Source organism: Littorina saxatilis, linkage group LG5, assembly GCF_037325665.1.
Source record: "Littorina saxatilis isolate snail1 linkage group LG5, US_GU_Lsax_2.0, whole genome shotgun sequence".
In the NCBI taxonomy this organism is placed as follows: Eukaryota; Metazoa; Mollusca; class Gastropoda; order Littorinimorpha; family Littorinidae; genus Littorina; species Littorina saxatilis.
The window spans coordinates 38,848,259-38,992,437 of NC_090249.1; the positions used below are offsets into that span (position 1 = coordinate 38,848,259).

General features: G+C 40.9%; 6 protein-coding genes and 1 long non-coding RNA gene across 13 annotated transcripts in view; 4 read left to right on the plus strand and 3 right to left on the minus strand.

Moving 5' to 3' along the window:
- Positions 1–12,872: 12,872 nt before the first annotated feature.
- Positions 12,873–29,012, minus strand: LOC138967073 (THO complex subunit 1-like). Its single transcript, XM_070339551.1, has 20 exons — positions 28,874–29,012; positions 27,959–28,032; positions 27,486–27,546; positions 24,485–24,551; positions 23,366–23,484; positions 22,939–22,987; positions 22,532–22,627; positions 21,282–21,355; positions 20,432–20,490; positions 20,192–20,300; positions 19,669–19,797; positions 19,354–19,454; positions 18,930–19,047; positions 18,298–18,398; positions 17,511–17,642; positions 16,379–16,462; positions 15,809–15,956; positions 15,071–15,173; positions 13,739–13,917; positions 12,873–13,481 (listed from the first exon to the last, which is right to left on the minus strand). Exons 1-20 carry the CDS (start codon positions 28,922–28,924, stop codon positions 13,383–13,385), a joined length of 1,953 nt encoding a protein of 650 aa, XP_070195652.1. The 5' UTR covers positions 28,925–29,012; the 3' UTR covers positions 12,873–13,382.
- Positions 28,963–45,352, plus strand: LOC138967075 (adenosine 3'-phospho 5'-phosphosulfate transporter 2-like). Of its 3 annotated transcripts, none has more exons than XM_070339554.1 (11): positions 28,963–29,049; positions 32,589–32,868; positions 33,431–33,552; positions 37,092–37,246; positions 37,758–37,865; positions 39,982–40,079; positions 40,546–40,638; positions 42,119–42,230; positions 42,979–43,048; positions 43,633–43,780; positions 44,900–45,352. In XM_070339554.1, exons 2-11 carry the CDS (start codon positions 32,638–32,640, stop codon positions 44,924–44,926), a joined length of 1,164 nt encoding a protein of 387 aa, XP_070195655.1. In that variant the 5' UTR covers positions 28,963–29,049; positions 32,589–32,637; the 3' UTR covers positions 44,927–45,352. The 3 variants fall into 3 exon arrangements, with proteins under 3 accessions (XP_070195655.1, XP_070195656.1, XP_070195657.1); XM_070339556.1 differs by having other exon boundaries at positions 28,980–29,049; positions 32,663–32,868; XM_070339555.1 differs by having other exon boundaries at positions 43,633–45,352.
- A 591-nt stretch (positions 45,353–45,943) lies between these two features.
- LOC138967080 (uncharacterized) lies at positions 45,944–47,851 on the plus strand. Its single transcript, XR_011455840.1, has 2 exons — positions 45,944–47,434; positions 47,583–47,851. It is a non-coding gene; the product is annotated as an uncharacterized lncRNA (long non-coding RNA).
- Positions 47,852–50,992: 3,141 nt separating this feature from the next.
- On the minus strand, positions 50,993–88,162 carry LOC138967081 (tetratricopeptide repeat protein 39B-like). Of its 2 annotated transcripts, XM_070339561.1 has the most exons (19): positions 87,861–88,162; positions 84,755–84,786; positions 79,880–79,931; positions 74,937–75,044; positions 74,198–74,273; positions 73,243–73,375; positions 65,709–65,841; positions 64,471–64,570; positions 63,490–63,555; positions 63,022–63,133; positions 62,448–62,515; positions 61,898–61,957; positions 61,534–61,625; positions 60,798–60,956; positions 60,286–60,403; positions 59,516–59,627; positions 59,088–59,205; positions 57,512–57,628; positions 50,993–56,643 (listed from the first exon to the last, which is right to left on the minus strand). In XM_070339561.1, exons 3-19 carry the CDS (start codon positions 79,891–79,893, stop codon positions 56,412–56,414), a joined length of 1,818 nt encoding a protein of 605 aa, XP_070195662.1. In that variant the 5' UTR covers positions 79,894–79,931; positions 84,755–84,786; positions 87,861–88,162; the 3' UTR covers positions 50,993–56,411. The 2 variants fall into 2 exon arrangements, with proteins under 2 accessions (XP_070195662.1, XP_070195661.1); XM_070339560.1 differs by lacking the exon at positions 79,880–79,931.
- A 521-nt stretch (positions 88,163–88,683) lies between these two features.
- Positions 88,684–94,674, plus strand: LOC138967082 (solute carrier family 66 member 3-like). 2 transcript variants are annotated; one of them, XM_070339562.1, is made up of 6 exons: positions 88,684–88,871; positions 89,867–89,949; positions 90,814–90,886; positions 91,205–91,271; positions 93,520–93,640; positions 94,191–94,674. In XM_070339562.1, exons 1-6 carry the CDS (start codon positions 88,708–88,710, stop codon positions 94,322–94,324), a joined length of 642 nt encoding a protein of 213 aa, XP_070195663.1. In that variant the 5' UTR covers positions 88,684–88,707; the 3' UTR covers positions 94,325–94,674. The 2 variants fall into 2 exon arrangements, with proteins under 2 accessions (XP_070195663.1, XP_070195664.1); XM_070339563.1 differs by lacking the exon at positions 88,684–88,871 and adding an exon at positions 88,874–88,962.
- Positions 94,675–94,887: 213 nt separating this feature from the next.
- On the minus strand, positions 94,888–120,650 carry LOC138967084 (syntaxin-7-like). Of its 3 annotated transcripts, XM_070339564.1 has the most exons (13): positions 120,604–120,650; positions 118,897–119,078; positions 118,179–118,250; positions 117,732–117,801; positions 117,361–117,460; positions 116,573–116,713; positions 116,038–116,090; positions 115,488–115,508; positions 111,767–111,857; positions 109,493–109,565; positions 108,894–108,976; positions 104,443–104,585; positions 94,888–103,599 (listed from the first exon to the last, which is right to left on the minus strand). In XM_070339564.1, the coding sequence occupies exons 2-12, from the start codon at positions 118,961–118,963 to the stop codon at positions 104,481–104,483; spliced, it is 876 nt and encodes a 291-aa protein (XP_070195665.1). In that variant the 5' UTR covers positions 118,964–119,078; positions 120,604–120,650; the 3' UTR covers positions 94,888–103,599; positions 104,443–104,480. The 3 variants fall into 3 exon arrangements, with proteins under 3 accessions (XP_070195665.1, XP_070195667.1, XP_070195666.1); XM_070339566.1 differs by lacking the exon at positions 115,488–115,508; XM_070339565.1 differs by lacking the exon at positions 104,443–104,585.
- A 3,091-nt stretch (positions 120,651–123,741) lies between these two features.
- The window catches only part of LOC138967085 (solute carrier family 4 member 11-like), a 51,696-nt gene continuing 31,258 nt past the window's right edge, over positions 123,742–144,179 (plus strand). The window contains exon 1 of the mRNA XM_070339568.1: positions 123,742–123,886. The gene's annotated coding sequence lies outside the window, so the exon portion shown is untranslated. The remainder of the gene's footprint in view (positions 123,887–144,179) is intronic.

A 144,179-nucleotide genomic window follows, 5' to 3' on the forward strand; every position in this document is an offset into this window, starting at 1 on the left:
AATTATGTTGAGGTACTATTTCACTGACGCTGGGTTGATGCGCCTCGCAAGGAACGCAGCATACTGTGCCACAGTTTGCTCTGACGCTGGCACCGGAAGAATGTTCATTGAGTCACAGAACTGTAGGTAGGAATTTAAGTGAATCTGGTAAGTCTATTTGGTACTGTCCACAAAGTTCAGGGCGCGATGACCTGCCACCTCTCTCTTCAGCTCCGCACCCAGACTAGCCGTAGCCGCACGTGCAACCAAGAAAGGCAAGCGTTGCACTTGACATATGATCTTCCAAAAAGATTGGGGGTCTGCATCCGTGGTGGTACCATGATAAAAAGTCCACTAATTGGTCCAACTTCCCTTCGTGGAGGCATGATATACTGTCAGCCATAATATTAACTGATCCTGCCACATGCACTGCAGAAATATTACAATTTATCTTAGCACATTCCCACGCCATTTTTCGTAACAGACAATTAACGTAAGTGTTCGTCGATCGTCCTTTGTTTATGACACCTTTAGTAACAGTACTATCAGTGTGGAAAACCACGCTTTTCCCTGCCCACAAGTGCGACCAGCGTTCAACTGCTTTCACGACTGCAATGATTTCCTTGAAATTTATGTGGAGGTTTTTTTGCTGCGGGAATGTCATTTTCAAAACAAGAATAAACCCAGTCACTTTGGTAAAAGGCTCCTGCTGCTGTATTGCATGCATCGACATACACATGCTGCGTAGCATGTTGATAAAAATACACGGTACCATTGAACACTGTAAGAAAAGACAACCACCATTGCAAGTCCTCATAAAAAGCTTTCGTAAGTCTAGTTTTGTGCTTTTGCTGCTGCAAAGGTTTTTGTGCATCAAGTATGCGACGGAGAAAAAATCTGCCTCCCCAAACCACACATGACGCCCAGTTGAAAGAGCCTGCGAGGCTCTGTAGCTGCTGCTTGGTTGCGCGTTGTTTCCGCTGAAACTGCTGTAGCTTCTGTCGTAGCTGTTGTATCTTGTCGTTGCCCAACGACAGTGTGCAGGCCTGGGTGTCAATGTCCACCCCCAGGAAGGTGATGCGCTGGGTAGGCCCCACCACTTTCTTCCAACTGATGTTAAACCCTAATTCTCTGAGTAATCTAATCAATGTAAAAAGCATTTTTTCACACTCTTTTTTTGTTTCTGTTGCTACCAAAAAATCATCAATATAGGCCACTACTCCACTCATTCCTCGTCTAATCATACGCCGTCTTACAGCCTGTGAAATCCTATGGAAATGAGCGGGACCTACGTGACTGCCAAAAGGCAGTCTGCTGTCAAAAAGATAAGTAGGTGTTTTGTCATCACCAAAAACCCATTTTAGTCCAGTTACCTGATAGTTCTCTGGGTGGATACACACAGATCTGTATGCTGCTTGAAGATCAACTTTAGCGCACCAATATCCGCTCTTTGCTAATTTACAGGCATCTCCTAATGTTTGAAATTTAACACTTTCCGGTAGTGAGTAATCGTTGATTGCTTGCCCAAAAGGTCTGCTGCCATCGTGAATGAGTCTAATTTCTTTATCGTTTTTTGGTATAGCTGCCAAAGCACTAACTATGGTAGGCTTCTTTGAAGCAATAACGTAGTTTCCTTTGTTTATCTGATCTACGAGTTCCTGCTCTACTGCTACTTTATGCTGTATCGCTGATCTGTGGTTCTTATGTTCTGCTGGTGTTACTACACTGCCTCTTTCAATAATGCAAAACCCGTGTTCTATGCCATCCAACAAAAAGGTCTTATCACTATCATCTACAAGCTCATTTTGCCAAATATGAAGTTTTGCGCTAATGGAAGAACTACCACAGAGAAAGTTATGATTGTCAGGGTTCTGTGCTGCATAAGGACTAGAGTGGGTGGGGCCTACCTTGGCCGTAGAGGCAATTTGCTGTGCTGGATCCTATATCAGGGGTTGGCTGCCAGGGTTTGCTGGGTTGTGGGATGGTCCTTGCCGCAGCTGCTGCACGCGTGCTCGTAGATACAATGTGGACCATAGGCGCATGACCCTTTGTTGTACTGCAGGCACACCTCTTTGCCCCCCGGTCGCTGTCTGCCAGACTTCTTGGTGGCTGGCGTAATCCGCTCCCGAAGCACAACTGTTGCCAGGTGTGGTGCTTCGGTCCCCCAGGACAATTTGTCGGCCGCCTGACCCTGACGATACTCATCATCGAAGATGAGCACAGACTGCCATGTGAAACGACAGCCTAGCTCCCCCACCATCTCGGTGTAGCGTAGATAGGCCGCTACATCAAAATCCTTATCACGGGACAGGAGTGTGGCCATGATTCTGGCATTTGCCACAATCCAGGCGGAGGGTGACACCCAATCTATAACTTCAGCTTTGTATTGGGTAATTTGATTGTCACCCCTCCGCCTAGAGACTCTGCTGAAGGGACATTAAAACCCAAAAACTAACCAACCAACCGCCTAGAGACACCTCCTCCTCCACAGCCAACGAGGTTGAAACGAAGTCGATGATTTTCAATCCCTCACCTTTTGGTCTTGCCGGCGTCACTGCCGAACCCTCCATGTATTGAGTCGCCCCAGCAATTCTCCTAAACCACTGGCACCTCTGGCGGTGTCGTTGCTCATGGGGCCTCCCCCATCTTTTGCTTGGTTTTTCGCAATGAACGACGAACAAAAACAAAGTGTAATGGAACCGTCTCTTTCAAAAATAATATCTTGCGCGAGACCCGAGAGAGCATGGACCTCGCTGCCCCTTCGGGCAGAGGCGAGCAAAATAAGCATGAGAGCCTTGCGTGTTAAATTGGGAAGGCTTGCTTCACGAAACGGTTCGAAGGTTCTAGACCTGAGGAACTCCAAAACAAGCAATAAATCCCAAGCTGGGACTGAAGTTCTAGCGACTGCGGAACTGAGAGCGGAACCCTTTATAACGCTATTATGACGCCTCCTAAAGAAATGGAGCGTCCAAGCTGCTTGAGCGTTACTGAAATCGCAGAACGTCGGACTCTGAGAGTCGACACAGAACGGCCCTGGGAGGATAACCACGCAAGGTGTGACGTTACGGATTTTATGTATTAGAATTCTTTTAATCTAAAAATGTGTAATGATTAACTTGTGGGGTCCTGATTTGGCCTATTATGGTCCGCTGGACCCGAAAAACAACAGCTAACTAACTAACCACGCAAGGTGATTAGCCACTTCCATAGAACGGGGAGAGACAGGATTTACCCCGTTAACCCCACACCACTGGGTCCAAGACGACCAGTGAGAAGAATACACAGAAGCTGTAGAGCTCCTGTGCGTCTTCTGAACAAGATCGAGCGTGAGATCTGAAGCTCCAGAGCGCCTCAATGATCTCCTAACAGTGTCCAGCCGTGCAGGGAAAGGAGCTGAGGGTCCTTGTGCAGAACCCCTGTCCTGGGCGGCAGAAACTCTCCTCTTTTGAGAGCGAGAGGGATGGATAGGAGGACCGCTGGAGAGGCGCAGGAGATCTGGGAACCAGTGTTCGCTCGGCCAGAAAGGAGCTACCAGAATCAGGGATGGCCGCTTTAGGTTGGCCTTCCTTAGGACTCTGATGAGTAGAGGGAAGGGAGGGAAAGCGTAAGCATTTTTAACGGCACACGGAGGCTCTTTTCTTACACAAAAAGTAAACATCAATCAAAAGAAAAATGCAGTTCAAGAGGTAACCTTTCCATATTTTAATACTTTTATCCTTGCTCTGGGAAGTAAAAATCAAAAGCTCATTACCTCAAGATGATCTTGCAGCATACTCCATCCAGTGAACAGGTAGTAAGCATAAAATCTAACACCAAACTAAGCATAAAAATTCCTACAATGTCTTGAAACATTTGTCTCTGTTCCTGTGAAATCAAGCTACTGTGCATAAAATCCAACACCAAACTCAGCATATAGAGTCCTATGTACACTAAGTCACACACTTTAGAGAGAGGGCGCAGCTATAAACTAAAAAAACCTGTCAATTCTCTTCTTTTTCTTGGCAGACGTTTCTTGGCTAAACTGGCAGTCGAACTGCTTAGAGTGCTGAGCCTTTGACTGTGTCAGTGTGTGGCACTGTCCATCAGCCTTTGACTGTGTGGTACTGTCCATCAGCAAACGCTTGCCTGCTGCTTTTGACTGAGCAGGACCTGGCTTGGCTCCAAGAGCATCCTTTTTATTTTTCTTCGCCTCTCTATTGTTTTCGGTTATCATTTTCAGTTGAAGCGTTGGCTATGTTCTTTAGCCACAAATCCAACTGTCAAGGCATGGATATTATCTCTTCGGTCAGGCAGAGGAACCAGGGGCTCAAGTTGTACCTCAGTCTCTTTCTGTTTCACATTCTTGAACAGGGTGTGGACACCATAATTCAATGTATCCGCGGGAGGGTTTCCTGGGAGAGACGAGTTGGACGCTTGGCTTGTAACTTTTTCAAGATGAATGTCGGTTGAACAGTGCCTTAGAATTGCGTCGAAACCCTTGTTTGAATAGTTGATTTCCTTTCTACAAAGGACACAGTAGCATCTGCCTGGCGAAGACAGTTTTTTTATCCAGGTGCCATACCGGGTTGGTTTGAACGCCGGTGTATTTTTCTGCGTTGGCTTCTCGAATGTAAAATCACGATCGACCCACGCCCAATTCCACTTGTAACGCATTCCTTCATCGCTGAAAGCGCCCCCTCGGTCAACAACATCTGTCCTGAAGGACATTTCTTCCACAGTTTTCAAACTTGATCCTGTCCTTGGCGCAAAGACTCTGTGATTGAAGCACATGGTAATAACGACGCGTTCAGGCCGGAAATGCCTGTTAGCTTGAGTGAACGGTATGATCGTGAACGGACCAAGTAGGAATCGCAACCATTTCAGAATTTTTAATTTTTTTTTAGCAAACAGTGGTTTTGTTGTAGCGGAAATTCAACTCGTCACAATTAAAAAAGGAATTCGTCGTATTTATGACGAAAGGCGTATCATTCCCAGGCCTGACTGATGGCGCCGCACTGTCGTGGGCGGTCAACAAGGGCAAGGGAGGTTGGGCGTCAGTGCCCACAACCCGAGCCATCTCGTAAGCGATTGATGGGGACTCTAAGAAGCGGAACTTAGAAGTAGTCTTGTCATGTTGCGGAAAATACTGTTTCTTTGCAATTGTTGTCGCTGATATCTACGAAGCACAATTCCCGCCATTTTTGGTTTTCAGCTAACCCCTTGATAAAATACTTATCAGCTTCAAAACAAAGGGAAAGTGAAGACGTTTTAGAACCTTCTTTTTACAGTGATAGACCTGATTTTAAGCATGGAGGTTACCATGTGAACTGAAAAAGGAAACAGACTTGCATCGGTCTCAAATAGCATTGACTGCTGAAGAGACGATAAGCAATAATAACCAACCAACCATCCCGGACTTTAGCGCGAGGCTGGACTTACCTTGACTCATGAATTGGGATATTTTTACAGTGGGGTGAATTAGCTCGAGGATAGAGTTTATCCAGGGCTAAAGTCTCTAGCCTCGACACATACATACCAATCCAGGTCTTGTATCCGAGTGGGTAAAAGTGACCTAAATAGGGTAACAAGTATCTTTTGTCAAAAGATCCTGAATGCAGAAGTTCCAGACAACAGGGAACTACAGGCTCAAAATTGCCCCCAATCATTTTTGAGCGTCATGACACAAATAAACAGTAGCTGCTGCCATGTCAATATTAATTATTGGATTTCCAAAACTTTGAACAAAAAGAATTTGTTTAAATATTGCAAGTACATGTATGTACATGTATGTGGTACATGCATATATATATATACTAGATGAATACCCGGCTTTGCCGGGTGGATCGCGAGACAGAGTATGCTGCGTGGCGGTTCGCCGGCTTAGAGCACGTGTTGAACATTTTCATCGGCCAGTTTGTGCCAGGGGTCCACCTGAATATGCCCACCAAATTTGATGCAGATCCGTCGAGAACTTTGGCAGTGCATCGCGAACAGACAGACACACAGATACACACACAGACAGTAGTCGTACCTACCATCTACTGTAGAGCTTCTGGGTAGACGACATTTCTGGTCTGCCTGTTTGGTGCCAGAATGGTCAGAGTATCTGCTCTTCCCGTCCGTGATGCTGCGACGTAGAACATACCGTGGTTGAAGCAAGGCCCTGTGAGATCTACTCCCAAGACTGAATATGTCTGTCCTTGACTTTTATTGATGGTGAGGGCAAAGGCTGGCCTTACAGGGAACTGAAATGAAAACTGTCAATATACAAAACTAACTTTAGTTTGAAGATGGGAAGGATTTTGTACACGAATATTGAAAACTGGGCAGGTTTCAAGTGGAAGGGAAGCCAGCTACTGCTGCTTGAGCATTTTTGCGTGGCTATTAATAGATTCGACCTTTGTACTTTTACAGTGAGGACAACAATTTTAGCAATCGTAGACGACAACGTGCTTCACAACAGACAATCGTCGCTTGGAAATTGATAATACCACAGACCCAAAATTTACACTCGCCAAGCGGGCGATCATTATAAAACTTTCTACTCGCCCACACTAATTTCTGGTCGCCTGTGGCAAGTGGGCGACCGATCTTGCTCATGCCTGTATGCACCTAACCCTACCTGCAAAGTTTGGTTAAAAAACAGCACAAAAAGTGGGTTCATCGAGACCCGTATATTTCGACCAAACTTTGCAGGTAGGTTTAGGTGCATATCAGCATATTGTGCAGGGATGTGGTTAGGCGTCGGACATCGGACATAGACCGATTACAAAGCTCAAATGTCCGATTCACATAAACGCATTGCGGTCAGATGTCCTATCGTTTTCAACTGAGCGCGGTCATGGTCCGATAAAAACTCCATTCCTTCGGACAGCGCGATATTTGATATTCTTTTCGTGATAGTGCTGAAGTTTTTGGTCGTTTTTTAGTTTGTTTGTTTCTCTTTAGTGTGTGTCCTGCACACAATGTTGGTGCATGTACTGATATATATATGTGTTTGCACATGATAATTTTGTGTTTTGTACACAATTATAATGTCCTATTAAAATGTCTGAAAGCAGTCAAATATCCTATTGATGCCGAAGAGCTCAGGGCATTTGTCCTAGGTATGAATTTGTGGCAACATCCCTGATTGTGTACTGAAAAATCGCTCATGAATCGCTAAATATTTGTCAACCAAGCTTGGCACGAAATATGCTGATATGCACCTAACCCTACCTGCAAAGTTTGTTTGAAAAACAGCACAAAAAGTGGGTTCATCGAGACCCGTATATTTGGACCAAACTTTGCAGGTACCACAGTGTATCAGTAACAAAATCAACACTTACTAAGGGCAGGCTGTCAACATTTGATCTGCTTTCTGCTGATGTTGCTGAGGACCTGTCTGCTATCGCAGTCGATGACACCTCTGACAGTGCTTTCTGCTGCTGGGTTGAAGACTGGTCTGTAGGTCTCTGTTAACAAATTAAATGAAAACTAGCAATGAGACAAACAGGGATGGAATTCCGGAAAGCTTATAATTATGTTATCCCAATAACATATAACACAGATTTGAAGTACTTATAAAAGCCATTTGAAAAAGTAAACAGAGGTTGCTACACTTGAAGATTTTCACTGGCTACTTATCCGGAAGAAGAAGAAGAAGAAGAGTGATATTACTGATAACAAGCAACACTACAGTTCATTGCTCATGACATGCATATGTATTGTAGAGATCAGAGGCAGAACTTAACAAAAACAGAAATGTTCAACTTCAAGTAGGAGCGGAGGAAAATCATGTACCTTGATCATATAAAGTCCTCTGGTTGCTTGGTTGAAGGAGAGGGTAGTCCACTGAGATTGAAGAAGCTCCTGTCTCATTCTCAGGGCAGTAGTTTTCATTCTGAAACAAAAATTACAGGGATAGAGCCACTTGTTAATTGTTTCTTGTTCACAAAAGCACTAATCAAAAAATTGCTCCAGGGGCTTGCAACGTAGTACAATATATGACCTTACTGGGAGAATGCAAGTTTCCAGTACAAAGGACTTAACATTTCTTACATACTGCCTGACTAAAATCTTTACAAACATTGACTATATTCTATACAAGAAACACTTAACAAGGGTAAAAGGAGAAACAGAATCCGTTAGTGGCCTCTTACGACATGCTCTGGCCATAAAAACTATATAACAGCAAATGAACAATAAACCTGGGCATATTTGTTATGGTGCGCATAGTTTCTTTCATAAGGCTGCATGTATCTTTATCAATAACTAAGTGGCACAACGGATTGCAAGTGTCACTGTCTGCCTAACCTCTGTGTAATACACACTAACAGTAACAGCAAAAGATGTTGATAGGTGTAAACCACAGAGCCTTCACAACACACACAAAATTGATGTACTAATATCGCAAGCTTGAAGCACACAAGCGCAATGGTGTTGTAACAGACTTCTCTGGGGTATCAACATAGCTGGCTTTAAACCACAGGCTACCTATCAATGTCTATATTGAGGATTGATTGAAGAATAAGGAATGTAATGTACCATATTTGTCTATAGTCAGTAGCAAATCAATTCTACAAAAATAAGGAAGTAGACACTAATAGTAATACAAAATGACAAAAAGAAAAGAGCACTGACATACCTCTACTGTCTGAGTGGGGAGTATTCTGGAGATACTGGACTTATCTGTACAGAGAAAATGCACACTGAACTGTTACAATGGTGATTTAAAAACAACTTTCAAAAGTTTAAACTTTGTAAACAAGCAGAGAAGGAAAACAATTCTCAGTTAATCTGGTAGATTTCAAGTGACCATATTATGTATCTAATATAAGGATGCCCTTGTAATCCATTCAATGATTCATGCTTTTTGAAGAAAATGCCCTGACTGAATTGTTTTGTTGGGTAAAGCTCTTTCGAGTGAGCGCTCATTATACATGCTCTAAATATTGTTTATGTTAGTTGTTACTATACATGATCGTTCGTTATTTTTCATGAATCTTCACATGTCGAGTTTCAAGGATTTTAATGTGTGATCTGTTAATGTTGTTCTGTAGTATAAAGCTAGGACTGAAAACGCTCATCTATTGATTTAAATACAATATATATCTTCCTGGTTTGCAAATGATTCAAAACATCTGGCAATAATTAGGTTGATTTTAGTACTGCATCGGTCATTGACCGACTGAGCATAAATTCAATATCTAGATCATTTAGAAAATTGTTTTGGTCATCGCTTATTTCGATGACAGATTGATTGAAAAATCAATGACCAGCTCACTGAAAATTCAATCGGTCATTTCACAATTCTACGCGTCAAGTGACCGCGATGACCGACAAGAATCCTATTCGCTGATCTGGTCTTTGACTTTAGTTAAGCTTGCAAACCTGTATATATATGGGTGGTACTAGTAAAACTAAATACATGTATTCAAAATAAATCCCCTGAACATCAACTGAGTAAATTTCTTACCAGAACTTGTGCTTGTTGTCAGGCTTCCATGTTTCTTTAAGTTTGACAAAGAGAGCTGCAAGATGAACTGCCCTCCGGTATAGTGAGCAAAGTATCCAGGATCCAACGCCATATTCCTCAACTTCAAATTTGCCTGATGGATAATTTCAAATATAATGAATTAATCTTAAACACAAACATAAAAGTAAAACATCAATCAATCAATCAATATGAGGCTTATATCGCGCATATTCTGTGGGTACAGTTCTAGGCGCTCTGCAATGATGCCGTGTGAGATGAAATTTTATACGGCCAGTAGATTGCAGCCATTTCGGCGCATATTTACCTTTCACGGCCTATTATTTCCTGTCACACGGGTATAGGTAGACAATTATTAACTGTGCCTAAGCAATTTTGCCAGGAGAGACCCTTTTGTCAATCGTGGGATCTTTAACGTGCACACCCCAATGTAGTGTACACGGGGGGTGTTCGGACACCGAAGAGAGTCTGCACACAAAGTTGACTCTGAGAAATAAATTTCCGCCGAACGTGGGTTTGAACTCACGCTGACAGCGGCCAACTGAATACAAATCCAGCGCGCTACCAACTGAGCTATATCCCCGCTACATCACATCATTTCATCAAAAATTACAGGTTAAGTTCTTTTCCACACACTCATAATGATAAACACACATCATTGAACAGATTTCTGCATGTAGTAACACTTAGGTAACACCTACAAATATCAACCTGTCAACATTGTGTGAACATTGAGTGAAAACCATTTTTCATCATATTGGAAAACTGTTGACAGTCAATCTCTACAAAAATCATTTATAAAGTCATCATTAGGGCAACCATTGTAAATATTATAATTTTGATTGTCAAACTCAAAGCTTAAAGCTGATCAAAAGTGGAGCTTTGCCCTTTTTATATCCTGAATCAGTTCTTTAACAGCTTGGTCGAAATGTTAGGTATAGCTGGCCAAGTCAGGGAATGCTTTAACACATTAACACTAATAACAGCAATAAACCTGGGCATATTTGTTATGGTGCGCATAGTTTCTTTCATAAGGTTGCATGTATCTTTATCAATGTGTGGCACAACTGATTGAAAGTGTCACTGTATGCCTAACTTCTTTGTACTTCACACTATATAACAGCGAAAGATATCAAATATCACTAACTACCACATAAAAGCACACCGCTAACTTTGAGCCCAACATTATGCTTAGTATTAGTATAAGCTCTGAAATGTATAATAATAATAATAATAATAATAAATAACTTTTCTATAGCGCGAGTCCCGTACCTACAAAGTAGTATTTTAAGTTGATTGAACCAGAGGTGACGGTTAGAACAAATAGCGCTGGATGGTTATTGAAAACAGAGTTCTGATGAGCATATTTAATGAACGTTTTCTGTCGTTACACTCATTATCGAAGACAAAATCAAATTATGTCCCAAAAAAACCCAACGTTAAAGTTTTTTGATATGCCGGACAGCCTAACAGTAACACTGCATGCCCATGGATGTACATTAAATCCATGCATAGACTAACTGATTACTCAGGTGAGCCAAAAAGAACTGAACACCCCAGCGAGCCGGCTTTCTTGACCGCCAAGGACGACCACGCACGTTTCCGGCCGATTTATGGGGAGCACGTGATGCGCACAAAAAATATTGTCGGTTTAGAAGTGTTGTCTGCGCAATGATCGCGGCGGCTTTCTTGACCGCCAAGGACGACCACGCACGTTGTGAGACGTCATTCGTTAGACCTCAATTAACGCGTGCCTCTAAGTTCTAACAAGCAAGAAACACAAACAGTATTCCTTCCAGATAAGTAAAAAAAAAATGTGTACACGAGGCTAGGTAAATTCAACAGATTTGTTTTGTATTACCATATATAATAATATTATATATTATGATCGTTATCATATGAATTTATTCTCAAATGAACAATATACGAGCCTCTGATTGTTTGCACATAAAACTATCCACAACTGGCGTGTGTGGAACCCAAAACAGCAGCAAATTGAATCACTGAATGACTTCAGTTTGAAAATGTCCGAACGTTCATAATCATATCTCCGCTTCAAAAGAACATTCGTTCGCCCGTCGACTGTCCGAAATCTAACAATATGTGTCCTTATCACGGTCAAGCTTAGAATGATTTGGTAAAGATTGAAGGCCTCAGCACAGGCCATGAACATGATGACGAGATTTTCTAAGATGGCGAACACTGCGTGGTCGAAATAGCATAACAAAAGTTACTTTTCATGTCCAAGCGGAAGCATTTTCCCATTGAGTGGCATGTCAAACAAAAAAGAAAGTGGTAAACAAACAAATACAACAAGTTCAGCATTCATGTCACATTGCAACTCACCTTTTTTTCTCTCACTCTCCCAGAAACACATCATGCAGCTTCGCCATTTTTCAGTTTCGCCGCGCTGTGCTGGTGGCCTCATTGTGAGGTCAATGACGTCATTCTTAAAATAGGCCAAGATATAACTTTTCAGCGTTGTCGCATGGTGCTTTCAACTGATTCTAAATGCATGCAGACGTTAGAAAGTCAACTTTGGTGGTTTTGTGTTAAAACTGTTGAAAGTAGACAACAGCATGGATTTCACGGAAAGAACACTCCCATAACCAAATATATTTGAAGATAATGTCATGTTGACATAAAGGTGAAAATCAGAGTGGTCACCCTAATGACCGCAATACAAAATGGTACTGTTCTCATTCAGTTTGATTCTGATTTATCTACATTTTCTTTACAAGTGACGTCTCGATGTGTTTCCTCGTTAGCGCAGTGGGACAGAAACGAGGTTCAGAGAGGCCAAAACAATAGGTCGACCGACTTTCGGTTGACCCAACTACAAAGTTCAATGAAAATTATCTATAGGTCGACCAAAAGTCGACCTATAGACTGTTTGTACTAATATATATACAGTGAATGTGGTTTAAATTGACATGTCTACTTGTAGACAAGATGGTTTAAAATGTCCACAACACAAATCTTTGGTGCGATTCTTAAATCTTCATATGCAAAGTACCATGTTAGAAAAAGGTTTTTTGAATGCATCCGAATAAGTTTTAAGATGAATGTATGAACAGATTTGAACATCGTGTAACAAGGCATGTTAACCTAGTTTGTTAAGTTATTCTGAAAATTGTACGTGTACTGCATTTTCATGTGTTTAGTGCAAGTTTCATGTTATTTCAAATGGTGCTACATGTAGTTTTTGTTCTCAATGCCTTTGATTGTTAAAGTTTGTCTTATGAGTGTTTTTGACATGCTTGTGTGATTATGCTATTGTGGGTTATTGTAAATGTATGCACATTTCTGAATTAAAGACACTGAATTTAATAATGAGTGCTGTGTGCAAAGAGACAAAGAGAGAATGCGTGTGTGTGTTTCAAGCAGTACATATTGTTCTGATAAACAAACTGCACTCAATACATTCTTTAAAACACTGTTGAATTTTAAAGCACATTTAATGATGCATATGCATATTTTACACATATCCTGAACAACAGTGCATGCACACATGCATACATATACACATACATACACACCATTCTCAAAAATGATGGAAACTTGCTTTAAGACTGCACCGCCCCAAGTATATATGAATATTAATCACTTTCAGAGCAGATAACTATGCACCATCAACCTTCCAAACAGACTCATTCTCTTCCTTTTCTATGCAAAAGCACAAGAATATAGTCAACCTATAATGAATTATCAAGTCAGCCTCATGTGACAACATTAGGTTATCTCTCTCGACATTCCAAACTGAAAATTTCAAAATGCACAATCTCTTCCTTGTTCCTGTAAAGGTACAAAACAAATATGTCCTGCAATCGTCCATCTTTGAAAAATATAAGTTCATCCTCACATGTTACACAAACAAATTCAGACTTGCAACAAAACCCATGCGGGACTACAGACAAGATGTGACAAGGACGAATCTGAAGTGAAGGAATCAAGAGGAAGGTCCAAACACAGACTCAGCAATGGCCAGTTGTCCGATCTCCTTCAGTGCATCACGCAGAACAGGAGCAGTGTTTTCCGGGTCAGAATCCTGTAACAACAATTTAAGTATCAGAGCAAGGTACAGTGGAACCCCCCCACCCCCCCTTTAAATACACCCTGATTTAAAAAGAATTGCTTAACTTGTCTTCGTGACTTAGTTAAGTGATTCTTAACTTCCTTCAGATCTCAAAATTCATTTAAACACCAGCAGCAAGCAATGCTAATCACAGTACTAACCTTCAGCAATACACTGTTGTATGAATACACACCTGCAAAACCTACAGCAAAACACTGTTGAATACACACCTGCCACAAGAAGATCATCTTGGCAGCAGCCGACTCCCCTGTGCCCAGTGCTTCAAAGTCAGCGATGTCTTCACCAGAGAAGCGAAGTTCTGAGGCCAGTTTCTTCCAGTTGTCGCCCAGCAGTTCTGCTACAGCCTTCATCTGTTCTTCCGTGATCTCCTCATTCACGTCTTCCTTGTCTGCAGGGGGAAAAAAGCATTAGGTATATATACAGGGATGACGTTTGGCATTGGCAGTTGGCCTTAACGTTTCAAATTGCCAACAACTTTTTCACGGTGGGAGAAGGGTGACGCGACTGCCTAACATTTCTGAAAATTCCTCACACTTTGATGGCTATTGTGGCAAATTTGCAGAAGAAAATAATTCCCAGCAATATCCCTGATATACTACAACTGTTGAGAGGTATGAACTTCACACAGAATACACTGTACTGACTACCCATGCAAACAAACCTAAGATACCACTGTGTCTACAAATTCTGTTTTAGTGGCTAAGCAGTCGTCTACAGAGATCATCCCAGGTCAGTCGAAGGGAGAGAAGACACAGAATACACATTAAGGGAGATGACAACAGAGAGGGATGAATCTTGCATGTGTAAAAAAACAGGGCAAGTCTGCCCAAATCCTTAACTACATGCATATACAGGCATTGTGTACCAGTTACATTTGTTTACTAGTTACGCAGAGTGTAAACATAGAGTGCATTGAGAGAAGACCATTGATATACACAGGAAGACTGGTATCAGGTTCCTGCAATTCAAAGAAGGAATTGGAACCATAACAAAAAGCAGTCAGAGGCTGTCAACGCAAGGAAAGAAAAAATCAATCAATCAATCAATATGAGGCTTATATCGCGCGTATTCCGTGGGTACAGTTCTAAGCGCAGGGATTTATTTTTTTATTCTTATTTTATGCGATTTATATCGCGCACATATTAAAGGCGCAGGGATTTATTTATGCCGTGTGAGATGGAATTTTTTTACACAATACATCACGCATTCACATCGGCCAGCAGATCGCAGCCATTTCGGCGCATATCCTACTTCTCACGGCCTATTATTCCAAGTCACACGGGTATTTTGGTGGACATTTTTATCTATGCCTATACAATTTAGCCAGGAAAGACCCTTTTGTCAATCGTGGGATCTTTTACGTGCACACCCCAATGTAGTGTACACGAAAATTACACACAAAAAACTTATGTCTACATAATGCCCAACTGACTTAGTGACTACCTGCATCCAAACACAAGAAACTGTGTTCTTTATTTTTTTGTTAGAATTCACACAAAGTTATGAGAAAAAGAGTGAAAAGAAAGAAACATGCATCTTACTTTGTTCCTGCTCCTCCACGGTCTCTGTCTCATCCTGTGTCTCCTTCATGTCATCCTCTTCCTCCTCTCCTACCTGTGTCTTCATCTCCTCGTTTCCATTTGCCTGCAACACACACATTGTTCACTCAATAACTTTGCAAAAGAAAAATCTAAAAAAATTGCTGGCAGTTTTATTTGTAAGATCTGCTTGTTGATAAACCATCATAAGCTGATTGGTTAAAACAATTACATGTGATAAACATCCAAGCTCATTACTTTAAACAAAAGTTTAAAGATCAAACTAAAAAAAAGTTCAACTGCACAAACACAGCATCCGTAAACAAGACAAATAAGGAAACAACAACAACAGCAACAAGACCCAAGCCATCTGAATCATTAGGCCAAAAAAAATAAAATAGTCTGTTTATGGTAACCCGACCGACCCTATTTTTTTCGCGCGACCCTATACTTTTTTTTGGCATTTGGGGGGGGGGGGGGGGGGGGGGAAAGAAAAAAAATCATTTGGTTTTTTTTGCAAAATAACGTAAAAATATGGTTTTTGGGGGAAAAAAAAAAAATTCCCGACCTACCGACCCTATTTTTTGGGCCTATGTTACCGTAAACAGACCTTTTTTTTTTTTTTGCCTTACAGAAACATTTCATAGCCTCTCTCATTCGCATCCAGATTATTTGCAAGCTCTTTTAATCATATCTGAGGTCATCGTTTTCACACAAACATACAATGAAACTGTGACTTACAGGCATCTCTTTGGCTATTTTGGAGATCATGGTATCCAGGTACTTGGGTAATGGAATAGCAGGCTGGTGTGTGTTGAGGAAAAAGTGCGGTGAGCGCTGTGCCAGCAGTCGTAATGCTTTCCACTGGAAATTCTGGGTGTGAATGTCTCTGCAGATCAAATAACATGCAGTAAAGGAAATTTCAAATGGCATTTTCAAACACAGTAGATTTCACAGTACAGTTGATTCTGCCTTGGCGACCATTTCTCAATAACCACCACCTTCCAACAACAACCACCGGAAGAGATACCCGACAATTTTTTGTGCTTTTTTCTCTCTGTGTTATTAACCTTCCCTTACAGACAAACTTTTTATAAAGACCACTTTTGACCAGTCCCTTAAATGGTCGTTACAAGCAGTACAACTCTATCTGCCACATGACACAACCAATAGTAGGTGAAGAAGTTTGACTAAATCAAGGTGCAGTTCCATTTATAACAAGTAATAATGAACAAAACGAGGAGGCTCACAATGTTTGCCACAGCCCACAATTGACATTTGAATTAATCAGGTCTGAAATGTGTGACTTACTTGTATTGGTCCTCGACCATAGCCTCTGGGTCATTCTGCTCAATGGCGTTTGCAAAAAATTCTTCAAGTGTCGGCGTGAACTCTCTGAAATGTTGAAAACCAATGTGCATTTCAGTATACCAAAATAACAAACATTAAAAAAAAAAAAATAGAATGATAATAAAAATGCAAATTACCAATTCCAAAACTAAGGTAAGCCACACCATTGACTTAAAATGAAGTAGAGAAGGAAAAACATGAAGAACACAGCGTGAAGTACTTTTTGGGGGGGGTCTTTTTTGCTTCAAAAGTAAAAACAGCAGCTTCGTTTTTCAACAGATCTTGCCTCAAGGAAGCACACCCTCCTTTACACTACTTTACATTAGGAAGCATTTGAAATCCTGACTTGACATTCGCTAAACATAACTGCTTTCCACGACAAAAGCTGAATCTTAAAATCAGCACAACCACAGCTTGCCCCGTATCTGTAAACAGATTCAAAACCATATGCAGGCATGGGAATTAAAAATTGTAAAAAAGGCGGAAAATTTATAACTGAAGACGCAAAGCGTCAAGTCGACGGCGCGAAGCGCCTAGCCTTACTAGGGGGGTCCGGGGGCATGCCCCCCCGGAAAATTTTTTCTCCAAAGAACCCAGATGGTGCAATCTGGTGTCATCTGAGCTCCAAGTTTGCCATTAAATTCTGTTTTTAGAATCAGAGTTTTTAGTACAAAAATGTACCAATTTTTGCTTTTTTGAAGAAAAAAATATATACATGTATTATATATGGTTTAAATTTGTAAAAAAATTGATCTGTTGAGACAAACAGGAAAATGTAACTTGTAACACAATCTCTGCAATCTGGTTTACTTTCAAACATAAAAGTTCAATAACTGAGGCGGGCGGTAGCGGTGCGTGAACAAAGTACGGAAAGTTTTCGCGGGCTTTTGCGCAAAGGCCAAAGTAACCGGTGCTTTTTTTGTGTGCCTCCCCCCTTTATTTTTTCGGCGGACACTTTTGCATTTTCGGCGGAACAAAAAAAAAATTCGGCGGAAATCCGCCATTTGGCGGACAATTCCCATGCCTGCATATGCCTCAAAATAACCACAGTGGAAGAAATTGATCAAAGTGACGCTAATCAGTGTATGCATACCGTTTCTCTGATCGGCAGGCCTCCATGTTGTCGGGGTTGAGGTTCCAGAGGCGTGTGAGCTCTGCGCTGCCCATCTTGATTATTTTGCCCCCACCTCCCTGGAGATCCTCGCCTATTCGTCTCCGCTTTGGTCTGAAACAACAAGTTGTTGACAAACAGTTGTACAAATACAGATACACAACAGTTGATTCCTTATGCTCACACTCACATATGTTTACAAACACAAACACTCACACAGGTTTACAAACACTAACACTCACACATGTTTACATGCAAACACACTCACCCACGTTTACAAACACAAACACATGTTTACAAACACAAATGTGCAAACAAGCACCAGACACTTTGTCAATCCTGCGCAAGGCAGCTGAAAGAGAATCGACGAACTTGTTGGGTTTGAATGGGTTGTGAAAGCATGAATACACTATACTCCTGCTTTTATTGTTTATTGTGGCGAACTTTCCACACATGCTCCTTATGTTTCAGACACATCGCTCGTTAGTGACTGGCCTGTATAATGTCACATGGAAAAGTTTGCCTCAATAAAAACAAGAATATTCACTCTTTTAAAGCCCATACAAAGCCAACAGAGTTATTTTCGAACATCGTCTATTTCAATATGTTGAAATCTTGATCTTTTCCAACATTCATCATAATCAGCATTAATCATATTCCGCTCTGCCCTTCAATTATTCAAATCAAGTTTGCAAGTAGCTGATATACATCAAACTGTCCTTTCACTGGGCGTTAAGTCACACAGTACTGCTACTCATTCCTGTCTCACCTGCTTTTGGGCTTGGGTGCATCCTTGGCTTTCGCTCGTTCATAGCTGGGACAGCCCTCATTCTTCCAGTTGTTCCAGTGTTCTTCCCTTTGCAATACATGCTGAAAATGCATGTCTATGATATAGTTCAGATCAACTAAGAACAGACACAAACATAAATGCACTCAAGTTTTCTCCATCAAGAATTGAATGGACATGTGTAATTTTTATTAGCATGGATAATTGTGGTTCTTGTTTTGGATTTAAATCTCTTTCGCCTCTGCATATGTCTGTGCTTATGCGTGTGTCTGTGTGTGTAAGATGTGCCTGTCTGTGTTTTATGTGTGTGTGTGCGAATGACTGCATGTGTGCTGAGAGGGACAATATTACATATTCCTGCTTATGTTCCTGTGTGTACGCAGCATGAGATAGATAAGTGTATGTGCGTGTGTGTGTTTATGACAGGCTAAAATATGAAACACTTTCAACAACAAAAACACACACACATGCATGCACGCTTGAACACACATGCACGCTTGAACACACAATGTCATGCACGCTTGAACACACATGCACGCTTGAACACACATGCACGCTTGCACGCACACACACACAAACACAAAATTCCACAACAGCATACAGGTTCATCCTACCTTGACAATGTCAGCAAACTTGTCGCCGGCGGGCGGCGTTTCACGGATGAGCTGATACACTTTCTCCTCTGACGCCTTCACCCAGTTTGTCTGCTCCTCACTCAGCACCTGTGTAGCCCTGTCAACAAAACAATGTTCAAGTCATTCTCTTCATCATGAAGCTAGCAAATTCGCAAATCAAAATAAGCAGACACAAGAAATCCACCTAGATCCTTCATAACTTGGATGACAAATGGATGGTCTATGGTCAGGAAAAAGGACTGACAGACAGAGAGAATGACAGACAGAGAGAGACACGCACACACAGACACAGACACTCAAATATAGTTAGTCAGACAAAAAAGACAAAAACAGAGAGAACTAATAGTTGGACAGCAATGACGTCCTCCCTGTTGAATGAAAGACAGCTTTAAAAAGTGCTTACCCTTTAAACCTGACAGTGGAGGTAAGATACTGAAAGAGGATGAGAAACTGAACCAGAACGTAACGTCGGAAGTTGCTGTCTGATAGCTGCAGATCCAGCAGCTGAAACACACACACACACCAAAATATTAACTCCATATACATAACAAAATGTTACAATACATATGTTCACAAATAAATAAGGTCTAATATAAAAGGAGAAAAATTAGCAGAATTGAGGGGGGGGGGGGGGGGGTGGTGGTGGTTCCACTGTACTCCATTTTCGAGAGAAGCCTTTACAGTTCTTGACATTTTAATACAAGAAGACAGGAGGTACCTTTTCACTGGTGAGGTATTTGGCGAAGAAGTTTGTGGTGTGGTCATCCCTTCTTGCCAGTATCTTTCTTTGTGATAGCATGTCGTCCAGTTTGCAGCTCATGAAAGCGTTTAGTACTTCGTCAGAGTACTGAAACACAAAGACCAATAATTTCTTTTCAAGTCACATGTAAAGATACAAGTGTTAAGCATGGTTGCATTGTTCGAGCAATTAGCAGTGAGATCATGGTGTAAGTTATGCATAAAGTTCATCGTCTGTTCACAGGTGTGTGTGTGTGTGTGTGTATGTGTGCGTGTGTTGGTGGACCAAAAATACATCTGTGTGACCATGTGTGTCTGTGTGAATTCTTGACGAGTGAGCTTTCTTCAATTCCTTGTGAATGAGATTAAGTAGCCATTCAATAACTTTTAATCTCAACACATACACTTTTATACTAAGTCTTTCTTGTTGTAACAGAAATAGCATATTTACACACAGATACTTTAGCCCAATGGTAAAGAATCTATAGATAGATCAAACCCACCATAGCAAAGGCTCTCCAGGCCGCCTTGTCATAACATTGAACAGGCTTGCGGAAGTAGTCTTGCAGGGACCAGAACTTGCGATACAAGTTGTAGTCAATGAGAAGAGCACTGCAAAATATAGCAATACACAGAACATTAACAATTAGGCCTTGAAACACTGACAAAGCAATGGTGTAAGTAAAGTACAACACAGCATTAATCACACTCTTTTGTATCTATTGTACAGAGTCAAAACTCACCTAGCATCTTTTCCTCCATCCTCCACTTCCATTTTCTCCTGTTTGATGGCAGACTCTGACTGCAAAATTAACAGGAAAATACTTAAGATACAGTGGAACCCACATTTTGAGACCCTGTTTCTCATTTTATGTTTATAAACTTCATAAATTTACCTCAATTTTAAGACTTTCTCCTTTTTAAGATCTGATTTTCTCAGATTTTTTTTTAGGTCTTTCCACTGTTCCCAAGAAAATTCTTACAATAAAAGCCATGCTTATTGCAACTCGCATACAGAATGTGACAATACACCCTGCATTACACAAGAGTGACCATTCTCAACATTTAGCCGATGCAATACTGAGTATTTCAACTCCCCAGACACTGAATTAAAATGCTTAGTAATACTAAGAGAGTTCTTGCTGTACAAAATAACACACTTGCTGTACAGATCTCCATTATGTTTTCATAAGATGTTAATTATCTTAGGTGCATGTTGGCAACAGAACGTGTACCTATATTCCTGTTTACCAAGTACAATTCTAAAGCAGGGGAACACCTGTGTATATTGGCAACAGAATGTGTACCTGTATGCACAGTTTATCCAATACAAGTGTTCTAAAGCAGGGGAACACCTGTGTATATTGGCAACAGAATGTGTACCTGTATGCACAGTTTATCCAATACAAGTGTTCTAAAGCAGGGGAACACCTGTGCATGTTGGCAACGGTATGCGAGTCTTTATGCATGTTTATCCATTACACATGTGTTTGAACTTACAGCTTTGGCATCAGAGCTTTGTGAGGCTAACACTGTGATGTTTATTGTGAGTCTTTATGCATGTTTATCCATTACACATGTGTTTGAACTTACAGCTTTGGCATCAGAGCTTTGTGAGGCGAACACTGTGATGTTTTCCAGGTTGAACTGACTCATTAAGTTCAGGGCTAGAACAGGATGACACAAAGCAATTATGTATCAAAAGCACAGGCTAAAAAAAAAAATAAATAAATATTAGAACTCAGACATTTATTAACCTAATAATCATGTATCAAAAGACCAGGCTAAATATAAAATAAAACACAAATTACAACACAAAAATGTATTATCCTAATAATTTATCAGCTAATGCTGAAATGCAAATGAGCTTCTGTTTTTGTTTAAAGAAACAAAGGAATAGTTATTAAAGGCACAGTAAGCCTCCCGTCAACCATCACAGATACTGTCAGGCTTTTACACACAGTACAAACACCCTTTCATTTAAACACTCACCACTTGAGAACATCCTAGGTGCCCTCCGTAAAGAGCGAGCAATTTTCAAAGAATTTATTTTTGCGTGGTTTATCTTACCCCTGAGCCATCGTGAACCCGTGTGATCCAGTTTCCCTTTTTCTCAATGCAGTCGTCAGTTAGTAATTTGAATGCGACTCGCTGTGAGCTTATCTGCAATAGCACGTTATTATGTACCTCTGACTATGCACGAAACAAACGGCTGTGGTTCACAAGAACTCTCGCGATGGCTTTTGACCGTTCAGAGAAACTGGCGATAGGCATAAACCGTCGTCTGCTACGCCTTGCGTGACCCTGCTTTCGGGCGTTTCTTTTTTCAAACTTTTAAAACTTCGAATTGTACTGATCTTGTCTTGATGAAAAAAGATTTCTTTTATGATTTAAGAATGTTTGTGTAACAAGCTGTCAGTTAATTATTTAGATTTTAAAAGTTAGGTCTAGCGCCAAAACGCACCACGGTCTGATTGTCTCTGAGACAATCCGCAAAATTAATTCTTTAAAAATTGCTCGCTCTTTACGTAGGGCACCTTGGATGTTCCCGTTTGGTGAGCGTTCAAATGGAAGGGTGTTTGTACTGTGTGTAAAAGCCTGACAGTATCTGTGATGGTTTACGGGAGGCTTACTGTGCCTTTAAAAGCAAAGGCATTAAAATTAAAAAGAATAAAGACATTCACTTTTTAAATAATGACTATCCAGCTGACCCTGACATTTATAACGGCATCAACATTTTTGACTGTTTTTGTTTCAAGCTTTCACAACTACAAGAACACCACCACAGAATAGTGCAATTTTCAGCATAAACACATGACACTAAACACGAAAAAGCCTCTAACCTGATTTTTCTGACAATGGAAAAAGTCTGGACAGAAAGAGCTGAATGCGTCCGCAGAACACTGTGTTTTGCGACTTGGACAGGCGGCGTATCAAATCTGTTTGGACAGAAATTGACAAGTGAGCTGCTGCAGATCAAGTACACAAAAATCAAAAACACCAAGCAAAACATACACACACACAGTGATAGATAAAAAAAAAAATTATTCTAGGGTTGATATAAAATGTGGATCAACTGAAAGCAATTAAATCCCAACTAAATCTATTCAGAACAAGTCAAAGGACGGTATATTGGTTGCTAATTTGTCATTTATTATCAAACATTGAATTTGAACACTCCAACAAGTTCCTGAGTCCCTGTCTGAGCGATCGAGAAGCAGAAGAACACTCCACAATTACAGCAACTCACCATTGCACATTCGAAGCAAGTAGTTCTTGCCAGCGTCAAAGAAAGGTTCCTGCAAAACAAAAAGCAGTGATTGTTTGAAAAAGTTGTATCAACAAAGACAGAGGCAATCTGAAATAACTAGAGGATGTGCCCGAAGTGCTAGGCTGACTATTGCCTTTCAGTTTCACACAACATTATGACCATTCGACATCATGTCAATTTTCATTCCTTTAATCTTCACATTGATTCAGATTTAAAATTAAAAATTAAAATCAAATATCTCCCCAACAAACAATTTAAAGTTGACTAAAGAACACTTGACTGCTAAAAAAAGCAAGAAAAAAGCTTAGAGGCGTACTTCAACAGTCATTAAAATATTTGTAAATTTGTGTAAGCTACAGATGATACAGGGTGCCAAGCATGCCTTTTATTTTCAAAAAGAACTCACTGATTTCCAAGTTAAGACACGGTCCTCAACAAAGTCAAACATATCCTGACAATCGTCCAGCACCATCATGTCAAAAACATCGGCCAGCATAAGAAATGGAGTAGAGGCTGAGCAAAGTTCTGCACAATCAAAGTAAGGTGCGTTAAGTTTTCCATTGACATGGTGGCATTCATTAATTCAACAAGCGGTTTTCCTATACTTCTCGGCAGATGCGTTTGAGTGCAGTTCTTTGTGATGAGGTCGTTTATCCATTCCCATACCTTATTCAGCAAACAGACCATATTCAGCAAACAGATTGATGTTACATGTGGTAGTGTCTATACAGTGGAACCTACAACACAAACACCCCCCAAAAATCAAATTCACAAAAGCTATACTAAAATCGACAAAAAATCAGAACAGCCAAAATGGAACATGTACATTGTATTGCATGCCACAAGGGAGAACAATCTAATTTGTACCCAAAACAGTGAGTTTTGATTTTTTTTTTAAATACTGTGCACATGGCACTCTTACTTTCCAAACCAGCGGTTTAAGTTCATAAGTTTGCTCATCTCTTATTACATTCCCCTCAAGTATTTTTAAACATGCCTTTTCCTCTTAATCTCTCTCTTTTCCCCCACCATCCTTTTACCTCTGATGCAACACACTCACTCTGAGATATGACTTTATCCTACATACGTGTGAGAGACACTCGTGAGATAATAATCGTTCAAATCACACGTGTGTATATCATGTACATGAGGTCATGTCAAGCAAGTCTGGCAGGGAGCAGGGACCTGTTTTTCCACTGCTTATGATGCCAAAGTCACCGAGACAAATGTCGTTATAGAAAAAAAAATTGCGCTCGCTAATTACCCTCGATGATTATTTAGAACTAACACGTCACGCCACTTTCAGAGTGACGTTTCTTTGCTTTGACGTAATAGATTGCATGTATCAGATTTACACTCGTTGTTTTTTCAAATAGTGAACAGCTCGCTTTCGCTCGCAGTTCAATATCTAAAAAATCCACTCGTGTAAATCTGGTATGACACAGCAAACTATGTAGTATTCTCTATTTATCTCTTATTCTGTCCCCTGTTTAAATTATATTAGAATACATTCAATGCCCTGTACCTTTGGTGACCGCATCAACAGCCATTCCAATCAGCTTTTTATATTCTTCACATCCTTGATCAAAGACCTGTAATCAGAACAATGCTTGTAGTATGAATATGAAATTGGCTGAAACACACATGAATGGTACAAACTACAACCAGAAAAGTTGCCCTTCTGATTTTTACATTTAGTCAAGGTTTGACTAAATGTTTTAACCTAGAGGGGGAATCGAGACGAGGGTCATGGTGTATGTGTGTATGTGTGTGTGTGTAGAGCGATTCAGAGTAAACTACTGGACCGATCTTTATGAAATTTTACATGAGAGTTCCTGGGTATGATATCCCCGGAAGTTTTTTTCCTTTTTTCGATAAATGTCTTTGATGACGTCATATCCGGCTTTTTGTAAAAGTTGAGGCGGCACTGTCACACCCTCATTTTTCAATCAAATTGATTGAAATTTTGGCAAAGCAATCTTCGACGAAGGCCGGACTTCGGTATTGCATTTCAGCTTGGTGGCTTAAAAATTAATTAATGACTTTGGTCATTAAAAATCTGAAAATTGTAAAAAAAAAATTTTTTTTATAAAACGATCCAAATTTACGTTCATCTTATTCTTCATCATTTTCCGATTCCAAAAACATATAAATATGTTATATTTGGAGTAAAAACAAGCTCTGAAACTTAAAAAAATTAAAAATTATGATCAAAATTAAATTTTCGAAATCAATTCAAAAACACTTTCATCTTATTCCTTGTCGGTTCCTGATTCCAAAAACATATAGATATGATATGTTTGGATTAAAAACACGCTCAGAAAGTTAAAACGAAGAGAGGTACAGTAAAGCGTGCTATGAAGCACAGCGCAACTGCTACCGCGCCAAACAGGCTCGTCACTTTCACTGCCTTTTGCACTAGCGGCGGACTACGTTCAATTTCATTCTGTGAGTTCCACAGCTTGACTAAATGTAGTAATTTCGCCTTACGCGACTTGTTGATGTGTTGTTTTAATCTCCCTTGTGTTTCGCAAGTCAAATAGTTGAAAAAAAGCACTTCCATTACCTGACCCAAAACATCACAAAATTGTAGTGTGAAAACCAAGTTATGCATACAATTACATGCATGTACAGTTAACCCTGTCTATATCGACTACCCATGGGACTGACCAAAAAAGGTCGTTATAGAGAGGTGGTCACTATGGAAAAGTGAATTATATATGAACAAAAAAGTCTTCTGTCATTCATTTGGGTGGTCGTTTTGGTCAGTTTGTCGTTATTAACCCTTACACTGGTGCAATTCTGTAACACATGTTACATAGCCACTGGTGAATTAACAATAACAGAGAGAAAAATAACAAAAAACGGTCATATAGGTTTTCGCAGCCATGGGAGGTAATCGGAACCGACCAAACAGACTGAGCCAGTAGCGCGACATATGTTGTGACAACCAGGTGACATGACAACCAGGTGACAGTATACGTAAAGTAGCGCGACATATGTCGTGGCAACCAGCCTAAGGGTTAAGAGGTGGTCACGAGGGCAGGTTTGACTGTACAGCAGTCCCTCTCATGAACGGACACCCTTGGGCCATAGCAAAACTGTCCGTACATTGCAGGTGTCCGGTCACGGGAGGGGTGACCACACCACCCCCTCCGCCATACATTCACACAGAGACACACAAACAACAGGATTGAGTCTATGCTAATCACTTCTTGTGGCTACTAAACAATAACAATAAACTCCTAATACTTCTTTAAATGTTCTGTAAAAATGATTTGTATGAAAAGTGTTGAAAAGAAGAGATAAAATAAATCCTCAAGGCAGTGAACACACTCACCATGCACTGACATACGAAAGCAGCCACACAAACACAGCACAGAGGAGCGTGTGCAGATGCTTTGAAAGAATAAGCTTGAAAACCAGTTTGAAGAAATAGCAGCAGATAGAGCTGCATGTCATAGTCATGTAATTTATTTTCTTCTTGTCTGGCTTTATTGACTGCATGCCGATCATGTGGCATGGCAGTGACTTTTCACTCTTCAGTCGGAAATACACAGTACATAACACAGCTCCCACTCTCCCTCACTAATGCCCCCAAGCCGTGACAACTGATGCTTGGAAATTGTGTGGAAGAGTACACCTCTCTATTTCTCTCCAATGCTCTTCCTGCTGACATGTAGTGACACCGGACACTGGGGTTTAGCCAGCTACCCCTCCACCCCCCTCCCTCTCTCTCTCACTCCCTCCAGCCATGTACTGTTTGGGGCTGTGGCCAGAGAGGCCAGCTGCACTGTTCACTCAGAGCAAAACCAGTTGACTGTGTCGTAACTTTTGACAAAGCAAGACAACTGAAGGGTTCACAGATTAGGCAACCGACTCACTGGTCAAGGCTGAGGGGAAACAAGAGTATCTTGTCAATGAAAGAGGTTACACACAGACACACGATGCTGAGAACTGTGGCCGTTTTTCACTCTTTCGCTCAGGACCTTCATCGACTGTACATGTGGTTTCTGTTGTTTACGTCCAACAGACAAGAATAAAGAGCACAGTGCAGTTTCATGTTGGCATCTTCGCATGTACTCCACTCCTGACCAAAACTACCCCCCCCCTCCCCCCCTCTCCTGATGGGTACACTGCACTCAAGTTATCAGTGGCTGTCATCACGCCATTGCGGCTGTGATCTTTGTACCAAGCACCGGACTGCTCTGTTATCGACTTTGTTGTGGTGAACATTTGACGATGGTCTGTCCGTACATTGGAGGTATGACCTGCTGTTGGGACCGAAAATGAGTGTCCGCGTCCACGTTTTGCAGGTGTCCGTTTAAGGGGGGGCAAATATAGAAGGAAAACACTCCGTGCCGAGCAAATGTGTCCGTACATGTCAGGTGTCCGCTCACGCCGGGGGCCGTACATTGCAGGGACTGCTGTACTATGTAAATTCTAGTTACCAGCAGTATGTATTATACTACATTGTATGTTGCTAAATTAAGTATGGTCCTTGCAAAATGCATTGTCACACTTACAATCATACTTCTCAGCACCTCCCTCATGGCTTGGTCAAGGGCAGCCTTTTTCTCTTGGTCACTGGAAATGCAAAATAAGTTATCACAGTTTCTACCCATGGAGACGGCAGTGTTCAGCCACTGAAGATCAAACAGGGCCTAGGGTGCTCAGCTTAATAAGGAATGTAGAGTTCACTGAATGTAAACAACAAGTTGCACTTGCAGAACTTGCACACTTGTCTAAACAAAAGAGAAGAGAGAAATTCAAAATTCCTGTTGGCTGTTTACTGCGGTAACTTAATTTTAACAGAATAGAAAGTTTGTATGCTTTAGCCGTTACTCATGACAAAAACTCACGTCTGTTTTTCATCAACAAGAATACATGTTTTGTTTACTTTATGAAGCATGGAAAAGAAGAAAAGAATTACTTGCACTCCTGAAATGAACTGCACACAAACACAATTTGAATAGTGATGTAATTGCTACAGACTTACTTTCCGCTGTAAGCTTCCACAAAGCTGAAACACTGTGATGCATCGCTGTTGCCGGCTGCTTGTTTGACAGTATCCTGCAAATAACATTGACATTTTATTTGTCTTTCCAAAAGTGTTGGTACAACTGAAACAGTTATAGTGACTTTTAGTTTTACACAGATGTTATTGTTTAGAGAGGACGTACTGTTCTTATTTTTTTTAAGGGGATGTGGGGAGGAAAAGCAAAATGTAGTTTACAGCACAGCTATGCAGACGCAACAGAAAAGCATCTGAGGGAAGCATGCAAAACACATGTATGTGTTTCAAAAATAATATTTTATTCTTCTGAAAATTAATTACAGCTATACTATAGTGTCACCAAGAGATCAAAGTCGTACATTTATACAAAAATTAACGGTTATAAAGACAGAATGATTTGGCAGTAATTAAAGGCATTCCATAGTGTACTTTTCTTCCAATTCTTTCGGGGGGTTTCGGAGACAAATAGTACCGCAGATACACACACAGAGGCACACACACTGACAGTGACACACGGTACACACACACACACAGTGACACTGACACACACACACACACAGTGACACACACACACACACACACACACACAAACAAACACACACACACACATGCATGCATATATGCAGTCAAAAGGCCTTTGAGTTTACAACACTGAAGTGAGAGAATAAAACTGAACCATAGTCGTAGGAACTCCATTCTTCTGTGGTGTAGCCAGAGGACTGATGGTCAACGATCGTTATTGTGTCTGACAAAGATGCAGACCCGGCCGGGATATTTCCCTTTTGCGTTCCTTACAGTTTCTTGTAGACAATACAACAACGAAGAAACAAACACAACAACTTGAATGCCTCTTGTTTAAACGGAAACCCAAGCCTGACTGGCTGCGAACATTTATACCTGAAATGCAACACAAGCACCCGAAAACTCGAACTCCACGGAGGCTGCCATCTTGTTATATGAGCTCAGAGATTGATGACGTACTTCACAGTGTATTTAAACGTGTCAACTAGATTGCAATCGATTCACTTTCGCCTTCTTCCTCACGTTCTGCACAGCATGATGCATACATTCAGGTAAATATTGAACATGCTATTTGTTTAACTAATATAAGTGCACACACACACACACACACACACAGTGACACACACACACACACACACACAGTGACACACACACACACACACACAAACAAACACACACAGTACACGTCACATGCATGATGCATGTCCGCCAACGAACATTCCCAAGTTTGGGACCTGTTGGCGTTATTTATCAAGATCAAGATCAAGAAGTGCTCGTTATGAAAGTTATGCATAGGATGGCATATGTGCCCGTTGGTTGTAATACTTTCACTGATCGCTGGATACATCAACTTCCACGATACTCTCCAACGAATGTTTACAAGTCAACAGTTTTGTTTAATAAATTAATGACACATGGGTTATGGATAATAGAATTCTCATGTTACAGGTGAAAAGGGAATGCACAAAGTTATCACCTGTTATGATTTGTGTCTGCCCTTTTCCTGCAAAATTAGTATTTTCTTTCTTTCTTTCTTCTTTTTTTAAATTTAAAATTATTAAAAAAAAATCTTTTCCTCCCAAACCTCCAAAGCGCCATAAATAGTCAGAACGTTGACCCTGGGCATCTAATTAGGAAGAAGAAGAAGAAGGTGACTATGATTCTTTATGAAGCAAGATTAAGGTTTAAACAGTGGAGCCTGTCTAAAAGTAACACTTTTTTTTTTAAACAGCAGAAAAGCCACACTGCATGGTAGCATTAGTATGGAGCCTTGATATTTAGTACTTACAGAATAAAAAATAAAATTATAAAAAACAACGGACTGGGTGGCCGAGTGGTAACGCACTTGCGCTCGGAAGCGAGAGGTTGCGAGTTCGACCCTGGGTCAGGGCGTTAGCAATTTTCTCCCCCCTTTCCTAACCTAGGTGGTGGGTTCAACTTCAAGTGCTAGTCTTTCGGATGAGACGAAAAACGTTAAAGATCCCACGATTGACAAAAGGGTCTTTCCTGGCAAAATTGTATAGGCATAGATAACAAAATGTCCACCAAAATACCCGTGTGACTTGGAATAATAGGCCGTGAAAAGTAGGATATGCGCCGAAATGGCTGCGATCTGCTGGCCGATGTGAATGCGTGATGTATTGTGTAAAAAAATTCCATCTCACACGGCATAAATAAATCCCTGCGCCTTGAATATGTGCGCGATAAAAATTGCATAAAATAAAAAAATATAAAAAAATAAATCCCTGCGCTTAGAACTGTACCCACGGAATACGCGCGATATAAGCCTCATATTGATTGATTGATTGATATAATATATCAATCACAAGGAATTAAGTAAATAACTTAATAAGATTTTTTATACATACATACAAAAAAGAAAAGCCTCCTTAATTAAGACATTCAATGGTTAAATACACAGGGTCTTCTTATTGACTGCAGTTTGCTGCCTCATAAATTTATACAAAAAGAAAATCACCCTCCTATCTCACCCCCCCCCCCCCCCCCTTTTTCACATTAGTTTTAGTCAAGTTTTGTGTGTGTGAACAGAGATTCCAGGAAAATTATACCGGACAGATGTATGTGAAATAAATTTACATGTGAGTTTTTTCAGATAGGCCAACACGTTTATTTGTTATTTTTCAGATAAATGTCTTTGATGATGTCATATTCGGCTTTTTGCAAAAGTTAAGGCTGCACTGTGGTGACCTCATTTTTCAAGCAAATTGATTGAAATTTAATTTGGTCAAACATATTCTTTGACTCAGACTATGGGATAACATTTCAGGTCGGCAGTGATTAAAAATTAATGAATTCGCTTGTTCATTAAATTTTTCATCAAAATCAAATTTTCACAAATAGATTGTATTGTATTGCATTGTATTCCTTATCAATTCCTGAATCTAAAACTGTATAGATAGATATGCTATGTTTACTCTGAAAATATGTGCTCAGAATTAAAGAAAATCAGTTTATGCAAATTAGGTCGATTACGTTATATATATCTATATATTATAATATATACGACTTGTGTCTGTGTGTGTGTCTGTGTGTTCGCGATGCACGCCAAGGTTCTCGATGGATCTGTTTCAAATTTGGTGCCCATATTCAGGTACACCCCGGACACAACCTGCTCGATGAGATATTTCAACACGTGCTCTCACCGTGCAGCACTGAACCGATTTTGGTTTTTCTCTGGATCCATTCCCAGTAACTCTTCCTTATCTTCTCCAGTGTTTTCAGCGTTTATCTCCCTTCCTTCGTGTGGCGTCAATCCATATTCCCGTTTCTATTTTTAGAAGGTCACTGTCGACAACGCTCAATCCATATTCCCGTTATACTATTTTTACTCTTCTCCAGTGTTTTGCATGTTTATCTCCCTTCCTTCGTGCGGTGCGCCGGCTAGCCTCGGTTCAACTTCTTCCCGGCGAAGCCGTACCCGGCGAAGCGGGTATTCATCTAGTATATATATGCCTATGGCTTCGCCGAGACAAGACGCTCATTTGGTATAGGCAAGAATTGCTTGCGGCTATCTTCTCGCTATGCAAGAAAGCGAGAATATGTATTTGATTCTTTGAAACGGTTTGAAGGCCAGCTAGGCAAGAATTAAATTTAAGCACGATCGGGTGATGCCGAAAAGGTTGTCTGTGCTCGTCAATAAACAGCCATGAACAGCCAATCGGATTGTGAGCGGTGCAGCCGCCATTTTTTTCTCGAGTAACGACCATGTGCACCTCCTCGCAAAATCCTAGCGTTTTTACATATTATTTAATTTTTTAATAGTGTGTGTGTGTGGGTGTGTGTTTGTGTGTGTGTGTGTGTGTGTGTGTGTGTGTGTGTGTGTGTGTGTGTGTGTGTGTGAACTTGTGTTTTCACATGTATAGTACATATTGATCATTCCTGAACCTGAGGGATTAAGAGACATGTGACAGAATTTATTATTATGGCTTATGCTGATAATGTTACAAAAACTTAAAATAGTTATTGATCAGTGACACTGATACCTTCATTTGAGTGTGCAGAATCCAAGAGGTGACTATACATGTATTATAAAGAGATTTTTTTCTCTCCAAAGACTCAGCTGGCATGCACAGCTTGCCGACATGTTTTCTTTTGAGGCATGTTTCCGAAAGTAAGAGACACACCTGTTCATACAATGTACTGATGAGGCGTATATAGTTATTGTAAAAAGAGCAAGCTAGACCATGGGACTGCAAATAGACTGTATGGTTGTGTTGAGCAGATGGCCTTTTCTTCTAGGCTTGCTACATTGTGCATGTGAAATGAGTCAAATCTGCTGGAGACAGATGGTAAGATTGTCTTAACAGGTGGTCATGAGAGCAATGTTTGCTGCAATAAAGTGATTTCTCTAAGCAAATAGTGAGCAAGTAGGGAGCTGCATGTCCTTGGCGTATGATGACATTATTCAGTTTTACTGCAGTAAAAAATACTGCAGTAAAACTGAATAATGTCATAATCCGCCCCAACAGTTGGTTTTACTGCAGTAAAACTGAATAATGTCATCATCCGCCAAGGATAGCTGCATGCACACATCACATTGACTGTAGTGTTAAACAGGGCTTTTTTTCAGGCAGCAGCTGTGATCTGACACACAAACATACACACACATACACACATCAATGGAAAGGACAAATCTGCCACCAGATGTCCTGCGACATAAACTGTTGAAGGATGGAGCACTAAGCATTAGCATGGGGGACTCCAAAACTTCCAGTCACAACGCCAACAGGGTCAGCAACCATGGTGTGCACATGCTGTGTTTTGACCTTCACCACCTGTCCAGAACATGGCAGTTTGTCATCCTTACCATCGCTACCTTTGCCTTCTACCTGGTGTATGGATACATGCAGGTGAACTTTTGTTGAGATAAGCTTGATAAAATTTTAGTAGGACATTTGCATGCACACTACTTAATTTAAAGCAGTGGCAATCAGTTTCTAGATTTATTTCAAGATAGTATTTTCCTGTATTAATTTGGTTACTGACCTATGTCATAATTATTATCTGTGAAATTATTTCAGCAAAAAGTTCCTATTTTGCAAAGAAATCAACAAGGCTGTAGAATTTTTTTTGTGCATCAGGCCAAGATGATACATGCCTGTTTTTATCCTCTGTATTAAAGCATGGACACATCTAATGGATTGCACGAGAAAGACTCGGTAAATCATTCATGTTCTTTGTCTGAATGCTTTCAGCTTTATTACATTCTCATGATCATGTCTAGAGAGTGTGTGTGTGTGTGTGTGTGTGGAGGTATCTGTGTGTGTGTGTGTGTGTGTGTGTGTGTGCACATGTCTGCCAGTGTCTGTCTATAATATCTGTTTGTGTGTGTGTGAGTAATACATAGGCTTGTGTGGGTCTTTCCTTTTGTTATTTGTTTATAAATATAATAACTTTCATGAACTGTTGTAGGAGTTGATTTTCAGATTGGAGGGGTTTAAACCATTTGGATGGTACCTGACTCTGCTCCAGTTCGCCTTCTATTCTGTCTTTGCTTTCGGTGAAATGCAGTTCAAAGGAGATAGACTGAGAAAGTGAGTTGATATTACATACTGTTTCAGCACTAGTACAGTGGACCTGCACTTTTAAGACCTCAGGGATGTTGCCACAAATTCATACCTATAGGACAAATGTCCTGAGCTCTTCGGCATCAATAGGACATTTGACTGCTTTCAGACATTTTAATAGGACATGATAATTTTGTGCAAAACACAAAATCATGATCACACACACACACACACATATCAATATATGCACCAACATTGTGTGCTTATATATTGTTTTATCACTTTTGTTTCAAACTTCTTCTTCTTCTTGTCGATCACTCAGATGGAAACGCCGGTTCTCCGCGCAAATGTTGCCGTGCGCTGTAGGTCGTCCAGACTGCCATAGAGCTTCCCTTGCACCGTGGTCGCCTCCGCCCAGATCTGGCTCCTGAGGCCATCGTGTAGTGGGCAAGTCTGCAGCAGGTGTTCCGTTGTCATGCTGCCTGTTTGACAAGGGCACTGGTCTGACTGGCCAATTCTGAACTAACAGGACACACACAAAAAAGAAACAAACCAACTAAAAAGCAACCAAAAACTTCAGCACTCTTACTTTGATTGGCACACAAACTGCATGATTTCCTGATAGAGCTTTTTCTTGACATATTCGACAAAACAGTTTACCTATATAGATGGTCTCTTTGCTGTCATTTTAACCAACTAGTACTAAACAGGGTCAACATGAATAGTTAACCTTATTAAAAGACCGTCTGTGCAAATGTCCTGTTGTACCGACACGTACATCTTCAAGTCACGAAACTTTACATTCCGTGATTGTGGAGGTTTCAGCGGCGACACTATCATTGGCGCTGTCATTTTCTAGAATTATGCTATTGCTAGCCGTGTTTTCCCATGTTCTTCTTGGCCCTAATGTAGCACACGATGTTGTTGAAACGCCAAACGTGTTCAGCTTTTTTGTTTGTTTGGCAGGCTTTAGCTTTTTTCAGTGGCATAATTCAGTGCCGTGCGCTTCAACTCTAACCGAAAGCAAATTAAAGCATACGCGAGCCTTGGTCAGTTGAAGTTGTCTCCCGTACTCCTAACTTTAGTGTGCTGTCAGAAGAGGGGTGTACGCAAACAGCTCATACCGTAAACGGTTCGGAAAACGCAAGATCTGCACTGCACAACTTCAGTGCACCTGTACGCGAGAGCGCTCGGTCACTTTTTGAAGATTTTTATTATGAAAGGAAAATTATCAAATAACGCGCTGTCCGAAGGAATGGCCCCGGAGTTCTTATCGGACATTGACCGCGCTCAGTTGAAAACGATAAGACATGTGACCGCTATGCGGCTAAGTGAATCGGACATTTGAGCCTCTTAATCAGTCTATGTCCGATGTCCGACACCTAACAACATCCCTGAGACCTAGAACAATCTGAGAAAATCAGGTCTTAAAAAGGAGGTGGTCTTAAAATGGGGGTAAATTTACAGATGTTCTGAACAGAAAGTCTGAGAAAACGAGGTCTTAACACTTTCTACCCCACCTATGTTGACCAAGTTTTTTTTTAGCTGAGACCAACTGTGCCGCAGCAGGTCACTCAGAATAGTACCGTATTTTCCGGGTTACAAGGCGCTACAGCGCATAAGGCGCACCCCCTTCTTTTTAAGCAAAATTTTAATCCAGTCACCCATTGGGCGCAGGGGGCCGATAGGGCGCACCAAAATTGAAAAAGTATACCGGTAACAAACGGTTGAAGAATGAAAATCGAAAGATCGAAAATGCCGGTCACAAGCTCCAAGCTCTGTCCTTTGTTTTCTCCATTTCCGAACCATGGATTCATTAATCCCAAGCTTCAATGCTGCTTTCCGATTTCCTTTTCCCTCAGCAAGTTCGATCGCTTTCAACTTGTATTCTGCATCGTAAGCAAGTCGCTTCGTCTTTGGCATGGTTGCTGTGTGACTGTGTGAGGGTGTGTCATGAAATCAAACTGCCGAGAAATGTGACGATCAGTGTGAGTTGTGTAAACAAGTGCTCACGGAATTTAAAAATATGACTACCGGTATTCGAGATGGAGGTGAGTTCTTGTCACGTTTTGTTCCCCATGATTTTTTCCCAATTTTTTCCCAATTTTTTTTTTCGTACACGTATTTCATACACGAATTAGGCGCTTCGTTATACAAGGTGCAGGGGTCAAACTCGAGGAAAAAAGTCGCGCCTTATGACCCGGAAAATACGGTAGTAACTGTGTAGAACTGTGTATCAACACGCTGAAATGCAGGCGTTAGATCGACGTTACAGGAAGCGACTGAAGCTAACAGTCTTAGCTGATACATAAATATCCGTATCTGGTCTGAAAGAGCCATATGTGTGGGTATACGGATATATCTGTACCTGAGAGACAATGTCAGTAAAACAACAAGAGAGGGAGTCTTAAATTGTTTTGTTTTTTAAAGGGGGGTTACACTGTATGTTAAATAACAATTACTGGTACATGTGTATTTAATGTCCTAATGAATGTTCTTATTTCATCATTACATCCTCAACAGATCTTGGGTGATTTAGATAATAGTTAAAAAATATGTACCTTTAAGTTAAATTAAATTGAATCAATTATTGAATTAACTCTTACCAGTTCGCTCCCTTATGATGCCCCGCCCCCTGTAGTTTTCCACTGACCAATTATCTAATTATCGAGAGAAAAAAAATTGGTTATTTTACAGTGGATAAACTCATATATATGTTAGACACACTTTATGACAGAAACAAGCTGGGTTTTTGTTATAAGTTAGTTATAGGAATGCATTATTAGGCCCAAAAAAATAAATAGTCTGTTAACGGTAACATAGGCCAAAAAAATAGGGTCGGTAGGTCGGGACTTTTTTTTCTTCCAAAAAAACATATTTTTAAGTTATTTTGCCAAAAAACAGACCCTTTTTTTTTTTTCCCCCCTTCAAAAAAACATTTTTAAGTTATTTTGCCAAAAAACAAAGACTTTTTTTCCCCCCCAAATGCCAAAAAAAAGTCTAGGGTCGCGCGAAAAAATAGGGTCGGTCGGGATACCGTAAACAGACTTTTTTGTTTTTTGCCTTCGGCATGCGTATGTCATGAAACGTCCAACTTTGAAATTTGGGTGGGGGTATTCAGGTGACAATAACTTTTTTGTTTATCAGCAAAACTCAATAAAACTTTGCTATGTTATGTAAAATGAATGCCAAAAGAGACTTAGAGTTAGCAGCATATCTAAAATAAACTGAACACAAAAAAAATGTCTTCTTTGTGTTTGTCACGTGTTCCAAAAAATGGGCGTACAAATTTCAACAAAAATCATGTTGTCACCCCCATAACCTTTTTTACCTTTAAAGATAGCACAATTCTCTTTGCAAATATGAAAAGCTTATTAATTTTCATTTCATTTGATATATAACTTTCTATATTTCATTTAGAATATGACCCCAGATAGCCACTCGGCAAGTAGGCACCAACAGCACTGTAAAATATGCCCTAAAACCCCCGAACTGGTAAGAGTTAAGTAAACTATGGTCATGGGTAAAAGAAACAGAAAACATGTCTGCCTCTGTTTTGTATACAGGATACCAATGAGAACCTATGTGCTGTTGGCCTTTCTCACTGTTGCCACAATGGGTCTGTCCAACACGTCTGTTGGCTACCTCAACTATCCCACCCAGGTGATATTCAAATGCTGCAAGCTGATCCCTGTGCTCATTGGAGGAATCCTCATTCAAGGTAATTGGCTTATCTTCAAAGCCGCGAGCTGTGAAAGTAGAGCAAATGATTCATTTTTGTAATACGTTTTTATTTATATTCAGCTGGGGGAGTTGTTCACCTTTGACTCGTTTGAGTTTGATGCAAATTACTTCCCACGGCACGGAAACGGGCATTTAAAGCCTCCCCCTCCCCCCACCCCCTTCAAGGTAGTGCTCATACTGAAAGGTAGACTGCAGATTTTTCATTCATGTAAGCTTACAGTAGTTCTCAGACTGTCACCAATTGTAGATCAGAGTAAACATTTAGTTAGTGTGACTACTCAGGTTTTTTGCTTGTGAAGTTTACAACCATAGATTTAAACATTATGATTGCCTACAAAAGAAGTGAATCTTATGTGATGCCTTAATCATCAGTTTTATCTGTCCGTTGTTCTTGTGTGTGTGTGTGTGCGTGTGTTCTTTTAATGATTTATTTTGACGCTGTCTGGGGCCAATACCTTATACAAAAACTTGTGAAACTTGGGTTGCAGGGAAGAGATTCAGCCTGTATGATATTTCAGCCTGTCTTTTTATGAGTGCTGGCCTCATTCTCTTTACCCTGGCTGACAGCAGTGTTCAACCTAACTTCAATCTATATGGTAAGTACTCTGTCCACTCTCTTTCTTCTTTCTCTTTCTCTTTCTCTCCCTACCTCTCTCTCCCTGTGTCTAGATTTTCTAATCACTTTTATAGTCTACATCTGTGTACATCTTTTGCTTGTGTGTGTGTGTGTGTGTGTGTGTGTGTGTGTGTGTGTGTGTGTGTGTGTGTGTGTGTGTGTGTGTGTGTGTGTGTGTGTGTGTGTTTTAAGCTTTAAAATCTTGTTCCTGTTTAACTGGGTTTGCCTCCAAAGGTGATCCCGTACGAAATGAACATATATGAACATATAAGAGACATATAAGAAACCTATAAGTTTCTTATAAGAAACATATAAGTTTCATATATGACAAGTAAAAAGCTATGTATGTCAGTTGTAGGAATAGGTTTCTTATAAGTCTCTTATATGAAAAAGACCCCAATTCATATAAGAATCATATATGAATCATATATGAGAACCTGCACTTCCAGAAACCTATAGTTCTCTTATATGTTTCTTATATGAATCTTATATGACTCTTATATGAATCATCACTTAGTTTCTGCTAGGAGAATTCAGGACTTAGAAAAAATATTGGACAATGCTGAATTACTGGCAATACTGGCTTTCATATATGTTTCATATATGAACAGGAAGTGGATGGTTTGCCTTGAGCATTATCTCCCCCTGACTGAACGGCCATCTTTGTGACAGCAGCTCTGTGAGGATGTTTAGCAGAAAATCAGTGAAAGAGCAGGACTAAAATGCAAAGTTCTTACAGAAATAATTGGACTTGATGTATGAATATGTGAAGAGAATGTTTATGTCATGCTGATGTTTGTGGGTGGCTGGCAGCCCAACCAACCCAACAGCTTGACACTGACAGGTTTGTGTTTTTATTCAAAATCCAGAATTTCCCTCCATTATTTGTTTTACTTTACAGTTCTGGTTCTGCATCAGGTGATCAAATCATGTTTACCAGCACTACTTTGGTTCAAGCAACAAGAAACTGTGACAGCTGTGCATATTCAAGAAAATTATTTGTGGCTGTAACTTGTTTGTTGTTTCTAGTTCATAATTTCAAGTTTCAAAGTATTGGATTTGAAGAGGACAATGCATACATGTCTTACTCCTCTTCTTGTGACCAGTGATTTAGAGATCTGTTTGTTTTTGCCCTCAAAATAAACACAACTTCAGTAAAGATATGTATATATACTGAACCAAAAGGTATTTTGCAGTTGGATTCATTATAATTCAAAGTCAAGACAGTTAAATTGGGTTAAGCAGGTGTTATTTCCCTTGTAAACACAAATGTAGGTCAAGGTCGTGTGTCTAGTATGAGACATATAAATATCATATATGAGACATATAAGAATCCTATAAGGGAGATGTAGGTTTCATATAAGATTCTTATAAGTCTCATATATGAACATTTCATATAAGAGACCTATAGCTTTCTTATAAGAGAATATAAGATTCATATAAGAGACCTATATGAGCTCAGGTTATAGGTTCATATATGATTCATATAAGTTTCTTATAAGAATTTACCTCATTTGCATTTAAAATACATATAAGCCACATATATGAAATTGTCATACAAGACTCTTATAAGAATCTTATATGAAATTGGGTCCAATTTCTTATAAGAACGTTTCGTACGGGATTTTTGTTCTCCAGGCACTGACTCGGTTATGCGTGTGTGTGAAATTAATTCAACAAAACATTCCCACTCAGTACATGCTGTAGCTGATTTATTATTTTTATGTGGGATTAAGTTGGCGGATGCTCATTCCCTATACAATCTGTGTGTGCTCACATCTACCTGGGGTGACAGTTATAATGGGACACTTATAGAGCATGAAAACCAGCGAATGGCAAGCACAAGTAGGAGGATATTGGATTTGAGTTATATTTGCCGGTACGGTCAATCATTTTCCTGCGACGGTACATAAAGCCCACCTGTCTCCATACCTCCTCCTGTGGGCATGAGAAAGTTGATGTGACAGCTTGGAGGTACATGTATAGGATTAGACTATATAATTATGTACATGAACTCATTTCTTATATTCTTTATTTTTTTTATTTTTTAGTAGCATTATCTACCTTGTAAGACTGACATCTAATCATGTTTGCAGGAGTTACCCTGATCTCATTAGCACTGTGTGCGGATGGTGTTATAGGCAACGTACAAGAAAAGGCCATGAAACAGCATGGGGCTAGAAACACAGAAGTGGTGGGTGACATTGAAAACATTGATTGCATTGTATTGTGTTCTTATTTCTTTTGTTCTTTTCTTGTTGTTGGTTGTTTGGTTTAAAATGTTAGAAACCTGTGTGAACTTTAGCATTAGGGTGTTCAATATATGGTCCTTGACTATCAGTGTAAAAAGGTAACGCAACAGAAAAGAGTTCTTTACAGCTTTACAACAGCGTGCTTGAAACACTTTTTAGGTTTGATCATAACCAGGATCAGGATGTATTCAAGCATTTTATTTTGTTTTTTTTGAATTGGTTGAAACTGAGATTGGTAGTGTAGCAGGTGTCTTTTTGCTATTTTCATTTGAAGGCAAACAATGTTGCAGCTATTAAGTTTCTTTTTCCATTTTATCAGAACAATGTGTGGGTAATTATTATTGATACTTATTTGATGAATGTTGCTTTAATTGTGATAATAATATTTGCACTGAAAATGTGTGGCAGGTGCTATTTTCCTATGGTCTGGGCTTTATTTACATTCTGGTGGGCTTGGCACTTTCTGGAGGTATTTTACCTGCATTCACGTTTTGCCAGCAGGTAAGCATGTCATGCATCTGCTTCTTTTTGACATGTATGATTACAGTAGTACCTGCCATATCCGGTCACCCATTAGTCATTGCAAAGGTGACCGCAAATATCAGGTGGCCGTTCATTACAGGCCCCCTCCTCCTCCAAAAAAACCCCCAAAACACGATCAAGTTTTCATGAAGAAAAGAAAGCGATCATCCACGAGCCGCCGATTCATTGTCTCTGTTAGTTTTGCTTTCGTTTATACATCTTAATTATTTGCGTGTTTAACTCGATCGTCCTGGCTAAGCTATTGTTTCGTATGTTTCTATGTGTGTTGTTTGGATTATTATATATATATTTGAGTGTCAGATAAACAAGTGTTTCAAACTCACATCAGCTGTGATCGATCCGGAAGTGACTGCCGTAAATGTACATGTATGCGCATGTCTGTATTTACAGTTTGCGCATGCGTAAGTATTCATGTCGTCTGCTCGTGCTGTGCCGTCTGTGCACACAACACACACACACACACACACACACACACACACACACACACACACCGTCACACACACACACACACACACACACACACACACACACACACACACACACACACACAAGTGACAAGTGGCCGTTAAGTGGCCGCTCCTGTCGAGTAAGAGGGGCACCTTAGGGCAAAAATCAGTGACCGTTGACCGCGTCAGACAGGTTAACGGCCATTAAGAGTCAATTATAGAAGGAAAACTCATTAGTCATGGGAAAGCTGGCCGCTCCGGGCAGGTTCCCGCCCACGAAAGGGCCGGAAATGGAAGGGACTACTGTATTGAAAATATTCTTTTCCAATAATTTATGTTTGTGTTGTAAAGATCGAATTGTGAAAATAAGCCTTGGTACTGTTCCTTTCTTTTTATTGAAAACACACACTATTGTTTCTGATTTATTCAAGAAGTGCTGCATATGAACTTTGACGATAACTGAGAAACGATTAACCTTACAAACAAACAAGCAATCAGCTATGCATACAGAAAGAAACAAACAAACCGGCCGAGTGTGGCACACTCACACTAACCCTAACCCTAAAACAGAAAATAGAGCAAGAAAAAGAACAAGAACATTTTTGGTACCACTTTAAGTGATTCTAGCGAAGTGACCGTAGTGTTGTTATTCTGGTTTGATCACACATGTTTTACAGGCTATTCAGTTTTTGTGTGTAAATTAGTGTTGGTTTTTCAGGTGCAGGACATTGCATGTTTTCCTTTTCTGTTGGTTTAAACAAGTTTATTCAATAAATGTCGTTGGTACTATTGCCGCATACATGAAATTAGGAACATGGAGCACAACAAGCTAAGCTTATGAGCGTACTCTTAAAAGCAAATGAAATTTTTGTTGAAATTTTTCTGTTGAACTGTTCTCAGGAATCTTGCATGATATTCATGCCTGGGAACATTGTGGCGTATCATGCAAGTTTGTTACTGATGTTTGATGATGGATGCATTGATTGTTTCAGTACCCGGTTGAAACGTATGGCTATGCTGCCATCTTCTCCTTGACTGGCTACCTAGGCGTCAACATTGTTCTCACACTCGTCAAAAGTTTTGGGGCCTTAGTTGCTGTCACAGGTAACTGTGGTTATTTTTGTGCTACAGTTGAACCCCCCATTTCAGAACTCTGAAAATCTGAGAAAATCGAGTCTTTAAAAGGGGGGAGTCTTAAAATTGAGGTTAATTGGCAGAGCTTTTGAAGAGAAAATGTGAAAAAGCAAGGTCTTAAAAAGGAGGAAGTCTTAAATTGGGGGGTCTTGAAATGGGGGTTCCACTGTATTGTTGTCCAGTCGAGCCTGCCCAGGCGACCACCTCTCGATTACAACTGCCAGCCCATTAAGACCACCCCAAAAGATCCTCAATGAGATTTTTTATTCATACTTCACTTTTCCATAGCATCCCCTTGTCTATGTCTATAACAAAAACTTTTAAGTTGGTCCCTTGGGTGGTCGATCTACTAATAGACTGTACCTTGTTCACCCCATGATAGATAATTATATGGGAAAGTGGATATGATGTCTGCATGTGAGTGTATGGTTAACATATAATGACAGGGATAAAATAATTGTAATAATTTTAATATTCTCAGAATTTTACAGTGATTAAGTCTTTCATTCTGAGACAGAGAAATTTTTCTACAATTTTATTTTTGGCACTGGTGGCAAACTGATTTTTACACTTAAGGATTTTAATTTATTCGATTAGTGTAATAATGTATTATCTGTAAAAATTATGCTAGCAATACAAAATTGATTAAATACATTTTCCGACCTAGTGTGAGGTTGAAAAGACTATAAATTAACTTGAGGTTCCTTTTGATTTGCAGTGACAACATGCAGAAAAGCTGTGACAATCATTCTGTCATTTTTATTCTTCACAAAACCTTTCACCTATCAGTAAGTGTGCTTTGCATGTTTTTGTTCTTCTTTTGTGGTTGACATGTTTCTTATTTTCTCTTTTTTTTAATATTCTTTTTTCTTTCTTTCTGTCTTTTTTCTTTTGGTTCTTTTATTCCTTATTTCTTTTGCTCTTTCTTCCTTCTGCTCTTTCTGGAAAACGTTTATTTTATTTTATTGCAATATGGTTTTAAAGTGACTGCTTTGAAAGTATAAAGTATTGGTAGATATAGCATCATTGCAAATCCAAGAAAGAAAATTTGATTTAAACAATCTTTTGCAAACTCTGATAGTGTGTGTGTGTGTGTGTGTGTGTGTGTGTGTGTGTGTGTGTGTGTGTGTGTGTGTGTGTGTGTGTGCATGCATATGATATGTGTGTGCGTACATGCATGCATGTCTGTCTGTCTGTGTGTTTTTATCTGCTTTTGTCTGTCTGACTGACTGACCCATGTTCGTGCATGTGCCTGTGTGCACAGGTATAAACCCTTACTATTATAGATGCTTTACACTTGTGTCTGTGATCATGGACAAATGTTCAGTGGTGTGTAATTGTGTCTCTGTGAACCATTTTCTTTCTGTGTTAGATATTTGTGGTCTGGCCTGATTGTGGTTCTGGGGATCTACCTGAATCTGTACAGCAAGAACAAACAGTCGTGGGACGCACGCATCGAAAGCCTACTGAGACGCTGCGGCCTCCATCGGCGAGCTGTGACGCACAGTGCAGAAAATATTGTATGAAATTTATGTGTGGCCTTTGTGTGTTCCTGTGAGAAACCAGTTACTGTGATACAGTGGTATGTGCGATATGAGGCCCCATATTAGACAATGTTTAGAAATAACTCTGTCAGGATTTCCAGGCATTGTGGAAGAGTTGCGCCTCGCTGTAGGGTGACAAACAATAAAATGTGGCAGTTAAAACCTGATCACAGCGAATAACTGACTCTAATGTGTATGATATGCAGAGTCTGCTCAATATAATGCTTTTTTCTTTTGAGAATCTGTACATCCGAGTCACGATTCACTGGCGATGGCCTGCAGTGATCACTAAGCATGTGTGTCAGTTTCATAAACTCCCGTGACCTTAAGTAAAACTCGCATGACCTCAGGCAAAACACGTTGCCGGCTATTGCTCGGGACAGGCAATCATTGCTGCAGAAAATTGTAAAGTCTGATGTGTAAGTTTTTGAAAGAAATGGGATCATATCGAGCAACCCTGCATAACATACACATCGGAGTCCGTTTCTGGCTGTGACCGTGGTTTTAACTGGTCGACCATATGTTATAGTTATTGTTTGTCACCCTAAAGCAACTCTTCCACAACGCTGGAAAATCCTGACACCGAGTTATTTCCAGAAAATGTCTATTGAGAGGACACCTCACAATGAAGTCTCATAATGAAGTACACCTTCTCTTGTCCTAATGTCTAATATTTTAATCAAAATATACCTGTAATGAATGGACACCTGCAATGTACGAACGCTTTTGATTTGTCGCAAGGGTGTCCTTTCATCACAGGTACCATTGTAATTCGTAAACAGGGTTCACCTGCCACTCTCAGACAAATTGTTTTTGCAGAGTTTTATCTGCCTGTGACAACCTAATAATGTTTTGATCGTTTCTCATGACTTCTGTCTGACTCTGGGTGTTATTTATTTCCACTGCCAAAACTTCTTTCCACTGTAATGTCCAGGTATTTTTCAAGGTGATTATAGGATAGATAGAAGCTGATTGTGATGTTTTGCATGCTCTTATGCGATTAATAGATAATAATCATGGCACTGCAAAGTTCAGAGGAATACTGTGCTTACAATTGCTCAGAAATTCATGTTGACTGATTTTAACTGATTGCAGGTTGAAACGCCAGAGGTAATAGTATAAGGACATGAAAGTCTGGATAAATATTTTATCAGACCAAATGAGTGTTTCCTTTTAATTTTCTTTATTAAGTCAAATGAAAAGACCCCTGTTGTTCCTGGTAGAGCCAGCACTCATATTTTTGATATTGTTCCTTCTTCTTCTTCGTTCGTGGTCTGAAACTCCCACGTTCACTCATATATTAGCACGAGAGGATTTTGACGTGTATGACCGTTTTTACCCCGCCATTCAGGCAGCATACGCCGATTTCGGGGGAGATAATGTTCCTAGGAACAAAACCATTTTGTCTTTGGCCTAAATTAATTTCCAACAGGGTTCTTGTCGTTTGCTTTGGTTCTTATGCGTATTCAATGTAAAACAGGGGTATTTTGCATGGTGAAAGCACAGGCTTTTCATCTCACTTTCTCACTAAAATGTGTTCTTAATGTTTTCTATTGTCTTGCCGCTTGTGTTTGAGAGACTGAGTAGTTGAAGATTGTTTGAGACTAACTTTGTTTGAATCTCAAGCCATATTGTTTTTTGTTTTACGTGTGTTGTTGCTTGTTGACATGAAGTTCAAATAACTTGGTTCTGATGCGTATTCAATGTGAAACAGTGGTATTTTGCATGGTGAAAGCACAGGGTTTTCATCTCACTTTCTCACTAAAATGTGTTCTTAATGTTTTCTATTGTCTTGCCGCTTGTGTTTGAGAGACTGAGTAGTTGAAGATTGTTTGAGACTAGCTTTGTTTGAATCTCAAGCCATATTGTTTTTTTGTTTTACGTGTGTTGTTGCTTGTTGACATGAAGTTCAAATAACTTGATCTGTGATCCCTCTCTTCCTTTCCTTTGATTAAAAGGAATGTACCATACGTTATTGTCTTTGAAGTCAAAAGTTTGGCTGTCAGTTTTTATACCTGATGGTTCTGTGGCCAGGCATGGTACTCTTCCGCCGATCGGCGGAAATCCGCCGAAAACAAAAATCCAAAGAAAAAAATTTTAAAAAAATCTGCTGATGGACTTGAGATTATTATTTTTTCTTACTCAAGCCTTGTTATCTTTCACTTATATCCAGTCTCAGCTTCAAGGAGAGGGCACTAAACACATTTGAATTAGTAAAAAGTCATCAGCCGAAGGCCGCGGTCAATAAATATGAAACAAAAGTCGATATGCCCCCCGAGGACCGACAAAAAAAAGCTGGTCTGACAACAAACCACCAAACATCGTTTTTGTCATCATTTTGGTAGTGAGAAAATAAGATCACAATCAACACAGGGAGCCATGCTTTGAAACACGGGTTCCGTGCTGATAACCACACGAGTTCCGTGCGGATAACCACTGGCAATCAAAGCTGGCGTGTGAAAGCAACTTTCTGTATTTTTGAGTTCATAAAATATTGGGATGAATATGTCAGGTTTGAGGATGCACAGTTCTGTTTGTTCATCTTGGTATTCCACTCCCTCGGCTTTCAGTTGTGAGTATTAAGCTTAGTAATCGAATGTGGAAGCTACGTTGGGTCAAAGGTCACAGAAGATTTGCGTCGTGCAGCGAAGGAAAGAATCGCGATCTTGTTTCCGACTCAGTACCTCTTTGTTTTTCATTAGACCTGTCAATCTGCTTGCTCGGCTTTGTGAGACGTTTGCATATCTTGTTGCTATTTTCTTTGCTTTTATCATTATTTCTTATTTTGTGCTTCGTTTATCGATACAACGTCTTGTGCACGGGTCAAAATGTGTGTGTCAGGGGTCAATTGGTTTGACTTGAACTTGACGTTCGTGTTTCTCACACAAAGATACACGCACTCCATGACTTTGTAAGAAGACACAACACATCGGTAGGTTTCATTTGTTTGTGATGAATTTATTGAAGTAGTTTTGTTTTTTTGTTTACTTTTGCCAGTTGGTTTTGGAAACTTTGCAAAGCAGTGTCGTGTCGTCTGTTTAGGTCTGGGGAAACGCTAATGAAAAGAGCCGAAGAATCCTCGAGCGTTTCTATTGGGTTTGCTTTTGATTATCCATGTAATAGGGCTTCCTGCAACTATGGTAACCGGGGATTTATTCCCCGGGGAACATGAGATTTATTTCCCAGGTGCTTGTGAATAAAAACTCGTGAAAATGATGACAATGTACTTTATATATGTGAATGAACATTTTTACTTCTAATGTGATTCAGAAGTTTATCCTACATACGTGAGAGAGACACTCGTGAGATAATAATCGTTCAAATCACACGTGTGTATATCATGTAAATGAGGTCATGTCAAGCAAGTCTGGCAGGGACCTGTTTTTCCACTGCTTATGATGCCAAAGTCACCAAGACAAACGTCATTATAGAAATAAAAATTGTGTTTGCTAATTACCCTCGATGAATTTTTAGAACTAACAGGTCACGCCAGACTTTCGGAGTGACATTTCTTTACTTTGACGTAATAGATTGCACGAGACTTTAGAAGAGATCGAGGTTCCAAAACAAGCGTCTTCAATTTAGCTGCCTCGACTGCAGAACATTTTTGGTAAAATACACGTAAATACAGTATGTAGGATAAACAGAATACTACATGGCTTGCTGTTTCGTACCAGATTTACACTCGTTGATTTTTCAAATAGTGAACAGCTCGCTTTCGCTCGCAGTTCAATATTTAAAAAAACAAACTTGTGTAAATCTGGTACGACACAGCAAGCCATGTAGTATTCTCTATATGTATACTAAATCACGGTTTCTATTTTTGTGACACTGAGGGAATTCTTCTTCTTCTTGTTGTCGATCACTCAACTGAGGGAATTCAAATTGTTCGCAAGCTGGTTAGTGCTTCTTTGACTTTACTTGGGTACAAGTATGACCGAAACAAGTCTAACACAAGTATCTTAATGGATAGAAAAAGTTCATTTAATAGTGTATGTTTTCATGGGTCAGAATGTGGCCTGATACATGTATTATAATCAACTTTTTTTTAAAAATCATCAGTGGGATTGTTCCCCCCGCGGGTTAGGGGGAAGAATTTACCCGATGCTCCCCAGCATGTCGTAAGAGGCGACTAACGGATTCTGTTTCTCCTTTTACCCTTGTTAAGTGTTTCTTGTATAGAATATAGTCAATGTTTGTAAAGATTTTAGTCAAGCAGTATGTAAGAAATGTTAAGTCCTTTGTACTGGAAACTTATGCATTCTCCCAGTTTTCAACCACGAAGGTTATATCGCGACGGTTGCAAGCCCCTGGAGCAATTGTTTGATTAGTGCTTTTGTGACATGAACAAGAAACAATTGACAAGTGGCTCTATCCCATCTTCCCCCTTCCCTCCGTCGCGATATAACCTTGAATGGTTGAAAACGACGTTAAACACCAAATAAAGAAAGAAAAGTGGGATTGTACATGTATGGTTTGAATGTTTGTCTTGTGTAGGCTGTGGCAGGAAGCATGTGTTTTCTGATTCTAGAAAAGAAAAGCAATCAGTTTTCTGTGTGTTTCTGTTGTATTGTAGTTGCTGTGGTTATTTCACACAATCATATAAACTGCACTCACGCACACACACACACACACACACATGCACGCACGCACTCGGGCACACACACCCCCCCCCCACACACACACACGACATATAAACACTAAATTTCCCTGAAAACAGTTGTACAAAGGGGTAAAATGCATTGTGGCTTTATTGTTTGAGGTTAAAGAATCTCCATCTTTCCATTTTGCATCTATAGTCACTTCGCATACAAAGACTGCAGTCTTGAACACTTAAGTTGTTTTGATACAATTGTGTCAAATTGACTACATGGCATGGTTGACTCAAGTGTGGTTAGATTCGTAGCTATATACTAATGTAATAACTCTCACATGTTGTAACTCTCACAAGTTTGTAATTACTGATGTGATAATGAACTCTCATATGTCTGGTATTTCACTGACATTCAGTGGCGGTGTTACAAAAACTGTTTACAGTGGAACCCCCCTTTGAAGACCCCACAGTTTAAAGGCCCAGTGCAGCTCACAGCCTTCGTTTTGTGTTTTTGTTGCAGCTGAGTGCATTTACAGTTCAAAAATCCTCCTATGGTAGTAAAACAAACCCAAAACTACCCAACGACGACATCTGTGAAGCTCGACAGTTTCTTGTTCACGCGAGTGCATAAATTAACCTAGTTATTACGTGGTGTTTGGTCGGAGTTCGATTCAACTGAGTGATTCCGGCCTCCATTTTGTTTTACACAAACTCATGATGACGTCTGACATAGTTTGCTAGTGACATGTCTTTTTGTGCATGATGTGGTGATCTACCTGATCTAAATTTAGATCCGAAAATAGGCCAAGACCAGCCGGGTCCGAGTACGAAATTAATTCGTAAAAAAATCGCAGTTCTTGACTCTTTGGGTGCAAGTCAATGAAACTTGGTAGTTCTTCTAACGGATAGCTGCCTGAGGTATGACTAAAAGCCCCAGGGGCTCCGTGCACCTGGATTTGACAAGTTCAGTACCTTTAAGATGCCCTCCCTGCTTCCCCCCCGACTTTGTCTTGATAACCTATGTGTATTTACCCCCATGTTAAAAGTCCCTCTGTTTTCAGACCAGATTTCCTCACATTTTGTGAGGTCTTGAAAAGGGAGGGGTTCCACTGCAATAAAAATCAAAAGATTGTTCTCAGGTTCATGGGGGCGGGGATGTAGCTCAGTCGGTAGCGCGCTGGATTTGTATCCAGTTGGCCGCTGTCAGCGTGAGTTCGTCCCCACGTTCGGCGAGAGATTTATTTCTCAGAGTCAACTTTGTGTGCAGACTCTCCTCGGTGTCCGAACACCCCCCCCCCCCCCCCCCCCCCCCCCGTGTGTACACGCAAGCACAAGACCAAGTGCGCACGAAAAAGATCCTGTAATCCATGTCAGAGTTCGGTGGGTTATAGAAACACGAAAATACCCAGCATGCTTCCTCCGAAAGCGGCGTATGGCTGCCTAAATGGCGGGGTAAAAACGGTCATACACGTAAAATTCCACTCGTGCAAACCACGAGTGCACGTGGGAGTTTCACCCCACGAACGCAGAAGACGAAGAAGAAGTTCTCAGGTTCAGAAGTCACACCTTATCTCTTGCTTTCTCTTCACACAGTGTTTTCGTGGTTTGAAGTTGATGATTGGCTCATTTCAGTCTTTGTCAGTCTTTACGCTAATGTGTCACCAGTACATGCTGCAATGTTCTTCAGTGAAGATTGTTCTTAGATTCAGAAGTCACACCTTCTTCTTCTTCTTCGTTCATGGGCTTAAACTCCCACGTTCACTCATGTTTTTGGCACGAGTGGATTTTTACGTGTATGACCGTTTTTACCCTGCCATTCAGGCAGCATACGCCGATTTCGGGGGAGGCATGCTGGGTATTTTTGTGTTTCTATAACCCACCGAACTCTGACATGGATTACAGGATCTTTTCCGTGTGCACTTGGTCTTGTGCATGCGTGTACACTTGAAGGAGGTTAAGTCACTAGTTTCGTGGTTTGAAGTTGATGTATTTCTGATTTCAATCTTCGTCAGTATTTACACTGATGCCACAGCAATGTTCTTCAGTAAAGATTGTTCTAAGATTCAGAAGTCACACGTAATCTCTTGCTTTCTCTTCACACAGTGTTTTCGTGGTTTGTAAGTTGATGAATTGCTGATTTCAGTCTTTGTCAGTCTTTACGCTAATATGTCACTGTACGTGCTGCAATGTTGTTGTGTGTTTCATTAGTTGGTTGTTCCTTAACTCTTGTCTTTCAGCAATGTGTTACTGTGTGTGTGATGTGGTTATTGGGTATGAATGTTTATACGGTTGTCAAAAATGAGCGTATGCATCAACGATTTACTATATATGCAAGTACTTAATATGCACTTGCAAACAGTGTTCATGTGGTGAAATATTTTGAATATACAAATAAATGAATGGGAAATTAGCCGTCATGCTGTATAGTATTGAAAGGTTGTGTGTGTCTGTTGTCTTGGAAGGAAAAAACACTGTTCCTGAATGTACATGTGATTTATCATCTGTGGTTTTCCAAATCGACTCCATGCTCTTTTTCTTTCAAATGTCTTTACACACACACACACAGGTGTCTGCACATAAAAGAAGTCTTGAAGTCAGGTACATATTTTATTTTCATGAATTTGTTCAGTGTATAAAGAAGTTACAGGGTGTACATTCACTGAAACTTCTAGATGGCAAAACATTTTAGTTCTGACAACAACAAAAACATAACCACCGGCACGGGTAAGAGAAATGTATACTCCTCTGCTAATAGTTGTTCACGTGTGTAGCGTTCGCAAATAAACCATCACACAAATTTCAAATGGTAAAATATCAGTGCAAAACTGTGGCACATTCAAGAAGCTCAAGAACTTTCCTTGGATCCACGATATTCCCCAAAGAGAAAAAACAAAGGTCTGTACAAAGAATTTCTTCAAAGAGAAAAACTGAGCAATTTCCATACTTTCTGTTCTTACATCTACATTTTTCGTCATCTAAATGTGTTCTAATTACATTCTCAGTGTGTTCTACTTCTAGCTGCCAGAAGAGGCCATCAGATTGTCTGTAAAATTGTTATATTTTGTTTGTAGCTGGGGAACTTGGCCCCTATGGGCCCTCCCAGCTGAAGGACTTTGCCCCTATGGACGTGGACGTCCCGTCCCCGCCCCCCCACTGACAAGTTTTAGAGATTTATTTACCTCAGCTGTTCTCCAGCCTTGTGTACAACCAACTGCTATTAGTACATTTATTATGACCTAGTTCGTGTCCACTCCACTATAGAAAGCAGCAACAGAAAAAAGTAACAAAGCCAGTATTAATACACTAAGAGCATATCACACATATATTAGTCAATGCACACAATTAGCGAGTTGTGCCAAGCTTCAAACATGAGAATACGTAAACTTTTACTTAAGTCCTAATTCACAAATGCTACCCCCCCCAAAAAAATCAAAAACGTTGGCATACCAAACATGCATTGAGATCAGAACCATCTTCACGCTAATACATGCAGTTTTTGAGCATCATCTCTTCAACCCCTCGCCACCACCACCCCATCCCCCCTCCCTCCACTTTGCTCTGCATTTGAGTGACAAAAACGTGTTACAACTTTTTTTTACAACGAGGCTGAATATCATATACAGTGGTACCTGCGATGAAAGGACACCCTTGGGGACCAGCTAAAAGTGTCTCTACATTGCAGGTGGCCTGTCATGACAGGTAGATTTGGGTAGAGATAATAATTAATAGACAAAGGGACCCCAGAATGTGTCCTTTTAATTAAGGGAGGTGTCCTCTCATCAGAGGGGCCACACATCGCAGTTACCACTGTACCATGTTATATATGAAGTCAACAACAGTCAGATCTTGAGCAGAGTAAATATTGCTTTAAACATGAACAGGTTAGGTTTGTTCTGGTCAACAGAGTTGAACATTAACAATAACATTTATCATCAACAACAACAAAATAGCTTTTTTTTACTGTTCACAAGAAGAAATAATAATCTCAAATAAAGGTTGATGAAAAAAAAAGACTCACCATTCCTGGATCATCTCGAAATCCAGCAACATTAACTGGTATTGGAAATGTTGAAATAATCACAATGGTGGCCATGCAAAGCAATGTGAAAACAGATTTTAAGTTAACTTCAGCCAAAAACATTAATTTATATTTACTGGTGTCAACCATACATTGACAATACAAGATACGAGAACACATACACCAAATCTTAGGGAAAAAAAGGGGAGAAAACGACTTTTAAAGGTAACTCTTCTGACTGCATGGATGGTAAAGCAATGATTTTAAAGCCTCTACAAAAGCAAAACAAACATGAAAAACTCTTTCAGTAGGAAATAAGAAAACTTGCACAAGAAAGATGGCCATTAGACAAATATCATAGAAAAGCTGTATCTCATTTAGTAGACTACATATCAACTGACTGGATGGTAAAGCACAATTTGAAAGCCTCTGCAAAAGCAAAACAAACATGGACACATATGAATAACTTTCAGTAGGAAATAAGAAAACTTGTATTTAAAAAAGCTGGTCACAAGACAAAATATCAAAGAAAAGCTGTTTCTCATTTAGTAGACTAAATATCAACTCGTTAGATATATCACAACCAACACAACCAGTCTTAATAGAGTCGGGATTCCCAATGCCATTGTCACTTTAAGAACTATGAGTATGCTGTAGAACTGTAAAATGCCTAGAGAAAACATCAAGCGGATATATCTAAGTTACCAGTGATCCAGTTATCTCCAATAAAGTATGCAGAGAATTTGGATAACAAACTGATGCAGTTATATATATACATTTAAAATATTAAGAATGTTTTGCGACATAATCAATTCAATGTTTACATACACAAGCACAATTGCTTGTTAGTGAGACATTTTAAGCAAGTACATCTCAATGTATAAATGTCTGAGCCTTTTCGACACGAGTAAAAGAAAACCTGAATTAAACATCACAGCTGTTAAATGAACAAAGCAAAACAAAACAGAGCATCAATGGTGAGCAAGAAATAATTATTTTATGTGTGCATGAAAAAACGCACTAATAAATCTGAAATGTCTGAGTTCTCCAAGGGCTACGTTACAGAACACCTGCAAATATTGTATCTTAATATCTCAGCTCTGGTTGTTTTTATTAGAACTGTCTCTTGCTCGCCTCATTTCTATAAAAATGCTTGCACACAATTTAGCCACATGGGAGGATGTTAACAGAAGAGATCAAAAATATTCAAGGGGTACAAAAAAATTTTAAAAAATGCATGCTTTACTCTGAGACAAAAAACAACAACCACTAAAAATATGTCCAATTTCCATGGCTTCACTGCATCTACTCAAAGAGAAGAAGACAAAAGAGAAAAGGACACTGGAGATGACAAGAAAGATATTCAAGTTAACTTACAAGACAACATTTTAACCTTCTGGTGATTAACATCAACAACGACAAAAGACAGAAATATATATTTTGTTAATAAAAAAAACCTGACTCGCAACACTCATGTAAAATAGCTTTGTCCTTCTGCCCCTAAAAATCAAAATCATGTTAACTCTTGCCCACATGAGATCACACTTTGGTTTGTAAATAAAATAACAAACACAGTAAGCAAAGCTTTTCATCAATGACAGCATACAACCAAGAAAGATCGAAATGTGTTGGACATAAAAAGTTGAACCATTTGAACAGTAAGAAAATTGACAAACGTCAAACTTTGAATAAAAATTGAAAACAATTTGCAACAGCGATCACTTTTCCTGTTAATGTGTTCACTTAACCTGCTATGGTGATCAATTAACCCGTTAGTCGTTACAGTGTTCACTTGACCTGATAAAGCGATCACTTAACCTGTGATAACGGTCACTTAAAGACAAACGGCACCGATCAAACAAACCAAGACGTCTCTTCTTGACCCCTTCTTCCAAAGTAAAACCTCTGACGTCAAAAGCGAAACAAAGTTTGACAACAAATCAAAAGCGAATAATGGTGTCACGTTACATTTCTGTTGCTTCTCCTGCACATCTCACAGAAACCCACATAGAATTTTCAGAACGAAGTTTGTCTTGGTGACTTCGTCATTTTAGCAGGAGAAAAAGATGCGGAAGATCAGCGCTAGGCTGTGCATCGGTATCGTACATGTATATCATTAGCCTGCTCTAGTGATCACTTGGGCTGTTAGGGCAAAGTCTGAGCTGGGAATGTTGAGATTTAGATTTTTTGTTTGTTTGTTTGCTTAACGCCCAGCCGACCACGAAGGGCCATATCAGGGCGATACTGCTTTGACATTTAACGTGCGCCACACACAAGACAGAAGTCGCAGCACAGGCTTCATGTCTCACCCAGTCACATTATTCTGACACCGGACCAACCAGTCTGAGATTTAGATAGTGATCACTTTACCCCCATGATGATCAGCTAAGACAGCTTTATCTTTCAACAAGTCTTGTTCTGTACTCATGCAAGCAAAACAAGAAAATGAATGCGGATAATGGAAGAATAAGCAAACATGGTAGTGCAAACGCGCATATGAATAAATATATTTGTGATTGAGGATGGCAAAATGCAACTTTGCAGGATTAAAGCTTATGTGTACTCAAGAAAAACAAGAACGTGAATGCGGATAATGGAAGCAAAAAAACCAAACATGTTTATCTGCCATCTGGATTGATAGTTCACAAGAGCGCATACACACACACACACACACTTTTTCGTACACCCCCTCTGAAAACACACTAACATGCCCCTTGTCATACTCACTCATATTGCTGCAGAAAATGTTCCTTTGAACACTGTAGTGTATATTTTGCAATATCAACAAAAAGGATGGCATTAACTCTATCACAGATGTCTAATATCTAAATACAAAAACAAGATCCACAAAGCAGAATTGACAGCCAAGCATTTTTCAGTCACTCTCTAGATCCAGCTAAATAATTCACCTTTCTCTCTTAGTTCCAACTCTCTCGTCAGAATGTTTCATCATGCATCTGTGGGTAGAATCATGGTAAATTCTTTTGATTTTAAAGTCCACCAGAATGTATCCTTCAGTAAGTGAGCAGCATGTCAGGGTCCTATCATCATGATAATCATCACTCAATATCAGATTTCTCCCTCGGTCTGTTCAGTAAAACAATCTTTCTTTCTTTCTTTATTTGGTGTTTAACGTCGTTTTCAACCATTCAAGGTTATATCGCGACGGAGGGAAGGGGGGAGATGGGATAGAGCCACTTGTCAATTGTTTCTTGTTCACGTCACAAAAGCACTAATCAAAAATTTGCTCCAGGGGCTTGCCACGTAGTACAATATATTACCTTACTGGGAGAATGCAAGTTTCCAGTACAAAGGACTTAACATTTCTTACATACTGCTTGACTAAAATCTGTACAAACATTGACTATATTCTATACAAGAAACACTTAACAAGGGTAAAAGGAGAAACAGAATCCGTCAGTCGCCTCTTACGACATGCTGGGGAGCATCGGGTAAGTTCTTTCTCGTCCCAACCAATATGGGACTCCCCCTAACCCGCGGGGGGCAGTAAAACAATCACAATGTTTGGTCTGTTCAGTAAAACAATCACAATGTCCACTTCATTAGGACATGTACCTCAAACATGCAAAATGTATACCAGGTATGAATCATCCACCTCTTTGCCAAGAGATCATTCAGATAAAATACAATATACAAATTGTGTCAATTTCAACTGAGACATTTCATACTTACATACTGCTGCTATTCGTGCAATGTTGTGAACATTCACTGAATGACAATGTTAGTATATCATGCAATATACATAAACGTGTGATCCCTAAATCAGTCTGCGCAAACTCTGAGCAACACATTTGCAAGACCTCCACACACACCCACTCCCTCTTCAGGAATGACACCATTTAAACATCGTCAACTGATAATGCCACACTGGAGACGACCATGTTTTTCTCTGCCATGTCTTACATGACTCTCACAGACAGTGACCAAACACGCAGCAGGAAGAAAGAAGTGACCAGTCAAGGCTCAGATCAGCATCACAGCTGTGTAGTGTCGGGGGGACTGGAAGCTCCGTTGGGGATGTCAAAGGCCGCGCCCGCATCCCCGTCAAAAGTGTGGCCGGCTGAAGCAGCGGGTGCAGAGGTGGGGGTGGTGGGTAGGGAGGAGACAGAATCCTGGTCGCTATGCAGTGCTGTCTGCAGCTGCAAGCGTATGGCGTGAATGCGGAAATGTAGTCGTGACTCCAGGGCATAGCCCTTGTAGTTCTTCCTGCAAGGTCAAGAGATATACTGGATTAACAACGCAAGAAATGTAGAAGTTTTGAGGATTACCCTTCACCACAAACACACATGAGTATCAAACCATCAAGCATATAATTGTGTACACTCTTATCACTATGCGCACTCACTTTCTCTGTCTCCTGCGCTCCATTTCTCCATCATACTGACACACACACTCTTTCCCTTTCTCTCCCTCTATTTCAGAAATTCACAAAAGACACCGATATCTTACAATAAAGTAGCACAGCGGTACCTGTGCTGAAAGGAAACCAACGGGACCAGCCAAAAGTGCTATGACAGGAACATTTTGCGAGAGATAACAGACAATGGGACAAGAGAAGGTCTCCTTTCGAGGGAGGTCTCATTGGAGGGGTCTGACAAGTACAAGTGTACCCATACAGTGAGACCTCCCTGATGGCAAACAACCTCCAAGAAAGAACACATTTCAAGCCCTGGAGCCAGACTCATGGACTCACAGTTGTCACACCGACAGTCAGACCACCGCTTTGTTACCCGACTGTTGTTACTTGCCGGATAACTGCAGTGCTTAGGGGGGAGGTGCACTGTAATGAGGCAACTCTCTGTGCAAAGAGGCACAGTCGGCCTACAACAATCTTTTTTATTTAATAAAACCTGATTTCATCAGATTAATGCATTTCACTCGTTCAACTGCACTTGACCGACTGTGAACATGCTGGCCCACGAAATCAGCCCCATGTCTCTCTACCGAAAAGGACACCTGTAATTAAGAAACGTTTCTCTGCTATAAAGGGTGTCTTTCAAGATGGGTACCACTGCACCGACAAACTAGAATGAGGATCCAGCGACGACGAGGGAATGAAGTGCTCGTAACGTACTTGGCCCGATGAAGGTAGTGCTTGACATCTTCGTAGCGTTCCTGGTGCAGGTAGAGAATGGCCAGCTCCACTGTGGCGTAGGGGACCAGGTACCGGTCATGAACAATGTCTTTCTCACTGTAAACAAATTCAGGGGTTCTGATGTAAGAGAACAGTACCAAGTAGCAGGTCCTTCCTCCTCTCTCTGTACACACACACACACACACACACACACACACACACACACACACACACACACACACACACACACACACACACACACACACACTCAGACCATTTCTCAAACTGTGTTCCTGCTTTTGTGTCACTTCAGCAGTGTAAATTTACCTCATGTAGTGCCAATATTATAAGATGTTTGATGGGTTGTTGACAGACCAGCTTTTCTGTCGGTCCGAGGGGGAGCATATCGTCTTTTGTTTCATATTTATTGACCAAGGCAGAAGGCCACGGTCAATAAATATGAAACAAAAGTCGATATGCCCCCCGAGGACCAACAAAAAAGCTGGTCTGTCAACAAACCACCAAACATCGTTTTTGTCATCATTTTGGTAGAGAGAAAATAAGTGCACAATCAACCCAGGGAGCCATGCTTTGAAACACGGGTTCTGTGCTGATAACCACACGAGTCCCGGTTTGATAACCACTGGCAGTCAAAGCTGGCGTGTGAAAGCAACTTTCTGTGTTTTTGAGTTCATTAAATGTTGGGATGAATATGTCAGGTTTGAAGATGCACAGTTCTGTAGGTTCATCTCGGTATTCCACCCCCTCGGCTTTCTGTTGTAAATATTAAGCTGAGTGATCGAATGTGGAAGCTATGTTTGGTCAAAGGTCACAGAAGATTTGCGTCGTGCAGCGAAGGAAAGAATCGCGATCTTGTTTCCGACTCAGTACCTCTTTGTTTTTTATTAGACCTGTCATTCTGCTTGCTCAGCTTTGTTAGAAGTTTGCATATCTTGTTGCTATTTTCTTTGCTTTTATTATTGTTTCTTATTTGTGCTTCGTTTATCGATACAACGTCTTGTGCACGGGTCAAAATGTGTGTGTCAGGGGTCGTTTTACTTGAACTTGACGTTCGTGTTTCTCCGAACGTCTGTGTATCGAAACACAGATACACGCACTCCATGACTCTGTAAGAAGACAAAACATATCGCTAGGTTTCATTTGTTTTTGATGAATGTACATGACATGTATGACCTTTCATGAAGTAGTTTTGTTTTTTGTTTACTTTTGCCAGTTCGTTTTTGGAACTTTGCAAAGCAGTGTCGTGTCGTCTGTTTTGGTCTGGGAAACACCAATGAAAAGAGCCGAAGAATCCCCGAGCGTTTCTATTGGGTTTGCTTTTGATTATCCATGTATAACCTGCTTCCTGCAACTATGGTAACTGGGGATTTATTGCCTGGGGAACATGAGATTTATTTCTCAGGTGATTGTGAATGAAAACTCGTGAAAATGATGACAATGCTTATTGTTTCCTATAGTTTTGTAAAACAGAAACAAACACAATAAAAACAAAACAGAACAAAAACATCATTATATTCTCCACAGAGTATAAATTTACTTGGTGGATATAACTTACTTGCTAATGACTTCCAAGAAGCACTGCTCTGCCTGGAACATCTGGCCGCGATGACGAAGACACACTCCCTTCAGAAGCAATGACAGGGAGTAGTTGTCAAAGTAAAACAGGTGAGATGCTGAAAGTCAGAAACAAAACATTATTCAGCGCATTAAAAAACAGAATATAAAACATGGAGATTTTCCTCAAGAAACTCAGTGATCATTTTTGAATCAAAGAATGAACAAAAGTTTAAGCCTGAAGGAACTTATTCCTTTATCATCTTTAATTATGAATAATTTTGTCAGAAACCACAAGTCATTTTGTGGTTCTTGTTCTGTGAGGCACTCGCTACATGGTTTTATACTGCTACTGATCAAAGTGAAGTAAAGCCCTGATAATAAAGAGAATGTCTATGACATTTTATCCTTGTATATTGAGCGGCTTACCTTTGTCCTCAAGAATAGTGTTGACGGTTTGTTCTATCACAACAAGCATGGCTTCTAGTAAAGGCAGCTTCTTTCCAATGATGTTGTATCCGTTCCACACATATATCAGTTCCTGAAAAATAAACATAAACAATGAATTAAGTAGCGAAAAGTGCATGTACTGAATTAAAAAAGCTGAATACCTACCAGTCTCCCCCCCCCCCCCCCCCTAAACTTCAAACATTGTGTGCGTTCATGCTTTTGTGTGCATGTCTGTCTGCTTGTGTGTCAATCAACACACCAGTCTTAATATGAACATCAATCAGTCTTATCTCCTCTCCTTGTGTCCAACATATGGAACAACCGAATACAAAACATCATGTAATAGACGCAATAAACGAGCAATGACTTCAAAATGAAAATAATCTCCACAAACCGTCAACCCCACAAAATCCAAACTGGTGAGTTGTCTCGCCATCCTGGTAACGTGGAGTCAACGCATTACTGAGCTGGCAAAGTTGTTCTCATTCTTGTGGCTGTCTCATTACTGTTTGTAGGTACATGTATGTATGTCAACTCAACGTTTCTTTGAAAGTTTAGTTTTGTCTATAATTAAACATTCCAATTACCTTCTTTTTTATTTTTATTTTATTTGTCAAACCCGCAGTTCTCCCAATATTTGTTCTGTCAGGCAAAACCTGCAATCTGGTGGCCCTTAAATCGTGCATGCCACGGGAGTGCAAGTCTAACAGGAGCGAACGAGAAAAAGAGAAGAAGAAAGCAAAACATACCATTGCTGGAAGTGTGAGGTATTCATTCTGGTCCATGTAGCGTTTTGCCTTGGCCACAGCAAACTTTTCAAATGGTAGAGACTTGCCAGCAATGCGTTGCTTCAACCTTGGAACTTCACTGAAATGTAAATGTGACAGTAACTTTATGACCAGCCAATAAGTCAACATTTCCCAAAACTGGATGAGGTATTATATTAAAAAACCAAGTTATGCATACCTAAATGAATGATTTTAAGCAAGAAGAAACCGCACAAGTTCATAAAACTTAGTACATGTGCCCTCCATCATTTACAGAAAAGTTGGCAAAGTAACCAGAAAAAAACAATAACCGCACATACGCCAAATTTTTTTTACAGTTTTTAAGTCTAGTTATCCATTAACAACAATTTTTAAAAAAATAATCAAAAATCAAGTGTTGACACATGCAAAAGTCAGCCAAAGCCAGCTCAATAAAAAAAAGTCATTATGTGTTTTTTTTATTATTAAAATGCAGAGATTTGCAAAAGACTTACCTGAAGAGAAACTTGAGGTGTGCCTTCGTTTCTGGTGTTGGGTCGTCACACATGAGCAGAAAGCTGGCCTTCTGGTAGGTGTAGGTGGCCTTGCTCCACCGACTTTCCTTGCACAACCGCTCTGCATACTTCATAGCCATCAGCCAGTCCGACTTGAAACTGAATGTCAACACAGTGGAAAAACCATTAGGAACATTTGGGAAAATGTCAACTTTCTTAGTAATACACTTTTATTTCCATACATTTGTAATTTCTTTGGCATGGGGAATCATTTCGGCATATCTGCACCTTGAATTGACACAGCTTTTAATCTCAGTGTTATAACAAACCTGCTCAGGAACTCAAATTAATGTCTTGGAATAGTGAACGCAATGCTTCTGCAACCTAATTTTCAGTTTCATTGTAGAAATATGCACTTGTCGCAGTCAAACCTCTCTAGCACATCTCAAAATTAATACCACATCTCACAACTTCTACTGCTGCTTTCAACCTCAGTGTTACAACAGACCTGCTGCACAGTTCAAAGGTCTGGTAAAGTTAATTCACAACTTCCCTGTTTATTTCAAGGAAGAAAAATGCCATTGCTAGTGCTACACTCAATCTCTCTTGTCTACATTTTTTTAAATGTATGCACATCCCTGGAACATTTTTCACACTCAATCAAAAGAAACACTTCACAACAGCATATTGTTGAAGAAAAAGAGACACATGCACAAAGAGACAAATTTCTACCTACCAGTGACACCACATGAGTTCCCAGTAACAGAGATGGTGAAACTGCCTCCATTCTGATTGTGCGCCGATCGTCTCATCGAATCGCATGATTGCCTGTAAAGATTTACCAAACAAATGGTGTGAAATTAACTGCTACAATAGCTAATACTGCTAGTACACTGCACATGTCTCTGACAATTGCTGACACTCACAGAGTTCAAACATAATTCTACCAACTTTCATCAGTTTAATACCAGATGCTAAAGTTGGAAGCATTATACCTCTCGCCCACACAAAATCTGTTAATCAAAGTGAGGAAAAATATAGAAATGAGGCATGACAAAATTTCAGATTCGAAAGCCCCGTCATGGAGGAAAGAAGTTTACCTCATCAATGTTGCCCTTGATCTCTTCAATTCGGCCAGCGAAAAAGAGGAACAAGGCTCCCTGTAACAAAATCACCACATTTTCAGGATTAAATTTTTCATCATGTTCATGCATGCAACTTGTGTGCAGTACATTTATTTTCGTCTAGTCCAAAACGCTGAAAAGAAGCCCAATAAAAATGTATTCATCACTAACTGAACAGAAATGACGCCTAATAGACGAATTCCGGAAATAACTCTGCCGGGTTTCCATGGGTTGTGAAAGAGTGACTACCCTTGCATTTTGGGTGACAAATGATATCACATGACATTTTAGGCCAGTCACTAGCGAGGCGCATGTCTCAAACACGTGTACAAGAACCACATGTTAATTCTTTATCCCCCGGAAAAGTGAGGGTTACTCACTGTTTCACAACCCATACAAAACCGGCAGAGTTAGCACCGAACATCCTCTACTATTACTAATAGTCTATGCTGTATAAAGAGGGCTACCTTACAAGAGAGAGGGCACCCTATATCTAAGTGCAAACCAGCACACACTGGGTACTGACCTTGGGAAACTTTTGGAGACTCTGTTGTAAGAGACTGGATGCAAGGTCAATGTCACCATCAGCAAGACCTGGGAATGACAAAACACAATTATTATGTATGATATTTCACAATTGTCTAGATCAGGTTCCAACACATTTGTTCAGAACACCCCTTCAAAAAAAGATCTTACAGCAGACACAACAGAATGGTAAAAGTATATGTTCTGAATCCCATTATGAAAATGCATCAACAGATGAGATAATTCTTGAGATAATTCTTGGAAGGGCCATTTTCAGCAACAGCAAAATTAGAGTTTAGAAAAAAGTCAAAACCAGTAGAGCCCCATAAAAATGTCATGCATTCCTCTGCTTTAAATCCCCCCCCCCCCTTCCCCATACACACATGGCTACATCATTTGTTTCACAAGTCATGAAACCAACATATGACGTCCGTCATTTAACTTGATTATATATGTCTCTAGCCCCTTATATTTGTAATAAAATAACAAGTACAGAAAAACTGACCAGAGACAGATTTTTTTGTTAGAGATCAAAACAGACACAAAAAACCTGAAGCGTTCCACATAAAACTTACCCAGAACATACGTAACAACTGTATGATAGCTCATCAACACTATGGAACACAGAGGACCACGCAGACCGTTCTGAGATTCACTCCCTTTATGCAGTTCTACCAGACCCATTTTCTGTGAACAGTCATCCAATTTCACTCTGTCAGAAATGTTAGCTGATATGTTGACAACATGAATTTGTATTTGGTTTTGGTTAGTGCTTTTAAAATCATCAGTTGTGTAGCACACTCATTCAATTTATACTCATCACTAATATCCACAGATACTGACATATACATACACAATGACAGACCAACTTATAGACAGGTATATATCCCTCACTCACACAAACGCGTCCTCTCCCTTCCTTCAACTGCAACACACACACACACACGAACACACACTGGCACAGACAAGCTGAATACAATCAAACTTTAATTTTTTGAATAAGTTCTGCAGATCTAAAAGGCAGGAAACAGTCCTTAACCTACCTTGTTTCCAGAAAACCCCACAAACTCTAACAGCTTCATGACCTTGCTTGGCAACAGAGAAATCATCTGAAAAACGAAATCAAAGCAGCTCATATCATGCAAACACGACCTAAAGACTGTCATTTTCAAAGACAGAGACGGATGTTTTTGCCAAAAACCTTAAGAAAACAAGAAAGAATTGTTAATCATGTTCACAGAGCATGATATGCTCTGAGTATTAGCTGAAACACCAGTCATGGCAAGAATATCCCAAAAGGGGATTGTTACTATGATTTAAGTTTAATTTAATTTGTTTACATGCTTAGTCTTTTGATTCATGTGCTGTATGCTCTCAAGAAAGATTTTAAACAAGAAGAGCAAACGCTCGATCGAGTCACTTTCGCAGTTCTGAATATTATATGAGGCATCAGATGGACAGGAAGAAATTGCTATTCACAACACAATGAGTCACGTTCACATAAAATTTGAGCCCGGTCACTTTTATAGTTTCCGAGAAAAGCCCAACGTTAAGTTGTGTGTTGCCGAACAGAAAAGGCTAGTTATCTCCCTTGTTTTTCTGATAACGTTCGTAAAAGGCTACAGATGTAAATACTTTGATGTAAAGAATAATCCTACAAAGTTTCAATCACATCCGATGAACTTTGTCAAAGATATAAAATGTCTAATTTTTCCTTTGACGCTGACCTGTGACCTTGAAAAAGGTCAAAGGTCAACGAAACCATCGTTAAAGTGTAGAGGTCATTGGAGGTCACGACTAAACAAAATATGAGCCCGATCGCTTTGATAGTTTCCGAGAAAAGTCCAACGTTAAGGTGGTGTCTACGGACGGCCGGCCGGACGGCCGGCCGGACAGACTAACACTGACCGATTACATAGTCACTTTTTCTCAAGTGACTCAAAAAAACTATGTCATCTAGCAAGAACAGAAAAATACTGAATGTAGTATGCTGTTTGGATGGAAAAAATAGCAAAATCACTCACCAAATTGAATGTGCCGATGCCCATTTTCACACCGCTTTCAAAATGCACTTTGAAGGAATCCTTTCCCCAGTTGCGTTTCTGGAGCATCTTGTTGCATTCTCTGCCACACAGACACAATGAAGATACAAGATAGATATTTTTCATGAGGACAAGCGCCCCCCCAAAAAACACACACACACAAAACAGAAAACAATGATGTTATATGTATGATGTTTTAACACAACATCACTGAAACTACAGAGTTGCTACATTGTACACATGCACAAATTCAAACTGATGCAACTTACTGCCCAAAGAAATTTTAGGCAGTCTGACAATAACTGAATACAAGTCGCGAAAGGCAAAATAACTACATTTAGTCAAGCTGTGGAACTCACAAAATGAAACTGAACGTAGTCCGCCGCTAGTGCAAAAGGCAGTGAAAGTGACGAGCCTGTTTGGCGTGGTAGTGGTTGAGCTGTGCTTCATAGCACGCTTTACTGTACCTCTTTTCGTTTTAACTTTGTGAGCGTGTTTTTTATCCAAACATCATATCTATATGTTTTTGGAATCAGGAACCGACAAGGAATAAGATGAAAGTGTTTTTAAATTGATTTTTGTAAAAAAATTTTGATCATAATTTTTATATTTTGATTGAAAAATGAGGGTGTGACAGTGCCGCCTCAACTTTTACAAAAAGCCGGATATGACGTCATCAAAGGTATTTATCGAAAAAAAGAAAAAAACGTCCGGGGATATCATTCCCAGGAACTCTCATGTCAAATTTCATAAAGATCGGTCCAGTAGTTTGGTCTGAATCGCTCTACACACACACAGACAGACAGACAGACAGACAGACAGACAGACAGACACACACATACACCACAACCGTCAACCCTCGTCTCGATTCCCCCCTCTACGTTAAAACATTTAGTCAAAACTTGACTAAATGTAAAAATGAACTGATTTCAAATTTTTGAGGGTACCAATGGTGAATACTTTTTGTCCCTGCAGAATTTCCAAACGGTTACTGAACCTACTGTTCTGAAAGAAGAGTACCAAAGCAGTGTCGTGCTACCCATTTCTTTCTCTCAGATTTTGTGCACATGTGTGTGCGCATTTTCCAAGTAAGTAGATATTTATTGCGGATCTGTTTTTGACACCAATTCACAAACCTACATGCGCACACAATCTCACTGGATGAGCCTGCAAAACGCCTTATTATTTCTCATGAGAACACAAACAGATATTAATCTTACTTGTATATTTTGTAGCATTCACGGATTTTGAGCCCTCCCTTGACAAAACTGATGAGATTCTCATCCTGAATAAATGTGAGCAAGGCACGAATCAACAGCGACTCTGCGTAGATCAGTTCTGCATGCACCTCCTCTGCAGAAAAAAAAAGTGTTCATAAGAATAAACAAGAAGGGCAAAGCCCATACGACTCATATGCTTGACCTTGACATGACCATGACCTTTAGGGTCAAGGTCAAATAACTAAACCTAGCAATGACATCATACACTAAGAACGGCTTTACACATTTTTCCTACCAAAATACATGTGACCTTGACCCAAGGTCAAAGTCATCCAAGGTCATGCAACACAAAGCTGTTAAGGGGTTACTTGTGTGTTCAAATCGCGTGAAAGAAACATTACACATTTTGTGCACAGGTTCCTTTAAGCAATATGGACACATCTGTGCAAAGAAAAAAGGGGGTCGACGTATTAACTTTTTTTTTAGAATTTTTTTACCGGGGGTTGTCAAGTACGATTTTGCGAAAAACACTGCGATTTTTAACATGATCCCAACTGACATATTTAGCTCTACAAATAATAAATGAGACATTAGTTTGTGTATATAAATGAATGGAGAGTATAACTTTATCATAAAACGGTACTTATCAACGTGCATTTTCAGAAAATGATCGAGGTTTATCGAGGGCGTACACATAAAATTATCACTCCTTTAGTAGTAAAAACGTATTTAAAAAAAATTCGCGTGAAAGAAACATTACACATTTTGTGCACAGGTTCCTCTAAGCAATATGGACACATCTGTGCAAAGAAAAAAGGGGGTCGACGTATTAATTTTTTTTTTAGAATTTTTTTACCGGGGGTTGTCAAGTACGATTTTGCGAAAAACACTGCGATTCTTAAGGGGTTACTTGTGTGTTCAAATCGCGTGAAAGAAACATTACACATTTTGTGCACAGGTTCCTCTAAGCAATATGGACACATCTGTGCAAAGAAAAAAAGAGGTTGACGTATTAACTTTTGTTTTAGAATTTTTTTACTGGGGGTTGTCAAGTACGATTTTGCGAAAAACACTGCGATTCTTAACATGATCCCGACTGACATATTTAGCTCTACAAATGATAAATGAAACATTAGTTTGTGTATATAAATGAATGGAGAGTATAACTTTATCATAAAACGGTACTTATCAACGTGCATTTTCAGAAAATGATCGAGGTTTCTCGAGGGCGTACACATAAAATTATCACTCCTTTAGTAGTAAAAACGTATTTAAAAAAAATTCGCTCGACAGAAACATAACTAAACTTGAACACAGCTAAGTTCACTGTATACATATACAATACCTGTAAACAAAATAAGTTGTTGGCTTATTGTCTGCTTCACAATTATTCCCGTACCAACCCCACCCCCATTATCATCTTGACTGACAAAAATGATAAAAAGAAATAATTTGGGAGCGCTGGACTTGTGATACATGAGTTTGAATCAGGGTGAAGGGTTGGGGGTCGGAACATTTGTGTGCAAAGTTTCATGAAGATCTGTCCAGTAAATTTCTATGAATCGCACACCACACACACACACACGTATATATAATATATATGGCCTGGGGCAATTGTAGCTTCCCTTCTTCGTGTCTCTCTCTCTCTCTCTCTCTCTCTCTCTCTCTCTCTCTCTCTCTCTCTCTCTCTCTCTCTCTCTCTCTCTCTCTCTCTCTCTCTCTCTCTCTCTCTCTCTCTCTCTCTCTCTCTCTCTCTCTCTCTCTCTCTCTCTCTCTCTCTCTCTCTCTCTCTCTCTCTCTCTCTCTCTCTCTCTCTCTCTCTCTCTCTCTCTCTCTCTCTCTCTCTCTCTCTCTCTCTCTCTCTCTCTCTCTCTCTCTCTCTCTCTCTCTCTCTCTCTCTCTCTCTCTCTCTCTCTCTCTCTCTCTCTCTCTCTCTCTCTCTCTCTCTCTCTCTCTCTCTCTCTCTCTCTCTCTCTCTCTCTCTCTCTCTCTCTCTCTCTCTCTCTCTCTCTCTCTCTCTCTCTCTCTCTCTCTCTCTCTCTCTCTCTCTCTCTCTCTCTCTCTCTCTCTCTCTCTCTCTCTCTCTCTCTCTCTCTCTCTCTCTCTCTCTCTCTCTCTCTCTCTCTCTCTCTCTCTCTCTCTCTCTCTCTCTCTCTCTCTCTCTCTCTCTCTCTCTCTCTCTCTCTCTCTCTTTGCGAATATGATTTTGAAGCGCATTACATAAAGTCGGTATCTGATATCTAAAGTCCTGATATTTTGGATGCGGAGGAATTTTTCCTGGTGATGATCTGAGGTAACGGAATTGTTCATGCATTCTGAGGGAATTTGACAGGTATCGGGGGGTGTGTGTGTGTGTGTGGGGGGGGGGGGGGTTGGTGGTGTGGGGGGGGGGGGCTTTTGTTGTGGGGTAAATGATTAAAACGCCTGCACCCTAACTATGAAAGCAGCCACACGCATACTCACAGAGACACAGAGGCACGCATGTTTGTGTGACGGTTTGCACGAATGACCATTGAAAATTAGTTTTTGATAAAAACAAGCGACATTTCCTTTGAGCACACAGGTGCTCAGCCAATGTGTATTGAAACTTGTTCAATTATCTCAAAATGTCATAACGTTTGGCAATATAATTATTTAACAACAACAAAAAGACTACCGGATTCCGTACATAAAAAAATCAGGGGCTGTAACAACAATTCGCGGCATTGGACTGTGGGAGCACGGACCTACATTCTAATGGATGGCTGGCTTTGGATCTAGGTCACTTTAGTGGGAATATCGGTCAACTTTGAAACCTGAGGACCAGCCACTTCCGGTTCCCCTTTCAGAGTAATGAGATTGCTGGGGCCGTAGAATTTTTCATCCAGTTTTGTCCTTTTTTTTCTCCAAAATTGATATTAGTCGGAAGAAACAAGCACACGTGTGACACGTGTGGTGGGGGTATTTCCCGGCGAGTTTTCAGTGTTGTTGTTGTTGCGAAGCGAAGCGGCTTCCCAGTGCGGAAGGCAGGCAGTTTGTGCATCAAACAATGTTGTTGTGATGGATGGATGAGTGAGTGATGAGGGTGAATGAGTTAGTTAAACTGTGACTGAATATCTATTGATTTATTGATATTAAAGTGAACATTAGGGGGAGGGGGGGGTTCGAAATGCACCATTGTGCACTCGCCTTGATGTAAGGAACACTACTGCAGTCTCTAACAGCTTCAAAGTGGGTTAGACAGGCTCTTGATAAAGACTGAGGCAAAATGTGCCAAATCACACATTGTCTTGAAAGAAGGAAAAATCTTCATTTGTCACCTTTCTGCACTTTTTTGACTTTGAGTGCATAGCCACAATGGTCACAGACAAGATGCAGCAAACAGATTTGAAAAAGACCCCAAACTGAACTTGTTATGACTATTTGTAACCCCTCTCACCTTTTTGACTTGGCCGTACCCAAGCAAAAAGGCAAAAAAAATCATAACTAATTCCATGTTGATTTTTGGTGGGGTGGACCTATTGTTCCAGACTCGCCTTGATTAGGGCAACACTAGTGCAGTGTCCAACAGCTTTTAAAATTTGTTTTGACCTCTTGACAATGTACATGTCAACAATCCCTGACTGTTGTGTAGTAAGAAAAAAATCTTCATTTTCCCCCTTTCTCCACCTTTTTGAGTGTCAGTGCATAGCCACAATGGTCACAGAAAAGATGCAGCAAACAGATTTGAAAAAGACCCAAAAGTGAACTTGTTATGACTATTTCTAACCTTTCCTACCTTGTTCACTTGGCCGTACCCAAGCCAAAAAATCATAACTAATTCCATGTTGACTTTTTGGTGGGGTGGACCTATTGTTCCAGACTCGCCTTGATTAGAGCAACACTAGTGCAGTGTTCAACAGCTTTTAAAATTTGTTTTGACCTCTTGACAATGTACATGTAAACATGTAACCCTAATCCCTGACTGTTGTGCAGTAAAAACAAATCTTCATTTCTCACAGAAAAGATGCATCAAACAGATTTAAAAAAGACCCAAAACTGAATTTGTTATGAATATTTCTCATCTTTTTTGGACTTAAAAAAATTGGTCCAAAAAAAAACAACACCCAAAATCTTCATTTTTCCCTTCTTCAAAATTTGTCCAAAAAAAAACAACACCCAAAATCTTCATTTGTCACCTTTCTGCACTTTTTTGACTTTGAGTGCATAGCCACAATGGTCACAGAAAAGATGCAGCAAACAGATTTGAAAAAGACCCCAAACTGAACTTGTTATGACTATTTGTAACCCCTCTCACCTTTTTGACTTGGCCGTACCCAAGCAAAAAGGCAAAAAAAATCATAACTAATTCCATGTTGACTTTTGGTGGGGTGGACCTATTGTTCCAGACTCGCCTTGATTAGAGCAACACTAGTGCGGTGTCCAACAGCTTTTTAAAATTTGTTTTGACCTCTTGACAATGTACATGTCAACAATCCCTGACTATCCCTGACTGTTGTGTAGTAAGAAAAAAATCTTCATTTTTCCCCTTTCTCCACCTTTTTGAGTGTCAGTGCATAGCCACAATGGTCACAGAAAAAATGCATCAAACAGATTTGAAAAAGACCCAAAACTGAATTTGTTATGAATATTTCTCATCTTTTTCTTCATTTTCCCCCTTTCTCCACTTTCTCTTTCATGAGGAAGGGATAATCACACATAGTACGCCAGTGAGGTTAGAATGGTGAGGTGGGGTCTGAGGCTGGTAAGGGATTTGGGGGTAGGACCGACGAGAGGGCACGGATTCGGCGGTTCGCCGTGTCGAGTCAACTTCATATAGATCTGTGCAGGCGATCAACAGCCCCAGCCGATCTGGATCTGTTCAAGTCAAAAGTAAAGTCAAGGATACGAAGAAGTTTACCGAAAAACATCGATCCCAAGGACTCATGTTGTAACTTTTCAAAGCAGTTACATTCAATCAAAGCTCTATCCACATTAAACCGAACGGGAATCGTCGAAGATCCACGCAACTTCACTGCAATGTCGAAAACGAACTCATAATGTCACCGCAGATCTATAGTTGGTTTTGGTTTTGTGTCGCAGCAAAGAAACGAAGCAAATCTCCGGCTTTTATTTCACACTAAAAAACAAATATATTTCTTTGAGGGTTGCAAGGCAATGGCATCGCTGAGATGTACTCCTTCGAACACACGACACAGGTTAGAAATTGACTTCATTTGGGCGCTTTTTACGGCCAAAACAGAGTGAGCTTTTTGACGGGTTTATGGAAAAATCACTTCGGGGGCAGGTCTAAAATCCTGTGTACAGTGCCAAATCATACATCATTCAAAAGAGCAAAGTATGTTCTTTATTCTAACATATGGGCTAGGGTAAGTCATAGATATAAATAGACAGTGTCTGTCTATTATATCTGTATAGGCAAGTGTATTCCATTCCTTCGATAGTCTCGTCATCTACACTTGCGTGAACAATGCAATTTTGAGTCTGTTTTGCATAAAAGACCTGCGAGATTTGTAGAAGTCAAAACAACAACTTACAGTCCAGCCTCTCAACTTTCGTTCCATGCAATTTGTTTGTCTGTACGTATAGACTGAGGGGTGCCCCGAAATGATTTGTAATCACAACATTCACAGACTTCAAATACGCCATTGAAAACTCGTCCACGTGCGTTTTAGATATATACTTGGGTGACTAAAACTGTCGTACCTACCAAAGGCCGCTTCGCGTAAGAAAATGATTACCAGAGTCGCAAGGCTCGGGAATTTTTTTACAAGAAATTTATATTTCGTTGTTCTAGTCCGAATGAATATGAAGATATGGCGAGTTGAAAACGCCGATTCTTTCGCCAGAAACACGTCTGTTTCCACACCGGAAAGAAGGAATGGACTGAGCTACTAGAAGCACGGCGCCGTGCGTACAATCGATCGAATGATGTTATTCACACAATACCATTTGGCGATCTCTAAAAAATCATTTAAAAACGAACTAGTTGACATGTAATGAAACTATTTACTGAAATCAAGAAGTATCTTAGTTCTAGCCGTGCATATGACACACCCTTTCGCGAAAGCACACTGAACCGTGCGTATACGCATTCGCACCCGCAAACCACCAACCCAGGCGGGTTATCCAGATCCAGATCCAGATCCAGATCCAAGGGAAGTAACTCAGTGAGTATAAACATGAGCAAGAACCGCAACCCGAACACACTCGTAACACCTTAATTCAAGACATAGGAAGTACAATGGTGCTTATTGGCTCTTTCTACCATGAGATATGGTCACTTTTAGTGGTTCACTACCTTATTTTGGTCACATTTCATAAGGGTCAAAGTGACCTTGACCTTGATCATATGTAACCAAATGTGTCTCATGATGAAAGCATAACATGTGCCCCACATAATTTTTAAGTTTGAAACAGTTATCTTCCATAGTTCAGGGTCAAGGTCACTTCAAAATATGTATACAATCCAACTTTGAAGAGCTCCTGTGACCTTGACCTTGAAGCAAGGTAAACCAAACTGGTATCAAAAGATGGGGCTTACTTTGCCCTATATATCATATATAGGTGAGGTATTGAATCTCAAAAACTTCAGAGAAAATGGGGAAAATGTGAAAAATAGCTGTTTTTTAGGCAACATTTATGGCCCCTGCGACCTTGACCTTGAAGCAAGGTCAAGATGCTATGTATGTTTTTTGAGGCCTTGTCATCATACACCATCTTGCCAAATTTGGTACTGATAGACTGAATAGTGTCCAAGAAATATCCAACGTTAAAGTTTTCCAGACGGACGGACGACTCGGGTGAGTACATAGACTCACTTTTGCTTCGCATGTGAGTCAAAAAGTAATTAAGACTGAAAGGGTGTTGCGTGGGAGATGCAGTCTTGTTCTTTATTACCTTTTGAATATTTCTGAGTTAATGCTTTTGTGGAAGTGCATACGTTTCACAGACCAATAGGAGCATTATAAATCTTCACAGACCAGTCACCAGATGTGAATTAAGACTTTTATGCTTTCCCCTGTATTTACGACCCCTTGGTTTTATTTTTCTGCATTTCTATTTTCTCAATTTTTTTTTCTTTTATTATCTTAATTGCATAAAGGAATATTCACTGAAACTGCAGTGGTATCTCTAATGACAAATTCCTCTGATAAAAGGACACCTACCAGTAAAGGACACTTTGTGTTGTCGCTTGGTCTGTAATATTTCAACTCAAGTATACTAGTCACGATAGACCACTTGTAGTGTATAGGGACAAAATAAAAAAACAAGAATTGTAGATTATTGGAACATTTAATTATTGACAAAACAAAACATTACATTTTGTGTTTACAGTATGTCGACGCAGTGCTCTTTGAAGTAGACAGAGAGGCAAACACGCATGATACAAATAACTAACTTTCCTCATTATATAGGCACATGTTTGCATGTGTGGCTGGTCTAAAGGGCGAACTGTCACCATATGTATCACTATACTGCAGATAGTACAGAGGGCAGGTACATAATGCCTTTCCTCTTAAATTGACAATTTCTCAATGTCAATATTTCTCACCCTCAGTGTAGTCATCATAGTTGACCCCTGATGTCATATTGGAGAAGGAGCCCATGAGAGATGTGCTTTTCCTCAGTTTGTTGCTCACGATCATCGACTGTTTCATCGCCGCTATCGCCTGCTCAATGTCCGCCTGTTACAAAACAAGCTACAATGTTTAAGCAGGTACATCTGTTAATAAATTTATCAGAATTAAATCCCCCATGAGATCCAAATAATGTTGAATGGATACAGAACTCCAATACTGATTTAACTCACAATAAACTCCATATGAGGCGAAGCCTTCAAGGCTCACGTAAGAAATCGACAAACAGTAACACAAACTCAATCACTCCGTCACACATACACACACACACACACACACACAGTAAGCATAGGTGAAACTGTGCAAGAAAGCGAGACACTAGATCTTCCAACTGGTCTCGGCCCGCGCACAATAACAATGACCGAGACTTTCAGTAATTCCTTCGCGTGACGTCTAACCCTCTTACGTCATAATGTGACGTCTTCAAATGTTAAAGTTTCTATCACACACGTCAAACACTTTTGACCGAGACGTAATCTTCTTATGCGAGCTTTATCCATAGACTCGGAAATGTTAAAGTTTCTATCACACACACGCACGCACGCACGCACGAACAGACAGACAAAAGTTAGCATCACATAGGCTACACTTACGTGAGCCAAAAACCTGCTTTTTCCTGAAGCCAAGGGAGGTTTAGCTGGGTGGGGAAATAGCTCAGTCGGGAGGCATTTCTACATACTGTGATTACGCGTACACACAGAAAGCACTGAACTATACAGGTATTAGTAGCTGTGAACAGCTTAAATCACACGAAAAAATATTACAAACTATGTACACTTAAAATATCTATTGTACAAAGGTAGTGCGTGAACGAAGTTTATAGCATACTTGTATAACCATTTCACTCAAAAGAAATGAAAATTCATGTACCATGTCAAAGGTCATGACTGCCTGTATGTAGAGAATGGTCCCATAGCCCAGACTGTGGTACATGCTGGTGTCAGCACTGAAACAAATATTGCCACCAGAAAACAATAAACATTGAAACAGAATATGCCTACAGAAAACAATAAACATTGAAACACAATATGCCTACAGAAAACAATAAACATTGAAACAGAATATGCCTACAGAAAACAATAAACATTGAAACACAATATGCCTACAGAAAACAATAAACATTGAAACAGAATATGCCTACAGAAAACAATAAACATTGAAACACAATATGCCTACAGAAAACAATAAACATTGAAACAGAATATGCCTTCAGAAAACAATAAACATTGAAACAGAATATGCCTACAGAAAACAATAAACATTGAAACAGAATATGCCTACAGAAAACAATAAACATTGAAACAGAATATATGCCTACAGAAAACAATGTCACACACAATCATAATCAAGACTAAATAAACATTCATGTCTGCTGGGGACTAGCATACATGTTGACATAGCTATTCCAGTTCTGAGGCGTGACAGCAGGCATCTGAATCTCCTTTTTTTTATGAAAATAATAGCAGAAATTATTTGAAAATAGGACAAACCATCTGAGATTGTTTTTTGTTGTGAAAAAAACAAAAACAACTCCAAATAAAATATTTTGGACTGCTAGAAAGGCAAAACAACTTTTCCTCAATCATTCATCACTTAAGGAGAGACTTACAATGGCTTCATCCTATCCCGAGCTTCAGCAAAGTGGTTGGTGAAGAACAGATGGAGGGCAATGGTGCCCTCCTTGAGCGAAGTTGCAAGGTCAAGGTCATCGCGAGTCCTGAAAATTAAAGTTCAAATGTTGAGTATTTCATTATACAGTGAATTTATACAAAATCATATTTACATTAATATACACCGAATCTATCAAAAGTAATTGACTAAAAACTACATACATCTCGCACAAAAACAAAAATCAAGGTCCGACACGGTGAAGATTTCTTTTTTGGACCCACCCCCACCCCTTTCTGACCTAAAAAAATCGGGATCAGCTCGCTACTCCCCCCGTATCGCTACTCCCCCGGCTCGCCACTCCCCCGGCTCGTTACTCCCCCGGCTCATTACTCCCCTGTATCGCTACTCCCCCGTACACAGAAAATGACTGGATAACCCTGTGATAGTAAGTTGGCATGAAATATTGTTCCCCCACCCCCACCCACCCCCCACCCCCTGTCCAGCTGTTTCATTTGTTTCTTTGTTTGTTTATCCAGAAAATTTCTCCGGAAAAACAATATTTCATGCCAACTTACTATCACAGGGTTATCCAGTCATTTTCTGTGTACGGGGCAGTAACGAGCCGGGGGGGAGTAGCGATACGGGGGAGTAGCGATACGGGGGAGTAACGAGCCGGGGTAGTAGCGATACGGGGGAGTAGCGAGCCGGGAGAGTAATGATACGGGGGAGTAACGAGATGCTCCCCAAAAATCAAGGTCGGACACGGTGAAGATTTCTTTTTTGGACCCACCCCCACCCCTTTCTGACCTCCAAAAATCTGAGCAAATCGGGTCTAGAAAGGGAGGGTGTCTTAAAACAGGGAGCAGGGATGTCGTTAGGCGTCGGACATCGGACATAGACCGATTACAAGGCTCAAATGTCCGATTCACATCGCCGCATTGCGGTCAGAATTGTCCTATCGTTTTCAACTGAGCGCGGTCATGGTCCGATATTTGACCATTTTCTTTTCGTGATAGTGCTGAGGTTTTTGGTCGGTTATTTAGTTTGTTTGTTTGTCTTTTGTGTGTGTCCTGCACACAATGTTGGTGCATGTACTGATATGTGTGTTTGCACATGATAATTTTGTGTTTTGCACACAATTATAATGTCCTATTAAAATGTCTGAAAGCAGTCAAATGTCCTATTGATGCCGAAGAGTTCAGGACATTTGTCCTATAGGTATTTTTTTTGTTTGTTTGTTCGTTCATGGGCTGAAACTCCCACGGCTTTTACGTGTATGACCGTTTTTACCCCGCCATTTAGGCAGCCATACGCCGCTTTTGGAGGAAGCATGCTGGGTATTTTCGTGTTTCTATAACCCACCGAACTCTGACATGGATTATAGGATCTTTTTCGTGCGCACTTGGTCTTGTGCTTGCGTGTACACACGGGGGTGTTTGGACACCGAGGAGAATCTGCACACAAAGTTGACTCTGAGAAATAAATCTCTCGCCGAACGTGGGGACGAACTCACGCTGACAGCGGCCAACTGGATACAAATCTAGCGCGCTACCGACTGAGCTACATCCCCGCCCTGTCCTATAGGTATGAATTTGTGGCAACATCCCTGAGGGGGGTTCCACTGTTGAGTATCTGAAGAGTCAGTTCCCTTCCATCCCACTAATCTTTTCTCTGACAGTCAGGATGCTAGCGAATTAAGGTGCCTTATCGCAAGACTGAAGACAACGAGGGGAGATGGAATATCTACTGATTAATAGCATTTTCTGTTGGTGCAGCAGATGAATACAATGTTTTTGATTGCTGATCTCTGTTTCCAGATAGTAGTGTGCGATCTATATTGCTTCTGTTTTTTGGATATGCATGGGCAAATATATATGTGCGCGTGTGTGTGTGTGTGTTTATGTAGGGATATATGTGGGAGTACATTATAATGCATGCACACATGTGCGTGATAATTCACTGCTTTAAACCCCTCTTAGCACAAAACGTTCTAGTACAACAGAGAAAGTTCTTCCTTGCAGGTGGTCCCTTTGGCCGTAACACTAACATACATCTTGCAGCTTATTATGCTGATCAACTGACAAAAAGTCATCACACAAGTGAAGACAGCAGCTGTTAACATATCACCATACTTCTCATAACATGACAACTAGAACAATAGAGCTTGTACATGTATCAACAACTGTAACTTATCAGACAGATGTTTTGGGCAGAAAATATGCCCAGTCAGAGATTCCTTTAGTATTGTGACATCCAATTGCAATGTACCTTCCCTAGTAAACATGCAGTTCTACATCCTTAACCACCCCCCAAACTCTGAGAAAAAAAAGCATAATTATATAATTTGCACAAATATTACAATGGCCCACCTGATCTCTGTAACAACGCACTGACTTTTATGATGAAACAGTCATTAATGACCTAATGTGTCCCTAAACCCTGGCTCAGCCTCCCGCTTATGTTCGCGAATGCGCACACACTCACATGCACATATAATTATGCTTGCATGCTCACAAAGATAAAGATACCGAATTCCCTCCAATGTAAACAATTGTGCAAACCACCACATGGAATAGTATTCTTCGATGTGGACACATACCTGTGCAGAATAAACCTTTTTACATTTAGTCAAGTTTTGACTAAATGTTTTAACGTAGGGGGGAATCGAGACGAGGGTGTGGTGTATGTGTGTGTGTGTGTGTCTGTGCGTGTGTGTGTGTAGAGCGATTCAGACTAAACTACTGGACCAATCTTTATGAAATTTTACATGAGAGTTCCTGGGAATGATATCCCCGGACGTTTTTTTCTTTTTTTCGATAAATGTCTTTGATGACGTCATATCCGGCTTTTTGTAAAAGTTGAGGCGGCACTGTCACACCCTCATTTTTCAATCAAATTGATTGAAATTTTGGCCAAGCAATCTTCGACGAAGGCCGGACTTCGGTATTGCATTTCAGCTTGGTGGCTTAAAAATTAATTTATGACTTTGGTCATTAAAAATCTGAAAATTGTAAAAACAAATTTTTTTTTTATACAACGATCCAAATTTACGTTCATCTTATTCTTCATCATTTTCTGATTCCAAAAACATATACATATGTTATATTTGGATTAAAAACAAGCTCTGAAAATTAAAAATATAAAAATTATGATCAAAATTAACTTTCCGAAATCGATTTAAAAACAATTTCATCTTATTCTTTGTCGGTTCCTGATTCTAAAAACATATAGATATGATATGTTTGGATTAAAAACATGCTCAGAAAGTTAAAGCGAAGAGAGGTACAGTAAAGTGTGCTATGAAGCACAGCGCAACCACTACCGCGCCAAACAGGCTCGTCACTTTCACTGCCTTTTGCACTAGCGGCGGACTACGTTCAGTTTCATTCTGCGAGTTCCACAGCTTGACTAAATGTAGTAATTTCGCCTTACGCGACTTGTTTATTGAATTAATTTAGTGGCTTAATCATCAACACAGCCAGCCGGGTTACAAAATTAATTCAACAAAAAATGATCTCCCATCCTGCACAGAATGCAGCAATGAACACACGAGATGTTTGATATGTGTACAGGTGGATGGATGCTCTTATTCCGTGTATAAAAGCCTTGAAAGATAACAGGTGGTGTACAAGATTGTTTTCACGGACAGGTAGGCACCTTTAACCCTCTATTCCTGCAGGAATCTTTGTCCATTATCTTGCCCCAATCTTTCCAATCTTCCACCCTGCCATGTGCAGCAGACAAAAGCTACCAGATGAGAAGGCGTAGATGTGTTTGCACCAATTTTCTCTCCAGAGGTTGCTGCATCAGCCATCGGCACCTCCTTACCTCCCCACATTTCTTTCACCATTAGCAACAGTGCAAACGCTGAACCAATCAATACAGTAACCCTATTACTTCGTGGGACACCAAGGCTTGCATGCTGATCCACACAGTAGTCATACAGACAATTGGCTTGTCTTGCTCCTGCTTTTGGTGTGTTCTTTGACCTATTCTAGATGGTATTTTGCTGTGAATACACATTATGTATACACTTCATGAACTAACATGGGCACTGAAAGGCTCTGATAATTAAGGCTGCATGGTTGTTTACTGACTGACAAAATCAATTCCTAGTCTGATTAAGATAAAAGTAAGTAATCACGCAGGAAAAACTCTACAGTAAAGGCTTTTTCTTGATGGGAAGAAACAAAACTGCGATAATTCGTCTACGTCAAACAGACAGACAGATTGACACACACACACGTGACACACTTTAATACTGACATTGTATACAGTAATTTACAGATAACACTAATAAACCTGTGCAAGTTACATGGCCGAGTAAACCTTAATTTTACTAGTGGATGTCCACTTACGATCCACTGCATAAACAAAGATTGTATATACTCACACAGCTTGATCAAATGATGTTTAAAAACAGGACTAAGGAATCAAATGACTCATGCAACCAAAATCGAAAGTTATAAAACCAACCAACAAAAGAAAAATAACTACAAACCAGTATCAAATCCAAAAAAATCACTGACTATACAGGCAAACAAATCCAGGCTTATTTCTCACACCAGAAACAGGAATACTATGTGACATTGATGACCATAATCTGGAAATGCCAGTGCATTCACAAAAACCATGCGTGTCCCGCATGTCTCAAATGAACTGCACCCATTTTGAGGCAAATCAAAACTAAGTGCAAGTTGATGAACAGAACACACACACACACACACACACACACACACACACACACACACACATACAATCTCTCTCTCTCTCACACAGTGCTCATGCGCACACAAACAGACACACACTGACATACACACACAGACATGATACACACACAGACACACTCACACTCTGTTTAAACTCACCAATACTTCAAAACAAAAGTTAAATAAACTAATTCAAAAAGCAGGCAAGGAGAACAAGACAAAAGGAACTCACTCCCTAGTGGCCATGACTGACTTTTCAGTTTATGTTATCGCTCGTCTGTCAGCTGGAACAGGTGTGTGTGACAATATTAATTAAACTCCAACACAATACTTTTCACCTAATGCACATTAAACACAGTCCCTAACTGAATTAGGCACTAATTGCATGGGTTGCACTTTTGATCACTTCCACAAATTCTCACTCTAAGATTCAAATATCTCTTTTAATCCTGAGTAACAATGAGTCACCAAGTCTTGACACAGTCTTAAGTGTTACCATGTACATCATACAAAAACCCTAAACTGTCAGTGTTCTGCACAAGATTCACTCTCGACCGATTGCACAAATCCTGACTTCAAGTTCCAAATGGTTGTAATTCCTCTCATCCAGCATCATATCCTTTGTAACAATGAGTCACAAAGTTTCACTGCATAATTCGTGAAAATCTTTTCATGATATATGACATAGCACGTACCTTTCATTTTATGCACAATCCTTAATCACAAGCAATCATAACCTACGCTAGTTTCACACATGACCGAATGCGGAAATCCTGACTCCAAGATCAGAATAACGTTATTATCCTCTAATCCTGCGTAACAGTGAGTCACAAAGTCTCAACCCACGCAAAAATAGTTCAAGGGCACTTCTTTATACCTGCCAGCTGGCGTTAGCACCTGCTTAACACACTCAGGTGACTGACAGTTTTCAGAAACACCCTCAAATCTTGGACATGCCGTCAATAAACAAGAAATTTAGCTGACACCATCAGAATCCAACAACCATTGACTCTAGCCTGAGTGTGGGTTTTGCTCCAAATCCACATGGTAACATGTACAGCAAAGTGATGGATAGCGTGAGCCCCAGAGAAAACACCAGCTTGGATAGAGGCAAATGGCAGCTACTAAAACACAGCATATGACTTCCAGAGGTGCAGACTATTAATAAAACAAGGACTTTACCAGCTGTTGCTTCATAATTCAAGCTGCCATTATTATTATTGATTTTTCTCTCCCTCACATGCCAACACCTTGATCCATGATAGGTATATAAATAATCGACTGTATATGTAGATAAAACATAAAAACTGCAAGTTTATTAGACATAATCCAAACAAATAACAAGAAGAGCAAACGCTCGATCGAGTCACTTTCGCAGTTCTGAATATTATATGAGGCATCAGATGGACAGGAAGAAATTGCTATTCACAACACAATGAGTCACGTTCACATAAAATTTGAGCCCGGTCACTTTTATAGTTTCCGAGAAAAGCCCAACGTTAAGTTGTGTGTTGCCGAACAGAAAAGGCTAGTTATCTCCCTTGTTTTTCTGATAACGTTCGTAAAAGGCTACAGATGTAAATACTTTAATGATGTAAAGAATAATCCTACAAAGTTTCAATCACATCCGATGAACTTTGTCAAAGATATAAAATGTCTAATTTTTCCTTTGACGCTGACCTGTGACCTTGAAAAAGGTCAAAGGTCAACGAAACCATCGTTAAAGTGTAGAGGTCATTGGAGGTCACGACTAAACAAAATATGAGCCCGATCGCTTTGATAGCTTCCGAGAAAAGTCCAACGTTAAGGTGGTGTCTACGGACGGCCGGCCGGCCGGCCGGACAGACTAACACTGACCGATTACATAGAGTCACTTTTTCTCAAGTGACTCAAAAATTGATGCAATCAATGTATCCAACTGTAACTCCAAACAATCAAGTCTGACACCTGAAAGCAGTTCCAAAAAAGATCAGTCAACTTTATGCTCTCGTTTGAAAAGCAACAAAAAAACAAAACAAACAAGAAGGGCAAAGCCCATACGACTCACATGCTTGACCTTGACCTTTACATGACCTTGACCTTCGGGGTCAAGGTCAAATAACTAAACCTAGCAATGACATCATACACTAAGAACTGCTTTACACATTTTTCCTACCAAAATACATGTGACCTTGACCCAAGGTCAAGGTCATCCAAGGTCATGCAACACAAAACTGTTAATTCAAGACATAGGAAGTACAATGGTGCTTATTGGCTCTTTCTACCATGAGATATGGTCACTTTTAGTGGTTCGATCACTACCTTATTTTGGTCACATTTCATAAGGGTCAAAGTGACCTTGACCTTGATCATGTGACCAAATGTGTCTCATGATGAAAGCATAACATGTGCCCCACATAATTTTTAAGTTTGAAACAGTTATCTTCCATAGTTCAGGGTCAAGGTCACTTCAAAATATGTATACAATCCAACTTTGAAGAGCTCCTGTGACCTTGACCTTGAAGCAAGGTAAACCAAACTGGTATCAAAAGATGGGGCTTACTTTGCCCTATATATCATATATAGGTGAGGTATTCAATCTCAAAAACTTCAGAGAAAATGGGAAAAATGTGAAAAATAGCTGTTTTTTAGACAACATTTGACCCCTGCGACCTTGACCTTGAAGCAAGGTCAAGATGCTATGTATGTTTTTTGGGGCCTTGTCATCATACACCATCTTGCCAAATTTGGTACTGATAGACTGAATAGTGTCCAAGAAATATCCAACGTTAAAGTTTTCCGGACGGACGGACGTCCGGACGTCCGGACGGACGACTCGGGTGAGTACATAGACTCACTTTTGCTTCGCATGTGAGTCAAAAAAAGCTTTCGCAAACACCATTGGGATAGCAACATTTCATTAATCTGCCGTGAAGGTGACCACCACAGCCTTGCTCAGACAGCTACTACCACACACATCAATCATTCATAGAGAGACAGCAAAGACGTAAGATCCAGGATTGATTCTCACATCAATAACCTTCTTCAGAATCCCTGGACAGAAGGCGCTGGCCGACTCTTTGCAGCGCCAGCTTTCAGCGCAGCGTGGGCACAAGAGCTCAGACTGTCCTGCACCCTCACAGACCCTCTCACTTGTTAAAATTTGCGCTAACTTCGATGGCTGCTTCCTTCCCTCCCACTCTCCGCGATCCGGATAAATCAATAATCTGAGGCTTCTGCATGGGGCCATAGAATTCTCTGGGAAGCTGCCAACATGGTTGCCAAAATTGCAACAGAGAGTTTATTTCCCCTTATGAATACCAGTTACATGGCATCTCTCAGATAAAGCATATTTTAATGTTGTGAAAAATGTAAGCATCATCATGATTTACCAAACACATTGATCTTCTACAATCATTCTGTGTGCTTGAAAAACAAAAAGAAGATAGAATGCGAACGTTTCAATGTCAAGAAGAAACATAAAAAGTTAGCTAACTCATTGTCTGCCAGGTACGAATATATATCCGTACCCACTCATATGGCTCTATCTGATCCAGTACGGATATATCCGCTCAGGCTGTTAGCTTCAGTCGCTTCCTGTAACGTCCATCTAAGCGAGTTGATACACTGTTACTACACAGTTTCTACAATTTTGAGTGACCTGCTGCTGGTCTCTACTAAAATAAAACTTGGTCAACATTGGTGGGGTAGAAAGTGTTAATGGAATGATTACTCAGGCAAAACAAAACATTCAGCAATGACCCTTTTGTGGATTAAATCACTTATGCCATTCTTTGAAGGTGACTAAAAATTTACTAATGGTATCCAATTTGTTTAGCCAGGTTTGAACTTTTTCTGGGTTAATTTAGATTCTTTGGTAGTTCTTTTTGTTCCTTCAAATCAAACCTTAAAACACACTTCTTCACACAGTAATTTGATTAATTTTTGTTTCAATATGGTGCATTTTTGATCAACCGTGTTTAAATGTTTCGAAGACAGCCTTTACTGTCAGTGCAGGGCTGATATTAAGAAATCCTTTCTCTACTAGGGCTATCTTCCAGTGTTTCTGCAAGTAGTGTTCTTGCTTTGAACCTTTCAGGGCCATTCACGCAATAAAAAACAAACACCAACAACCATGATCAAGGACATAAACTGCAAGTCAGAGAGATTCACAAATTTGTAAACAACGGGGAAACGCATTCACAGAAGTCACTGAAGTATAACAATATGAATAGCATAACAGGCAGCCTAAACAAAAAAAACTGTACAGCTACGTTTGAAATGAATTCGTTTGCAATAAAAGCTAGATGCTCAGGTAACGTCACATCAAGCTTATAAGTTATATGAAGACATCAAAAGCACAGGAGGGAGCCAAAGCTAAAAATGAATCACACACACACACCAGGGTTTCATTTATTAGTGCGCCCTGCACCATTGGCACATTGAATCTGAAAATGTCCCATCACAATTCCCTTCCGTGGGTCAAAGGGCGAATTGAGATTATGTACCACTGCGCCACCAAATGTACACTTTACATCGGATTACACACACACATACACATAGATAACACGACATAGCGGCTAATTCTCAGATGGCACCATATTGCACCATTTTGCATCTGGTCAAAAACGCGTACAGGCCTCGTTTGTGTTTCTTGCCTTTGACTATGTCCCATCGGAAATTGGTTGAGGGGGACAAATGTCCCATAGCCTTTTTCTCCCAGGTTAAACCCTGCACACACACACACACACACACACACACACACACACACACACACACACACACACACACACACATACTAACAAGCTGAGAGAGCTATGGTTTCATTCAGCCTTTGCTGCCACTGTTTTTGTCCTGGGAAATTCCCCCTTCTTTGAAAAGTTTTGGGATAATGATCAGTAGACTCTGCAGATCTTTCACACAAGCACAGTCAGACAGCCAGCCAGAACTCCGGCACATCCCCCAACCCACACACAGTTTGGCACCTATTCAAATAAATGTAAACCATGTTACATATTTTGATTGTTTGATTATTCGTGAAATGTCTGATCAGTTTTTTGGACATGTTTTATTAACTGAGCTTAACTTTCCATGTGAAAAAAAATATATGAAAAAAAATGATACTCACAAAGTGACCTTCTCCACAGCATCTTCGAATTTCTGGAGAAAAAAATAACAAGGGAAAAACACCATCAGAACTCATGTATACAGATAGAGGAAATGAAACAATACATCACTGGGTTGGTAACCGACAGCCTTTACAATGTTTAAGAAAGTGCCAACCTACAGGTAAAAATACTTATCAATTCTAAAACCAAATCACTCCCCTACAGCCGTAACATCTAACGTCTCACAACATTTGGGGCTCAATTCGTCATTTAATTTCACGATAGTTATTCCTTGCTTTGATAATATAAGTGACTTGTACAAAAAATAAGTCAACAATGCCATTGGATTTTGAGCTATGAATTTGCTATGAATTTACAACGCTAAAGTTTATTTCCTTTCTTGGGTAGTTCACTTTATACATGTATGTATAAATATGAGAGAAAAACATTATGGTCCCCAATGCAGTGATTCACAAATTCTTGAAAAGAAAACGATTAACAACAGTGACAGTGTGTCAGGGTGTTCTACAATTAGCTCGCACGATGTTTACAAATATCCTTTGACGCACATAATATAATATAATTACACATTAACATGCTTCCATTTGAAACTTCGAGGTCTTCATCGGGGATTGACGCCCGACAAAAGCTAATTGAAGTCCGACGGAGCGAAGCGACAGAGGGCTTCAATTAGACTTTGGGAGGGCGTCAATCCACGATGAAGACCGAGAAGTTTCAAATGGAAGCATGTTAATAAAAACCGCTGGCGCTGGACCCGAGTACTCTTCAGACTGGCTCGCTCCCCCAGTATGAAAGTTTTTGTCTTGTGCACGTGGATTTAAAAAAAAAAATTTTTTTTTATTTATTTTACACAATTAAAAAAATTATTAGAGTAAAATAAAACATTAAAACGTTCATAATAAACAATAGTAAACACACAAAAAAGACAGCCCATACCGGGAATCGAACCCGGATCACTTTGGCCATAGACTCTCTCGTGCTCTCTGTCTCTCTTTCACCGAGACCAAACCCTGCATTGTAATTTCTTTGCCGAGACCATATCCCCACCCGTTGTCTGGCTTGCAAATCATGCTTTTCTCGTCACTGCGTGACGTGTTCGGCTGAGGCCGCCCAAGTCTCCCCTTTAGTTCAGGCTGTTCGCAAAGCGACCAGCCTCCCACCGCAAAAACTCCCCCCGTTAAGAGTCGTTTTGGTGGAATATTTCGCATTTAGGTCCCAGGTAACATTATGAAGTTTTAATACGATCAATCGGACCTATTATCAAGTTAGTGTATCAACTTTTGAACGAACTGCGCCCAGTAGTTTCCCAGCAATAAGCTGTTAAGTCGAGACAGACACACAGACACACAATTAAAGTCTGCTGGACCCTAGTACTGCGTACTCGGGGATGTTATTGTAATTCAATCTGACGATGATCTCTTTCCTGCTTTCATGCGGTTGTAAACAGACAGAATTGGTTCTGTTCTGTTCACACACTACTTTCAGTCCACCTACCTGCAAGGGTTAAGTCCTAAGAAATATGTCTCTGTATTCCTATCGTATCACTCTGCTCCTGTTTTGTTTTCTTTCACACACATTTTTCCTTCTTTTTTGACGGGTTTCTGGACACCAAACTCTAAAACAAATTCTTTCATCACAAAAGCGATCTTTGGAATTGACTGACGTAGTCCGGAAGAATTCATGCATCAACTTACGTCACGTATTCGACGTCATCACTTCGCATACCTTAATATGGTCTCGGTATTTCGTTGGCCTTCATATTTCCTACAGTACTTGTAAAATGACCCTCAAAGCTAACCGAGACTAGTCAGGCGGTATCAATGCGCCTCGCCAGCAGGTTGTTAATGGATTTTTTAGCGAGTGGCTATCGACAATTAGTCACCAGTAATTTTTAATGAGTTGGGGCATTCTGACCAATCACAGGATGTGTTTCATTAAAACGCAAACTTGATTGAATTACAATATCTATATTATAAGACTAACATTTCATACCAACGTATACAATAATGTATTCCAAAGTGGAGTACCTGTACCTCTTTCATTATTTTTCTGTATGGTGTAATTATAACTTGTAATACATACATGTACAAAAAGGTGAGCCGAGTAATCCCAGCGAAGCTAGAGGTATCACACGAATGCTATACTGACTTCAACTTGAGGCATGTTGTTCCTGATAATACATGATGAAGAAGCATTCTTTGTTGCCAAACTGTGGCTACAGTTGGGGACAGAATTTCACAAAATATTTGGAACAATTACTAAACATCAATGCACCGTGACGTCATCCCCTCTCTGGGGTGTCTTGTTTTTTTTCTCCATTTCTAAGTCTGTGTCTGTGTCATGTCTGTGGTTTCTCTTTCTCTCTCGCGCACGTGTGTGTACGTAGTTGTGTGTGTGCACATGTACATGTGTTAGTGTGCATGTGTGTGAGAGAGAGAGATAACTTAGTGTGTGTGCATGTGCATGCATGTGTGCGTGCGTGTGGTGTATGTGTGTACATGTGTGTGTGGGATCGAGAGAGTGTGCATGTGTGTTTGTTGTGTGTGTGTATGTGTGTGTGTTTGTTTTTGAGGGTGTATGTCTGTCGATCTAAGTGTGTGTGGATGTGTGTTTTGTGTGTCTGAAAGTGTGTGTGTGTGAGGGATATCAAGACAGATCAAGAGAGTATGAGTGTGTGTGTGTGTGTGTGTGTGTGTGTGTGTGTGTGTGTTTATGTGTGTGTGTGTTGCGCGTGTGTGCATTTGAGTGGTGGGGGGACTTGGGGTGTGTCTGTGAGAGAGGGAGGGATGGCCGATTTGTCCTATGCTGGGGGTATGCAGTGCCTAGCTTGGTTTGTTGACGACTGTGGCACAGGCATTGCACTTCTACTTAATTAGTATCACTTGGTATTCATCAGCAATGTGTAATGGTACCGTAACACTAAAGTAAACAGCGATCCGTTAGTTGTTTTTCCAGTTCATGTTGTCCAGAAATAGCCATGGAAACAGACTAGAACGCATGCATTGTAAATAATTATACTATGGTGCCAACATTAAGATTGCCAAAGAGCAAAAAAAAAGTGGGAAACCATGTACTTTTATTATATGATTACAATTAATTATTTACCTCCTGTTCGTTGTCACTGTCGCCTGTGGTTGAAGTAGCCATCACTTTCGCAGCCATGCTGTCTGCTGGTTCAGTGGCACCGTTTGCACTTGTAAGCAAGCGGCTGTATGCAGGAACGTGTCGGTGCGGTCGTTACACTCTCTTCCAAGCCATGGATATGCTGAAAAACTACAATTGCGGTACGACAAAGCACTCGTGCGCTTTCAGCCCTTCAGATGCACTGCCATGCAGCTGGTCTGGCGAGTTTCAGTTGATGTTCCCAGCCACAATCAAGCTCTCTCTCTCTGGTTACTAGTTAACTAACCAACTAGCCTCAAACCAAAGTAAAAGCACTGTTTTGCCAACTGCTATCAAAGCGAATGCATAATTATTCATAAGAATGATTATGTGGTCTTAGTTTTAAATATTCATCTATTTTTATGGACAAAATTTTACAAATGTATGTCACATTTAACAAAACATCAAAACATATTTAAAAGATTAAATGACATTATTTGACTCTTTTAACAAACGAGCTTCATTTCCGCTCCAGCAGACGAACTGCCGCTGACCAAAATCAGAATAACTAGACGGGTTATCTTGAATTCCGACTTGGTGTACGTATTTGGATAAAATAGTTTGCAGTCGCCCAAATCAGCAAAGTTGTGCTACGAGTGAACTGTATTTTGTGCCACATGTTGTATCATATCACTGTAAGATCACCTTTATAACTGCCACAATAGTCAACAAGCTAAATAGCGGACAACAATTTACTCATACCAGAATCAGTACAGACATACTATTGCAGTTTAAACCGGTCATAACCTCGTCTCAAATGGGGGCAGAGTTGAGTTGAATTCTGACCATCATGGCGTCTGCTACTAACAGTATGCTGTACACACTGTGCAATTTTCTCAGCGCCACTGTATTTATTGCCTGCTTAGTTCTAAAAGTGCCCCAGATTTTGTCAGTATTCAAAAAGAAAAGCAGCAAAGGCCTGAGCACAAACAGCGTTCTCTTGGAACTCTGCGGGTCAGTTGTCTTCACAAATGCGGTGGACTTTGACATGTATCACGGACTTTATCAACATATGCTGGACGTCAGCCGGCCTTGTTTATCTTACGTAAACTCCATATTACTGACTATCCCCTTCCTCTCCAAAGTACTGCTAATCGAACTCATGTAGTCGTGATGAAAAATGGAATTTTGACTTAGAAATTTGCTTCATCGACTGCAGAAGGGGTCAAAGTTGATCAAAAGCGGATGCGTTTTCTGTGGGCGTTTTTCCTGCACCCGGGTGCATTTCCTGTAGTTAAACAGATCACATTCATCGGTCTCGTGTCCTAGGATTACGCTTTTTGTCGATTAAAACCCCTTCTACTACTGCAATAACAAAACAAAATCAAATAAAGCGTGATTCTCTCTGACAGTTACAGTTACACCTTCTACAAATCCCCTGCAAAACTTTATCGCCCAGACTTTTGATATATAAGTTATTTCTTATCTTTCACTTTAATTGTTACACAATCGTGTAAGATCACAAAAGCCTAACAAACAAACTTAAAAACACCTGAATAATACCAGGGAAAAATAAAAAGATGCAGCCCGTTTTCCAACATGCAATGTACAGATTTTTGTTCATCCATTAATGTTTTTAATTTTTTTAAGATTAATATTAAACCTCGAAGTGGGTGGCAGTTGCTTTCTTGTGTTTCTACATGTGTAGTCTGCTGTAGGTAGGAGCTAGGACATGCCCTTGTAATCAATCACACATTACAGTTGTCTAGATGGTCGAACGTGTAGCAAAGACCTGTACGTGTACGTACGTGTAGATATTGCGTCACTTGTGACTCACTTTTTTCTCCAATGTTCCAAATGTATACGTTGTTTTGCTCCCACCAAGACTGCAGATCTTGGCAAACGCGTGACGTAAAAACTAGATTTGATGACATTTCCCGTACACGTACCTGTGCACGTACCTGTGCACGTCCTGAAAAGTGCTGATCTAGATCTTGCTATTGTTTCAGGTACACCATCCTGCTGACCTACCAATGTGCAAAGAGCTACCCTTTGTCAACTTACCTGGAGTATTGTTTCCTTGTACCACAAGGTACATGGACTTCTTTAGATTCAATAGTGTGCTTATCTGAACAATTAGTGTGTGTCGTCGCGATATAACCTTCGTGGTTGAAAACGACGTTCAACACCAAATAAAGAAAGAAAATTAGTGTGTGTGGAGGGGGGGGGGGGGGGGGGGGGGCGGTGCACATGTGTATGTGCAAGCATGTGTGTACACATGCAATAATTAAGCTACCCTTCACCTTAATGGTGTGTGATAACTTCATCCTTTGAGGGCATGCCTAAGAGTGTCTCTGTGTGTGTGTGCATATGCATGTGTGTACTATGTATGTGTGTGTCATGTACATGTGTGCGCCTTGGTGTGTGTGTGTGTGTGTGCGCATGTGTATCTGCATCTGCATGGGTAACACTGGCAGAATCCAAAACTTTGGCTTAGTACCGGCGGAACTGGGGAGAGCACTAATTAGGGTTCGTACTGCCTTCTAATAAGGCAGCACGAAAATTGTCGACTGATGTTTTCTTGGCAGTCTCTTTTTCCAGGTTGTTCCAGTCAGCTGTTGTTCTTGGGAAGAAGAACTCATACTGGGCGGTTTGAGCTATTGTTGGAACATAACTCTGGCTGTTGTTTCTTGCCAGTTTGGTCACAATGTTCTTGGTCTGGTAGTCTTGGTATCGTTGTGTCGGTTTGATACGTCTCTTTTCGGTAGCCTGGAGGGTTGGGAGACAAAGGTCGCTCAGCATCTTGGTAACACAGCCCAGGATGCGGTCCCTGTAGTTTTGGGTGACAAATCGGGCCGCCCTGTGTGTGTGAGAGTGATATGTATATATTAATATATATAATAAATGTATCCCTCTGTGTGTCCCTGTAAGTTTATGTCACATTTTTTGTCATCAGATGTGATTTTACTGGCACTGGTCCTTCACTTTATGGGAAGATTGTCAGTTGGCGCCTTACCAGTTTTTGGAATGTATCCTTTTGATATTCTCAAGTAGTATTAGTTTTGCTAAGTATAAGTCAATGTTGCAAAGAAGTTCATTCTCAGATGTAAACTTGACAAAATGGTCAATTTTGAAGTAGTTAAGTATGCTTCTCTTTGAAATTAGAGGTTTTAACCTGATGAGCAATTAATCAAAGTTATGACTTTCATTTTGCTGATAAGAAGGGCTTTACAGAAACACTTTTTTCAGATGTGTTCCGGGGTGAAATTGTAACAACTGATTCTACAGGCCATGATAGTTTCTGTACATGTACTTGCAGGATCATTTTAACCTTAACAAACTTCCAGATACCTTTTTGTGTGTTATGCACTTGCTTTTCGGCTGGTTCCGGATGCAGTTTTGACAACTTGCATTGTAAGTACGGAGGGTGAACACACAGTAAATTTATTTGTCCCTTTTAGTGTTGAAATCACAACTGCTTAGACCACCTACATTTTTTTTTCATCACCAGTAACTACATTAAGCCAGAATTATCATGCGTCTATTGAGCGAGATGGTTTTGGTTGTGCATTTTGTTCTGTCTGACCCTGATGGGGGCCCGGTAGCTCAGTTGGCAGAGCACTGGACTTGTGATTGGAAGGTCGCAGGTTCGAATTCGGGCCGGGACGGACACGGGTCAACTTTATGTGCAGACCCAGAGACGGAAGCCATGTCCCAGCCCCGTGTCATCACAATGGCACGTAAAAGACCTTGGTCATTCTGCTATAAGAGCAGGTGGCTGATTACACCTAAACACGCAGACACCTGGGTAGCGCGACTCCGTTGCTGCTAGCTTTCCACTGGGAGGAAGCGACCCGAATTTCCCAGCGATGGGACAATAAAGTAATGAAAATGAAAATGAAATGAAAAATGAAGCTAAACAGTGTTTGCAGAGCAGTAGCTAGATAAATGTATAACATCAGTGTGACCAGTACAGTATAGGGATTGACTTCAGATCAGTACACATAAAAGCGATCCCACAAAGAAACACAAGAATAGTGTCAATAACTTAACTTTAATTTTGAATGATCCGTAGTGAAAATGTTAGCACCTAGCTTTGATCGACGGGATTGTTCTATAATCCATTCCTTTAGTATTTGAAAATACAGTACTCCCTGGTTAACGTCACTACCGTTTAAGGTCACACCTCTGATAACATCAATCAGGGTGTTGGTCCCGACCTAAAGCCTTCTTTGTATGACTAAGAAAACCTCGCTTAGCGTGACCTCGGATACGGGAACACCTCTTTTTAGGTGATCCCCGTTCTGGTCTCTAAATGCAGTAGACCACCGCTTTAAGATCAAGCGAAACTGAAACGGAAAAAAATCTCCCAATTTTGCGGCCTTGACAGAGTTTTGTTTTTCTCCATATGACGCAGAAATGTAAACGTCAGCAGATTATTTGGCCCGATTATTTTACCCCAAAGAGAAGGATGAGGAAATCTTTCGCAAATAAAACTTGGAAAATAGTTCAAAAAAGTCGCTGAACCAATCAAATTGCCAACGGAAACCACTTTGACAGAGTTCTGAGTGAGACCCGTGGATGATGACAGATGTAACTGCAGTGTCCGCTCCCCTTCTGCAGAGGCATGAGGCTAGAATTGACCTCATGTTGTAATGCATGCCACAAGCGATATTTGAGTAGTGCCAATTTTAGGCCAAAATAAAAGACATTGTTGAAGATTTGAGATATTTGGAAGCTCTCTCTCTCTCTCTCTCTCTCTCTCTCTCTCTCTCTCTCTCTCTCTCTCTCTCTCTCTCTCGTTCCCCCTCTCTCTCTTCTCTCATGGTCTCTGTTTCTGTCTGTCTGTCTCTCTCTCACAGTCTCCTACCCCTCTCCTCTCTCTCTCTATCTTTGCCCCTCTGGCCATCTCTCTCTCTTCTATCATGTCTCTTTCTCTCTCTCAGCCTCCAATCTCTCTCTCTCTCTCTCTCTCTCTCTCTCTCTCTTCCTTTCAATTTCCCCCCCCCCCCCCCCTACTCTCTCTCTCGATCTCCCTCTTTTTAACTCTATGTCTCTCTCTCCGTCTGCTCTCTTTATCTCTGTCTGTCATGATCAGTTTGTCTGTGTCTCTCCTCTCTTTCTATCTCTGTCTGTCTGTCTTACCTCACCTCCTCTCTCTCTCTCTCTCTCTCTCTCTCTCTCTCTCTCTCTCTCTCTCTCTCTCTCTCTCTCTCTCTCTCTCTCTCTCTCTCTCTAATGCAGCTGATGGTCTCTGTGTCAGTGTCAGTATGTATGTCAGTGTGTGTCTCTCTCTGGATCTGCCCATTATTACGTCATTGACTTTCAATTGACGGGAAGTCTTTTATGGGGCCTCAAACTAAACTCTGATCTCCTCGGATAAGATCATTTTTTTCTACTGAAATTGATCTTATCCGAGGATCGGTTAACGTGTCCCTCGGATAAGATGACGAATTTTTTTGGTCCCAAGGGGGGTCACCTTATCCGAGGAGTACTGTACTGTGTTGCAGTTTTCTAAGATATTAGTCAGAATAAATGTAGTTCAACATGCACCCACCAAAAAGGTTTGATTTCTCCTGTCGCAGGCATAAAATTGACTGGTAGTATCGCAACATTCGAAAAGGACAATCAAACTATTCTTTATGACTGCAAAATGTTTCAGAGTCTTGTTACACCTATTTCGATGAGCAGCAAGCTTCTACAGATTGCGACCCTGTTACGCTCCAAAGATGCGGGTACTCTCAGTGCAACTACTTGGGGATTGGCAACCTACAGCACTCTTGGTAATGAAACATTTATATATATTTTAGTTACATTTTTTTCAGTGAAAAGGACATCTTTTGGGGGTATCTATATTCCTGGGAAGAATCGATATGCAGGGCCAAATCAGTCACGATTCAATCTATGTGCATGGACAAAAAGTGGATTGTAGTGGTTGCTTTAAATTAATGGGCTTCAGTTTTAAAGATTTGATCAGAAATCTCAGGTAAATGTAACTGGAGATTGGCGGTGACCTAGATAAGAAAAGGAAGAAGGTTTAATTGTATTTTCATTGAGAAACGTAAACGAAATGAGGCAGAGCATTGTTTAAAGATCAAATAACCAAAGGGAAGTAATCGCTTTATATGCATACGACATGTGTAATGGAGTAGGCGAGAGGATGAAAGTCGCTTGTTCATTTCAATACTTGTTATTCTCTCAGGTGCCAAGAGAAAGGTTCCTTATAACACCCGTTTACTCCATTACACATGTCGTATTTATATAGAGCGATTACTTCCCTTTGGTTATTCGTATTTTCATTGGTTTTTAAAAATGTTGCTTTCACTGTTTCAGCTCGCAGTATAACCACAGTGGTACAGACAGGAGACATGGCTGTGCTCACCACTTTTTCCATCAGTTTTGTATTAAACTCTGTGATGACAACGCTCGTCGTTTTCTACCAGTCCAGGAAGACAAAAGGCGATTAGTTCTGTTCTTGCTGTGAACATGTGCTCCCACCGTCAGGCAGTTATGAGATACTGCTTTAGTAATACATGTATTAATGTATTAATGATATGTTGTTAAAAAGGTCATTCTGACTTGACTTACTTTGACTTATTCCTGTAGACTCCCTGTGGAGCATAGGGCCATTCTGAGGTGCTAAATTTCTTCTTCCTCTTCTGCGTTCATGAGCTGAGTTTACTCCCTTAAACACTCATGTTTTTTCACGAATGGGGTTTCACATGCATGACCATTTTAGGTGCTCAATTAAATACTATTTAGCTGTTTTTATTGTTAATGTACTTAAAAAATATGAGGAGAACAAAAAGGTATTTGATTATGGTGTAAATGGTTTCATTCATTTTCATGTGTGCGTTTGACAGTGCAAGAGGGAGAAACACACAGGAAGATCTAAACTTTGCATGACTGATTGAGAGAGAGAGAGAGAGAGAGAGAGAGAGAGAGAGAATGTGAGCGCACAAGAGAGAAGAGAAAGAGAATGCAAACTACTGAAGGTAAAACAAACAAGCAAACAAATAACAGAACTATGTTTCATGTACACTACTATGGGTGATTTTATTTTCAATCAGCACATCATAGAGCTGAAAAGAATACAATGTACAGTACACAAGCTGGAATATTCCGGGGCATAGTCAAAACATTCCAATCCCCTCCCTCCGCTCGATAAACAGAAACAAGTCGCGTAAGGCGAAAATACAACATTTAGTCAAGTAGCTGTCGAACTCACAGAATGAAACTGAACGCAATGCAACGCAGCAAGACCGTATACTCGTAGCATCGTCAGTCCACCGCTCATGGCAAAGGCAGTGAAATTGACAAGAAGAGCGGGGTAGTAGTTGCGCTGAGAAGGATAGCACGCTTTTCTGTACCTCTCTTCGTTTTAACTTTCTGAGCGTGTTTTCAATCCAAACATATCATATCTATATGTTTTTGGAATCAGGAACCGACAAGGAATAAGATGAAAGTGTTTTTAAATTGATTTCGAAAATTTAATTTTGATGATAATTTTTATATTTTTAATTTTCAGAGCTTGTTTTTAATCCAAATATAACATATATATATATGTTTTTGGAATCAGAAAATGACGAAGAATAAGATGAAATTGTTTTTGGATCGTTTAATAAAAAAATAATTTTAATTACAAGTTTCCGATTTTTAATGACCAAACTCACTCATTCGTTTTTAAGCCACCAAGCTGAAATGCAATACCAAACCCCGGGCTTCGTCGAAGATTGCTTTGCCAAAATTTCAATCAATTTGATTGAAAAATGAGGGTGTGACAGTGCCGCCTCAACTTTTACAAAAAGCCGGCTATGACGTCATCAAAGGTATTTATCGAAAAAATGAAAAAAACGTCCGGGGATATCATACCCAGGAACTCTCATGTCAAATTTCATAAAGATCGGCCCAGTAGTTTAGTCTGAATCGCTCTACACACACACAGACAGACAGACACACACATACACCACGACCCTCGTCTCGATTCCCCCCTCTTATGTTCAAACATTTAGTCAAAACTTGACTAAATGTAACAAAATGAAAAAGTCTAACCCTTTCTGTAATGCCCAACTAAGAAAACTAGGTCTGTTTCTGAATCAATGTGTGCACTGTTCAATGTCTGTCGCATGCAGATGCATACTTCTCCATTCTCTTCAGGTTACACACAAAGAATACCTGCCATGAAAGGACACCTAATGGACCAGCCAAAAGAATGTGTCCCTTCACTGCAGGTGTCCTTTCCTGACAGGGACACTGACAAGATAATTTCAGACAATGTTTAGTGTGCACAAAAAAGTATCCAATGGGGTGTGAAAAATAGGTGGGTCAGATAGGTTCAACTTGAGATTTGTTTCCGATTTCAACCAATCTGAACCAGTGCTTGTATCTCACCCAGTTGACCACTTTCTCATGCAGTCTTCTCTATTTCAAAGTGTCTTTTGATCAGGTGGATTTTTTTCTTTACCATTAAACATGTGCTTTACATGCAAAAGTTGGCACTGATGTTTAAACTGATACCATCGTTTGAATAACAGTTGCACAAACAAACAGAAATACATGTTTGTTTGTTTGTTTATTTGTTGCTTAACGTCCAGCCGACTACGCAGAGCCATATCAGGACGAGGAAGGGGGGGATGAAGGGGGCCACTTGTCAAGCGATTCCTGTTTACAAATGCACTAACCCATTACTTGTGTCCCAGCAGGCTTTAGTAAAACTAAATTAATACCTACTGGAAGATTACCAGTTTTCAGTATGTTAAAATAGGCTTAACCTATCTACTGCTGGACTTACATCAGAACACTAACAGATTAAACTATACATGAATCGCGAGACAAGCGGCAAGAGAAGAGATTTTTGGAAAAAATACAGGTGAATGAGCAAGAAGGCAGAAAAAAGAATTTGTTTGTTTGTTTGTTTATTTGTTGCTTAACGTCCAGCCGACTACGCAGAGCCATATCAGGACGAGGAAGGGGGGGATGAAGGGGGCCACTTGTCAAGCGATTCCTGTTTACAAATGCACTAACCCATTACTTGTGTCCCAGCAGGCTTTAGTAAAACTAAATTAATACCTACTGGAAGATTACCAGTTTCCAGTATGTTAAAATAGGCTTAACCTATCTACTGCTGGACTTACATCAGAACACTAACAGATTAAACTATACATGAATCGCGAGACAAGCGGCAAGAGAAGAGATTTTTGGAAAAAATACAGGTGAATGAGCAAGAAGGCAGAAAAAAGAAAAGAATTCATGAAGAAAAAGAGAGCATGACAGGAAAGAGGAACCAAAAATCTACCTAACAGCAAACTAGAAAGCTCCTGCGGTTCCAAAAACAGGAGGGGCCTTTAATTTCATAACCGCAGTGCCCCACTGCGGGAAAAAAGAAAAGAATTCATGAAGAAAAAGAGAGCATGACAGGAAAGAGGAACCAAAAATCTACCTAACAGCAAACTAGAAAGCTCCTGCGGTTCCAAAAACAGGAGGGGCCTTTAATTTCATAACCGCAGTGCCCCACTGCGGGAAGAAATACATGTATTACAAAAGAACCCTAATACATATAATGCTAGGGTGATACAAACAGGAACACTGTGACAGTTTGAAATATTCCAAAGTTTATTTTTAACTAATTTTAGAGGTGTTCTGGAGAGAAATAAATTGTGGCAACAAGCAATAGAATGCTACGATTTACTGATTGATCAATTAATCTCTACTAAAAGAAGTTTGAAACGAAACGACTGTAAATTTGTTTTCTTCCAAAATAGAGACAGCAAATGTTCTGACAACTGAATGTTTTCTGTCATTCTTTTTCTGATGATTACGCTGAAAATGATCTGAAGTGAAACAGACAGTGATCATGACTTGTCGAAACACAACCACGTATACAAACTACCCTAAAAAATTATTCATATTAAATTTCTGTTCTTGAACAGTGTCACAACAGAATAAGAATAGATTTATTTTTCAGGGAAAAAAATGTTGGAAGAGTTGTATTCCTTGACTTGAAAGCATCCCAGTGAATAATAAAGTCTGGTGTGTATGACGTCTCACTTCCAAGGAATACAACTCATCCACAGCATGTAAAAACCGTGACAGAGATATAGATAAACATCCTCTAATCTTAGACATACCAGCTACTAATAGAATACAAATGTCTATCATTTGGATGCGTTTAGATTTAAGAGTGTAGTCAATTATGAAACCATCCAATCATGCTTCTTCTGCGTTCGTTTGTTTGTTTTGTTTGTTTATTTGTTGCTTAACGTCCAGCCGACTACGCAGAGCCATATCAGGACGAGGAAGGGGGGGATGAAGGGGGCCACTTGTCAAGCGATTCCTGTTTACAAATGCACTAACCCATTACTTGTGTCCCAGCAGGCTTTAGTAAAACTAAATTAATACCTACTGGAAGATTACCAGTTTCCAGTATGTTAAAATAGGCTTAACCTATCTACTGCTGGACTTACATCAGAACACTAACAGATTAAACTATACATGAATCGCGAGACAAGCGGCAAGAGAAGAGATTTTTTGAAAAAATACAGGTGAATGAGCAAGAAGGCAGAAAAAAGAAAAGAATTCATGAAGAAAAAGAGAGCATGACAGGAAAGAGGAACCAAAAATCTACCTAACAGCAAACTAGAAAGCTCCTGCGGTTCCAAAAACAGGAGGGGCCTTTAATTTCATAACCGCAGTGTCCCACTGCGGGATTCTGCGTTCGTGGGCTGAAACTCCCACGTACACTCGTGTTTTTTGCACGAGTGGAATTTTACATGACCGTTTTTTACCCCGCCATTTAGGCAGCCATACGCCGTTTTCGGAGGAAGCATGCTGGGTATTTTCGTGTTTCTATAACCCACCGAACTCTGACAATCCAATCATACAACAATGGTTGTATATGTCCTATTGTTTGGGTGGGTGAACATGGAATCCATTCCTTCATCAAGGAGAATATTGTTATCAGCCATATGGCTGTATACTTCATATTGTTTGGGTGAGTAATCATGGAATTTCTTCATCATCGAGAACTAATATTTGTATCAGCCATATATGTTTGCATGCACAATATAGAACTGAGCTGAAGCACTCATTCACCTCAACCTTTTTTTCACTAGGCCCCACCCCCCTTCCTTTGCATGTTGAATACTCAGACCAGACCCAACTATGCCTGGTTTTGAGATAGTTTTAATTCTTAGTGTTAAACGTTTCCGGCTTATCTGTATAAACCAGATGATAGATCCCTCTAGGCTTCTCAAGCAACATATGTCCTTTGGCTAAATAAGTTTGGTTCCCTACAATGCAGAGCCTGGCAATTTCCAATAAATTATTCTTTTTAAAATTCTTACCACAAAAGCTTATACTTTGTGAAAGCTGGACGCCGGTCAAGCTTTCTCAAATTAATAGTAGAGCTAATTAATCTTCAAAAACATAATTTCATGCTAATGAGGCATTTTCTTACCAGTAGATTTTGATTTGACAACCAATAATGTGAATCATCGATCATGCATGATACGTTCTGAGAAAGGTTGTAATATCTATAGGACATCATGTATCTATCTTCCATCATTTGTTGCTGTTGTTTGTTTTGTATTGAAGAGCCTATCATACAGTTCAGTACTGTGGAAGGGATGTGTAATGTCAGTCTTCATCACAATGTAAAAAACAGAAAGAAATCTACACTTGCAAGATGCCTACTATAATACAACATGTGAGGGAAGAAAAAAATCAAACATTTCATAATTCAAAAGTGTTCAAAACATCGGTTCTGACTATACAACTGGTTATATACATAGTGAAGATTATACACAATACGTAACACCTGATTTAGCACAAATGTGACATTCATAAAAACAGGCTGACAAAACATAGGAAAACAACAAACTGCACACAAGGTTCTCTCAGATTCATCTAGAAAAAGGAACATTATTATTTGCACAGGATTACTATCACATCACAAGTGATTTTTTTCTTTTGCTTCTCCTTCTGGGACGGGAAATGTACCAAGAACAATGGACAAACTAGTAATCACAGTATATGTAAAACAATATGCATTTTGCAATCAACAGACAATTCCTGCACTTTAAAAGTGCTCTGCACACCTGCCGTTCTCAATCTCCACGACGTTCCTACTATTCAAACATGTCTAAGCACATAAAACGCATTTTGAAACAACATAGGGAACAGAAACACTAACATATCTCTAACATTAGCAGTAAACTAGTACATGTATACATGGACTCTTCTATATCACATATGGTTTTATGACAGACGACTGCATGGTGCTAGTATGCTAGTACATTCTATACTCGATCATGCACCTATACAATCATCAAGGTTTTCATTCTTTTATCATACACCAAAAACAAATATGTACACCTGATCACCCAAAAAATCTCAAGATGAAAATGCTGTCTGCTTTATGTGTCATTGACTATGGTAGACAGCCAGATACATTCAACTCAAACACACACACACGGGCGGGGATGTAGCTCAGTCGTAGCGCGCTGAATTTGTATCCAGTTGGCCGCTGTCAGCGTGAGTTCGTCCCCACGTTCGGCGAGAGATTTATTTCTCAGAGTCAACTTTGTGTGCAGACTCTCCTCGGTGTCCGAACACCCCCGTGTGTACACGCAAGCACAAGACCAAGTGCGCACGAAAAAGATCCTGTAATCCATGTCAGAGTTCGGTGGGTTATAGAAACACGAAAATACCCAGCATGCTTCCTCCGAAAGCGGCGTATGGCTGCCTAAATGGCGGGGTAAAAACGGTCATACACGTAAAAGCCGTGGGAGTTTCAGCCCATGAACGAACAAACAAACAAACACACACACACACACACACATACACATTCTTTCAAAAGATTCTCAATCATACTGAAATGTTAAATATTGTTCTTTAGGATCTTTACATATCACTGAAATCTTATTTTAGTCTAAGAAGCAATATTTGTGTCTGCTTTTTTCTCCATATGAATTCAGATTCATTTAATTTTGGACTTGCTGCTTTTTAAAACATGAACAGTGCGCGCTGTCCATGCATGTAGTGATAGATATTAATTCTTCCTTAAACTCATGAGCACGAAGGTAATGTAACTGACTTGGGGTATATTATCACAAACAATGTTTTCAATCCTTATTAACAGCTTAAGTGGGAAACCAATTTTACTGCGCTTATATCTGTTCACAAAACACATACACTTCAATCACCACTGGCACAAGAAAGCTCAGCTCTTCTATCACATACACACAGCATGCTCAACTCAATCACCGCCATACACCGGACATGATTTCAATGTGAAGTTGTTCATGAGCATGGGCATTTTTGCAGTAAAAGTGAATCGGCATAAAAATAAATAATTGAGGGACAAATTAGTTACAAAGAGTTATAAATAAAACGGAACTCATGGAGGGAAAAGGTGGGAAGGGGGGGAAGATTTCTAGTAAGTGCTTAAGGATATCAATTTATACAAAAAATGACAGGAATCTAGAACTGCTACTGAAAAAATAACGGTCTGTAACAACAACAAAACGCAGAAGTACACAAAATGCATTTTGATTTAAAGTTTTATGCATTCAGTTTTGGTCAGTCAAAATGATTATGATCGATACATAATGACAAAAGTTCTCTGCGTTGCTTTTTACAGCTCTTAACAACAACACAGGCGGGAAAATGGACAAACTGGAGAGATGGAGCTCCAACAGGTTGCAACATTTCAGAAGATTTCATTTTCCTTTTCAGGAAATAATACACAGTAATATAATGAAATGAAACATAGTTTTGTCAGGATGCAGAGATTTCATTCTCACATAGCAAATGTAACTGAGTGCTCAAAGCACAAGAATCGCATTTGGAGGCAATGCCAGTCAAACAGGATTGAGATTTTAAAGCTAAATTAATTGCCCTATAAAAACTGCCAGGGGTACGCAAAAGTTCCCAAGAGCATACCAGGAGACCACAGCAGCCAGACCCCGTCACAAACAATTGTCAGGTGTCTAACTGGCGACTGATGTACAAGAAACATCGAGCTACTGTAAATAGCTTACACGCAAGCCGTCAAGGCCGGCAGACAACTCTGCGTCACCCTGTCACACAATGTGAGGCTGTGTCAAATACATCATAACATCCCCGTTTTGCAACCACCTGCTCTTGTATTCAAACTTGATGAACAAAACCAAATTCTCTGTCAATCTGTTTCTCAGATAATGTAAATGTGCTGACATTGCAGAGCTAACCCCAAAGTTAAATTCTCAAATCTCAAACTTCATTCTCACCATAGTTTGACGTACATTGTGAAAACTATTTTTTTTAGGCTGAACAACTCAACTGAATATGTTATAAAAAAAACTTCAGGTGTACAAACTAGTCAGAATTGATAGATTTTGAATTCATCAAAATCATTCCATTAAAAGTAAAATCTCTTCTGTGATTTATTTTAATTCAAAACTCCCACTGCCCACAAAGTTACCAAATCCAAATGTTCATACATGTATTTCTCTCATAACAAAACCTAAACAATTACACCTTATTAATTCCCATCCGAGATCTGACAGTGACAAACTCGGATGATTATATGTGTGACCCTCCACCACGGAATGAGTCGCTTGTCACAAATGCATGATTTTTTTTATTTCTACATTTTCTAAAGAATTTGTTTTATGCTCTACCCAGTGGTGAAAATCGTTTTACAAAAGAGCAAAAACTGTTTGAGTTGTAAACCTGTGAATAAAGTAACCCTCAAAACGACGGTTCTGAGAAAAACAGCCCCAAACAATTTTGACCTTAGCAACCAGATCATCTTTCTTTCTTTCTTTATTTGGTGTTTAACGTTGTTTTCAACCACGAAGGTTATATCGCGACGGGGAAAGGGGGGAGATGGGATAGAGCCACTTGTCAATTGTTTCTTGTTCACAAAAGCACTAATAAAAAATTTGCTCCAGGGGCTTGCAACGTAGTACAATGTATTACCTTACTGGGAGAATGCAAGTTTCCAGTACAAAGGACTTAACATTTCTTACATACTGCTTGACTAAAATCTTTACAAAAATTGACAATATTCTATACAAGAAACACTTAACAAGGGTAAAAAGAGAAACAGAATCCGTTAGTCGCCTCTTACGACATGCTGGGGAGCATTGGGTAAATTCTTCCCCCTAACCCGCGGGGGATACCAGATCATCGCTCAAGTATTTTCGGTCTAACCACTAGAAACTACACAGTTTGAAAGTCGGAACAAAGACCTTACCATTCATGTGTGTATCGACGGGTCCATTTGAAGATTTACAGGGCGACCGTTGAGTGAAAGTAGTTTTTTTCGGGGTGCTTAAATCTCTCAAAAACATGGGAAGGGTGTTTCAAAAGCGTTTTATGCAACTTTTAAGGCATTTTCAGCTTATCAGGTGAAAGATGTGGGTAGAAAAGACACTGAAGAATAACATTGAAGCAAAATCTCAAAATAGATACCCGACACCCCCTTGACGTATGTTAGGGCTACCCAGAACCGCGCGTGGTGACAAGCGACTCATTTGGTGGTGGAGGGTCACATATATACACATTAACAGTGAAAGCGAAGCTGGAAATAGACACTGCTTCCACGACGGCAGCAGACAGTATCCAGGGGTACCTTGCCGTGGAGTGTAGCTACCACAGCCAAAGTTTATCTTGTGGCTCCCCAGATGATCAGGGCAATAATTGTAACGACCACAAGAAATATCAGTAACAAGATGCACATTTTTCGGCGCGATTTTTGCTGGAAATAAAAAAAACAGCCGCCATGAGTACACAAGCAAGTAAAGGGAAAAACACACTCAGCCTTGGAATTCAACTCCAGTCAGACAGTTTCTAATAATGTGTCATGATATGCAAGAAATATATACGTTGTAATATGGCACCATGACAGTGCATTCAGTTTTACATTCTCTTTTTCTTTCATTTTTTCTTCTGTTATAAATGTGTGTCTCTTCTGAACAGGCATATATGTAAAGGTCAGGATGTATGTGACAAAGGTCATCTTTTTTTTAACAGCTAAATATATGAAGTATAAATGAAGTGTAAAAATCCTGTGTTTTTGTGTGTTTAATTCAAGGAAAGGGGTACAAAACATTGTTTGCCAAAACCAACAAAATACTGAATTAAGACTGTCTGTTGCACTTTTCCAAAAGAAGTTTCCTTTAGATCAAAATTAGAGGGCTACAAGAATTAAACCAATCTGTGACCTTTTGTCAAGGTCAAAGTATCAAGAACAGTTGCTAGGGAAACTGCATAACTATATATATATAAGCCATTACTGCTAAATCATTTTTAAAAACACCCAATAGTTTGACTGAATGATTATCTTATTACATAAAGCACATGTAATGGACAACCAACTCACACCACATTGTGCCAACACAAAACTTGTGAAACAATTCTGAATGACTTTTTTGAGCTTGGTGAACAGAAAAGAAAATTAACCCAAACACTACATTATCCAGAAACATTTGGAAATGGAACATGCTTCAAACAAGAAAAAGAAAGGAGACAAAACTGAAGAAAAAGATCAAATTAAAATAAGGTAAGAGTCACAAAAAGACGACAAAAATCATAAACCTACCCAAACTTAGAAAACGGGTGACACTGTAAGGCATGCAGCTAATTGTTGCTTTGTGAGACTGAAACACCGATGATGATTCCCACAATGGCCAAAACAACAAGCAAAACGATTAAAAGGCAGCACTTCTTTTTCCTGGCTTTGGACTGCAACAGAACGTCACTGACATTACAGGTACTGAATCCTTCTCTTGTTATACCCATCAAGGACCTGTCCAGGCTTTTACGTGGGAGAAGAGTATCCCTCCAATTGAACACATACCAAAATGCAACAGCCTAGCTACTGACTGACTGTGCAGAGTGGGGTTTTTGTTGGCTGAATCAGACCTGTGCACATCTACGGTTTCTCCGTAATTTCTCTGATTTTTATATGCAGAATACGGTGCTACGGATTTTTAATTAAAATTCCGAAATTCCGATGTTTTACTCAACAACAACAAAAATTGTACTTTTTTTCTGTTTTAACACTTTCGCGACGGGAGGTGACTATATTAGTAATAGCGCTGCAACGCCCACGGACGGGAAGTGACTATTTTAGTATTAGACATACAAGGTACACGACTCGTGATTGCTTCCCGGTTTTTGAAGCTTGCAGTAAATTGAGTTGTTTCCCTTGACACACTTGGTGTGCCCTTCCGCCATATGTAAAATTAGCCTGATTTGTGCGGTTTGTTCGAGAAAAAAAATGAATCGAAGGCGAGCCTTGTCACGGGAGGAGATTCTCCGGATGTTGGATCTTGAGGACCCTGTAGATCATGATTCCGACGTTTTGTTTTCGCCTCAAGAAAGCGATAATAGCAGTGATATTGAGGAAGAAACAGCCCTGTTGTTGCTGCTAGTATGAGTCGGCAAACTACACGTGTTAGGGTGGTACTGCATGAATCTTCGAATGTGTAGTTGCAAGGGGGGCGTGGCAGCACTGATAACAATGGATGGCTGGAGCCTAATCCTTTTGGAAATGTTCATAGGTGTACAGTTGGGACTTTGTTGTGAAAATGTGACTTATATTCAATATGGATTACCTAGACATCATTTGGTGAGTGTCACAGTTTTGTTTCATTTGAGTCAGGATGCTGTGAGTGAATGCGGGATTTGCTTGTTTTTTTCTTTGTACTGTCTCCTTATTTCTGTGTAGAATTTTAACAATATTTCAGCTAATTCATAGGTTTTACACCTTGTTTGGTTATAAAATTATTTATAATACTTTCTGTTAAAAAATAACTTTTAAAAAAGCAGTGGAAAAGAAAACACACAAAAAAATGTTAAAAAACACAAATTATCCCCCTTTCACCCCCCTTTGCTAAAACAAATCGCGTGACAAACTTATAAATAGCCCGACTGAACTGGGCATCCATTTTTTAATTAGTACACAAAATTTGGTGGTGATTGGACTTAATTCAAGCTTGCTAGACAGATTTCTTTACAGTTACTGTTTTTTGGGAAGTTTCTTGGTGGCAAGCTTGGGCAGGCGGGACGTAAACGCCGTGGCAGTGCTAGTCACAATAGTGTTAAGATGTTTTGACCAATTCGTTGGCCGTTGCGCTGAAAAGACGTTTACCGATTTACCGGAAGCGTGCGTGTTCTCAGCATTGTTCTTAGACTTAGTTCGTCCAGCGTCTGCGTGGCAACTTGTGATTGAAGTGAAACATGTGTGACAGGGGAGGCTACCGCTCCTTTCACAGCAGACTCTGCACCCGAGTTGTTGGCCTTTAAAGTCAACACCGGTGTATTGTAGAATTCTGTTTGTGATAGGGTCTGGTGGTTTCCGATTGTCTGTATGTTCATGGAAACCTTCGGGTTTGCATAACAGTTTTTATAGGGCTAAGAAATTAGCCCTAACATTTTCAATCCTGTTTGATTGCACTTCGCTTCCCGAGGTGATCGTAGTGTTTCGGCACACGGTTACATCTGGCGCTTGCGAGCAGGGATGGGACTCGGCATGATATGTTCAGGTAATGGCATAATATGACCACTGAACATGTTTGTGCTGTTCCCATTCTGCGAACTTGGGATGGACAGTGGTCCCCCGGTTCGGAACTTCGGGACGAAGTTCATTCAGACGGGGGCGATTGTGACAGGGGAGGCTACCGCTCCTTTCACAGCAGACTCTGCACCCGAGTTGTTGGCCTTTAAAGTCAACACCGGTGTATTGTAGAATTCTGTTTGTGATAGGGTCTGGTGGTTTCCGATTGTCTGTATGTTCATGGAAACCTTCGGGTTTGCATAACAGTTTTTATAGGGCTAAGAAATTAGCCCTAACATTTTCAATCCTGTTTGATTGCACTTCGCTTCCCGAGGTGATCGTAGTGTTTCGGCACACGGTTACACATGGAAAAGAAAAAAAAAAGAGTGCGAGATTCAGATAGTGAAGAGGAGACAACAGCTCTGTCACCATTCCCATTCTACTGCGTCATAGTGTTTCAGTTTGTGTGCTTTGTGAGGAGAATTATGTCTTGAACTGTCATTACAGCTTACTACTGAAACATTTTAAAACAAGAAGAGCAAACGCTCGATCGAGTCACTTTCGCAGTTCTGAATATTATATGAGGCATCAAATGGACAGGAAGAAATTGCTATTCACAACACAATGAGTCACGTTCACATAAAATTTGAGCCCGGTCACTTTTATAGTTTCCGAGAAAAGCCCAACGTTAAGTTGTGTGTTGCCGAACAGAAAAGGCTAGTTATCTCCCTTGTTTTTCTGATAACGTTCGTAAAAGGCTACAGATGTAAATACTTTGATGTAAAGAATAATCCTACAAAGTTTCAATCACATCCGATGAACTTTGTCAAAGATATAAAATGTCTAATTTTTCCTTTGACGCTGACCTGTGACCTTGAAAAAGGTCAAAGGTCAACGAAACCATCGTTAAAGTGTAGAGGTCATTGGAGGTCACGACTAAACAAAATATGAGCCCGATCGCTTTGATAGTTTCCGAGAAAAGTCCAACGTTAAGGTGGTGTCTACGGCCGGCCGGCCGGCCGGACAGACTAACACTGACCGATTACATAGAGTCACTTTTTCTCAAGTGACTCAAAAACTACTGAAATTTGGTTTGTTTACTACTGATGAGCGTTTTGAGTGTGCACAGGTCTGCTGAATTCTACTCCTGAGTAACACTTCTCAATTCAGCAAAAGATTCCCAGTCTCCACTGGAAGCGGCCAGGCGTTTGATGTTGGGTATGTGTCCAAGTAGAAGGATGCTCTTATCACATGTAAAAGCCTAAACAGATCTGTGGTGGTGTACATGATGAATTAAAAGAGAAGTAAGGTACCTTATATTTATTAAGCACACGTGCTTCAACAAAACCATTAACATTCTTTTTTTTTATGAAACTCAAAAACCAAACCAAAACAAAACAAAAAAACACCATCAACAACAAAAACACAGATGCTGAGTGATAAGGAGTGTTAGCCTGGAAGCTTATAAAGTTCTCAAAACGTTTAAAACTGGGAGAAAATCAAGACAGCAATTGGTTCATTCTTAGCTGACCCATTCTTTCTTACAGAACCTGAGTCTTTGTAGCCTTACTTCTAAATCAAAACTTTTCTCCATGTCTCTCGCGTGGTAAAGATCATTATTTTGGTTACTTTCTTGAATGTTTGGGGAGGGGGGAGTTGTCAACATTTTATATTTACAGCTGAAGAAGCTGTTAGTCAATTCAGATGACACAGGCATTAGTAAAACTCGTTTACACCTGATCAAACACAACCACATGCTTTGTTGTAAGCTAAAATGAGTAAGATCTTCTCTCATTTACTACTGTACTGTCGGGACTATAAGGCGCAACTTTTTTCCTCAACTTTTACCCCTGCGTCCTATTGACCGGTATTGCCATATGTATGGCTTATGAACGTTATGAAGAGAACAGATGTACCCACATCGCTATACAAAGAAATAACAGTCCCTCTCTGGTGATATGCATGTGTCAGTCTTATAGTTCAAAACTCAAGTCATTGACCTAGGGTCAAAAGATCAGTGTCTCTAACTAGGGCAGGCCGTTGGTCTGAGCTGAAAAGATGGTCATTGACCTGAGGTCACAAAGCCATACAGCTCTCAGAATGCAGGTTCTTTGATCTCACCGCACATCTGGGAGAAAACGTATTTCCACTCTGTATACTTCTTTTGAATTGCAACCATTACACCGGAAGACCCTATTGTATGGATTTTTATCATTTAAACCACTTTTACAATGAAGCGCTTTGTAGTCCCGAAAATATAGTATTCTGAGCTAACAGAAGGCAAACATAGAGGTATACATACACAAATATTAAAAAATAAAAAATACTGCTCAATTCCCTCATGCAGTCATAGAAAACCATATGTCAGAACGGGAAAAAAAGAGTACTGTAAACCCTTTCCACTAGACACATAAAATGCACATGCCACTCAAACGAGTAAATAGCACACTTACATTTTTAAAAAAGAAGATATTCTGAATAGATCTACATACCTGATAATCTCTTGCTCTGCTCAGCTGAGATGTGCCTTCCTGTACCGACATCTGGGCGTTGTCAATGTTTGCCTCTATACTGTCTGAAACAGCAAGATAGCACAAAATCCTTTAAATAACAATCAATGGCCTCAAAATCATCCAACTTTTATTTAACAATTAAAAGTACAGTATTTGCTCAAACCTGTCGATTGTGTACACAAATTTATGGATACATGCACATTTACCCCCCCCCCCCCCCCCCCCCCCCCCCACCCCTCTTCTTTTCTGACCTTCACTCACTGACACAGTCATCCTCTTTCTCTCTCTCTCTTTCCCACAAACACCTTCCCCACCCCTCTTTTCATGTGTGATTGCAGTAAAGTAAATCAGTTGTAATGAAATCTGTGAAACTTGAAGAGTCTCAGTCACAGTTTACTGGGATGTTTACCATCAGAACTGTTTTTCTACAAATCAGTCTCAAAATCCAAATAACATTTTACTGACCTATTTTTAACACACGTCTATGCAATGGCCAATGGCCTAAATGTAAATTCAAAATATTTATTCTGTCTGTGTCTTTCGTTCCGTCTGTATGTCTATTGGTCAGTCCGCCTTACCTAACTGTTCTCCTTGTTCATGGACCAGCATTCCAAGGTCTTTGAATATTGTGTTCACATCTAGGATGTCACCCTGTGGATGGTCACAATACAGACATGTTAAAATCACAACAACAGCAAAAATCAAAAACAGACAGGCCTTATCTACTACTCAGAAAAAAAGTACTTTGTGGGCAGGAATGGCAGTGTTGTCAACGAAGGTCAAACGAGCTTACTTTCATTTCGATATGTAATTAATTTTCAGCGTTGAATGCTGCTATGATTGTATACAGTGGAACCCCCCCTCCTTAGAGTTAGACCACAAACAATCTGAGGAAAACAGGTCTAAACACGTACTTGCATTCCTACAACTGTCACATATAAAATTCTAAAACCAAACAGAAGATTGACAGCACATGCAAATAAGCACAGAAACAAACAATACTAAATACATTTAGCAACCTGTCAACAACTATATACATGATGTTAAACCTTTTATTACCAGGATTTGATAAAGTGAAATCTGACCATACTGGAAACAACATTTTCTGGCTGACAATCCTCCTGCCAGTTTATGGCTTGTAAACAAGTTGTCCTTCTCAAATGCAAAATAAACTACCATACTATACTGTTCAAAAAAAGAAACGCATAGTTGCTACTTGCCAAATTTGTTTTATTTTTGGAAAAAATTAACAGAAAATCCAATATTTAGATTATTTGTTTGAAATTTGGTATGGACACAGTTGAATGCACACACAGTTCATTTGCATCTTCAAATCAATCAGTCAATCAATACGATTGGGTGCCGAGGCTGTCAAGTCAGTAGGGGGTGTGACTGCCTTGAGCAGCAACAACTGCCCGGCACCTTCTGGGCATGGACTGGATCAGATGCCGGATATCTTGCTGTGGGATGGTGTCCCACTCCTCCTGAAGTGCCTGCAATAGATCGCGGTGATTTGCCGGCGCTTCTTCTCGCCTGCGCACACGTCTGTCCAATTCATCCCAGAGGTGTTCTATCGGGTTCATGTCTGGCGACATGGATGGCCAGGGAAGCACCTGGACATGGTGGTCGGTGAGGAACTGGGTGGTGAGTCGTGCTGTGTGCGGGCGAGCGTTGTCCTGCTGGAATATGGCATCCTGGTCAGCCAGAAGAGGAAGGGCGTGTGGGCGCAGAATTTCCTCCACGTATCGCTGGGCAGTTATGCGCCCTTGGACGTGCACCAGGGTGCTCCTTCCAGCGGTATTGATCGCCCCCCACACCATGACGCCTCCACCACCATGAACGGGTGCCTCATCCACACAGTTGGGCGCGTAACGTTCGTTTACTCTCCGGTAGACCCTCCTCCGACCATCATGTCGCTGGAGCAGGAAGTAGGACTCGTCGCTGAACCACACGTGTCTCCAGTGATTCCGGACGGTCCAGCGAAGGTGCTGGTTGCCCCACTGCACTCGGTTCTGGCGATGGCGGCGGGTGAGGACAGCTCCTCTGTGAGGTCTGCGAGCTCTCAAACCAGCTTCATGCAGGCGGTTCCGCACGGTCTGGTCCGATAATCGGTGTGGCCCGGGGAGAGCCTGGACAGAAGATGAGGCCGACAGGAAACGATTCCGGAGGTGGCGGAGCCGTATGAAGCGGTCGTGAGCAGCAGTTGTCGCCCTTGGTCTTCCCGCTCGTGGCAAGTCAGCAACGGAGCCAGTGGCTTGAAACCTGACCCACAGTCTACTGATGGTGCTCTGGGACACGTGGAAGTGCCTGGCGATTGCACTTTGACTTTGGCCTGCTTGTAAACGACCCAATGCAATTTGGCGGTCTTCTCTGCTCAATCGGGCCATCTTTCGTCGCTGAATTGTCGTCTGATTTCTTTGTGGCGAACAATCAGCTTTTATGGGTTTTGGAAGACATGGTGAGAGCTCAATATTCCCCGAGTTTCACGAGATTACACTGAAGCATGACGAGTGGTCATGCCAAATGAGCAATTTTGACATTGTAGCCACTGATAACGCATGCGTCACGTGCAGAGCTCACTTGTGGCAATGGACGAAAGGTCGACGACCAGATAAACATTTTCTGCAGTTTGGTGGATATCCTTGTAGCCATATAACTAAATTAACCAAATATTACAAGCTATGCGTTTCTTTTTTTGAATAGTATACATATTTTCGCTCAATTTGACTGACCACTTTCTATGAAAGCCTGGGTTCTTTACAGTGGGTATGTAAAATAGTTAGTGCAATCGCTGCACCATCCTGCGTTATACAGCAGCAGAATTTCCTCTGCAGAGAGCAATCAAATCCTACCTCCAGTTTTCTGATGGCATCTTCACGCTCTCGCAACAGCTCCAGGTCCACATCCTGCTCCATTTGAAGCACCTCACGCGTCTGAGAATATCTGAAAACAAAAAGTCAAATTGGTCACTTCAAGGAAAAATGCACCACAAAGCAGTCATCATTCTTGTTATAACTTAGGCAACATTCTGTGCAACTTTAACTGATTTTTTGTTCTAGCTGCAAAAACAGAAATATACACGGGAATTTAAAAAGATAACGCAAATCAAATGAAAGAAAGGTTCTCACTTTCTTTCTTTCTTTATTTGGTGTTTAACGTCGTTTTCAACCGTTCAAGGTTATATCGCGACGGAGGGAAGGGGGGAGATGGGATAGACCCACTTGTCAATTGTTTCTTGTTCTGGGAGAATGCAAGTTTCCAGTACAAAGGACTTAACATTTCTTACATACTGCTTGACTAACATCTTTACAAACATTGACTATATTCCATACAAGAAACACTTAACAAGGGTAAAAGGAGAAACAAAATCCGTTAGTCGCCTCTTACGACATGCTGGGGAGCATCGGGTAAATTCTTTCTCGTCCCAACCAATATGGGACTCCCTAACCCGCGGGGGGCAGGTTCTCACTAAAAAGTCAAAGGAAAACATGCAGTGCTGATAATTTGTAAGAAGTGGGACCAGTGTCAATTTTTATGCACAGACTCCCTGTAAATATTTCTCCCTGTAAATATTTGGCTGAGTTGCTTTACCAAGACAAATAAGAAAAGCTTCTCCTACCCCCATCCCTTTCCAACCATCCCCACCAGGACAATAGGCACTTCATTATTTTGTCCCCTCATGAGAAACCAAGAAGAGAATTTTTTCAGAATCAGTCTTAGTTTCATAGCTTTGGTAATGAGTAAAAGTCAAATCAAAAGGTTTGAGGAAATAAAAGAAAGAAAGCAAGGAAATGGTTAAGTCAGCAAATAAAAGGAGAACAGCATGTAACAGCAACCACATTGGTCATATTTGGCTTTGACTTTGGACGCCTTGTTTAAAAAGTTAGAGGGCCTGAAAGAAAGTCTAAAAACGCATATTCTGAAAAGAAAAGAAAGAACTGACTGAAATGAACAAACACTAAATGAACTATTAGTTCAAAAATAAGTGAAGAAACAGCATCTCTTGATCAGAACTTGTGAAATTTGACCACAAGTACCGGTAAGGATCTGTCTGGAAAGACCTACGGAAGAAGAGTAGCTATAGACACTAGAAAAGTTTTTGTTCAATGTGCTGTTTTGAAGAAGCTTTTTAACTCAGGCCATGTTGAGGTCGAAAAAATCGGTTCCTTATCTCATTATTATTTATTTTTCAGTTTCAACTGCTGGCCTGCAATGACCCCTGATAATCCTTGCTTTGCCAGTGGCAAAACACACGTGGTTAGCGATAACTGCAGGCCACCGATCCCTGCAGCAGCAAATAGTAAACTCCGACGTGGATATTATTGGGCAAAAAAAGTGCTTGACATGGAGCGCACACTACATAAAATACACATCAGACTCAGGACTCATTTTTCACCATGGCTTTTAATTTCAACTGATTGTTTTTAAAGGTTGCAACTCTTCCATAACCTAAACAAGGGCAAAGCCCATACGACTCACATGCTTGACCTTGACCTTTACATGACCTTGACCTTCAGCTAAACCTAGCAATGACATCATACACTAAGAACTGCTTTACACATTTTTCCTACCAAAATACATGTGACCTTGACCCAAGGTCAAGGTCATCCAAGGTCATGCAACACAAAGCTGTTAATTCAAGACATAGGAAGTACAATGGTGCTTATTGGCTCTTTCTACCATGAGATATGGTCACTTTTAGTGGTTCACTACCTTATTTTGGTCACATTTCATAAGGGTCAAAGTGACCTTGACCTTGATCATATGTGACCAAATGTGTCTCATGATGAAAGCATAACATGTGCCCCACATAATTTTTAAGTTTGAAACAGTTATCTTCCATAGTTCAGGGTCAAGGTCACTTCAAAATATGTATACAATCCAACTTTGAAGAGCTCCTGTGACCATGACCTTGAAGCAAGGTAAACCAAACTGGTATCAAAAGATGGGGCTTACTTTGCCCTATATATCATATATAGGTGAGGTATTAAATCTCAAAAACTTCAGAGAAAATGGGAAAAATGTGAAAAATAGCTGTTTTTTAGACAACATTTATGGCCCCTGCGACCTTGACCTTGAAGCAAGGTCAAGATGCTATGTATGTTTTTTGGGGCCTTGTCATCATACACCATCTTGCCAAATTTGGTACTGATAGACTGAATAGTGTCCAAGAAATATCCAACGTTAAAGTTTTCCGGACGGACGGACGGACGACTCGGGTGAGTACATAGACTCACTTTTGCTTCGCATGTGAGTCAAAAAGGATTACGAGACAGAGTAATAACTAGTATTTACCCGCATCGTCTAAAACCAACACACAGAGGAGAACAAGAAGAACAAGTCGCGTAAGGCGAAATTACTACATTTAGTCAAGCTGTGGAACTCACAGAATGAAACTGAACGCACTGCATTTTTTCACAATGACCGTAGTCCGCCGCTCGTGCAAAATGCAGTGAAACTGATGAGCCTGTTTAGCGCGGTAGTGGTTTTGCTGTGCTGCATAGCACGCTTTTCTGTATCTCTCTTCGTTTTAATTTTCTGAGCATGTTTTTAATCCAAACATATCATATCTATATGTTTTTGGAATCGGGAACCGGCAAGGAATAAGATGAAATTGTTTTTAAATCGATTTCGGACATTTTATTTTGATCATAATTTTTATATTTTTAATTTTCAGAGCTTGATTTTAATCCGAATATAACATATTTATATGTTTGTGGGATCAGAAAATGATGAAGAATAAGATGAACGTAAATTTGGATCGTTTTATAAAAACAAAATTGTAATTACAATTTTCAGATTTTTAATGACCAAAGTCATTAATTAATTTTTAAGCCACCAAGCTGAAATGCAATACCAAAGTCCGGCCTTTGTCAAAGATTGCTTTACAAAAATTTCAATCAATTTGATTAAAAAAAAATGAGGGTCCGCCTCAACTTTTACAAAAAGCCGGATATGACATCATCAAAGACATTTATCCAAAAAATGAAAAAAACGTCTGGGGATTTCATACCCAGGAACTCTCATGTAAAATTTCATAAAGATCGGTCCAGTAGTTTACTCTGAATCGCTCTACACACACACACACACACACACACACACACACACACACACACACACACACACACACACACACACACCACGACCCTCGTCTCGATTCCCCCTCTATGTTAAAACATTTAGTCAAAACTTGACTAAATGTAAAAAGAAGAACAAGAAGCAAGAGAATGTGAAGATGTATCAATACACACCCAACAGAAATGTAAAAGCATTTACTCACTAATTCAGCATCTAACACAATTTTGCCCACCACCAGATACATTCACAGTTTTCTTTCAGCTTGGAAATTGTTTCCGTTCAGCTTGGGAATTGATGCCACAACAAACAAAACCTTTCTCGTGCCCAAGACCCAGCACGGCTATGTGTTTAAAAAATAAACTGTGACTTTTATAAACAAAACATAACCAAACATTTTATGTGCAACCAGGAATCCCCTAGCTGAAGGGAAACCCCCAACCTTCGCTATCTACTGTTTCAGTCGTGATTGCAAAGCCCACCTCTTTTCTCACTTACCCTGGCGTAACAATTGCCACTCTGAAAGAATAAACGATTTCCTACAATTTGAAAATGCTATTTGATAATTCAACTCATATTTCAAGAGTATGCAACTGGAAAGAAGATGAAACAACAGAAAGTCCATGAAAGGGGCTTTGACAAACTGAAAAAGTGCTGTGCAAAAACTGAATAAGAAAAGGAAACAAGACTGCATCTTTCAATTTTCCCTCTAAAGTGTCTACTACTTTTGAAAACATTGATGGTATTCCATAACTAATAGCAGCTAATGCCTAACCGTGGTAAAGAGTGAACATAACATTGTACAGTATGTCGGGTAGACTACCTACATGCAAATCTTTTAGTGGCACTGCCTTGAAAAGAAGAAAAATGTCAACAAACTTAAAAGACAGGATAAAGGCACCAGCTATAACAGAGGTAAATGTAGGGTTTTATTTTTTTATAAAAACACACAAAAAAACAGAAGAAAAAAAAGCTTTTGAGAGCGATTTTGTTTTGCACTTCACAACAGACGTTTCCCTGCACATTGTGACATAACCAGTCAACTCACCCTGGTGTGGCCATCATATCATCCTGGGCTTCATATGTATCCTGGAAGGGGGACTGAAGAAGAAATAGCATGTCAGGTTACACAGCAAACCACTGCAGAAGCAGCAAAAAAGTGGTCAACTGAACAACCCCACTTCGCGGAAAAAGCTTGCCAGTTCCAAACCTCGTACAAAAAAGATCAAATCTACTCTCCCACCAAGTAAAAAATCCTGTGGTTGATGTAGTTTAGTGTTGTTTTGTTTATTTAAACTGGGAACATACTTAGCACAAAATAATTATACAAAGAGTGCAGACTCCCAGTACTCTTCGCATTAAGAAACTGTCAGCACTAAAACAGATGAAATGTCATCTCTCATTCTTCCAAACATTAAACAAACTTAGCTCCTCAAAAATGAACACAATGACTGCTTGATTTGGGTTTAAGGTGCCTTGACTTGCTCAAATGTTCAAACTTCAGATAACAATTAAAACTACATTACAGATCTATATCAGCAAAGTCAAGCCATTCAGCAGAGTCTCAGAGATAAAATGGTTACCTGGTTTATTCCAGAATGTGCTCTTGCCCTCTGCAAACTGGTGCGCATTTTCTGCACAGCCTCACGCTGAATTGTCTGGAAGTTCTTCAGAAGACCGCTGAACTCATCTGTGAACCTCTCTTTCTGCATCTTAAATTGTCGCTGAAAATGAAACGCTACCAGTTGTGAAAAGATTATCTGTGTAAAAAAACAACAACGTTAAGGACGCACGTATCTTCCACTTTTAACATGCACTCTCAGGGTTTCATTTACTAGTGCGCCCTGCGCCATTGGCGCATTAAATCTGAAAATGTCCCATCACAATTTCCTTCAGTGCGTCAAAGGGCGCATTGAGATAACGTACCACTGCGCCACCAAATGTACACTTTACATCGGATTACACACACACACACACACACACACACACTTACACAAACACACACACATACATAAATAACACTATATAGCGGCTAATTCTCAGATGGCACAATATTGCACCATTTTGCATCTTTGGTCAAAACGCGTACAGGCCTCTTTGGCGCTTACGGTAATTCTTGCCTTCGACCATGTCCCATCGGAATTTGGTTGAGGGGGACAAATGTCCCATTGCCCTTTTCTCCCAGGTTAAACCCTGCACTCTTACAATCCCATTCTTCTCCCTGTGCAAGGATAAAACCAAAAAAATCTATAAATTCCAATATGCCCATTCTCTCTCATGCGCTGTCACATGTATATATCTATAAAGACTGCTCCTTGATACTGTTCTTCGCCATGCAAGACAGTCATTTTGAGAATGTACATTCACTCACCTGTTCTGATGCTGAGGTTGGCATACGCAGGTGGGCGAAATCCTTGAGGTACTCGCTGGTTTCTTTGTGCAGTTGATTTGTGTAGTGAATCGTCTGCTCCCTGCCACACACAGTGAAGAATAATAAGCCAATGCATTCTTGTCCAACCCAGACTTAAACTGAGGACATACTAATATTTAATAAGCAACAGTTTTGGGGGATGTAATTTGAATCATTCTGGGAGGCAAAAGTTCTGTTTGTGATGAGTCATGACAAGAGACGAGATAAGACAATCAAAACTAGCCATACGTACACTACAACTATGGAATTCTTTCACCATGAGGAGAAAAACCAAGCACAAGAATGACAACAACCACACTGCAAAAACTTACGCTCTGTTTCGTATGTCTTCCGTATCTTGTGGCGTGCCAATCTGACCGACAAGTCTTTGCACTAGGGCAACTGAAACATAGAAGAGACTACATGTGAACTAACTGTGGACAACAAAAACCCTATGTGTTTCAGTAATTACAGTCTCAGCAACTCACCAACTGCCACAATGAAACACAAGCACATACTTGCTTGAAGAATTTGCAAGGAACATCCTCACATGTGTAAGAAATCTGAACTGAATGTTCTTCACATGCACAAATTATTATGGGCAATCTTTCAAAAACGGGCCTTGCATTATGGCAATGCGAGAGGGTGAGACAGACAGAGACGAAGAAGAAAAAGAAGAAGAAGAAGAAGAAAAGAGAGAGAGAGAGAGAGAGAGAGAGAGAGAGAGAGAGAGAGAGAGAGAGAGAGAGATCAAAATCACAAGGTGTTTGTTTACAAACCATTTTGTGTAATCTTCTGGATATTCTGGCTGATCTTTTGCGAGAGTTTCCCAAACTCGGATCCACCACCATCTGAAATAGATAAGTTAATTGAAAATGAAATCGAAAGCACCTGAACACACAACAAGCAGAACTGTGTATTGTTTACGGAATTCCTTCTCTACATGAAGGGAGTCTTCAATACAAAAAGGGGAAGAACAGATAACAATTAATGAATTATTGTCAAAAGAGAAGTATATTAGTTATAGTAGACCTATAAAAAGTTGTCTTCACGTCAGGTTTTATGTGCTCCCGGTTTGGTTAAAATTGAATAATTTAAATATATATTTGATCTGAGGTATGAAAATGATTCTTACAAAACATTACACTGCCATTCCTAACAGACTTCTTTATCCTTTGACACGGGACTCTCGCCATCACCAGATCAAAGAAACACAGCTAATTGAGCTAATTTTATTTTCTGATCTTTACATCATTTTATTGCACTTCAAGTTCAAAGACAGATAGGTCAAGGTACCAGTGAATGTTATGTTTTGGTTATAATTAAACATCCTAATATCTACCCTGTCTTGTGGGTTTTTTCATGTGGTCTTTTGTTTGTTTTTTAATTCTTTATCTGAAAGTGAAATGAAAATTGAAATAAAAATGTAAGAACCTGACCAAAACAATTCCACGTTCATAATATTTAATAACACTCAAACAACATTCAGTGAATCACCTTTAGCACCCTGGTTGCCTTGGTAGGAATCAAATCCATCAAAGGATCCTCTGCCGTAAGAAGCCATGACTCTTTCAGGAATGGATCACAACAGGATAGCTGGTAAGTGAGCGCCCCCTCGTAAAGTTGTTACTGATGTATTGAAATGTGCCTTTGTTCAAAGCATGACTGGATGGAGTTATCTGGAGAAGACATCAACATAATAAAATGTATTATTAAATCCATAACAAATTAAGAAAATAAAATTCAGTTTGACACTAAAATTGAGTTAAAACTGCTGTATATTAAAATGAGACCTTCATTCAACTCTAGAAGCATTCACTAATAAGTAATATTGATAACACAGTCTGACGTGAAAGATATAATGTTGCTATCCTCTTCAGAAAAACAATAGTTTCAGTGCATCTGAAAAAGCGAACGCCCTTAAAAACAATTAGTGAATTAGATAAATATGATTTTCTTTAATGTAAAGGGCAGAGGTGGCACAGAAATTAAGCTTTGTTCTTTTGGAAAGCTTTTCTGTATTTATTTTCAAGGTTTTTGATTGAAACAAAATTAGAAAAAAGGGGTGTTTTTCTCTCCCTAAAACGTAATATTTGCATGATTTATGGCATATGGGTCAGAATTTATTTTTTATTCAATAAAAAAAAAGGGGGGTTTTGGGTAAAGAAACATTTTATTGTTGTTGTAAACATTCATCTTCAACAACAATAAAGATCTACTTTTTAAGTACATTCTATTTCACTCCAAACAGGCCCTACTATGCAATAACAGAGCATGTTTTTCATATATAATTTTGTTCCCTGGGCAGATATCGATCATCAGCACATTATTTTGGAAATAACAGCAGGTTTTTGTACTTTGACAAAATTTCTAAAATTATTCCACGGTAATTCAAAGAAAGTCTCTCTCTTATTTCAGTGTTTTCACAGAAGAAAGTCAGTGTGAGTATTTTATTCTAAAGTATGCTCAATTGTTTTAAAAACAAAACAAAAAACTTTGCTGGTTACAATTTACACTTACAAGTCATGCCATCAATTACATTTTTAAAATGCACTGTGGCAAGCACGCTGAGACAAAACTGCCACATGTATGCACTTTCCTTATCCAGGAACCATTTTCTTCAACCTCCTATTCCCAAGTTCCAACAGTGCACAATTTCATTCTTTCAATCTCAAGTCTCGTTGATTGAGTTGTATTGGCCCTATGATTAAACAACATCTTGAAAAGCTAGCAGATCTGAACATATGTATACACTAATACAAATATGTATGATCCACAAATGGATAACAAGAAGAGGAAGCGGAAAACCCACTTTCACTGTCAACAACTGCCTTCCTAGACATTTCCTTGTTGTGTTTTGTCGTCAACAGAAAGATAGGTTTTCATACAATGCATTGAGTTTGATTTCTAAGATTGATAAATGGGCAGTCTTCTTACACGCATGGAATTAACTGAACAGTGTTTTGTTTTTCCTGTTTGCTGTGTCGGTTCGTCACACAAGTGTAAGTGTCATGCGACTCTGATCATCAATAAGTCGGTATGTGTTAGCGAAACGTGGGCTGTCAATACTGCCAACACAAAGAAAAAAACCGTACACATGACAGAATTTTAGTTATAAATACAAACAAGCTTAAGCTGATACTGAAACATTTGTCGACTGGGAAAATTCAGCAATAATCCTAGAAAAATCGATGAGATACACACCTCTTCTTCCAACTACCAGCCATTACTCGTGACGTCATGCAAGGGGCGTTACTCACAATACAAAAACAAGCATTAATTTTGATACAACATTTATCTCCCTTGTGTTGCAGACATAACTCCCCCCTCCGCCTTCAACACACACATGTCAAAGCACAGGCGAAGGTATCGTCCACTGGACTACTACTATCACAGAAAGACTACAAGGTACGTCACTCACCTTCGAGTCTTCTGTGTTCTTGGAGTCGCTTCCTGGGGAAAAATATTGTTCAAGACGGTTTGCCTCTTCCTACAGTCTGTGTAAGGTCAAATAAATACAGTTGAATGATTGTTTGAACTATATGCACCTTTAGTTTTCAGCTTCCGTTCGCTGCAGGTTGTTTTTAACCATCATTTGGACGAATCTTCGTTTGCGAGCCGCTAACATCCACTTGGCGTCAAATCATGCATCCGCACCGAATATGCATACCAGCGCTCATTGGTTAATAACAGGATATTCGATGATTATTTTCCCGTGGGTAGCTTCCCTTTTTTGCATAATATTTACATAATTATGTTTTAGACCAATGAGCGCTGGTATGCATATTCGGTGCGGATGCATGATTTGACGCCAAGTGGATGTTAGCGGCTCGCAAACGAAGATTCGTCCAAATGATGGTTAAAAACAACCTGCAGCGAACGGAAGCTGAAAACTAAAGGTGCATATAGTTAAAACAATCATTCAACTGTATTCATTTGACCTTACACAGACTGTAGGAAGAGGCAAACCGTCTTGAACAATATTTTTCCCCAGGAAGCGACTCCAAGAACACAGAAGACTCGAAGGTGAGTGACGTAGGGGAAGGGCTCCTAATATGGACCGGCTCCTAATATGGACCACCTCCTGTTCTGACAAACTAACGGCGCTAGAGCGCTCAAAAAAGTTTTATTCGCTGTATTCACCCTCTCTGGATAACTTGCACATGTCAAAACAGTTGCAGAAACACAAATCTCAAAACCGTTAGGCTTTTTCTCTTTTTACATTTAGTCAAGTTTTGACTAAATGTTTTAACGTAGAGGGGGGAATCGAGACGAGGGTCGTGGTGTATGTGTGTCTGTGTGTGTGTGTGTGTGTGTGTGTCTGTCTGTGTGTGTGTGTGTGTGTCTGTCTGTCTGTCTGTGTGTGTGTGTAGAGCGATTCAGACTAAACTACTGGACCGATCTTTATGAAATTTGACATGAGAGTTCCTGGGTATGAAATCCCCATACGTTTTTTTTCATTTTTTCAATAAATGTCTTTGATGACGTCATATCCGGCTTTTCGTGAAAGTTGAGGCGGCACTGTCACGCTCTCATTTTTCAACCAAATTGGTTGAAATTTTGGTCAAGTAATCTTCGACGAAGCCCGGACTTCGGTATTGCATTTCAGCTTGGTGGCTTAAAAATTAATTAATGACTTTGGTCATTAAAAATCTGAAAATTGTAAAAAAAATATTTTTTTTATAAAACGATCCAAATTTACGTTCATCTTATTCTTTATCATTGTCTGATTCCAAAAACATATAAATATGTTATATTTGGATTAAAAACAAGCTCTGAAAATTAAAAATATAAAAATTATTATCAAAATTAAATTGTCCTAATCAATTTAAAAACACCTTCATCTTATTCCTTGTCGGTTCCTGATTCCAAAAACATATAGATATGATATGTTTGGATTAAAAACACGCTCAGAAAGTTAAAACGAAGAGAGGTACAGAAAAGCGTGCTATCCTTCTCAGCGCAAGTACTACCCCGCTCTTCTTGTCAATTTCACTGCCTTTGTCGTGCGCGGTGGACTGACGATGCTACGAGTGTGGCATTGCGTTCAGTTTCATTCTGTGAGTTCGACAGCTACTTGACTAAATGTTGTATTTTCGCCTTACGCGACTTGTTTATATTTAGTCAAGTTTTGACTAAATATTTTAACATCGAGGGGGAATCGAAACGAGGGTCGTGGTGTATGTGCGTGTGTGTGTGTAGAGCGATTCAGACTAAACTACTGGACCGATCTTTATGAAATTTGACATGAGAGTTCCTGGGTATGAAATCCCCGAACGATTTTTTCATGTTTTTGATAAATGTCTTTGATGACGTCATATCCGGCTTTTCGTGAAAGTTGAGGCGGCACTGTCACACCCTCATTTTTCAATCAAATTGATTGAAATTTTGGTCAAGTAATTTTCGACGAAGGCCGGACTTTGGTATTGCATTTCAGCTTGGTGGCTTAAAAATTAATTAATGACTTTGGTCATTAAAAATCTGAAAATTGTAAAAACAAAATTTGTTTATAAAACGATCCAAATTTACGTTCATCTTATTCTTCATCATTTTCTGATTCCAAAAACATATAAATATGTTATATTTGGATTAAAAACAAGCTCTCAAAATTAAAAATATAAAAATTATGATCAAAATTAAATTGTCGAAATCAATTTAAAAACACTTTCATCTTATTCCTTGTCGGTTCCTGATTCCAAAAACATATAGATATGATATGTTTGGATTAAAAACACGCTCAGAAAGTTAAAACGAAGAAAGGTACAGAAAACCGTGCTATCCTTCTCAGCGCAACTACTACCCCGCTCTTCTTGTCAATTTCACTGCCTTTGCCATGAGCGGTGGACTGACGATGCTACGAGTATACGGTCTTGCTGAAAAATTGAATTGCGTTCAGTTTCATTCTGTGAGTTCGACAGCTTGACTAAATGTTGTATTTTCGCCTTACGCGACTTGTTTCTTCCTTCTTTCCTTCCACCATCCTTTCTTTCTTTCTTTCTTTCTTTCTTTCTTCCTTCCTTCCTTCCTTCCTTCCTTTCTTTCTTTCTTTCTTTCTTGAAAAAGTCTCAATGTCTTAACTTAATTTTTTTTCAATATATGACTTTATTCCATGTGGACCTATGTGTGAGCGCGTGCGTGCGTGCAGTGCAAATGTGAATGCACGTGTCTGTCAGCCAGTGCTGAGCCATGTCCAGCCGCAAAACATGAAATCATTAGGGCAGCATGCGCCTGCGAGCCGCAGATTTGTGATACCTGTAAGACCAAACGACGAACGCATACTGGTAGCGGGAAGTCACTGAGTGTGTTATCGGCGGCTCACGTGGTGGTTGGAACGGCGAACAGTTGGTGCACCCAGTACGGGTGCTCAGTACAGCTTTTGTTTCTGCCACTAGTGCCAGTCAATGCCAGAAACGTGAGGCAGCGAATGGACATCTACTCCGACAACGTCTTGCGTATTTTTATCGGCCCTTCTTCTACCGTGAAACAAGTAAGTTAAACGTTTTGAAATCGTGTGTGTGGAAGTGGTGCTAGTGGTGGGGGTGGTGGAGTTTGTGCCGGTGTGTGTGTGTAGTCCGTCTGTTTAGATTTGTTTGTCTGTCTGACTGTCGGCGATGTGACTGTTTTCTCTTAATATAAAGACAGACTGAGAGAAACCGAGTCGGACAGAAAGAGAGAGAGAGAGAGAGAGAGAGAGAGAGAGAGAGAGAGAGAGAGAGAGAGAGAGAGAGAGAGAGAGAGAGAGAGAGAGCCGGACAGACAGACAGAGAGACAAAGACAGACGGACGGACAGACAGACACACAGACAGACACTGAGACAGACAGACAATCTGACCGATAGACACAGGAAGAGAGAGACAAAGCCGCCGGCGGGAGAGCCAGAGAGCTGCGACTGTTCAAGTTGTGAGAGATGACGTGCATGAAGCATTTTATTTTTCACACCGGAAAAATCAACGCACAAACAAAATGATCGTGCTATATTCAGCAAAATGTTGTTGTTCTTTTATACTCTTAGTCTTATATAATATATATTATGCTGATGTATTGTCAGTGTGAAAGGTGATGAAAAATCGAGTCACTTGCTACTGATTCAGTACTAGTAGAACTGCAAAAAGTACAAATTACGTTTATGGCATAGGGTACACAGTTGGACGTTTTCAGTTTATCGGGATAATCCTCCGCAAAAGTGATTATTTACTCAGAAGGTTATTTCACTGTGCACGGAGTAACCGATTCCTAATTCTCGATTCAGAACTTATCAGGAATTTCACTCCTTCATCGTCGTCGTCGTCGTTTTTTGTCGTCGTTGCTATCATTGTCATCATCATCATCATCATCATCATCATCATGACCCGGCGGCATAAAAAAATATGTGCGTTGGTGTTGTGAGTCAGTCGATCATATGTGATCCATCATTCGTGATCTCATTTCCAGTACACGTGTCGTTTTTGTGTGGTTGTTGTTGTTGTTGTTGTTGTTGTTGTTGTTGTTGTTGTTGTTGTTGGTGTTGTTGTTGTTGTTGTTGTTGTTCTTGTTTCTGGGCTTATAAATGTAATCATGTTCACTCCTGCGCATATTTTCTCGTTTGCATTTACTTTTTGCTTCACTGAGCAACATACGGCCGCCAAGCCGCGGGCACAAAAGATATAGCCTCTTCCTACTGGCGTTGCACACAGGGATAATCGCCGCAACTTCTTCGACCTTCATTTCTTTATCGCCGTGATCACGTCACGTACGTTAGTGTATCTAACCAAGTCAAGATACATTGAGCAGGCCACGGACACAGGTACACATAGACGCATGTGTCTCAGTGTATGTTCGCACACCGGCTTCCCGGCTAGGCGAAGGGGTTTCCCCAGGTACATGCGAATACAACAGAAGCAGATGGTGGGAGCATTCCTTGCCGCTGTTTGCCCTTTGGGATCAGATGGATCCTCTTGTTTGACATACATCCAAAGCACACATGGCGCACGTGTCCATTTGCCTGCAGAATGTAAAGCTTGTGTGTGTCTGGCACAGCATGTTTGATCTGCTGGTCTGTCGCTGTTTGATTTACATTCTATAACTCGATTTTTTAAACTACTCCGGCCCGTAGTCTGAAAATCAATCATTGTTTGCCCCTGCATGCGTTTTAATACGAATGCCTAGGGCTAGTTTTAATATAGAATTGAAGTAGTGGTTGTGTTATTTGTGAAACCCGTTAGCCTGTGTGGGTGAGTGTTGCGAGGTGAGGGCTTTCAATCGATTTACTTACGGTTGGAATTTGTGCCTGATTTAGAAACCCGTTTGGGTATCACTGACATAACACTGTGTCTTTTAAATAACTTGAATTTAGCAATGTATTTACAGAAGGGAAAATTATGCTGCGCGAACACTGATCCCGGATCAATTTTTGACTCTGAAACATGTTTTACTTTATAGAAGTGGACGTGCGTTTGATATAGGAAACCCTTGAAATACATTCTCAGTCCAAAATTTTACTATTTAAAAAAAGAAGAAGATTTTTGTTTAAATCATCAAAAGCCTACTTCACTTTGATAAAATTAAAAAAAATTCAATACGCCCCCTTGCGACCCGAGCAGGCCATAAATGTGTTCTAAATGGGTATGATAAGCTATATCAGAAAAAACACACAACTGTTGGATTGCTCATACATTTTAAGGTAAATGAAGATCGTTTGTTTATGGCATTTCAGACACATTAGAGAAACTCTGCAAGGTCAAAAACTCAGTACCAGAAGGTCAGTGGCAATAAAACACAACGCGCAAAAAACACCAACAAAACAAAAACTGAAGCCACAAATTTAATCAGTGGTCAAAAACATGATCGATAGATTAGATTGTATAGCCGGCCTAGCTTACTGCACAGTGCTTACTGTTACGCCGCGTGTGGGCTTAAATATTTTCTTCTGTGTGATAAGTAGGGTGTTTGAACCGACAGCGTACAACTGAAAGAATGTTACCACATGACATAGTAGCCCCTTGTCCAGATCATTATTCCCTTATTGGTGTATTCACAGACGCCTGGAGGTTAAAGGTACTGAACTTGTCAAATCCAGGTGCACGGAGCCCCTGGGGCTTTTAGTCATACCTTGGTAGTTAGAAGAACTACCAAGTTTTATTGCTGACTTGCACCCAAAGAGTCAAGAACTGCGATTTTTTTACGAATTAATTTCGTACTCGGACCCGGCTGGTCTTGACCTATTTTTGGATCTAAATTTAGATCAGGTAGATCACCGCATCATGCACAAAATGTCAGACGTCATCATGAGTTTGTGTAAAACAAAATGGAGGCCGGAATCACTCAGTTGAATCAAACTCCGACCAAACACCACGTAATAACTAGGTTAATTTATGCACTCGCGTGAACAAGAAACTGTCGAGCTTCACAGATGTCGTCGTTGGGTAGTTTTGGGTTTGTTTTAGTACCATAGGAGGATTTTTGAACTGTAAAATGCACTCAGCTGCAACAAAAACGCAAAACGAAGGCTGTGAGCTGCACTGTGCCTTTAACAAAAGATGTCGGATTGACCTTGCTAGGGCTAGTTGAAAACTCTCTCTCTCTCTCTCTCTCTCTCTCTCTCTCTCTCTCTCTCTCTCTCTCTCTCTCTCTCTCTCTCTCTCTCTCTCGTATCTCTTTCCAGATCTTTGTCTGCGTGCGTGTAAGTGTATGTGTGTGTACGTTGCATAATTAATTGTGTGGGTGTGGGTGTTTGTGTGTGTATTTTTGTATTTCTGCCTCTTCGAATAAATGTGTTGGAAGGAAAAATCGATTCTCCTTCGGCTTTACCAGCACGTGGGATTTCTTTTCATGAAAGTTGCTGAAATATCGACTTTTTCAAATCTCCTTATTTTGTTTCCTGGTTCCCACTTTGCACCAACAAGTGTTGACGTGTTATATGGAAAATTTCTAAGTAAATTTTCATTTCATTAATATACTTACCCGAATCACATAAAGCATTTGACTACGTCTGAGATGCTAGGTACTGAAAAAACGCTACCCATCAAAAAACAAACAAAGGGAAGCGACCCCTACCAAAAAAGCTTGAATAGCTATGGTAACAGCCAGGTTCCCTGGGAGTTACCTCCCATATAGCTACTTCCTCTCTGTCACCACGTGACCGCTCATACGGCTTCAGAAAGACTAAAAACCACAAGCGGGGAAGGAGGGAGGGAATTCACTATGTGATTCGGGTAAGTATATTAATGAAATGAAAATTTACTTAGAAATTTTCCATTAAATTACATATTCTTACTCCGAATCACATAAAGCAGATAACATCAACATGGCGGTGGGCAAGAAATAAACTCAAACTCACCATCACGTTCTGGTCAGAACCTGACCAGCTGCTACAAGTGCAGGCAGAGCACGAGAGCCGTCCTGGCGGAGGGCAGAAATGTCCCGAAGATAATAATTCAGGAAAATATCTTCAGAGCGCCAGTACGCAGTAGACAAAACATCATCGAGGCGCATGGAGCGTAGGACTGCGAGCGATGATGCCCATGCCCTCGTTTCATGGGCTCTGGGGGAGTCCAGGGGAAAGGCGGGCAGCGCCCCCCCCCTGTTTGTGCTACTCCAAACATAAGCTTGCCTTATCAGAGAAGTCACCCACCGGGCCAACGTAACCTTTGAGACATCTCTCTCCCGAGTTGTAAGAAGGGAGAGAAACAATAACTTCTGAGACTTGGAACGCAAGGGCTGAGTGCGCTCCAAGTACAAACGGAGGGCCCGAACAGGGCAGTTGGCCAAATCAGGGTCGTCCGGAGCCAACGCGTTGGTCAGTGCCTTGACTCTAACCAACGGAGAGGCCTGCCCCGGAGTCTGATTTTTGGCCAAAAAATCGGGACGGAAATGCAAAGAGACAGAGCCGTCCGACTCGAAAGAAATATCTTCTGGCAGACCCGACAGGGCGTGGACCTCGCTACCCCGCCGGGCCGTCGCCAACAGAAGAAGAAACAGCGTCTTCCGAGTAAGATTATGCAGACTAGCCTCCCGCAGCGGTTCGAACTCCGAAGACCGCAAGAATGCTAAGACCAGAAAAAGGTCCCACTTGGGGGACGGGCACCTGGACCTGGCATGCTTGAGAGCAGCACCCTTGATTACTGCTGCAATCACACCCCCGACGTTAATAGATCTACCGATCTGCTTAAGCGTCGCAGAGATAGCTGAGCGCCGGACCCTCAAGGAGGAAACAGACGCACCCTGCGAAAAAAGAAAAGAGAGGTGGTTGGCCACCTGCATAGAGCGAGGCGCCACCGAACTCACCCCCTTCTCCAAGCACCAGGAGGCCCAGGACCTCCAGTGTGAGGCGTAAACAGACGCCGTGGACGCCCTGTGCGAGCGGTCCACCAGATCCAGCGTCAAGGATGACGCTCCCGAGCGCCTCAGTGAGTCCCGAACAACCTCCACACGTGAAGCTTCAGAAGACTGGGCTCCTCGTGTGGAATGCCTGTTCGGGGCTGCACGAGTTCCCCTCGCATAAGGGCGAGAGGAATGGGAGGCCCGTGGGCGAGCCGGAGCAGGTCCGGGAACCAGACCTGCGACGGCCACAGAGGGGCGACCAGCAGAAGAAGAGTCGGCCCCTCCAGCTCCGCCTTTCGAATTACTCGGCTGAGTAATGGGAAAGGCGGAAAGGCGTACGCCTCCAGGCCCGTCCAGGGAATGTCCAGAGCGTTTACTCGCCAAGCCTGAGGATCCGGGAATGGCGAGACAAACACCGGAAGCCTCTTCGAGAACCTTGTGGCAAAGAGGTCCACGAGAGGCTTTTGGACCTGAGCCCAAAGGCGCAGCAGTGCCCCGTGAGTGATGGTCCACTCTGACTGAAGCACTCTGCCGGAGCGACTGAGCTCGTCCGCCAGAGTGTTCAGCCTCCCTGGAAGGTACCTGGCTGAGATCGTGATGTGGTGAAGAGCACACCACTTCAGGATCTCGCAGGTCCTGTCCGAGAGAGACGGGGACCGCGAGCCTCCCTGCTTGTTGATATAGGCGGCCACAGTCGTGTTGTCTGTAAACAGACGAACATGCTTGGCCTGCAGGGAGGGCAGAAACTCGACTAGAGCTAGAGCTACTGCTTCCAGCTCTAGCAAGTTGATATGCCACTGGCTCTGTTCCTCCGACCACAGACCTGACACCGTGTGTAGGTCCGTGTGTGCCCCCCATCCCCGCAGAGAAGCATCTGTAAACAGATCCAAGTCTGGGGGAGGTAGGGCGATCGGAACTCCCTTGCTGATCCATTCCGTGTCCAGCCACGGAAGGGTCGCGGACTGGAACCATCCCTGGAGGGGGACGAGGGCGTTCCAGTCCACCTGAGGAGAGTCCACAAACGGCTTCAGCGCTGCCTGAAAAGGCCGTTTGTGGACCCTGCCCAGAGGAACCAACAGAGCCATGGACTCCATCTGCCCCAAGATGGAGGCGAGAGACCGGAGGGGCGCCTGCAGGAGAGGCAAAGTGGAGAGGATCTGAGCCTGGAGTTTGTCCACCCGACGCTGGGAGGGCTGGACAGTCCAGGCAACCGTGTCGAACGACATCCCGAGGTAGGTGAACGTTTGAGACGGGATCAGCTCCGACTTTGATCGGTTGATCGAGAAACCCAACAAGTGAGCCTCTCGAAGAACCGATTGGGTATGCTGCGAGCAGCCTATCTGGGATTGATTCAGAACGAGCCAATCGTCCAGATAGACCCGCAGACGAACCCCCTGCGACCTCGCCAGAGCGCAAAACTGTCTCACCACCATGGTAAAGATCCATGGTGCGAGAGACAGCCCGAAAGGGAGCGCGCGGAACTGGAAGACCTGATCTCCCCACCGGAAACGAAGCCATTTCCGGTCGGCCGGATGCATGAGAATGTGGAAATATGCATCCGTCAGGTCTATGGAGGTCGCCCAATCTCCTGGGCGCAGAGAGTCCCTGACCGTGGCCGGCGTCTCCATCTTGAACTTGATCTCTCTCAAAAAAGTGTTGAGGAGAGATAAGTCCAAGACGGGGCGCCACGCCCCTGAAGCTTTGGGGACGGCGAAAAGCCGGCCGTAAAACCCCAGTGAGCTTTGGTCCAGGACCCTCTCGACCGCGCCCTTCTGCACCAGGGAGACAATCTCCGCCTGAAGGACGGATCTTGCTTCCTGCGAGGAGGGGGGTCTGAAGAGCGGCGGATGTCGGGAAAGAGGTGCCTTCTCCTCCCGCCATAAGAGACGGAAGCCCGATCTCACAACTCCCACTATCCATTGGCTGTCTACTGATACCATCCAATGGGAAAGTGCCCGGGAGGGGCCTCCCGCCATCACCAGAGTGGAGGGCGGGAGGGTGGTGAGATCGGGAGCGCTTCATTGGGGGTGAGGCTTGCTACTCGAGCCGCCTCGTCCCCTTCCCGACGCCATCCGTTTCTTGCCGCCTCTAGAGCTCTGCTGTGCAGGTCTCTTCTGAGCAGGTTTGGGATGAGAGGCCGGCTGAGACTTCCCTTGCTGGGAAGGCTTAGCTTGCTTCATGCCCTGTAGAGTCATGTCCAGGAATTGAGAATCCTTGTTGGACTGAATCTCCTGTTGCCGAGCGACAAGCGCCATTTGGCTGAACAAGGAGCCCTCCACAACCGGAGACACTCTGAGAGTGTCTCTGGTAACCTGCTCTGCAAACTGAGAGTTGGCAAGAAACAACTCCCTCCTCGCCAAGACTGCGTGTGCGTACTGTAAAGAGGACAGACGAGTCTGTTCCTCGTTTACCTTAGCCAACGCTGTGAGGAGAGAGGAGACGTCGTCCGCGTTCTGCTCTTCGCTGAGCGTAAACGGGACTAAGTCGTCCGTCAAAGCCCTAGAGAGAGCCCGAATCAGCGTGTCGGAAATTGAAGCCAATTCCAACAGCTGACGTCCGACTTCCTCCAGGGAGAGGAGAGTGCTATCTTTCACCGGAATGACTGAGTCGCCCTTGACTGGCTTGGCCAGGAGTGCTGTCAAGTCCGGCGTCACCGGCAAGACGGAACGCGGAAGTGCGTAAGACGCAACAAGGTTCCGGCTATGCCGAGGAAGCGCGAGCTTCCGCTGAGGCAATGGCACGAAAGTAGAAGTCTGTGCCATCGTCGCCAGCCAAGGCTGAGATTGTTCCGGAACTGTGCCGAAAGGCACCAGAAACGGAACAGGGTCCGAAGGCACACCACCTGTCCGCCTAGGCGCCGACGCCCAGACTTGCGACAGATGGTAGGCTATGGCGGGCGACTCCGCGAAGCGGAAGGAAGGATTAGCCTCCTTAGCAGGTAGGAAATCCGACATCGCCGAGGGTACCCCCGAAGTGGGAGCCACCGCCGCAGCCGTGCCCTCCGGGAAATAACGTGAAGTCACCTCAGCTGCTGTGTCCAGAATGACACGCAGCCTTGACGACATTCCCGAAGGAGGCTCTTCACTGGCCACTGATTGCACATCAGAGTGGTCACAGGAAGTGCCATGACCGTAGTCATCCAGAACGCCGGCGGCAGGATACGCGGGATGACCGGAAACCGGAAACCCGTAATCCTGGAAGTGATCCCGACTTGAACCCTGACTAAAGTGCATAGGGTAAGACGGAAACCCATCCGAAGCCACCGGATGTACGTGGGAGGAAGTCGCGACCCCGTCCGGGGGAAGTGACAGCCTGCCTGGTTGAAGCGCCGGAAGCGCGAAAACCTCACGCCGTTGATCCCTCTCCTGCAGCCAAGCGGACGTGCTAGGATGAGAGACAGCGTGTCCGGCCGAAGCCGGAAGTGCAGACGTCGAAACCGCCGGGGGCGGAAACGACGAATGCGAGAACTGCGGCTGAGAGCCGTAAAGCCCGGAGGCCAGTTCTCGGTCAAACCCGTCACTGCGGCACTGGGTGCGGGCTAGTGAGGGCAGACACCGAAGCTGAGCGACAGATTCACCATACGGAGTACTGTTGCCAGTAGAGAGCAGGGAGTGACCCCGCGCCAATGAACCGTTTCCCGTGAGGGAATGTCCGAACGCCTCACGAGGGCTGCCAGACCGGTCCGACTTACTTGAGACGCCTGTGGTAGAGGCGGAAGCAGCCTGAGCATGCAGACCGGAAGCCGAGGTAACCACCACGGAAGCGAGGGAACGCACCCCCCCCATCTCCGCAGGAAGGAAAGCGCTAGCGGAAGGAGACGCTCGTTGCATTTCAGTCTGAACCATGGAACGTATCTCTGGGAGTAACGAACTCAAAAAGGAGGCAACGATAGCCCCTTGCTCCGGAGCCGCGGAGGGCGGCGGCGGAGTAACGGCAGAAGTACTAGGACGAGAAACAGTGCTAGGACCAGGCGGTGAAATGGGCACCGTCAAAATGGTATTGCGTGCTTCATCCGACACGACCACCAAAGGCTTGGTGCTAGAAGATTTAGGTTTCACTTTGCCCTTCAAATCGGATTTACCCTTACGTTTGTCTGGATCAGCCATGCTGACGAACAACGAAAACGTAAACAAGCAAAAAATTTTACAAGGAAAGTTACTGAAAATGAACGTAAACACGAACCGCAAGCAGTAACTAACACGCAGAAACAAACCAAACTTGCAACAAAACAGTGAACAAGCACAGGTTAAACGCCACAGACAGCAAGTCAGCCAAGCTGACAGAAGCAAAATGGCCACACGCACGTGTTACTGACACACAGAGTCCAAGGGACAAAATATCAGCAACAGCAGGCGAAAACGAACAAAAACCACAGAAAAAACAGAACGGGCTCACCAAACGAAGCCCTGACAGGAGAACGATGGGTTACGTGGCCGGCAAGTGAACAACTCCACCAAAGGCAGCCACAGAAAGCGCACAAAATTTCCAACACAACCTCTCTGCAAGACGCTGAAGTCAGTATGAGCGGTCACGTGGTGACAGAGAGGAAGTAGCTATATGGGAGGTAACTCCCAGGGAACCTGGCTGTTACCATAGCTATTCAAGCTTTTTTGGTAGGGGTCGCTTCCCTTTGTTTGTTTTTTGATGGGTAGCGTTTTTTCAGTACCTAGCATCTCAGACGTAGTCAAATGCTTTATGTGATTCGGAGTAAGAATATGTAATTTAATTTTTGTTAACTAAAGCAGATACCTCTTTTTTTCTTCGATGAACTTCGAGGCTTTTAAACCAAGTTCAATGTGAAATCTTCTGCAAACACTTTATAGGGTTCACTAGACGTCAAAATTCTTGGCTCAATTGACAGTTACGTGCCTCTCCCCGTGTTTGCCGCAGAAAATCACGCTTTTTTTGTTGTTTGTTTTTGTTGTTGCAAGGAGTTTGAATAGAAGAAGAAAAACAAGTCGCGTAAGGCGAAAATACAATATTTAGTCAAGTAGCTGTCGAACTCACAGAATGAAACTGAACGCAACGCAACGCAGCAAGACCGTATACTCGTAGCATCGTCACTCCACCGCCCGTGGCAAAGGCAGTGCACGTGGAATTGACAAGAAGAGCGGGGTATTTGTTGCGCTGAGAAGGATAGCACGCTTTTCTGTACCTCTCTTCGTTTTACCTTTCTGAGCGTGTTTTTAATCCAAACATATCATATCTATATATTTTTGGAATCAGGAACCGACACGGAATAAGATGAAAGTGTTTTTAAATTGATTTCGAAAAACAAATTTTGATAATAATTTTTATATATTTAATTTTCAGAGCTTGTTTTTAATCCGAATATAACATATTTATATGTTTTTGGAATCAGCAAATGATGGAGAATAAGATAAACGTAAATTTGGATCGTTTTATAAATTTTTATTTTTTTTTACAATTTTCAGATTTTTAATGACCAAAGTCATTAATTAATTTTTAAGCCACCAAGCTGAAATGCAATACCGAACCCCGGGCTTCGTTGAAGAGTACTTGACCAAAATTTCAACCAATTTGGTTGAAAAATGAGGGCGTGACAGTGCCGCCTCAACTTTCACGAAAAGCCGGATATGACGTCATCAAAGACATTTATCCAAAAAATGAAAAAAATGTTCGGGGATTTCATACCCAGGAACTCTCATATCAAATTTCATAAAGATCGGTCCAGTAGTTTAGTCTGAATCGCTCTACACACACACACACACACACACACACACACACACACACACACACACGCACGCACATACACCACGACCCTCGTTTCGATTCCCCCTCGATGTTAAAATATTTAGTCAAAACTTGACTAAATATAATTAGTGACATCAAACAAGGATCTGTACTTTAAAATAGGCCGACAACGGTCAACTAAAAGGGGGAAAAGACTATCCGAGAGTAAGAGAGAGAGAGAGAGAGAGAGAGAGAGAGAGAGAGAGAGAGAGAGAGAGAGAGAGAGAGAGAGAGAGAGAGAGAGAGAGAGAGAGAGGGCGGGGGAGGGGGGCAGAGACCGACCGACCGACCGACAGACAGACAGGCAGACAGACAGGCAGACAGACAGGCAGACAGAGACACTAGACAGATAGAGAGAGAGAGAGAGAGGGAGCAGGGTGTGTCAGTGTGTGTGTGAGGGGGCGGGGGCAGAGGCAGACAGACAGAGAAGGATAGGGACGGAAAGATTGATGGGCTATCTGGTATTCAATTTTTTGACAGGTGATACTTTCAACAGATAAGATTTTTTGACGGTTTTTGCATAACAGCTCTCTTTCGCTTTATTTAACTTCAGAAAAATGAATGTTTATAGTAAGACATTCCTGTACTCGGATTGTTTTCCCGCTTTCTTGTACTGATTTTCAGCTTCTTGGCTCTTGGCATGTCCATTCGCGTCTTCTTTATTTTCTCTTTTTTTAACGGAGCGAAATGGGCTGATAATGTTTCAAGTGGGTTGCATTCCCAAAATGGGGGCTGTAGACAAGTGACTTAGGAATTAGCCCCTTATAGGTTTTTTAAACGGTGTCATTTTATAGGCCCTTTACGCGCAGAGAACTGTCTCTGTCTCTCACCGTCTCTATTTCTTCGTCTGTCTCTGTTTTACTAGTTTTCTGTCTGTCTATTTGCCTGTCTGTCCGTCTGACTCTCTCTCTCTCTCTCAATCTCTCTCTCTCTCTCCCTCCCTCCCTCTCTCTCTCTCTCTCTCTCTCTCTCTCTCTCTCTCTATCTCTGCGGGGTTTTTTCCTCCAAATATTCACGACAGACACTGAAACACGTAGGGAGATAGACAATCGCACGCCGCGCGCATGAGTTTTGTGAGACAGTCGCGAAAATGGCAAGACACTGCGGTTTAGAATTAGCTATAGAAAATTACGAAAGGAGACCTAGAACGGTTGTGTGGAAAGGGGGAAAAGTTTCATAAATGCAATGTCCTGCTTTTTCGCCTTCTTCGTGACTTTAACGGCCTTTAACGAAGAGAACAGTTAAATCTTTCAAGATAAGATTACACACTCAGTCAAGTAGTCGAATTTGAATCTCGAGTCGCAAACTAGGACGGCAATAGGGCCTACCACGTTTGTTTTCTATGCTCGTCCAGACTTTGATTTGAAGTGAACGCCACATTCCAGTGCAGTTGTGGGTGTGATGTTAATAATTAGCTTTCTTTTTCCATTGCCCTTGACCAGTGCAAGGTCACAATCACTCGTGCGCTGTACGTTTTGGTTCGCATGATCACCACACAGATTCCTTTGTCTCTTAAATTGTCCCTCTATTTTTTTCAGCTCAGGTTTACATGTGTTGAGTACACCCAGACGCCCACACGAGTTTGAAAACTAAAACAGAAAAAATAGCATGAGTGATGGGCGTATAGTGGACCGAGAGAAACTTGAAGCCGGTTCCCAGTTTAATCCACGAAGAACACTTAGCCTCAGAATGTAGCCAAGAAATGATAAGGCTCAAGGAAAAAAACGACCGACCGAATTACAAATATTTTCCTTCAAGAGGTTGTCCTGACATATAGTATTTTGTCCCGTTGTCATCCATGGAACCACAAAATAGACCCCAACAAATGTTGACATCGAAAGAAATGTATAAGTTGGATTTTATTTCAGTTAAAACAAAGAAAAAGAATGTCTTCCTGCAGTCTTTTGTTTCTCGGTAGGAACACCAGTGTATTCTTATATTTTATGTCGACAGGAACAACATGTAAGACACAACGTGCGGGGAAGATTCAGCACTCTAGCACCAGTGTATGGATATAGTCTTTGAATGGACATGGCTAATTCAATCAAAACCTTGCGCACGTGCGCAGCTAATGAAATATCCACAACAATTCCGTGCTCTCTTGGGAGATTGATAAGGTTAGAGTCCCAAAACCTAATTTATTTTGTTCGTGCGATTGTATCCCGGAAGCCACTTGTTCCATTGATTGTATGTACATGTTTTCCAGGGAACTTGTGGACAAGTTTCAGTGCATGGTGTATCTTGTGCACTACTTCTTACAAAGTGAATTGTGGCAAACAACCATCCTGACCTCAGGTCAAAATGAGTTCGGCTCATTCTCTCCCTGACAGGATGCCTTGAGTTTGCTTGTCTGGCAAGCTAGGAAACCGATTTTTGTACATATTTAGAGCTTTTTGTAATGTGTTATGGATGTAAGCAGATTCGCGATCGTCAATAATGATTTTTCATGGTTTTTGTAATTTTTAAATTACAGAGGAATTTTTATTTTAGACAGTTTCAAGCGAGCTATTTTTCGCGGATGTATTTACTGTGCAAACAACTCTAAATATGGCATAAGTGTCACGTGATAATAAACCGTTTGGTTTCGGGCCTCGCTGGAGCAGACGATTTCTTTGACAGTGATGCAACCATATATTACGGTCTCCTTCCGGCAGCAGTCCCAAAATTTCGACTTATTTTGACCTTAGAACGATGTCTTTATCATAACTGTGAAGAACAGAACGGAGATCACTGTCGAAGTCGGCCAATCTGCAATCATTTTCGTCTCGCGAACACTGCTCGTGAACAACATATGGGAGATCCGCGTCCGGTCAGAGAGACAACTGGCTATAGCCGTGGAGCGAGGATTATCAGAATAGCAAACAACATGCAAGCGGCAAACACAGAAAATAAGAAAGAAAAAAAAAGAAAAAAGAAACGTAAATAGGAAAAGAAAATTGCATGTACACCAACTAGATTTTGGTGCAATTTGTCGACGGGCGCGGTGGCGTGGTGGTAAGACGTCGGCCTCCTTATCGGGAGGTCGTGAGTTCGAATCCCGGTCGCTGCCGCCTGGTTTTTCCGGGTGGTGTCAGTAACCAGATGCAAAGCTGTTAGCTCCACTTCTTTCTTCAAAGATGAAAAAGACTACGAAGATGAACAAAGTCACATTGATATTTTATTCATCATTAGCACGCCTCTCTCCTCGGCCAATTTGTTAATGAGATAGCTGCCATCTGGTGCCAGCTAGAGCTTGCTACCAGCCAAAGTGCTTAAAGGCATACTAACGCACTCCCGTGTTTACAAAGTGTAGTTTGCCCACAATCGATGTCAAACGCACCATAAGACCATATAATGACGATACGTCACCATGCGCGGACCATAATACATGCATTACAGCTTGTTCTAGCCTCTGAAAAAGTGAGGATGTCAACAAAGCCGCGGTGTTCTCTCCCTTGCATCAACGTTACATGTGTTGCCAAATCTATAAATAGGACGATCCAGATCAAAATGAAAATTCAAATATCTCAACATTTAAGGGGTCCTAGACCACAATATTTTGCAGGGAACTTAATTTAGTCTGTCTCCAGCTGTTGGTAAAGCAATTAGCGTGTATAGTCATCGAGTACATATGGCTTTAAAATCCCGAGCCCCTTTGGAAAACTCTTTCTGCGGCCTTAAGACGATTAAATATGCAACACTGGCTGGACAACAAGAGTTTCACTCCCTGTAATCATGGTAATTAATTGAATCAGCAGTGTTTCTGGATACACGTGTATCGCGCGTGTCTAGCGTCCACAGTTTTTGATTAAAAAAACACCCCAAAAATGGTAGGTTATTGGACAGTTTAATTTATGTCAAAAAAACAAGTGATACAGTAACTGTACTTCGACCCAGTGGTCTTTAAAGCGGACAGACAGACACACAGACACACAGACAGACAGACAGACAGACACACAGACAGACAGACACACAGACAGACACACAGACAGACAGACACACAGACACACAGACAGACAGACACACAGACAGACAGACAGACACACAGACAGACAGACACACAGACAGACACACAGACAGACACACAGACAGACACACAGACAGACACACAGACACACAGACACACAGACAGACAGACAGACAGACACACAGACACACAGACAGACAGACACACAGACACACAGACAGACAGACAGACAGACACACACACTTATCTCAAAAATGTCGAAGAAATTCGCTGGCAATACGCTGGCGGTGCAAATCGAGGCATACAAGTCAAGTCTAGAGTTTTGATTTGACTGGTCATCGAATTTCAGTAATCTGGTAGGATTCAGATTTCCATGATTGCTTTAAAGAGTGAGCTTTTCAACAGTTTTTTGATGGGAAAAGTCCATTTAATGCGTATGAAAGCAGAGTCTGCGTATTGGAAGATGATGCTTCTGCTGTCGGGATCGTTCCTATCATTTTGCAGTACTGGTGTATCTTGGATAGAAACATACACCAACCAGAAAACAGGGCTTTATTGATTTGATTTCTTTTTACAGTACATGCCAGATTATCTAGACAGCTTTTGTGTAGGTTTTACTGAATAGGTGGCAAGCTCATATCCACACGCGCGCACGCATACGAGGGATACGACCATCCTTCCACTCGGTCACATACCAAAACTGAACAGCCTGTGTGGTCTCTGTGCACATTGGAATTTCTTAAAAGAAGTCATTTCGTAAAAGGATGCACTGGTGCCTTTTTCAGAAATTATTTCATCAACAAATTCAATCTCACCGCAGCAAGCAGTCAGGGTGTTGCTTTTTGGTATGTGACCAAGTGGAGGGATAGTCTTATCCCATGTAAAAGCCTACCCAGATGTGAGACAGTTAATAGGCCAATTGTTTTCACGAGGCGGAGATATGGAATTAGGAACAATCACTTAGAAGAAGAATAGCATTGTAGGGATCATGAATTAGATCCATTGGCCCAAGAAGAGACACACACATAATATCACGAAATAAGACGGAATATGACGGAAACAAAGAGCAGCCTTCGCCAGAGAAGTTAGATGTTAATGCTATTGACTTTGATGCTCAGGACGCTTATCAGTAACATAACCTTTTCCCTGTCCATAGAGCATCTTTATCTAATTTTCTGTTGTCCTGTTATTATCTCGTGTGCGTTCTTTGATGCCCAGGTCGCTTATCAGGAGTAAACTTTTCGTGTCCGTAGTAGAGCGTCCTTATTTATTGGACTGGGTGGCCGAGTGGTAACGCACTTGCGCTCGGAAGCGAGAGGTTGCGAGTTCGACCCTGGGTCAGGGCGTTAGCAATTTTCTCCCCCCTTTCCTAACCTTGGTGGTGGGTTCAAGTGCTAGTCTTTCGGATGAGACGAAAAATCGAGGTCCCTTCGTGTACACTACATTGGGGTGTGCACGTTAAAGATCCCACGATTGACAAAAGGGTCTTTCCTGGCAAAATTGTATAGGCATAGATAAAAATGTCCACCAAAATACCCGTGTGACTTGGAATAATAGGCCGTGAAAAGTAGGATATGCGCCGAAATGGCTGCGATCTGCTGGCCGATGTGAATGCGTGATGTTTTGTGTAAAAAACATTCCATCTCACACGGCATGGAATATGTGCGTGATATAAATTGCATAAAAAAATAAAATAAAAAAATCCCTGCGCTTAGAACTGTACCCACGGAATACGCGCGATATAAGCCTCATATTGATTGATTGATTGATTTAATTGTCTGTTGTCCTTTACGGCTGGCCCGTAATCATCTCGTGTGTATTCTGCTGACCGGCAGGATCGATAATCTGACCGAAAACGTGTTTTATCTGAAAAGCCCCTGCATACATTCTGCGTTTCATGCATTGAGAGAATAGAAAAGGGGAGGGGGGAGGGAGGAAGGGATTGTGTGTGTGTGTGTGTGTGTGTGTGTGCGCGCGTGAGTGTGTGTGTGTTTGTGTATGTGTGAGAGAGAGAGAGAGAGAGAGAGTGAGTGAGAGAGAGAGTGAGAAAGAGAGAGAGAGAGAGTGAGAGAGAGAGTGAGAGAGAGAGAGTGAGAGAGAGAGTGAGAGAGAGAGAGAGAGAGAGAGAGAGAGAGATAGAGAGATAGAGAGAGAGAGAGATGGGGTTGGGGGTAGAAGGAGGGGGAAGGAGAGACGTTGAAGACGAAGGAGTCAAAAACAACAACAAAAACAAACAAAAACGGGAAGAACGCATGGCTATGCGCAGTTTTGAAACTCTTATTACTTTGAAATCATTGCTCAAATCGCAATCTGTATGAATTGTACTTGGAATCAAAGACCCCTCCTGACCATCCTCCAAGTCAACTTGTTGTTGTTGATGGGCAAGGTAATGGTTATTCGGGACCACTTTGACCATGATCGCTGCTCCGTCTAATCCTTTTGTTATCGAACCTTTACTGACTGCTTGCTGTGTAATTATCCCATGTGTATCCAGGTGACGAGGGCTCCTATTATAAAAGCTCTGCCTCCACCTGCACCGTTTGAAAGCACAGTCCTTCCCGTCAATGTGGTCCACTATCTTATATCTGGCAAGACTTTTACATAAAATAAGACCATCCCTCCACTTGGATATATACTGTAACCGAGTGCCGAAACACTACGATCACCTCGGGAGGCGAAGTGCAATCAAACAGGATTGAAAATGTTAGGGCTAATTTCTTAGCCCTATAAAAACTGTTATGCAAACCCGAAGGTTTCCATGAACATACAGACAAGTTAAAATTAATATTAAAAGTCCTACGGTTTTGAGCCATTAAGGACTTGAGTGTTTGTCCGCTTTCAAAAAGAGGAAAGAAAGAAACAAAAACATACAGACAAACGGAAACCACCAGACCCCATCACAAACAGAATTCCACAACCCACCGGTGTTGACATAAAGGCCAACAACTCGGGTGCAGAGTCTGCTGTGAAAGGAGCGGTAGCCTCCCCTGTCACAATACCAAAAGGCCTTGCTACTTTCTGTTCAGAATGGGACATTTTTTGTTTAATTAATGAATTATTTTTGCTAAACGGACACAATGTCAATCAGTAATATTAGTTGATCTAAAAATGTCCATTCTTTATAGGTAGCAGTCAGAGTGTTTATTTTTGGTATGTTTCCAAGTCAGTGCAGGGGTGGTCGTATCCTACGGAAAAGTCTGGCCGGTCGACCTCGGATCGGCGTTTAAACACGGGAAAGACTGTGGCTTTAATCTGACTGGCTGTAGTGCAGAAGCCACTTAATTAACGCATCAATGCACGCCTCTGACGGGTTGCCTGTAATTAGCAGTGGCTTGTGACAAGTTTGGTGAACGCGTAAATTGTTGGTGATGAATGAAGCTTCACAGGTCTTGTCCAGCTGCGCAACTTGTATACACTCAGGACAAAGAATGACCGTACAGTCTAGTTCTTAAAAGGAGCTAATGTCCCCGTGAGACCGAGGTTAGCGCACTACCAATGCTATTCCCTAATAGGTTCAAGCCTGTGGGACAGGAAACATCATCTCTCTCGTGAAACCGAATCTGCTTCGAGGAGGCCGCTTTTGTTCACTTCTGACTGGTGAAGTCTTTCTTGACGCGAGGTTTGAACATTCTAGTTGTGATGGCTGACGTGTAAGGTTGAAGAGTTTCAGTCCAGTGATGACGACCCTTGTGATAGTTGAGGGAGCTGGATTTGTTCGGAGTAAACGGTGCATCAGATAAAGAATTCATATTTTTCTTCTGACAATATTGTGTCATGGAGTTATATTTTTACTTTGTCACTGTTATTTTACAAAGAGTTATTTTGGAGACGGCGTAATCCAAGAAATGCAGTTATTCAAACAATATAATTGTATTTCGCGTACGAAGGACATGGAAGAATGCCAGACAAAGTGGTCTGTGAACAAAAATGTGCCGCTTTGATGTGATGTTTTGTGTGTGTGTGTGTGTGTGCGCGCGTGTGTGTGTGTGTGTGTGTGTGTGTGTGTGTGTGTGTGTGTGTGTGTGTGTGTGTGTGTGTGTGTGTGTGTGTGTGTGTGTGTTTTTCTCTCTGTTTATCAGTCTGTTTGACAGGTCGTCGCATTTTTATTAAACGGGTTTCGTTTACACACATTTTGACTGTCGCAACTGCATTGCATGCAAGTATAATTTTCCAAAATGCTGTCACATCACAGCATTGAATCCTACTCCTCGTCCATTTGATTCTTTCAGGTTTTTTCCCACACAAATATAACCCGGAATCCATGAAATGAGGTTTAAATCGTGCGATCATTATATCTTGTGGATTTAATGCTGCTGCGTTTTCCCAAGAAAAGAGATTGGTTTTTTTTTTCTTCCCTTGATCATATTCCTACTTTCATGTGTAGAATAAATGTTCGTGCTTTTATTGGAGAAACGAGATTATTTTCTGTTTTCCTCCCTTTGCAATTTTTTCTTTCTATTGGACAAAAAGTGTATATTTTACGTTTTTACGTTGATTTATACAGAGAAAAATCTTCTTTTCATCGTCTGTGGTTTATAGCCACACCTATAAAAGCTGCAGTGATGCTGGAATATTTCATGCCTCTTTTACAACCGCAAGGTTGGGTAATACCAAGGGTGCTCTTCAAGTCAGGGAATTATCATATGTCCCAACATGCCGTGCTCGTGCGATTGCATGTTCTTGGCCGGTTTTATCCCACACCGTCTGACCTGTGATTTTCTTCTGCGTCTGATATATATCGATCATTTTAAAAGATGCTTTCACAGACAGCGTGTTAAACTCCAAAACGAGAGGCATTTTATTATCTCCATGTAATTTTAGAAAAGTCTAAATGACGCTGAAGCTTGAATCGTTGTCTGTTTAGGGATATATAGGCGATGTCATTGCATTTTTTGGTTTGCGTAAAACCACTGACCTCTTGTTTCAGGTATTAGAAAAAAGAGTTGGATGAACATAAACTAGGAGGAGGTGTTGTATTGTTGTTATTGTTTTATTGTTGTTGTTGAATTACAAAAATAGGATTAATTCAAACTTTTGACTCGGTTCAATCTAGGGGAAGCTCTTTGGTTCAACTGAGTGGGAAGCTGGCCCTTCCTCTCCCTCTCAGTAATGACGTTCACTGTTGTGCACTTCTTCTTTTTGTCCCCCTGAAATTTCTCATCTTGTCTTCTTCGTCATATATTCCCCAAACACTCCCTGCTGAAGATTTCCTTTGAAACTCTTCTGTCCTTTGGTCTGGTTCTTCCTTTTAACCGCGTGCCCATCGTTCTCCTTTCATGTGCCTCTGCAGTGGAACCCACCTTTTAAGATCTCCAAACTCGGGAGAAAAAAACCCAGGGCTGCTGTGCACGAAGCAAATGTGGGTGCCACCTAACTGGGTGGGAACAAACCGCGAGGTCTGAATCAGAACAAATCTCTATTAATTTTCATCAAATCCGAACGCGCGGCTAAATACCATCCAAATGGGTTGTATACCAAGTTTTGCTTTGTGGACCTCTGCACAAGTCTCAAAAAGAAGGGACTATTGTTTGTTTGTTTGTTCGTTCATGGGCTGAAACTCCCACGGCTTTTACGTGAATGACCGTTTTTACCCCGCCATTTAGGCAGCCATACGCCGCTTTCGGAGGAAGCGTGCTGGGTATTTTCGTGTTTCTATAACCCACCGAACTCTGACATGGATTACAGGATCTTTTTCGTGCGTACTTGGTCTTGTGCTTGCGTGTACACACGGGGGTGTTCGGACACCGAGGAGAGTCTGCACACAAAGTTGATTCTGAGAAAT

Excerpts from the sequence above, each read along its gene's own strand:
- LOC138967084 (XM_070339564.1), bottom strand. The coding sequence starts at position 118,963 with ATGGCTTCTTACGGCAGAGGATCCTTTGATGGATTTGATTCCTACCAA. Across the intron at positions 116,714-117,360 it reads CAACCTCAGCATCAGAACAG|CGACAATTTAAGATGCAGAA; the intron begins GTGAGTGAATGT and ends TTTCATTTTCAG. Across the intron at positions 104,586-108,893 it reads GCAGAGCAAGAGATTATCAG|TCCAAAGCCAGGAAAAAGAA; the intron begins GTATGTAGATCT and ends GTTCTGTTGCAG.
- LOC138967075 (XM_070339554.1), top strand. The coding sequence starts at position 32,638 with ATGGAAAGGACAAATCTGCCACCAGATGTCCTGCGACATAAACTGTTG. Across the intron at positions 33,553-37,091 it reads AAAGGAGATAGACTGAGAAA|GATACCAATGAGAACCTATG; the intron begins GTGAGTTGATAT and ends TTTTGTATACAG. Across the intron at positions 40,080-40,545 it reads GGGCTAGAAACACAGAAGTG|GTGCTATTTTCCTATGGTCT; the intron begins GTGGGTGACATT and ends AATGTGTGGCAG.
- LOC138967081 (XM_070339560.1), bottom strand. The coding sequence starts at position 87,917 with ATGGCTGCGAAAGTGATGGCTACTTCAACCACAGGCGACAGTGACAAC. Across the intron at positions 61,958-62,447 it reads GTCTCCAAAAGTTTCCCAAG|GGAGCCTTGTTCCTCTTTTT; the intron begins GTCAGTACCCAG and ends ATTTTGTTACAG. Across the intron at positions 60,957-61,533 it reads GAACTCATGTGGTGTCACTG|TTTCAAGTCGGACTGGCTGA; the intron begins GTAGGTAGAAAT and ends GTTGACATTCAG.
- LOC138967073 (XM_070339551.1), bottom strand. The coding sequence starts at position 28,924 with ATGGCAGCCTCCGTGGAGTTCGAGTTTTCGGGTGCTTGTGTTGCATTT. Across the intron at positions 21,356-22,531 it reads TCCATTGTCAGAAAAATCAG|CCCTGAACTTAATGAGTCAG; the intron begins GTTAGAGGCTTT and ends ATCCTGTTCTAG. Across the intron at positions 19,048-19,353 it reads TCCACTGTCAGGTTTAAAGG|GGCTACACAGGTGCTGAGTG; the intron begins GTAAGCACTTTT and ends TTTTGTTGACAG.
- LOC138967082 (XM_070339562.1), top strand. The coding sequence starts at position 88,708 with ATGGCGTCTGCTACTAACAGTATGCTGTACACACTGTGCAATTTTCTC. Across the intron at positions 90,887-91,204 it reads GCCTTACCAGTTTTTGGAAT|ATACCTTTTTGTGTGTTATG; the intron begins GTATCCTTTTGA and ends ACAAACTTCCAG. Across the intron at positions 91,272-93,519 it reads CAGTTTTGACAACTTGCATT|AGTCTTGTTACACCTATTTC; the intron begins GTAAGTACGGAG and ends AAAATGTTTCAG.